This window comes from Oryx dammah, unplaced genomic scaffold (genome assembly GCF_014754425.2).
Source record: "Oryx dammah isolate SB20612 unplaced genomic scaffold, SCBI_Odam_1.1 HiC_scaffold_18, whole genome shotgun sequence".
NCBI lineage: Eukaryota > Metazoa > Chordata > Mammalia > Artiodactyla > Bovidae > Oryx > Oryx dammah.
The window spans coordinates 14,637,627-14,781,805 of record NW_024070202.1 but is presented as its reverse complement, the minus strand read 5'-3'; positions in this window follow the sequence as shown (position 1 = coordinate 14,781,805).

Sequence of the window (144,179 nt, the reverse complement as noted above, 5' to 3'; positions counted from 1 at the left end):
GATCAAAGGCCAGAAGTCATGTAAATAAGACTTTTCCCTTCTAAGAACGGACATGAATTTTGGCCAATTCAAGATGGCAGCCTCTTCACTGGAGCATCATAAATTTCCAGATCAGGAGAAAGGGCCATATGAAGGCTGGCCAGGTTGAAACAGAACAATGAGCAGTTGAGGTGAACTCATCAACCTTAAAGCCCCAAATTAAATTTGCAGCATAGATGGCAAAATATACAACATTTCACCTTAGCTCCTAACCCCTAGTACTCTCTGATCCAATGATGGAGCTTGGGATGCATTTAGACATTGTGCACAACTGAATTAAATACATTGCTGTGTCCTATGGTCACATATTTATACAATGGTCTTCTCTATTAGGGTTTGGCTCTGTGAGGACAAAGACTGTATCTTAGGCATTTTTGAATTCCCAGCTTTAAGTTCAGGGGCACAGTAAGTATTATGAATCATAACAGTGTAAAGAAACTATAGGCATGAAGGGATACATCTTGAAAGACTTGGTGGCAAACTTAGCTTGAGTTCTAAGATTGGGAAATTTCCTAAATTCAGATCATCAGGTGACAGATAATACATCTTCCCATTTTGGCTGACTTCCACCTAAATTTAAGCTACCACATATTTGCCTTCTGTTGTGAAACCTGGATCAAACAAAATGTAAGATCATCTTTAACAGATATTACTATAAAATCAGTTAGAAACATGCTCAAAATATACTTGTAATCTTTAAAATCTGTGCAAAAGGCTATAGACACCATTAGTGGTACCACTGTCTCTAACAACCACAGAAGCACCGTTAGGTTGCCACTAACTTTGACAGAAAGAGTACAGAGATTTTGTTGTTTGACTTTTTGATACCCCATGGATTGCAGCATGCCAGGCTCCTCTGTTTTTCTACTATCTCCCAGAGTTTGCTCAAATTGATGTCCATTGAGTCGGTGATGCTTTCTAACCATCTCATCCTCTGCTGCTCCCTTCTCATTTTGCTTTCAGTCTTTCCCAGCATCAGGGTCTTTTCCAGTGAGTCAGCTCTTTGCATCAGGCGGCCAAAGTATTGGAGCTTCAACTTCAGCACAAATCTTTACAATGAATATTCAGAGTTGAAAGACTTACATATCTTTAGATAATACCAAACCTAAAGGTTCACACTTCTATAAAAGAAACTATCATCGCTTAGTTACTGCCTCTTAGTTATTAAGGCAACTCAAGAAGAGTAAAGCTAATTTTACCTATTTAAAGTACAAGATAATGCTGCTTATACTCATTTGTGTACATAATGGAGTGGCTTGGGATTCTTGGGTTATAGATAAGTTTAAGTTCTGCATAATTTGATTTCTATTTGATTTGTGTTAAACAGGTACCATGAAACATGATTGTGTATATTTCATGCTTAATTAACTATATTTTTTACTCCAGGGAGCTCAGAGTGATATGTCAGGTATCAGTTCATTCATTCTCACTACATTTCAATAAAATGGCAATATTCTGATGCTAATTACAGCTTTTAGGGATTGAAGGCAAAGATCAGAATAGAAAAAGAAAATGAAAAAGAAAGAGTGTTTAAATTCCTGTGCTCTCTCTCTCTAGCAATATTCATATGCCAAATGTTTATAATTTGTGCTGTTAGGATAATGCTAGTTGTTATAACAAGCTGGTGCTAAAATGTGTAAAGGCTCACACACAGTGGAAGTTTGTTTCTTGCTTACAAAATGTCCTCAATTAGTTTAGGCAAATGGGGTGCGTGGAGGAAGGGATATTTCTCATCATTCAGGGACTCAGGTATTTGGAGTTTTTGCAATCTTCAGCATTTAGTTTCCAAGGTCATTGTAGCGGTCTCTCTGTCTTGTGGCTGGAGGAGAATGGTGTCATGACGCCTGTATGGGAGGTTTTATGAGTGGGCCTAGAAGTGGCACATATCACTTCTCATACCAGTCCCCCTCCTGTCCCCTGCCATTAGCTAGAACTCAGGTACATGGCATTGCCCAGATGCAAAGGAGACCAAGAAATTATCTTCCTGGCTGTACAGCATATGTTGCCACAACTCCAGACCGTGAAGGGGAAACAGATTTGGGGGATTAGTTAACTGTCATTGCCGCATAATCTGAGTCAGAGCTAGGCTTTTCTGCCCTTACCTTTTAACAGCTTTTTCCAGTCTGTCCTCTCCCACTGGGGTTACTGAGGAGGCCGTTTGATGACACCTGGGCTCTAACAGACAACAGCGGCCACACTGAGGGTCATGGTTTACATGTGTTTGCTACTTGACCGATTTCTGTTTGTTAAGCCTGGGGCTTCTCAGGCCTTTAGCTGGTGCTAATGCCTGGGTTCTATGCAACTGGGGTTCAAGCTCACTCCAGTGACTTTCTGTGCTACTTCCCAAGTCATCTGTACTAACTGCAAGACTGGCTTGGACCTCTGCCTATTGTATTGGTGGAGTTGACAGTGTTTGTTGTCTATCATTTAAAATCCTTTTATAAACAGCTGTCTCTTATGTAAAGTGTAATCATCGCCTACTTTTTGCTGTTTATTGTTGGCAAGTCTCTGGGGAGCTAGAAAATAACAGTTCTTCATTTTGAAAAATGATTTTTTTCTACTTCTAGCTCTGTTTCCACCCCCCCAACCCTTTGCCATATTATTTCTTCTGATGGCTTGAAAGCACCTTGAATGTGCCTACAGGGTCTGTTTTGATTATACCCATGAGCCAAAAAGAAGTTTTTCAGGATGCTGAATGATTACATAAATAAATTGTGAAAGACAAATCCATCTGATTCAGATGTCAATAACTACAGCTAACATTTACTGAACATACGGTACTTTCCAGGCTAAATGCTGAGCTATTAGTTGCATTTTATACATAATGAGAATGAGATAGAGAGGGGTTAAATAACTTGTCTGGGCTACACTATTGGTAAGTAGTAACACTGGATATGGAGCCAATATATGCATAACTCCAAGGCTGGGTTTATCCATCACCATTCTGGTGTCCTGCCAACAGATTACATTCTCAGATCTCCTACTTTCTATGGGTTCTCTATGTATATAATCTATATGACTCATTGGTATTCTTGGAAAATAAATGGTACACTAAATAAAAATAGATATTTCAAGACATTTCTCTTGATCGTCTTGTTCCTCCCATTAAATTATATGCACTAAGGAACAGACTTCTTAGAACCCAGAGCACATTTTCCACCAGATGAGTCAAGCTTTGCAGCTACAACTGTAGAACTTGACAGCACTGCTTAATAAAAGATTTAAATCCACCTACTACTTTATACTCAGTAACAGACGACACTGTCCGGAAAGGCAAAACAGTGTGAGGAAAATGATAATGTGACTGTTCCCTAGTGGGTATTGATTAAATGTGAGCATTATGAGCTCATTATGCTGGTTAATTTAGATTGAGATTATTAACGCAAGTTAAGTTCAATTTAGCACAATTGACAAAAATCCAAGTACATCCATGGAAGGAATAAATGACACATGTGAGTCATAATAAAATCGTAAGCCTTGATATATCTTCAAGATATTTATTTTCATTTACTTATTCTAACACCATCTGGAGTCAGAAAGGTCTGACTCTGCGTGTGGGACTTTGGGCAAGTTACATCATAATTTTATGGTGTCTCGGTTTCCTCGTGTTTAGAATGAGGATAATAGTAGTGCCTAACTCACAGAGTTTATTATGAAGATTAAAAAAGATAATGAGCATGAAATATTTGGTAATCACTAACGGGAAGATCCACTAGAGAAGGGATAGGCTACCCACTCAGCATTCTTGAGCTTGCCCTGTGGCTCAGCTGGTAAAGAATCTGCCTGCAATGTGGGAGACCTGGATTCAATCCCTGGGTTGGTAAGATCCCTTGGAGAAGGGAAAGGCTACCCAAACTCCAGCATTCTGGCTTGGAGAATTCCATGGACTGTATAATCCATGGGGTTGCAAAGAGTCAGACACGACTAAGTGACTTTTGCTCACAAACGATAGGGAGTGCTTGTCTCAGTTTGCTTAGACTCCCCTAACAGAAGACCACTGGCTGGGTGCTGTAATACAGATTTATTTTCTCACAGTTCTGGAACGTTAGAAGTCTAAAATCAATGTGATGTCAAGGTTGGTTTCTGGTGAAACCTCTCTTCTTGGCTTGCAGGCGCCAGCCTTCTTGCTGAGTTCTTATGTGGCCTTTCCTCTATGTGTGAGGAGAGACGAGAGTTCTCTGGTATCTCTTAAAATAACGCTAGTTCTTATAAGGATGCCAGATTTATTGGACTAAGACCCCACCCTTTGGCTTAATTTAACCTTAATAGCTTCCTTATGAATGCCAAAGAATTGATGCTTTCAAACTTTGGCGCTGGAGAAGACTCCTGGAAGTCCCTTAGACAGCAAAGAGATCAAACCAATCAATCTTAAGGGAAATCAACCTTGAATATTCATTGGAAGGACTGATGCTGAAATTGAAGTTCCAATACTTCGGCTACCTGATGTGAAGAACTGACTCATTGGAAACGACCCTGATGCTGGGAAAGATTGAAGGCAGGAGGAGAAGGGGATGACAAAGGATGAGACAGTTGGATGGCACCACTGACTCGATGGACATGAGTTTGAGCAAGCTCCAGGAGTTGGTGATGGACAGGGAAGCCTGGCATGCTGCAGTCCATGGGATCACAAAGAGTTGGACATGACTGAGTGACTGAACTGAACGGGATGCAGTGAACAGCCGACTCAATGGAAAAGTCTCTCATGCTGGGAAAGATGGAGGGCAGAAGGAGGAGGGGGCATCAGAAGATGAGATGGCTGAATGGCATTACCTGTGCAGTGGACATGAACTTGGGCAAACTTCGGGAAATGACGAGGGACAGGGAGGCCTGGCATGCTGCAGTCCATGGGGTTGCAAATGGGCCACTGAACAACAACCTCCTTATGAAAAAGTGAAAGTGTTAGTCATTCAGTCATGTCCGACTCTTTGTGAACCCCATGAACTGTAGCCCTCCAGTCTTCTCTGTCCATGGAATTCTCCAGGCAAGAATACGGGAATAGAATGTCATTTCCTTCTCCGGAGGATCTTCCCCACCCAGGGATCAAACCCAGATCTCCCCATTGCTGGCAGATTCTTTACCATCTGAGCCTCCAGGGAAGCCCTAATAGCTTCCTTACAGGCCCTATCTTCAAATACAGACACATTGGCAGTTACAGCTTCAACTTACACATTTCAAGGGAATACAACTCAGTTTATAGCAGTGCTCAAAAATAGTACAATTGTTATTTTTTTCTATTACTTCATTTTTATTATATATCCATTGATACAAAGCTTTATTTCATAGGGATACGAGACCGTGTTAATGTTTTCAAAGTGAAACTCAACTTAGATTCCTTGAGGGAATTTCCAGAGCAAAAGTTGTTTCAGAACTGATCAGAGTTACTGGTAGCCTGAGATATTAATCTGATCTCTAAGACATGTAGTGGTGGTGGTACGTGTGCCTGTGTGTGATGTTGTCTATTGAGCACAACATAAAGTCTTGAAAACAGTTCATAGAACTGAGATTTTAGAACATCTTGCATGATTAATGCTGCAAAACTGATATTTCTTTCCTTTCGCTGTTTTTTCTCAAGTTAAAATTGAGCCAGGTCTGTGAGTTCCCATGTTGACTGAACTGGAAATCTAGAATTGATGCTCAAATGCTCAACTAAATGCCTTTTTTTTTTTTTCTTTTTGTACACTGTCATCTTCTTTCTGCCTCTTCCTAGTCAAAGTATCTCAGAGCAAGTAAGACTCCATGTCTTTAAGAATCAAGCATATATTCTAAAGTTCAATGCCTGAATTATTTATTTGGATTTTGGCATTTGGGGGTCATTTTACTGACCACCAAAGATTGACAACACAGAGCAAATGTTAGTAAGATGATGAGTGCTGGCTTCTTAGTCAAAGCAATTTTGAAAGAAAGTTCTAATCTTAAAAAGAGCTCTTTCCAAAGCTTAAAAGTGACAGGCTGCCTGGGGTAGGCGGTAGTTTGCTTTGCTGGTCAAAGTCACCTGCATTTCCATGCAGAACAATTTTGAAAGAGTTTTTTTCCCTCTTCTTTTGGCAGGACATTCGTCATCGTAATAAAGATCTGGTATTTACCAGACCCTTTTAAACAAATAATCTGAAAGCAACAGGAGGAAATCTGTAATAATTTACAATCAGCCCTTAATTTAGAGCTGTTTAGATTTTTCACAGTATGCCTGAAATGAACAAAATTTGTACCAAGTTCAAGACTTCTGCAACCAAACCTGTTCTCCTGAAGGCAACAGCTTGCTCTTGAACCTACGGCCTGGGGTTTCATACCATGTCCTTAGAGCAGTATATTCATGTTAGGTCTGCAGCTTTCTAGAGGGCTTTATGGGGGAAGGACTACTCTGGGAAAAGCACTGTTCTCCCCAGAGCTAATATTTCTGTTACATCAGCTTCAAGACAAGTGTATCTAGATCTATGCTTGGGGGATGGAAAAAAGAAGAGTAGAAAGTCTGATCCTTAATCCACATAGCATGTAAATGAAGTAAGATGATATGACCATTGTACCCTCAAGATCCTATAATGAAGCACTATGCAATGTGGATGCAGAACTCAATTCAGGAGCTTTATTTCCCAGAAAAGGGAAAGACTACTGCGGACTGGCACAGAAAAGCTGAGACTTCAGCTAAGTCTTTTCATTGTTTCATAAACAGTCACTGAATATTTTCTACATGCCACTCACTGAGCTGAGGGGAGGATGGTGATAAAGAATAAATGGTCCCTTCTACAAAAATGTTATGTTCAAAGGGGAAGAGAAGCATAAAATATCTGAAAAAGAATTTCAGGTTATAAAAGGGGCAATGAGAAAAATAAACGAGGTATTTACAAGGAATACCTTATAAACAAGGAATAAAAAAATAAGTTTTAAACACAGTGGTCAGGGAGGGTCTCTCTCAGGAGGTGACATTTTAGCTGCTATTGGATGATAGAAAATATCCAGCCATAAGAACATCCAGCGGGGAGGCACCCCTGGATTGGGAACCGGTGGCTCAAAGGTTAATGCATCTGCCTGCAATGCAGGAGACCTGGGTTCGATCCCTGGGTCGGGAAGATCCCCTGGAGAAAGAAATGGCAACCCACTCCAGTATTCTTGTCTGGAGAATCCCATGGACAGCAGAGCCTCATGGACAGCGGAGCCTACAGTCCACGGGGTCGCAAAGAGTCAGACACGACTGAGCGACCTCACTTTCTTTCACTTTCACTTTCAATGTGAAGGGTGAAGGTGGTGAAGCTGGGCTCGACCAAGCCTGGCTGAGAGCTGCGGGAGCAGACCGAGAGTTACTGATGCTGGGCGTGGGGAGAGGTGGTGATTTTAAAAAGGAAAATTGATTAACTTAGAAATGCACTTCATCCTTCCACCTTGGCCTTTTTCTGATATACCTTTCCTGCAGAGGTAACATGTTCAGAGCTCCTTGAAGCAAAGCTAATACAGTGAAACCAAAAGCTGATCATGCCCATCAGCCGATCATTCACAGAGCACCTTCAGATCTGGGAGTTAAGGTCTCTATTTCTTTGTCCTTTTAAAGAGCTTTCATCTTTTCCATCTCTGTGAGAAGAGGGGACAATTCACTGTTATGATATTTGCTTAACATTAAAATGTGAACTGTGCCTTCCTCGAGACAGTTAGGGGCGTTGTGTGTGCGTGTGTGTAATAGCCTTGCAACTCTGACTTGGGGTGGGCCCCAGCTTCCTTTTCTTGCCTCCTGCCATTCACTCATGTGTCAGCTGAGATCTGCCAGAACCCCTCTCTAATGGTTCCCAGGGCTGTGCTTAGGGCCTTGGAGCCGGGGAGCCTTTTTCATGGGGGCTCATCGCTAGAAGTCCCTTCTCTTATGGCTCTGAGCAAGTATGGCTTTAGTGTTTCTGGTTCCCATTCTTTGGAAGCCATTGCGAAGGGCTTTCATCAGAGTACTCAGTGCTGGCCCACCCAACTTGGCACTGCATTCTCCCTAAATCGAGTGTATGTGTGGTGGTGTATTATTTCAAATAGGTCATTAACCAAAAGACTCTGTAGTTCCCCATATAGTGCTATCTTGGGCAGAATATCACCTTGGTCTGTGTTTATTTGTAAACAGCCTGAGGCCCTGAAGTAAAAGAAAGCTTTGTACCCATTAGATGTGCAGGATTAGACCCACATATCCTCCTAGTTTACCCTGGAAAGAGATCTCGGTACATTTTTCTGCACAGACCACAATCTCTGTTCTTGAACAAATTGCTTCTAAGACTGTTTTCCTACAGATCAGTGTGTATTTCTGAAAAGATTCCATCATTGTTTTCCTAATGAAAGAGGAGCAAAAAAAAAAAAAAAAAGCCAAATCTTTATAAAAGGTAACTCCTTGATGATAAAATCTTTAGGAAAAAAATCCCTAAAGATGAGAACAGGAGGTAAATCAGTTGGTCTCTAATTCATACAAGGCAGTGCAGGGCAGAGGGGAGATATGCTAATGTTATTAAGATACTAGATAGAAATGCAAACTTTCTCATTAATATTCAAAGGGAAAAATATAAGTGCCAAATTCCAATTGTGGGTAATCTAAAATTATAACAAAATTGTACATAGCCAGTATCTTCTGAGAGGGGGTATTTCTTATCTCTGTGGTTAGAAAGAAAATAAAATTTTTTGATGAAAATAAAAGAGATCATTTTAGGACTGTATTGTTAGGGATGCAGTAAATCTGCAAATATTTACTTCTCCCAGTGCCTTTTTAAATTCTGAATTTGAGACTCACAATATTAAATTTGACTCTACATGCATCCTTCCTATGAAAACCTTCACATATTTTGGGGGTATTACCCATTGTGGTATTAGCCTGGTGGCTCAGATGGTAAAGAATCTGCCTGCAATGCTGGAGATCCAAGTTCGATCCCTGGGTCAGGGAGATTCCCTCCCGGTCAGGAGAAGAAATGGCTATCTACTCCACTATTCTTGCCTGGAGAATCTCATGGATGGAGGAGCTTGGTGGGCTTCAGTAGGACATGACTAAGTGATTTTCACTGTTTTCCACCCATATTGGGAGTGAAGAATAGAGAGGGAATTCTGTTTAACTTTTCAGGCGAGATTCAGTGGAGTGTTTATAACTTACCTCCGTAATCATCTGGGTTAGGAACAATATTGGACATAGGAATGTCCAGTCCAGGGTATTAGTCATTGGTCAGAGCAGAGCTGAGCAGTATATCAGTGCAGCAGGTTCCATGAGGAAGATGGACGGGAAAGGTGACCAGCCTGTGAGTGACCGTGCTGCCCCACTCAGATCCGTGTTGTCAATTATGACTTCCTGCTGGGCACCTGAGGCTGAGGCAGCTGCGTCTAATTGCACCCAGCATTAATGGCGTGAACATGCTCTACTCATCACTGGGAGATTACCGGATTACCTGGGATTAAAAAAAGGGAAGGTTGTCGGATCAGCTGACACCAAGTCCAATTTAGGTTTTAAAACTATAACAACTTCTTGGCTTTAAACAAGCAACTTTTCTTTTTCAAGGCTAAAAAGCCACCTTGCAAGGGCTTCTCAGAATTGGAAGGCAATGAATTTATAAGTGTTCCTGAGTCCATAATGGGTAGCTATCCAAATTTCAGTTTCCTTGTCTAAAAATCAGGATAATAACATCTACCTCTTAAGGCTGTTGAAGGATTAAATCAGACAAACTAAGTAAAACTCACAGTACTGCCTAGAATATAATGAATCCTCAATAAAAATGAACAATGATCATATACCAGTAATCTTTGGTGCTTTTATTACATTATTTCCCTTTTCTGAAAATATAAGCATTTTCTAAGAATTATAACTTGGTCTCATTTGTTTCAGACTTGCTATAAACAGATAAACGTATTCATCATCCATCCATCCACTTACCCATGCACAGAGCAAATATTTTTTGAGTCCCTGTTATGTTTACTCATGTCAGGCAAAGAAGAGAGACAAGGTCCCTGCTCCCATTGAATGTAAACTCTTGAGGAAGAGATAGACGAAACCACAGCCAAAGATTATACCATGTAAAATAATAATAAATAATAGGAAAAGGGTGAGAGGATGGAGAATGATGAACAGAGGTGGGAGCTGTCTTTGACACAAGAATCAGTGAAAGCCTCTGTGGAGGTGATACTTAAGTGAAGGCAGGAATAAACGGAGAGAATGAGTCATTTGATGATCTGGGAAAACACTATTCAAGACCAAAGGTATGGAAGAGCAAAGGGGTAGGGAGGAGACTAGCATTTGCAAGGCAAAACAGGCAGCCTCGAGGTCTTAGTTCACTTCTGCTATAGCAGGCTCCAGTCTGGTCTCCCTGTTTTGGCTCCTACTACGACCAGCTCCCCACTCAGCAATCAGAGTGCTTTCTTAAGGAATCATGTTATTTCCCCAATCACAACTTCACAGTTTTCAGTCTTCTGAGTGATTTCCCATCTCACTCAGAAAAAAATCCAGACTCCTCATGTGGCTTTCAAGGGCCACCCAAGACCAGCTGGCACTGCCAGTCTTCTCTAGCACTGTGCTCCTGCAGCTTCCTCCTCTCCAGGAGGGAGGGAGGGCAGCATGGTAAGACACGGCTTCAGTTCAGTTCAGTTCAGTCGCTCAGTCGTGTCCGACTCTTTGCGACCCCATGAACCGCAGCACGCCAGGCCTCCCTGTCCATCACCAACTCCCGGAATCTACCCAAACTCGTGTCGGTGATGCCATCCAACCATCTCATCCTCTGTCGTCCCCTTTTCACCCTGTCCTCAATCTTTCCCAGCATCTGGGTCTTTTCAAATGAGTCAGCTCTTCGCATCAGGAGGCCAAAGACACGGCTTAGGGGCCATTGTGGTCGAGGTGAGAACCGAAGGCCAGAGCGGCAGTGCTTGGGGTTAGACTGCGGATATATTTGACAGGAGCACTGACGGGACTTGTTGAAGGATTGTCTGTGGGTTCTGGCTTTGTATCTCCTTGGTTTCTCCAGGTTGTCAAGTGTTGTTAATGGCTGCTCCTAGCTTGGACTTCATGTCCCTGGAGGCCTTATTCCTCCTTTCCCTGGAGGCATTATTTGTCTGTAGCAAACTAAAAGGCAACACATGGAAAACTTGATTTTTTTAATGGTCAAATTTTCCCCCAGGAAATTTCATCTCTGCTTGACCCCAGAATTGAAGCCATTCTCCAGAATTACAGGGAAATCTTAGCAATGTGGGTGGGCATTCTATGAGTAGATAATTCAGGACCCTTAAGAAGGGATATAAAGGGAAAAGAGATGAAAATCAAGTCATACTTTCAGTATTTTTATGTATGGCTGTTCTGATACAATTTTCACTGAAACAGATATTGACAGAATTGGGTAAAATACTGTTTTGAATATTTGTGAGTCTCTATTATTTTTACTATGAAACTTATTTTATAAGGTTGAAAATATTAAATGTATGAGAATGTATTTTGCAAAAAACAATATGGTAGGCTTGACATGGCAATGGCCATGTGTAATCTGGCTCCTATTACATCTTTCAATCTATTCCAATCATAGTCTTCTCACTGCCATTTCTAAAAGATACCTCCTTAAGAATTTTGCACTATTATTTTTGCCTAGACATCAGTTCTCCCAGGTGCCAAAATGCTAAGTCACTCACATGGTTCCAGTCTTGCTCAAATGTCACCCCCTCAATGAGCTGAACCTTGACCACTCTACTTAAACTGCACTCAGCTCACCAACCCCAACCCATTCCCTTGCTCCTAATTCCCCTCTTATCCAGTTCTATGCATTCTACAGCATGTAGTCTAACCTACTATATAATTTATTTTTGCATTTTGTTCATTGTTTGTCTAGGATGAAGTTCCAAGAGGGCAAAGATTTTTAACCTATTTTGCTCACTGAATAGATCAGATACTTATAATAGGGCCAGGTACATACGAAGTTTTCAGTGAATGTTTATTGAGTAGATGAATGAATGACTGAATTTTTAATTTTGTATTACATGGTGAGGTAGAGATTGGAATGGAAGAAATCGCAGGATGAGGACCTAAGCTGTATACTGCTACTGCTAAGTCACTTCAGTCGTGTCCGACTCTGTGTGACCCCATAGATGGCAGCCCACCAGGCTCCCCTGTCCCTGGGCTTCTCCAGGCAAGAACACTGGAGTGGGTTGCCATTTCCTTCTCCAACGCATGAAAGTGAAAAGTGAAAGTGAAGTCGCTCAGTTGTGTCTGCCTCTTAGCCACCCCATGGACTGCAGCCCACCAGGCTCCTCCGTCCATGGGATTCTCCAGGCAAGAGTACTGAAGTGGGGTGCCATTGCCTTCTCTGAAGCTGTATAAGCCTACCACAAATTCAGATATAACTTCCCACAAGTAGCATTCCTAACATCCCCCCCACCCACCAAAAAAAAGCCTTATGAGGAGGAGACATGACTGGACAGAGCTACCCAGCCTGTCCTCAGCCTCCTGACCTTAAATTCCTAGGGGCTAAGGGTCACCCTCAAGGTCTCATCCAGTGTACAACATGAGTAAATAATTCATCCCAAGGAGAAATTTCTAAAATAAGGGATTCAAAACAAGTTGGCACCCTCATTATATCTGATCCCTTCCCCTTTGGACCAGGGCCAGAGTTTTCAGGAGATGAGGCTGGAAAAATAGTGGGGCTAATAAAAGCCAAGTCACAGGACAGCAATAGCAGAATATGATGGCTGTTGGGGGAAGGACATTTCTCTATACACCCACTTCAGTTTGGAAACTATTGGCATGTCAAGGGAAAATGGCCCATTTGGACAGGAGTAGAGAAGTTGCTCCAAGAATTTCATGCATGTCTACTGATAGCTGGGTCTTCACTGCAGGAGGTTTATACAAACTGCACAATGATTTCCCCTGGGACCACAGACCAGAGACTACAGTGTGGGGTCAGGAGGATTGCTAGGAGTGGAGGGATTTAGAAGAAAGTGTTCTCCAGCCACATAACTAGGGTGAGTGAAGGCTTTAATAACTGGTAGATAATTTCTGTTGCTGGGGTTTCACTGTACCAAGACTGGAGTGCTTGAGGAAATTCCCATCTGGTATGCTTATTGCTCATGTTCACCATCAGATTGGGGTAATTCCAAGTCAAGGAAGGTCTTTCTAGGCTAGAAAGAAGGAAGGAAAGCACACTCACTGAATGCCTACTATGCATTTGACCCTGTGCTAAGTATATGAGTTCATTCATTTACTCATTCACAACCATGAAGGGCATCCCACATGCCAACCACTGGGTAAGGTATTGGGATTACAAAGACAGAAAAGACTACCCAGAGAAATATGTGCTATAACTGAGGGGAGCATACTTTGGGAGACTTTGGGAAGGGCTTTCAACTCATACTGGGTGCGGTGAGGGGATGAGTTAGGGAAGGTTTTCAAGAAGAGGTGGTACTTAAAAATGAAATGTTAGGTAATTCTAATATTAACTACTCTACATAGTTCAGTAAGGTTGGAACGGAGAGAGTTAAGGGAGAGAAAGGAAGAGATAGGGATGGGGGATGATAGAGCCAGAGACTGGAGAGGTAGGTGTGCTGGGGCCAGGTGGTGAGGTGCTTGACTGTACCCTGAGTGCAGTGGTTGATAATGAAGGAGTTAAAGCAGGCAACAAGAGGATCGCATTTGTGGCTGAGAAGGAACAAGCTGGGGGCAGCACAGAGAGTGCGTTAGGGAGGAGGTGAGACTGCAGACGGGAGCCTGGTGGCCTGAGAGGAGCAATGTGGGGAGGAAGGGGTTGACAGGACTGGAGAGAGAGGAGCGAGTCAAGGGCAGTGCCCGCGGTTCTTTTTTAGCATATGATTGGATCATGGTGCCACGTACCACTGACTATTTGCTTTAATATAACTCTTCGGTTTGCCTTCACAATTATCCTATGTCATTTTTAATATATCAAGGAAGAAAAGCCCTGGAAAAAAAACACCCAGAGAATGGAAGAAAGCTCAAGGATCCCAAGTTGTAAGCTGGGAGCTAGGATCCAATTTCAGGTTGGCCTGAGTTCCGACACGATGCTTCCAATGACCCAGGCAGATGAAAAACTTAATAAGGCTTAAAAAAGGAAGAATATGGCTTTGAGTAGGCTGCATTCACAATACAGACAACATGAGCTAAGATCCGAAGAGCAGAATCCCAGTACCGGAAATTTATTCTTGACTGCAGTTCGCATGGTGAGATATGACCTCCTTTTTGACAAGGTTGTCAATGGTCTCTTGCCTATGCTGTGCAGCCTCTTTATATCTCACTGACGGCAAATAGGATTGAATCAAGATTTTAGAGAGAGAGAGAAAAAAATTGCTGTTAAAAATGTCCTTACAAAAAAAGTGGCATGACACATCTTAACCTTTGTCTCAGAGATTTGCTTAAACCACCTCCAAAAGTAAGTTGTTTAAAAACAGTTATCTTGCTAGAGGAGTTTAGTAAAAAATTAAAATTTTTTTGATGGAACATAGATCTTTACCCAGAATCTTGTATGGTAGTAATGTGACATGATGCTTTAAAGAGAGCACATTGTGTACCTAGGCTCTCTAAGCCAAAGTGTTATTATAAAGAAGTCCTCTGACCAGGCCACTGACAGAAATGCAACCGGCAAACCTACCTGGGCAATATATGGGTCATCCTGAAGTCATCAAGTACATCTCAATCTGACTTTGAACTTCTGCTCTTTCTTTGGCTGAAACTGAATTTAGCCTGCATGTCTAATGTCTTTGAAATTACCTTTTCCTCTCAGTTTGGATGGAAATAGTTTCCTCGTTAGTGAGATAGCAAACTATTTATAGAAATCGGGCTTCCCTAATGTCTCAATGGGTAAAGAATTTGCCTACAATGCTGGAGACACAGGAGATGCAGGTTTGATCTCTGGGTCAGGGAGATCCCTTGGAGAAGGAAATGGTAACCCATTCCAGTATTCTTGCCTGGGAAATCCCATGGACAGAGGAGCCTGGCAGGTTAGTCTATAGGGTCACAAAATGTTGGACATGACTGACCAACTAAGCATGTACCCACACATTTATAGGAACAGAAAATATATAGACTGTTTATAACATTTCTGTAATCTACTTTTCCATGCTTTGAGTTGGCTGCATATTAAAGATAGGTTTGATTTAGATTTGCCTCCTATCTTTTTCCCTCAGTGCTTATCTTTGTGCAACCTGTCTCCCTAAATACACTTTTCTCTCTCACAGAGACAAACACATCCCAGTCAGGAGTTACCTTTGTTGGTCGTGGCAGTCTGTTGGTTTGTCACTCCCTTGCTTGGGCGTCTACCTGCTGAGGCTTGCGCCAGCGCTCCCAACACCTTGGCTTCCCCATCTGTTGGATTGCCTCCACTCACCTTGAGAGATCACTGTGAGGCATACAGCTCGTAAATGTCACCATAAACCACTCTGCAAAAATATGTCTCAACATCTGTGATGCCAGATTCAGAAGAGCTTGACTGTGTGTCTCTGGTCAAAAGAAAAATAAGGTGGCCTTTTGATGCTGGACAGCAAAGTGAGGGGCTGACAGTGTTCATGTTTCTGATGGGCCTGGGCTGCATTTTCTTCAGCTGTCTTTGCTAGCAGTGACATGCTCTAGTATTCTCTCCCATTTATAGCAGCCAGCAGGCTTACAGGTCAATTCCTTTTCTTTTTCTTCAGTTACTTAGAAGGGCCTTCTTTCTCTAGTTTTTAAGAGCAGGAATTTCAGACAGTAACCCCACCCTTCCACAGCAGGTCACGTAAATGCCTAGGCGCCACCCTCCCCAGATGGGCAGTAGGCCCATTTATGCAAGAGAACAATGAGGAGATGGTTCCTTGGCATCTGCTTCTTTGGCAATGGAGGAGAAGGAGGTGGCTGAAGCCAGACATGTTGGCTCCATGCACATGCCCAAGCTTTTTATAAAGTCTCACCCTATTGAGCAACAAGAAGGCGACTGTCTCCATGTTAACACCACCAATGACAATGTTAAAACTGAGTTGGCTAGGTTTTTTCATTGAAATCCTGGCTTAAAGGGTGTGTCCACGTGTCTGCAAAACATAAATGGCAAGAACCAAAAGAGAAGAGAAGCAAAGTGAAATGACTTCTTTCTTGGCAGGGGAAAAAAAAGATTCCAGTTGAGAATAAAGGTGATTACCACTACGGCTGGACAAAGACCTAGTTTAAAGACAATAACCAATCATTTAAATATAGAGATCTTTAGGCCTCTGAAACGCAGTCAACTATAAACTGAACTAGCTAGGTAACTTAATTTACCATTCAGCTCAAATGCACTTTCTGCCATCATTTTCAAATTCTTCTACTGAGTTAGAACCTTGCCACACCTACTATTGCAGGTACTCATCTGCCTCCTTGCCCTTGTGCCTGCTGTTCTCTCTGCCTGAAATACCCTTTCAGTCTTTTTACACTTGATGGGGGTGGGTTAGTCGCTAAGTCATGCCCAACTCTTGCAATCCCACGGTCTATAGCTCACCAAGCTCCTCTGTCCATGGGATTCTCCAGGAGATCTTCCCAACCCAGGGATCAAACCCCCGACTCCTGCATTGCAGGCAGATTCTTTACCAGCTGAGCCACCAGGGAAGCCCCACTTCCCTGCATTATACTTGGGGAATGCATATTCACTTTCTAAATTCCATCTCAAAGATTTCTACCTTTTATGTGCCCCTCCGCCTAGACAGAACTGGTTGCTCCTGAGAAGCTCTGTTCAAATTATACCACAGGATTATTATTATTTTTTTTTAATTTGAAGTCTATTTCTTGTTCATTCTGTATTCTTGGCACTTTGTACAATCCTACATACTGGGCACAATTAACTTCGTCTGTTCTAACGATAGGAAAGAAGCCTTTTAGTTATCCAGACTTCAGTTAATAATTTGTTAAGATGGGATCTGATTTCTGACACATGCTCTCAATTTTTGACTTCATACAGTTTTTCCTGTTTTCATACAATCTGAGGCTGAATGTAGAGAATCTATATTGCTTTAAAAAAGTTGTATCCAAGTCAGTAAAATCTTCCTTTAGAGTAGACTCTAGGACTTTGGCATGTTGCCATGTAGGTGAAGGGAGAGAGGTTCAAACATGGCTAAGAAAGCCAGTGTAGGTTGGAAAAAAGGAGGAATGATATCAAGAAAGCAAATTTTCTCTTTAGTACAAAATGATGTTTCTTAAAGTTGGGTGTGTCAACGAAAGCTACCTTCAGGCAGATTTTACTTGCATAACCTGCATATATTAGAATCTAGAGTTTTGACTGACCTTAGCTTCAAAGGCAGGAATTTTATTTGAATAAATTCTTTCATCCTTTTATTAGATCAATCGTCAGTTTTCTTAAGACTCCAGGCACATTTATCTCCCTGCATTCTTTCATCTATAGTAGAAGAAAGCCAGAGATCTGACTTCATTTAGTTCCTCTCAGCCCTTTACATTGACAAATTTCCTTGAAATAAGATAAAGTGAATCCACTTAATTTTTAAGGAGAATTTAAAATGTTAATTAGAAAACCACAATTATCTGTAACACTTATACCTGAAGATAACCATTGCTAACATATTTATTGGCTCATTCATTCAACAACTATTTCTTGGTATATATATTTATTTCCAGAGATATTTGTTGCATCTATATGCCCACATCCACATTTTTTTATTTTACAGAAATGGGATCCTAATATCTTTACTGTACTATTAATATTTAATGTACTGTTTGCATACTTCTCTCCTAAGCATTGTTTTATGGTTTACTATGATTCATTTAACCAGTTTATTATTATTACATACTTTGACTAGTTCTAAAGTTTTGATATTTTAAACAGAGCTGTAAGGAATATCCTATAGATATTACTTTGCTTTCTTGTTGAATTGTTTCCTAAGGACAATTTTTAATAAAAATTCTGGGGGGAAAGTGTTGCAATTTTTACAGATTTTGGTTTATTAGGCTAGTTTTTGCTCAGAAACATGGTATTAATTTTTATTGAATTATAACTGACATACAATAAATATTATATTAGTTTCAGGTGTACAGCAGTGATTCAATGTTTTTATATATTATGGAAGGATCTACATGATAAGTCTAGTTATCATCTGTCACCATACTAAGTTATAATACTACTGATTATACTGTCTATACTGTACATGACATCCCTGTGACTTATTTACTTTACAGCTAGAAGTCTGTACCTCTTAATCCTCTTTACCTGCTTTGATCAGTCCCCCATCCACCTCCTCTATGGCAACCACAAGTTTGTCCTCTGTGTCTATGAATCTGTTTTGTTTCATTTATCTTTTAGAGTCCACATGTAAGTTAAGTCATATAGTATTTGTTTTATTTTTCTCTAACTTATTTCACTAAGCATAATACCCTCTAGGTCTACTCACATTGAAGCAAATGGCCAGACTTAATTATTTTTTATGGCTGAGTAATATATATATACATGTATAACATCTTGCTTATCCATTCATCTTTCAGTGGGTACTTAGGTTGCTTCCGTGTCTTGGCTACTGTAAACAGTGCTTCAGAGAACATAGCAGTACCTCTATCTTTTTGAATTAGTATTTTAGTTTTCTTTAGATAAATACCCAGAAGTGGAATGGCTGGATTGTATGATAGTTCTATTTTTTAAGTTTTGAGAAACCTCTATACTGTTTTCCACTGTGGCTATACTAATTTACATTCCCGCCAACAGTATATGAGGGTTCCCTTTTTTCCACATCCTCACCAACAGTTTTTTTTTTTTTTTTTTTTTTTTTTTTTTTTAAATAGCCATTCTAATAGGTGTAAGGTGGTGGTATCTCATCATGGTTTTGATTTACATTTCTTTGATGGTCAGCAATGTTGAACACCTTTTCATGTGTTTGTTGCCCATCTGTATGTCTTCTTTAAAAAATGTCTGTTCAGACCTCTGCCAATTTTATAATTGGGTGTTTTTTAAAAAATATTGAGTCGTATAAATTCTTCATCTATTTTGGATATCCACCCCTTATTGGGTACATAGATTGCAAATATTTCTTCCCATTCAGTAGGCTGCCTTTTTATTTTGTTCACTGTGCAAAAGCTTTCTAATTTGATGTAGTCCCATTTGTTTATTTTTGCTTTTGTTGCCCTTGCCTGAGGAGACATATCCAAAAAAATACTACTAAGATCAATCAATTGATAGATCATCCACACAGAAGCAAAAAGGAAACACTGACCTTAAATGACACATTATACAAATGAATTTAATAGGTACATACAGAATATTTCATTGAACTACAACAGAAAACATTCTTTTCAAGTGCACATGAAACATTTTCTAGGATAGATCACATGTTAAGCCACAGAATAAGTCTCAATAAATTTAAGAAGACTGAAATAATATCAAATATCTTTTTTGACTACAATGGTACAGGAATTAGAAATCAATTATAGGAACAAACTTGGAACATACACAAATATGTGGAAACTAATGCTGGAAAAGATTGAAGACAGGAGGAGAAGGGGATGACAGAGGGTGAGATGGTTGGATGGCATCACCAACTCAATGAACATGAGTTTGAGTAAACTCTGGGAGTTGTTGATGTACAGGGAGGCCTGGTGTGCTGCAGTCTATGGGGTTGCAAAGAGTTGGACATGACTGAGTGACTGAACCTAACTGAAACAACAAGTAACTAAACAATCAATGCATAAATGAAAACATCAAAAAGGAAATAAACAAACAAAACAAAACTCTTGTATCAGTTGTTTGAGTGCCTGTTTTTCCCATACCTTTACTATCATGAAGTATCATCATTATTTAAGACTTTTACCAATCTGATATGTGAAGAATGATATATTGTTTTAGTTTTTATTAACTCCTTAGTTGTGTTGATCACATCTTTGTTGTACATTTGCACTTCTTCCTTCACAAACTGCCTATGTAATTTTTGCCTTCTCTTTAAGATTAAAGTTATTGCTTTTTCTTATTGATTTGTAAAAGTTCATTATACATTAACTATAACCTCACTATCTAGTAAAGTTATTCCTAAAATATTAACCTTTTCTTTTGTTTATTGTCTTTTAGAATTTTATTACTCATTAAAGAACTTTCATGAAAAATAAGAGTATTCATAATCTTGCTCTTAACGTGAATTTTTTTTTTTTTCTGAAGCCCTCTGAATTGTTATTCTCCTCAAAATGTGTAACTTCAGAGCCAGAAAACTGATTGGTCAAACTGAAGATTTCGATAAGCAATATGCTCAGACGTCTTTTCTAACTAAACTGTTTCTATTCATTTCTGTGCCCTACTTTTGGCACCCATGTGTCACGTGAAGATAATTTTATAAAAGATAAATGTTTTTATATGCTAAGGGAATGTTCTTATAGTTCCAGTTTGTTCGATTTTTGAGAAATGAGTCCAGGTGATAAATAATCGACATGGTTAGAAAGGATTTTCTTTGCAACTCTGGATAAGGAATGAGCGCTGAAGTGAAACTATAAACCCAGTGGAGAGATGGACACTTCCTGCAGTTAAGAAAAGAGATGACTCTGGGACAAACACTTCTCTTCAGACCTTGAAATGTGAATGGATTTTTCCTATTCCTTTTTGTTGTTTTCAGTCAAGTTATCATAGATTTTCCTATATTATTTTTTATCCAAATGAAATATTTCCTTCTCTCAATTTCTTTGTTCTTATGAATTTGTTTAAAGTAATAAGTATTCTCCTCCATCCCATTTCTTTGTTTCCTGAACTTGAATAGCTCTCAGTCCATAAGAATTTTTCAAATATTGAGTGTTATTTCAACAAGGATAGAATTATTAAGTATGTATTGTATGTCTTGACCTTTTAAAAAGTTAAACTTTCCCATTATTCACATTATATGTGTTAACAGTGCAGCTTTGGAAGGCTCAGTCTATCTTAGCACCATCTGAGGTCCTAAAGGAAATTACCAAGAAAAGGAAGCATTGTTTCTTCAACCTAGTAAAAATTGATATTCTGTGCACAGTATTTTGGAAGTAGAATTTCCAGAAAAAACCTGTGTAAAAAGAGGTAGCTACTACAATGGACAATTAGAGAATATGCATGGAGCAGCTAGAAGAGAAGAATACTTAGCCAGTAATCTTTGTGCATTGGATGTTTTTAATGGACTCTAATTTTTGTTATTCACAATATATACAAAACTTCAAAAAAAAGTAGAGTTATAGTTCAGTTCAGTTCAGTCTCTCAGTCATCTCTGACTCTTTGCGACCCCGTGAATCGCAGCACGCCAGGCCTCCCTGTCCAGCACCAACTCCCAGAGTTCACTCAGACTCGCTTCCATCAAGTCAGTGATGCCATCCAGCTATCTCATCCTCTGTCGTCCCCTTCTCCTCCTGCCCCCAATCCCTCCCAGCATCAGAGTCTTTTCCAATGAGTCAACTCTTCGCATGAGGTGGCCAAAGTACTGGAGTTTCAGCTTTAGCATCATTCCTTCCAAAGAAATCCCAGGGCTGATCTCCTTTAGAATGGACTGGTTGGATCTCCTTGCAGTCCAAGGGACTCTTAAGAGTCTTCTCCAACACCACAGTTCAAAAGCATCAATTCTTTGGCGCTCAGCCTTCTTCACAGTCCAACTCTCACATCCATACATGACCACAGGAAAAACCATAGCCTTGACTAGACGGACCTTAGTCGGCAAAGTAATGTCTCTGCTTTTGAATATGCTATCTAGGTTGGTCATAACTTTTCTTCTAAGGAGTAAGTGTCTTTTAATTTCATGGCTGCAGTCACCATCTGCAGTGATTTTGGAGCCCCCCAAAATAAAGTCTGACACTGTTTCCACTGTTTCCCCATCTATTTCCCATGAAGTGATGGGACCAGATGCCATGATCTTCGTTTTCTGAATGTTGAGCTTTAAGCCAACTTTTTCACTCTCCTCTTTCACTTTCATCAATAGGCTATTTAGTTCCTCTTCACTTTCTGCCATAAGGGTGGTGTCATCTGCATATCTGAGGTTATTGATATTTCTCCTGGCAATCTTGATTCCAGCTTGTGTTTCTTCCAGTCCAGCATTTCTCATGATGTACTCTGCAAAGAAGTTAAATAAGCAGGGTGACAATATACAGCCTTGACATACTCCTTTTCCTATTTGAAACCAGTCTGTTGTTCAGTTGTTCATGGTTTGAAACCATGTCCAGTTCTAACTGCTGCTTCCTGACCTGCATACAGACTTCTCAAGACACAGGTTAGGTGGTCTGGTATTCCCATCTCTCTCAGAATTTTCCACAGTTTATTGTGATCCACATAGTCAAAGGCTTTGGCATAGTCAATAAAGCAGAAATAGATGTATTTCTGGAACTCTCTTGCTTTTTCCATGATCCAGCGGATATTGGCAATTTGATCTCTTGTTCCTCTGCCTTTTCTAAAACCAGCTTGAACATCAGGAATTTCACGGTTCATGTATTGCTGAAGCCTGGCTTGGGGAATTTTGTTATAGTTAGTGTATTATTAAAAAAGTCATAATTTTTCCTCTTTATGAGATTTCTTTTTTTTAAACTAATTAATTTATTTTAATTGGTGGCTAATTACTTTACAATATTGTAGTGGTTTTTGCCATACATTGACATGAATCAGCCATGGTTGTACATGTGTTCCCCATCCTGAACTCCCCACCTCCCATCTCTGTCCCCATCCCATTCCTCTGGGTCATCCCAGCCCTGAGCACCCTGTCTCATGCATTGAACCTGGGCTGGCCATCTGTTTCACATATGATAATATACATATTTCAATGCTATTCTCTCAAATCATCCCACCCTTGTCCTTGCCCACAGAGTCCAAAAGCCTGTTCTTTACATCTGTGTCTCTTTTGCTGTCTTGCATAGGTCATTGTTACCATCTTTCTAAATTCCATATCTATGTGTTAGTATACTGTATTGGTGTTTTTCTTTCTGACTTACTTCATTCTGCACAATAGGCTCTAGTTTCATCCACCTCATTAGAACTGATTCAAATACATTCTTTTTAATGGCTGACTAATATTCCATTGTGTGTATATACCACAGCTTTCTTATCCATTCATCTGCTGATGGACATCCAGGTTGCTTCCATGTCCTGGTTATTGTAAACAATGCTGTGATGAGCATTGGGGTACACGTGTCTCTTTCAATTCTGGTTTCTTTGGTGTGTATGCCCAGCAGTGGGATTGCTGGGTCATATGGCAGTTCTATTTCCAGTTTTTTAAGGAATCTCCACACTGTTCTCCACAGTGGCTGCACTAGTTTGCATTCCCACCAACAGTGTAAGAGGTTTCCTTTTCTCCACACCCTCTCCAGCATTTATTGTTTGTATACTTTTTGATAGCAGCCATTCTGACTGGTGTGAGATGGTATGATATTGTGGTTTTGATTTACATTTCTCTGATAATGAGCAATGTTGAGCATCTTTTCATGTGTTTGTTAGCCATCTACATGTCTTCTTTGAAGAATGTCTGTTTAGTTCTTTGGCCCATTTTTTGATTGGGCCATTTATTTTTCTGGAATTGAGCTGCAGGAGTTGCTTGTATATTTTTGAGATTAATTCTTTTTCAGTTGCTTCATTTGCTATTATTTTCTCCCATTCTGAAGACTGTCTTTTCACCTTGCTTAGAGTTTCCTTCATTGTGCAAAAGCTTCTAAGTTTAATTAGGTCCCATTTGCTTATTTTTGCTTTTATTTCCATTACTCTGGGAGGAGGGTCATAGAGGATCCTGCTGTGATTTATGTAAGAGAGTGTTTTGCCTAAGTTTTCCTCTAGGAGTTTTATAGTTCCTGGTCTTACATTTAGATCTTTAATTCATTTTGAGTTTATTTTTGTGTATGGTGTTAGAAAGTGTTCTAGTTTCATTCTTTTAAAAGTGGTTGACCAGTTTTCCCAGCACCACTTGTTAAAGAGATTGTCTTTTCTCCATTGTATATTCTTGTCTCTTTTGTCAAAGATAAACTGTCCGTAGGTGGGTGGATTTATCTCTGGGCTTTCTATTTTGTTCCACTGATCTGTATTTCTTTCTTTGTGCTAGTGCCATACTGTCTTGGTGACTGTAGCTTTGTAGTGTAGTCTGAAGTCAGACAGGTTGATTCCTCCAGTTCCATTCTTCTTTCTCAAGATTGCTTTTGCTATTTGAGTTTTTTTTTTTTTGTGTTTCCATACAAATTGTGAAATTATTTGTTCTAGTTCTGTGAAAAATACCGTTGGTAGCTTGATAGGGATTGCATTGAATCTATAGATTGCTTTGGGTAGTGTACTCATTTTCACTATATTGATTCTTCCAAACATGGTATATTTCTCCATCTATTTGTGTAATCTTTTATTTCTTTCATCAGTGTTTTATAGTTTTCTATATATAGGTCTTTTGTTTCTTTAGGTAGAATTATTCCTAAGTATTTTATTCTTTTCATTGCAATGGTGAATGGAATTGTTTCTTTAATTTCTCTTTCTGTTTTCTCATTGTTAGTGTATAGGAATGCAAGGGATTTCTGTGTGTTAATTTTATATCCTGCAACTTTAATACTTTCATTGATTAGCTCTAGTAATTTTCTGGTGGTGTCTTTAGGGTTTTCTATATAAAGGATCATGTCATCTGCAAACAGTAAGAGTTTTACTTCTTCTTTTCCAATCTGGATTCCTTTTATTTCTTTTTCTCCTCTGATTGCTGTGGCTTCAGAGCAAAGACTTCCAAACTTCCAATACTTTGGAATCGACTACCAAAACTATGTCGAACAGTAGTGGTGAAATTGGGTGCCCTTGTCTTGTTCCCAACTTTAGGGGAAATGCTTTCAATTTATCACCATTGAGGATAATGTTTGCTGTGGGTTTATCATATATGACTTTTATTATGTTGAGGTATGTTCCTTCTATTCCTGTTTTCTGGAGGTTTTTTTAAAATCATAAATAGGTGTTGAATTTTGTCAAAGGCTTTCTCTGCATCTACTGAGATAATCATATGGTTTTTATCTTTCAATTTGTTAATGTGGTATATCACATTGACTGATTTGTGAATATTGAAGAATCCTTGCATCCCTGGGATAAAGCTGTATGATCTTTTTAATATGTTTTTAATATGTTGTTGGATTCTGTTTGCTAGAATTTGGTTAAGGATTTTTGCATCCATGTTCATCAGTGATATTGGCCAGTAGTTTTCTTTTTTTGTGGCATCTTTGTCAGGTTTTGGTATTAGGGTGATGGTGGCCTCATAGAATGAGTTTGGGAGTTTGTCTTCCTCTGCAATTTTCTGGAAGAGTTTGAGTAGGATAGGTGTTAGCTCTTCTCTAAATTTTTGGTAGAATTCAGTCCTGAGCTTTTGTTTCCTGGAAGATTTCTGATTACAGTTTTGATTTCTGTGCTTGTGATGGGTCTGTTAAGATTTTCTATTTCTTCTTGGTTCAGTTTTGGAAAGTTATACTTTTCTAAGAATTTGTCCATTTCTTCCAAGTTGTCCATTTTATTGGCATATAATTGCTGATAGTAGTCTCTTATGATCCTTTGTATTTCTGTGTTGTCTGTTGTGATTTCTCTATTTGATTTCTAATTTTGTCGATTTGATTCTTCTCTCTTTTTTTCTTGATGAGTCTGGCTAATGGTTTGTCTATTTTATTTATCTTCTCAAAGAACCAGCTTTTGGCTTTGTTGATTTTTGCTATGGTCTCCTTTGTTTCTTTTTCATTTATTTCTTCCCTAATTTTTATGATTTCTTTCCTTCTACTAACCCTGGGGTTCTTCATTTCTTCTTTTTCTAGTTGCTTTAGGCATAGAGTTAAGTTATTTATTTGATTTTTCTCTTGTTTCTTGAGGTAAACATATTGTTATGAACTTTCTCTTTAGCACTGCTTTTACTGAATCCCATAGGGTTTGGGTTGTAGTGTTTTCATTTTCATTCATTTCTATGCATATTTTGATTTCTTTTTTTATTTCTTCTGTGATTTGTTGGTTATTCAGAAGCGTGTTGTTTAGCCTCCATATGTTTGTATTTTTAACAGTTTTTTTTTTTTTTTCCTGTAGTTGACATCTAATCTTACTTCATTGTGATCAGAAAAGATGCTTGGAATGATTTCAATCTTTTTTGAATTTACCAAGGCTAGATTTATGGCCCAGGATGTGATCTATCCTGGAGAAGATTCCATGTGCACCTGAGAAAAAGGTGAAATTCATTGTTTTGGGGTGAAATGTCCTATAGATATCAATTAGGTCTAACTGGTCCATTGTATCATTTAAAGTTTGTGTTTCCTTGCTAATTTTCTGTTTAGTTGATCTATCCATAGGTGTGAGTGGGGTATTAAAGTCTCCCACTATTATTGTGTTACTGTTAATTTCCCCTTTCATACTTGTTAGCATTTGCCTTCCATATTGTGGTGCTCCTATGTTGGGTGCATATATATTTATAATTGTTATATCTTCTTCTTAGATTGATCCTTTGATCATTATGTAGTGTTCTTCTTTGTCTCTTTTCATAGCCTTTATTTCAAAGTCTATTTTATCTGATATGAGTATTGCTACTCTTGCTTTCTTTTGGTTTCCATTTGCATGAAATATCTTTTTCCAGCCCTTCACTTTCAGTCTGTATGTGTTCCTTGTTTTGAGGTGGGTCTCTTGTAGAGAGCATATATAGGGGTCTTGTTTTTGTATCCATTCAGACAGTCTTTGTCTTTTGGTTGGGGCATTCAACCCATTTACATTTAAGGTAATTATTGATAAGTATGATCCTGTTGCCATTTACTTTGTTGTTTTGGGTTCAAGTTTATACACCTTTTCTGTGTTTCCTGTTTAGAGAAGATCCTTTAGCAATTGTTGAAGAGCTGGTTTGGTGGTGCTGAATTCTCTGAGCTTTTGCTTGTTTGTAATGCTTTTGATTTCCCTTTCATATCTGAATGAGATCCTTGCTGGGTACAGTAATCTGGGCTGTAGGTTTTTCTCTTTCATCACTTTAAGTAAGTCCTGCCATTCCCTTCTGGCCTGAAGAGTTTCTATTGAAAGATCAGCTGTTATCCTTATGGGAATCCCCTTGTATGTTATTTGTTGTTTTTCCCTTGCTGCTTTTAATATTAGTTCTTTGTGTTTGATCTTCATTATTTGATTAATATGTGTCTTGAGGTATTTCACCTTGGGTTTATCCTGTTTGGGACTCTGGGTTTCTTGGACTTGAGTGGCTATTTCCTTCCCCATTTTAGGGAAGTTTTCAACTATTATGTCCTTAAGTATTTTCTCATGGCCTTTCTTTTTGTCTTCTTCTGGGACTCCTATGATTCAAATGTTGGGGCATTTGACATTGTCCCAGAGGTCTCTGAGGTTGTCCTCATTTCTTTTAATTCTTTTTTCTTTTTTCCTCTCTGCTTCATTTATTTCCACCATTCTATCTTTGACCTCACTTATCCTATCTTCTGCCTCAGTTATTCTACTGTTGGTTCCCTCCAGAGTGTTTTTGATCTCAGTTATTGCATTATGCATTATTGATTGACTCTTTTTTACTTCTTCTAAGTCCTTGTTAAACATTTCTTGCATCTTCTCAATCCTTGTCTCCAGACTGTTCATCTGTAACTCCATTTTGTTTTCAAGATTTTGGATCATTTTTACTATCATTATTCTGAATTATTTTCCAGGTAGACTCCCCATCTCCTCCTCTTTTGTTTGGTTTGGTGGGCATTTACCATGTTCCTTTACCTGCTGAATATTTCTCTGCCTTTTCATCTTGTTTAGATTGCTGTGTTTGGGGTGGCCTTTCTGTATGCTGAAAGTTCCTCCCTGTGGGTGGAGTGGACAAGTGGCTTGTCAAGGTTTCCTGGTTAGGGAAGCTTGTGTTGGTGTTCTGGTGGGTGGAGCTGATTCGCTTCTCTCTGGAGTGCAATGAAGTGTCCAGTAATGAGTTTTGAGGTGTCTGTGGGTTTAGTGTGACTTTTGGCTGCCTGTATTTTAATGCTCAGGGTTAGGTTCCTGCGTTGTTGGAGAATTAGCTTGGTATGTCTTGCTCTGAAACTTGTCTCTTAGTTGGAGCTTGGTTTCAGTGTAGGTATGGAGGCTTTTGGATGAGCTCTTGTCGATTAATGTTCCCTGGAGTCAGGAGTTTTCTGGTGTTCTCAAGTTTTGGATTTAAGCCTCCTGCCTCTGGTTTTCAGTCTTATTCTTACAATAGCCTCAAGACTTCTCCATCCATATTGCACTGATGATAAAACATCTCCTTCTGAAGACAATGGGCTGCCTTTCTGGGTGCCTGGTTTCCTCTGCCAGCATTCAGAAGTTGTTTTGTGGAATTTGCTCAGTGTTCAAATGATCTTTTGATGAATTTGTGGGGGAGAAAGTGGTCTCCCTCTCCTGTTCCTCCGCCATCTTAGGACCGCCTCTCTTTATAAGATTTCTAAATTAGAATAATAATCCATGCTACTTGGATCCATCCATGACCCATGCCTAGCAATTCCTGTTAGATGATAATCTTTGGGATTTAGGGATGAACAATCAAAATTCCCAGGAATTTTCAGGAATTTATGAAAACATAAGTTGTTTTTGTCTTCAAAATATTTCTAACATTTTTATATGCTTTACTCACAATATTATGGATTGCTAAAGCATTTATTTTACAGACATAACTGGACATACTGTGGACATTGGACATACTGTGGATTCAGTTCCAGACCACCACAATAAAGGGAATATCACACTAAAGCAAGTCACACAAAGTTTTTGACTTCCTCAGTTCAGTTCAGTTCAGTCGCTCAGTTGTGTCCAGTGCTTTGTGACCCCAAGGACTGTAGCATGCCAGGCCTCCTTGTCCATCGCCAACACGCAGAGTTTACTCAACCTCATGTCTATTGAGTCAGTGATGCCTTCCAACCATCTTATCCTCTGTCATCCCCTTCTCCTCCTGCCTTCAATCTTTCCCAACATCAGGATCCTTTCAAATGAGTCAGTTCATTGCATCAGGTTGCCAAAGTATTGGAGTTTCAGCTTCAGCATCAGTCCTTCCAATGAACATTCAGGATTGATTTCCTTTAAGATGGACTGGTTGGATCTCCTTGCAGTCCAAGGGCCTCTCAAGAGTCTTCTCCAACACCACAGTTCAAAAGCATCAATTCTTTGTTGCTCAACTTTCTTTATAGTCCAACTCTCACATCCGTATGTGACTACTTTGGCTTCTTAGTAAATATAAACTTATGTTTACACTATACTGTAGTCTATTAAGTAGTCTACATAAGCAAAAGGATTATATCTTAAAAGCAATGTACATATGTGCTAAGTCGCTTCAGTTGTGTTGACTCCTTGTGACCTCATGGACTGCAGCCTTCCAGGCTCCTCAGTCCTTGGGATTCTCCAGTCCAGAATACTGGATTGGGTTGCCCTTTCCTCCTCAAGGGGATCTTCCCAACTCAGGGATCAAACCCATGTCTGCTGTGGCTCCTGCACTGCAGGCAGATTCTTCACGCTGAGCCACTGGGGAAGCCCAAAAAGCAGTGTACATACTTTAATTCAAAATGACAAAAATTGCTAACCATCATCTAGATCTTCAGCAAGTTATAATATTTTTGCAAAAATAACATCAAAGATTACTAATCACAGATCACTATAGCAAGTATAATAATAATGAAAAGTTTAAAATATTATGAGATTAGCAAAATATGACACAGAGACAGTGAGCAAATGCTGTTGGAGAAAGGAGGCCAGTAGACTTGCTAAACACAGGGTCACCACAAATCTTCAATTTGTAAAATGTGAAATATCTGAAAAGCTCAACAAAGCAAGGCACAATAAAACAAGGTATGTCTGTAATGAGTAAGAAACATCAAGAATGGTAGTATTTACAAAGAACTTCTTTGCCTATGGCAAATATTCAAATGCTATAAAATGCCAGCAAACACTACTGGATAGTATTCATATAACATAGCACTTACATCTCTCAACCCTATGTAGAACCATGTCTCTAAATTTCCAATTTAAAAACTCATATTGCTTCCAAAACTTATTTCTTGGAATACCACTCATAGGATGTTTAAAGCATTCTGTGTATATAAATATAGTAACATTTATTTTATTTGTGTGACTCACTGTGAGCACCAGCCAGCACCATAAATGTTTACCTATAACATGGCAACATCTGCCAGTCAGATTGACCACTTAGATCATGACCTCTTATCCCCTCTGTGCTCCTGTCCCCATTCCCAGAGATTCTGGTCAACCTTAACCTTTGACTCTTTGTATCCACATTCCCTGCTCCTGCTTTTGACCTGATGTCAATAGAGCTCTTCAAATTAGTAACATCTTTACATCAATGGCTATGTTTTAGTTTGTGCAGGAGAATTAGATAATTTTTCCAGGTTTCCTAATTTTTCAACAGGTTTTTCTCAAGATTTAGAAAAACACCAATAGCCCAAAAACTATTAGAAGGATTTCCCACATGGGTGTGCTACCCAAGTCTGATCCCTTCCGGAATTGACCAGGGCTACACTTGTGGACCCAGGCTGGGTGGAGGAGAGACATGATGGGGCCACATGGGATTGGGGTTCAGGAACCCTGTATTTTAATCCTGGCTGATCCAGTAACTATAGCTGTACAACCTGAAGTCAGTTTTCTAACTTGTCAGGGCCTTCGCTTGTATAACTAAAATAAAGCCTTGTTTAAGAAAAACTGAAAGTATATAGGAGAAGAAATAACATTTTATGTCTCCGAGGCCTCGAGGTCACCATCAGGACAATCTCCCAGATGGGAGGGAGGCCCTCACAAGCCCCCAGAGGAGAGTTGGTGGCTGGTGCTCTCTCTCTTGTATCTTGCTGGGTGAGTTCCAGCCAGCTGTGCAGTTGGGAGTGCAGGCTGCAGCCAGCAGCACATCCCAGCACACCCAACTGGTTTATTTCCAACTTTCCTTTTCATTCAGACATTTTAGGATTCTTTGTGCTAAATCCAGACCACAAAGAACCTTATTTGTTAGTATATGAAATGATGATAAAGTAAGAGTAAAAATGTCTGTCATTAAGTTATGACCAACCTAGACAGCATATTAAAAATTAGAGACATTACTTTGTCAATAAAGGTCAGTCTAGTCAAGGCTATGGTTTTTACAGTAGTCATGTATGGATGTGAGAGTTGGACTATAAAGAAAGCTGAGTGCTGAAGAATTGATGCTTTTGAACTATGGTGTTGGAGAAGACTCTTGAAAGGCCCTTGGACTGCAAGGAGATCCAACCAGTCCATCCTAAAGGAGACCAGTCCTGGGTGTTCATTGGAAGGACTGATGTTGAAGCTGAAACTCCAATATTTTGGTCACCTGATGCAAAGAACTGACACATCTGAAAAGACCCTGATGCTGGGAAAGATTGAAGGCAGGAGGAGAAGGGGACGACAGAGGATGAGATGATTGGATGGCATCATTGACTTGATGGACATGAGTTTGATTGAACTCTGGGAGTTGGTGATGGACAGGGAGGCCTGGTGTGCTGCGGTTCATGGGGTCACAAAGCATCGGACATAACTGAGGGACTAAACTGAACTGAAGTTAAAACCAACAACAGCTGTGATCACCTCAAATGTTATTGTGAATTCCATAGGCTGGGTGGTATGGGAGAGTGGTATGTTTTTCTTCATAAAGCTAAAGGGGTTGGTGGTAACTATATTTCAGTGAAGATTAATATTAATATAATATAAACATGTTAATTTGTATATGGGAGCAACAAGTGTTGTTTAATGTAATTAGGTACTGTTTCCTTTCTCTAGGTTTGTTGAGTTAACTTTTTTCAGTAGAAGGAGTCCTGAATAGTGCAGGAGAAGCTAGATTAGAAAAAGATCTTGGGAAAGAGCTATCTAGTTTTGTCACATTCAAGTGTTTAGCTTACTATGAAACATTTACCATCCACAGAGGGATTAAAACTTCCTGGTGAATAGCCTCAATTTCACATACATATTACTGAAGTAGATTACACAAAATAGAGATACACATGTGCACGCGCACACACACACACACACACACACACACACACCCTACATTCCCCATCTAGCTGCTATTTCTCATCCTTCCAATCTGAAGCATGCCTAGAGCCCCCAGGTTCACATCAGGTACTTTCAGGGTATTTTCAACACCTTGTCCTTTGCCCAACAGAGCATGAATCCCAAAAGGCTGTGTGTTCCCTGCGAGCACAGACCACATACTGTCCACTTTACAATTGTACTCTCACCATTAACCCCAGAGACTGACAGAGAATGATCTCAACACATATTTACTGTGGGCCAGATGCTGAGCCAGACATATCACATAAAAAATCTTATCCAGTCCTCTCAACAGCTTTATAGGATAGAGATTACATTCCAATTTATCTATGAAGAAACTGAGATCTAGAGATATTAAGTAATTCATTGGTGATAACAAAGCTAGTAAGCCCCAGGGAGCTTACTGAGTTTTGAATATGGTTCATTGGCCACGTGAACATATTTGTTGCACTGATTCAAAGATACAAAGGACATAGTCACTGGCTTTGAAGGGCTTTTTTGTTGCTGTTCAGTTGCCAAGTCATGTCTGACTCTTTGTGACCCCATGGACTGCAACACAACAGGCTCCTCTGACCTTCACTATCTCTGGAGTTTGCTCAAATTCATTGTCCATTGAGTCAGAGACACTATCTAACCATCTCATCCTCTATCACACCCTCTCCTTTAGCCTTCAATCTTTCCCAGCATCAGGGTCTTTTCCAATGAGTTGGCTCTTCACATCACGTGGCCCAAGTATCGGAGCTACAGCTTCGGCATCAGTCTTTTCAATGAATATTCAGGGTTGATTTCCTTTAGGATTAGCTGGTTTGATCTCCTTGCTGTGCAAGGGACCCTCAAAGGTCTCCGGCACCACAATTCAAAAGCTTCAATTCTTCGGCACTCAGTCTTCCTTATGGTCCAGCTTTCACATCTGTACATGACTACTGAAAACACTATAACTTTGACTATATGGACCTTTGTCGGCAAAGTGATGTCTCTGCTTTTTAATGTGATGTCTAGGTTTGTCATAGTTTTCCTTCCAAGGAGCAAGCTTCTTTTAATTTCATGACTGCTGTCACCATCCACAGTGATTTTCGAGCCCAAGAAAATAAAATCTGCTACTGCTTCTGCTTTTTTCCCCTTCTATTTGCCATGAAGTGATGAGACCAGATACCATGATGTTAGTCTTTTTGAATGTTGAGTTTTAAGCCAGCTATTTTTTACTTTCTTCTTTCATCCTCATCAAGAGGCTTTTCAGTTCTTCTTTACCTTCTGTCATTAGAATAGTATCATCTGCATATCTGAGGTTGTTGGTATTTTTCCTGGCAATCTTGATTCCAGCTTGTGTGTCATCCTGCCCAGCATTTCACATGATGAACTCTGCATAGAAGTTAAATAAGCAGGGTGATATACAGTCTTGTTATACTCTTTTCCCAACTTTGAACCAGTCAGTTGTAACATGTCCAGCTCTGTTGCTTCTTGATCTACATACAGGTTTCTTGGAAGACAAGTAAGGTGGTCTGGTATTCCCATTTGTTTAAGAATTTTCCAGTTTGTTGTGATCCACACAGTAAAAGGCTTTAGTGCAGTCAGTGAAGCAGAAGTAGATGCTTTTCTAGAATTCCTTTGCTTTCTCTATGATCCAACAAACATTGGCAATTTGCTGTTTGGTTCCTCTGCCTTTTCTAAATCCAACTTGTACATCTGGAAATTCTCAGTTCATGTACTGCTGAAGCCTAGCTTGAAAGATTTTGAGCATAACCTTACTAGCATGTGATATGAGCACAACTGTACAGTAGTTTGAACATTCTTTGGCATTGGAATGAAAATTGACATTTTTCAGTCCTGTGGCCACTGCTGAGTTTTCCAAATTTGCTGATATATTGAATGCAGCATTTTTACAGCATCTTCTTTAAGATTTGAAATAGCTCAGCTGGAATTCTATTAACTCCAATTAGCTTTGTTTGTAGTAATGCTTCCTAAGGCCAACTTGATTTCACACTCCAAGATGTCTGGCTCTAAGTGAGTGACCACACCACTGTGGTTATCTGGGTCATTAAGATCTTTTTTGTATAGTTCTTCTGTGTATTCTTGCCACCTCTTAACTCTCGAGTAGTAGAGTTCTCTGTACATATTGTTTAGTTGCTAAGTCATGTCCGACTCTTTTGTGACCCTATGGACTATAGTTCCCAGGCTCCTCTGCCAATGGAATTTCCCAGGCAAAAAAAAGAATACTTGAGTGGGTTGCCATTTCCTTCTCCAATGTACATATTGTGTCATAGTTAATAAGTTTTTTTCATTGGTTTCCTATAAGTGGGGTAACTATTGCCTTTTGAACTTGAATCAGAGCTTTTGACCTTCATAAGCCTTCTTTGAGAAGGCAATGGCACCCCACTCCAGTACTCTTGCCTGGAAAATCCCATGGATGGAGGAGCCTGGTAGGCTGCAGTCCATGGGGTATCGAAGAGTCGGACACGACTGAGTGACTTCACTTTCACTTCTCACTTTCATGCATTGGAGAAGGAACTGGCAACCCACTCCAGTATTCTTGCCTGGAGAATCCCAAGGATAGGGGAGCCTGGTGGGCTGCCGTCTATGGGGTAGCACAGAGTTGGACACGACTGAAGCGACTTAGCAGCAGCAGCAGCAGCAAGCCTTCTTTTATGATGAGTGCTATATACAGAGATCCACTCAGCTGGCCTTGTTCTTAGTTACTGTGCCTTGCTTCTTGTAAATCCATGTAGCTTTGGATTGGATTTCCCACTCATGAATTTGCTGTAGGACTCTCATATTCTAGGATGTTTGAAGTGTCCTTATGATGTGGCATGGCATAGTCCATATTCAAGGCTATTTATTTCATTCAATCGTCTGCATTTTATTGTCTCATGTTTGACCTCAAGCAACTGATCCAGGCCTCCCCCTGGGTCAGGCTTTTCCTCTGCTGTTTTGTAGCACATAGCTCTTAGGGATATCATTCTACCTTGCTGACCATGATGGAACAGTGCAGGACTGAAGCGGGTGTCAGCATCTAGAATGGAGATGTTGGAAATCAGAAATATCCCAAGTGAAAAGTTAACAGGCTATTATAACTAATTAGATGTGGGTGGTAAGGAGGAGAATCTTTGTAAAAAAGGTTTCAAGCTTAAGAGACTATGAGGAAATGGTGCCACCTATAATAAGCTGAGAGAAGGAAGAAGAAGGACTTAGTTTGGGGTAAAAGATATTGATCTTGAGACTTCATGTCAGGTATGTATAGCAGGAATTTGTGGTTTTACATGGAAGCCTGAAATAGTCTTTTCTGGAGATGGAGACTGGTGATTGCTGATGTTCTATGACTGGAAGGGATTTCAACTTAAAGGGAGGGGAAGGTGGCTTAGGGTGGAACCTTGAAGCCTGCTCACACAATCAGATGCAAAGAGGGCAAGAGTCCTCGAAGGAGATTAAGCTAATTTTGTGAGAAAGAAAAGAGGGAAAACAAGGTAAGGACTTTGTAAGATAATCCAAAGGAAAAGACAGTGTCAAAAAGCAAAAAGGCCAAATGTCAAAGGCTGCAGAAAGCTTGAGCAGGAAGAGGGCCGTTGAGTCTAAAGATGAGGGAAGTGCTGATCAGCTTAGAACTGTTTCTGGAGAGGGCCAGCCTAGTTTATCTTGGCGCCCTGGAGGAATCGGCTCTTCTCGGGGAAAGGGAGGACAAGAGCTTGGAATGCTATCCTAGTATGAATCTGAAACCAGCATGGGAGGCTATGGAGAGTGAGGTATCACGTGGGTCAAGGAAAACGAAAGCAATGCATACTCAGTCTTGAGATAGAAAGCTCCCACTTCTATAAAGTTAGTATTCTAAGCCAAATAAGTGAAGTCGCTCAGTCATGTCCAACTCTTTGTGACCCTGTGGACTGTAGCCTACCAGGCTCCTCCGACGATGGGATTCTCCAAGAAAGAATACTGGAGTGGGTTGCCATTTCCTTCTCCAGGGAATCTTCCTGACCCAGGGATCTAACCCAGGGATTGAACGCTGGTCTCCCGCATTGGAGGCAGACGCTTTAACCTCTGAGCCACCAGTGGAACTTGCCAAATAAACACTAAGCCAAATAAAGAGCACAAAGGTTTGAAGCCAAAATAGACATTGCAATGCTCTTGTAATATAAAGTTAACCACATACAGTTATTGTTATAATTTAATCTATTTATTTTAATCCAACAAATTGACACACTTCCAAGAATAAGCAAAAGCAGTTACACAAATCTGCATAAACTTAAGATCCAGGGCCAGAAAGGCTAGGCCCAAAGATTTCAGTTGGAAGGGACAAGGAATATAAATATTAACGATGAGTGAAAACTCTGTGATCTTTAGCCTGAGATGCATTCCTTGGCCTTTTCACAACTAATAGAATCTCAGAGATGATGCAAATACCATGGATACTGCAGCAGGCACACACAGAAGCATCTGATTAGAAGTCTATACCACATACATAGCTGGTGACAGGCACCAAAATCAGCTGTGTTCATGCTATGACTTGAGTAAGCATGGGCAGGGGTTTGAGGACTATAGGAAAAACACCAGCTTTTTCTCAATGTGGCGCAAGTGGAGGCCACAGTGCCACTTAACCTCTCAGGTTTAATTTTCCTCGAAAGAAAAATGAGGAGAGATTGGATGCGATTATCTCCTGTTCCCTTCCAGAAGTAAAACTGCAATTTTCTGACTCTAAGATTCATCTTCTTATAGCTATTAAAATATTAAAAATTCAAGATGTTTGCTGAGCTTTTAAATTTGAGAATAAGATGGACTCTAGCGGTTTTGTAGGCAGAAAAACAGAGTGCTAGTCCTCAAAATTCTTGATTTTTCACCTCTATTGTTAAAAATATTGTTTGACCACAAACTTCAAATGTATGCATATTTACTTACGCGGGATAAGTCATTTCAGTCATGCTCGACTCTGCAACCCTATGGACTGTAGCCCGCCAGGCTCCTCTGTCCATGGGATACTCCAGGCAAGAATACTGGAGTGGGGTGTCATGCCCTCCCCCCAGGGGATCTTCCTGACCCAGGGGTCAAACCCACGTCTCTTACGTCTCCTGAGTCTCCAGCATTCGCAGGCAGGTTCTTTTCCACTAGTGCCACCTGGGAAGCCCCTATTTATTTATAAGTTACACATATATACTGCTGGATTTATATATATATTACAGAAGAGACACAAAAAATGAGAAAAGAATGACATAAGAATAAAAATAAATCTAAAGCAAACATCTAAGAAACCCTCCCAACCCTACATTTTAAAGTATTATTTTGTGTACTCCATGGAGCAAGCATGGTCTTTGGAGACCATTTAGACATAGGTGTTTGCCACCTTGGGGCTTCCCAGGTGGTGCTAGTGGTAAAGAACCTGCCTGCCAATGCAGACCCAGGTTGGACCCTGGTTTGGGAAGATCCTTGGAGTAGGAAACTGCAACCCGCTCCTGTATTCTTGCCTGGAGAATCCCATGGACAGAGGAGCCTGGTGGTCTATAGTCCATGGGGTGGCAAAGAGCTGGACATGAGTGAAGTGACTTTGCATGCAGCATTTGCCACCTTGCACTAAAGACTTAGTAGTGTGGGAAATAACTTTCCCACTCAGCAACTATTTTATCTGATAAGAAAGTCCTCCTAAAACCTAAGTACGTTAAATTTGGAAATAAAAGAAAATTAATAAAACATAGCAATCCCTTGCTTTTCAAAAAAGCAGACTCTTCCAGACAGTGTATCTGAAAGCAATGTGGTAAATCTGATTTTTACCAAGCTAAGTCAATAGAAGAATTTGCATTTGAATACAGCCACATTAATAATCGAAAATCTCCCCAAATCCCAGCTACTATACTTGATTGAAAATTATTGAATAAAGTGAAAGTGAAAGTGAAGTCGCTCAGTCGTGTGCGACTGTGACCCCGTGGACTGTAGCCTCTGTAGCCTTCCAGGCTCCTCTGTCCATGGGATTTTCCAGGCAATCGTACTGGAGTAGATTGCCATTTCCTTCCCCAGGGGATCTTCCCGACCCAGGGATCGAACCCGGGTACTCCCGCATTGTAGACAGACGCTTTACCATCTGAGCCACCAGGAAGTCCTATTGAATAAAGAGGTTTAGTATTATCACATCTGTGGTATAATATTTTTAATCACCAGATGGGTCAATTCTGTGGGCAGTTGACCTGATTCCTAGACATTTCATTTCCCTGCTACCTTCTGTCAACACTGTGCTTGTCCTGGTGCTGCCAGTCGTATCTCTGAATGTTTACATTTGAGATTTCAGGTTATGTAGAATGGATTCACATTCTGCTCTGTTCTAGAGGAGGGCACTTATGGCGTCTAAGCTATCTGAACTGTAGGACTTCCCTGGTAGCTCAGATGGTAAAGAATCCACCTACAATGCAGGGAAACCAGGTTCTATCCCTGGGTTAGGAAGATCCCCTGGAGAAAGAAATAGCAACTCATTCCAGTATTCTTGCCTGGGAAATAACTTGCACAAAGGAGCCTGGCGGGCTACAGTCCATGGGGTCACAAAGAGTCAGACATGACTTAGTGATTAAATAACAATGATCTTCAAATCTTGTTCCCAATTCTCCTATCAGAACCAGGGGAGGCAAGAATGATTTTCCATCAGCTGTAAATGTTAGAAAAAAAGGCTAGGTTTACAGGTCATTTCTTTAAACAAAGCTAAAGAACTTGACTGAGATAAGAAAAGCTGATTCATATCTACCACAGCAAATACAAGACACATCTCTGGAATGGCTTTAAAAAGCCACTAAACCTGTTGGCCCTTTACTCAAAAAAAAAAAAAACAGTAGTTTAAGATAAGCTCTTTTGAAAATATTGTCTTTAGTAAATATCATTCATTAAGAAAATACATAAATGTATTCATTAAAGTGATTGATTCTCTATATAAGATTCATCCTCAAAGCATGTAACTCACTTGCTAGAAAACAGCATTGACAAGAAAGGCTGGGTCTGTTCTGGGACCCAGAATCCTGGGCCAAGGAGATGCAGGGTCAGCTCAGGAACCACACAGACTTCTAATCATCAACACTGATACATTCTGACCTGTTCTGGCCCATCCGTACCCACTGTGGTCCATCTTGCTCATTCCTAATTGAGAGGGAAGATGAGAAAGGCTGGAGCAGCACAGGTGCTTTTGGCTGCAGTCAGGACTGATTCAGGAACTAAAGAGGGGTAGCACATCATACGTAACGCTTTCTAGACGAAATAATATCTTCATTGTCCTATGGCACAGAACTTGAAGGTCTCACCTGAAGACCTGTCCAAGGATGCAGGCAGACTAAATGCAGACTAAATGCTAGCTGGGGGAACGTGCTGTATACTGTCTTTGGGTATTCAGCATCCATTTATATCTTACTTTCTGTCTCTCTCCCCTATACTGAAGGGTTACAGATAAAATTCTTATTTCCTATACTCCTCAGCAGCTAGGGTTCTAGATGTATTGTGATATGCACTTGGAAGAGATTCAGGAAGTAGATGGGAGTTGAAGGCTGTCTTTTTGCAAGAGTGGCAGCTGACATCTAAGCTCTGGACTCCACATTTCTCTGCCTAGTGAGCAGCTTCAAGAGTGGGAAGCAGCCATGTTTATGGCAACAAATGTATGAGTAGTAGCAGTAATTTCCTAAAATCAGGTTCACAGCTGACCTAGAAACCAAAATATGTGTGGCAATCCCTTGACTTATGCTTTTCTAGTCCTTGCAATTATTGTATGATCAAGTGGTGTTCTGTACTAAACCCCCTTTTCTGGAAACATCTAGAGTGGTTTCTGTTTCCTGCTTTAAATCCAGATAGAGACACAGAGACTTTTGACCCTATGCATAGATTAGCTCTGAAGACCACTCTGTGGATTGGAGGGACTCTCTCTTGGGCACAAATACAAACCCATTGGTTTTCAGAGCAAAATGTCAGCTTTGCCACTTGGGATAGTAAAATCTTACATGCATGTTCTCTATTACCTATAAGAAACAAATTTACAAAACATATATCTGAGAAAAATATGTTAACTTTTCTTTCCTCTGATTCTTTAAGCTCTATTCCTGTAATATAATTTCAATTGAAGTTACTGAAAGTTAAGTAAGGGTCTTTGAAATAATGCATATATAAAAATCCAAGTGACCAATTTCTACTAGCATTTATTGCCAGAAAAGCATTTCTTTCTTTTGGTAATCTTGATAATAAGAATGATGTAACATACCACCCTTATGGCAGAAAATGAAGAAGAACTAAAAAGCCTCTTGATGAAAGTGAAAGAGGAGAGTGGAAAAGTTGGCTTAAAGCTCAACATTCAGAAAACAAAGATCATGGCACCTGGTCCCATCACTTCATGGGAAATAGATGGGGAAACAGTGGAAATGGTGCCAGACTATTTTTTGGGGCTTCACAATCACTGCAGATGGTGATGGCAGCCATGAAATTAAAAGACGCTTACTCCTTGGAAGGAAAGTTATGACCAACCTAGATAGCATATTCAAAAACAGAGACATTTCCTGACTAAGGTCCGTCTAGTCAAGGCTATGGTTTTCCAGTAGTCATGTATGGATGTGAGAGTTGGACTGTGAAGAAAGCTGAGCACTGAAGAATTGATGCTTTTGAACTGTGGTGTTGGAGAAGACTCTTGAGAGTCCCTTGGACTGCAAGGAGATCCAACCAGTCCATTCTAAAGGAGATTGGTCCTGGGTGTTCTTTGGAAGGAATGATGCTAAAGCTGAAATTCCAATACTTTGGCCACTTCATGTGAAGAGTTGACTCATTGGAAAAGACCCTGATGCTGGGAGGGATTAGGGGCAGGAGGAGAAGGGGACAACAGAGGATGAGGTGGCTGGATGGCATTACTGACTCGATGGACGTGAGTTTAAGTGAACTCCGGGAGTTGGTGATGGACAGGGAGGCCTGGTGTGCTGCGATTCATGGGGTCTCAAAGAGTCGGACACGACTGAGCGACTGAACCGAACTGAACCCTCATTTTCTTTCCCTTTCATTTTGTTCTCTCAAAAGCTCGAAGTCAAATTAGGTGTTAATTGTAGCACTCTTCTTGGAAAAATTATTTTTGTCCTCTGTCCTCTTGGTTTCTGATCATTTGCCTCTATTTTTAACTATTGTACACATTAGGAAATGTGCACGTGGAATTTACTTAGAAATAAGGAATAACAGATATCTGTACTGTATGTGGACTTCCCAGGTGGCGCTAGTGGTAAAGAACCCACCTGCCACTGCAGGAGACGGGATCCCTGGGTTCGATCCCTGAGTCGGGAAGATCCCCTGCAGGAGGGCATGGCAACCCACTCCAGTATTCTTGCCTGGAGAATCCCATGGATCGTGGAGCCTGGTGGCCTACAGTCCATAGGCTCGCAAAGAATATGACACAATTGAGTGAGTGAGCACTCACATAGGCGTGTATTATATATAAATAAAAGTAGGAAGCATTTCCTCCCTACTTTGCATTAGTAACTGTTCTTAGCCTTAGTGCTGTTTTCGTAAAGTCCAACAATATCATTTTATATTTCGTAGGCATTGATACGAAAACCTCTTGGATGGTGTTTCCTGTATATGAAATAAAGAGTGCCAAGGAACTCTTTTGAAAAACAATTATTTTTGCAAGGCTTTCCAGTTCTTTAGTCCTAAAGCTGATTCACAAAAATATGAATCAAAGAAAAGCAAACAAGAGTACTATAAACAGCAAAGAGTTAACTTTAAAAGTACGAGTAAAACCAAACACAAAAATCCCTCTCAGCCTTTTTCTTTCTAATATTCTCCACACACAATTTCCTGTTAGTCTCTCTGACTTTTCTGAGAGATATTATTTTCCTTTCCAGTACCAATTTCAGCAGTGATGGCCTAAAAGGTTCTGGTGCCCCAAGTGAGACTAGATTATAGGACTCTGTATGGGGTCAAAGATAGGAGGGTTCTTAAGGATTTTTACCAACAAAATAAAAGCTGTGGGGTTTCACTTCATTTCAAGTAAAGATACCAATACAAGCAAATTTTCCTCTTGTCATATTGATAAAGAAGCAAAAGACTCCTCCTGTCGCACTGGTGGGAGTGCCAATAACCTGAGTGGGGAACTGGATTATGAGCTAGTGTGTTCTGTGAAATTCTCTATTCTGATGTATATACACCACGTTGAGAATGTGCACACACACATACAGATATTTGTGATCAAGAAAGAGATTTTAACTTAAAAAATACATGACCTTTAGTAGGTGCCCAGGAAGTGTAGCATAAACACAACACGTTTCTGTGAAGGGTTCACCATCAATGATAAGTTTACTTCCAGCTATGATGTAAGGGATTACACGATCATAAGGAGTGGAGGGTGAGCGGAAAGCAATGAGAAACAAGCTATCTCTTGCCGATTTTTTTCTTCTCGAAGGAGTCACGCTTTCTGCAAGTTCCAGTGTCTTCTTGTCTGAGGACCAGTGTTGTGGTGTCTGAGGGCCTAGTAGTCTTCTTATATCTTTGTCTTAGTACTTACTGTCTCGATCCAGGCAAGCTGCTTCTAACAATAGTAATCTCAATCCTTGGATGGCTGCGATCTTGAAGGAGGGAGGAAGTAATTAGTTCTTTTCAGGATGTTGGAGAAGTGCCACAGAATGTTTGTATTCATTTCTCCACTCCAGTGTCCCAAAAGCCAAACAGGAGTTCCATGAACTAAGAATTGCTCCATTCACTTAACGGTCATCTTCTCAATTCCATAATAGGTAGAATCAACACTAATTCAGAGAAGCCTTGCTTGCTCTAGAAAACACTGTTTTACTTCTTCAGACTAGGAGAAAATGCTGTTTAGGTCTTCTCTGGTGGCTCAAACGGCGAAGAATCCACATGCAATGCAGGAGACCCAGGTTCGATCCCTGGGTCAGGAAGATCCATCCCCTGGAGAAGGGAATGGCAACCCACTCCAGTGTTCTTGACTGGAGAATTCCATGGACAGAGGAGCCTGGCAGACTACGGTCCACAGGGTCACACAGAGTCAGACCCGACTGAGCCAGTAACCCTTTCACTCTTTCTCCTTTCAGGGCTGTGACAAGAGGTTTTATCTGGCTGTCCTAGCCGGTACAGCACAGACTTCGCAATTCATATGAGAAACAGGGACAGCAGTTGACTCTCATGTGACTATGAGGATTAAATAAAGTGATGCAAGTATTTAACCAAAGTACAGCACCAACTAAGACCTCATGAAGAATGAGCTTCTGAGGCAGCTTCAAGGACTATCTCCTGCTGCCTCCGATCTCCTTTTCAAGGTGTCTTGGATTTTGTTTGTGTATGCAGGCCTTGCTTGTTGCACTGCTGACTGGCTAGTTCTTCCCAAATGTTGTATTTAAAATTAAAGAAGGAATTCATGGGATTAATGGACAAAGCTAATTACTATCTTTTTACTGAATGAAGTCCTTTCATATCGTCTGTCAGCTAAGGGTAATTTTATTACGAGATACTTTATTCTGGGACCATTAGACAATGCCAGGCAGTTGTCAATTCTTCCATATGCTGTTCTATTAATTAGTCTTATTTACTCAGAACTGAGATTAGGATTATGATTTGGATAGTATTTATATTATTATACTTTAAGGATTTTCCCCACCGGTTTGTGCCTAAGGATCAAACAAGGGGCTCCAACATTTCAGTAAACTGCAACACAGACTCTCTTTAAAACCAGCTCTAGACTAACTCTTGAAGAGAAACCATGCCAGAATCTGTTTCCTCAGTGTGTTACATTTCTAATTAGCTGCAGAATTCTTTCTACTCCAAATGGCCCCAAGCACCCAACAACAGCAATCTAGTTTTTAATTTTTTGGAAGTCAGAGTACTGAAGTTCTTGTTATATCATGTAAAATGCTGCCCAGCTGTTTGCCAGAGAGGTTTCAAGGCAGCCTTTTACGTTTTGGGTGGTTAATACCTGAAGCAAAATCAAGGAAAGAAACACGAAAGTTCTTGTACTACTTGAGATTAATTATCTGTGTAGTAAGGCTTAAATATTCAGTTAAGAATTTCTGCTTTGTTCATCTCTCCATCTGCTGCTGCTGCTGCTGCTAAGTCAATTCAGTCGTGTCTGAATCTGTGCAACCCCATAGATGGCAGCCTACCAGGCTCCCCCATCCCTGGGGTTCTCCAGGCAAGAACACTGGAGTGGGTTGCCATTTCCTTCTCCAATGCATAAACATGAAAAGTGAAAGTGAAGTCGCTCAGTCGTGTCCGACTCTTCGCTACCCCATGGACTGCAGCCCACCAGGCTCCTCTGTCCATGGGATTTTCCAGGCAAGAGTGCTGGAGAGGGGTGCCCTTGCCTTCTCCATCTTTCCATCTAGATGGGCATAATTCAAAACCTGAAGGCACGTTACTGTCAGTGGAATTTCAGGTACTGATTTCCACAAGTAGTATGGAAGAGTGCACTATTTTTTTTTTTTTTTGTATTTTTGTACAACAGAGCAGCTAAGAAATAAACCAGGAGTCAGTGAAATTTCACTTATATGAGAAAGTCCAAAGTGTTTTCATGTTTGGGTTAGGATAATTTCCATTTCTCTGAAAGTGAAAAACCTAAATCTCAGTTTTCTTTATGTACCTAATATCTTTATGTAAAGTATTTAAGGAAATTATAGGAACAAATCATTCATTTTAATTGTCATTAATTGTTCTTTTTTTTTACATGAACTATGCATTTGTGTGTGTGTGGCATTATTACTTTTAAAGTTGAAAAAGCTATGTTTTTAGCTTCTGTATCTGGCCAGGAGTTAACACATGGCAGGGTAACCATGCAATAATTCTGAGAATTTATCAGGTTGCAAAAAGTTGTGAAACTGATATTTTCATAAAATAGATACAGATTACAGACTCCTGTAGAACTTACAGATCAATATTATCGGGAAGGTTCTGAGTCACATAAAGAGAAAGTGCTAACCAAATCAGCTCAGAAATGTCTAGTTTTTCTCTTTTTGGTATATGGAACCAAGGATGGAGCCTATGTGGGTACAGAGTTTCTCTACTTCCCCATAGCCCACAGATTACAGTTTGTGGACAATATGAAATTTAACTGAAAACAAATATGAGCAAAAATGATTCTTTACTTCTTATACCTTTGCTGAAATTCTGCTTAGAGTAAAATGGCTCAAATATTGACTTTGTAAAGAAACAGTGGTCACAGAACTGATGGCAATTAGGATTATGCCAAGTGCTGACAGATTTTAAGGGTTATGCCACAAGTATGTCACTTTCACAGTAGGGCATGTCATGTCATGCCATTTGAGTTGGATTTTAAATGTACTGTTTAAAATATTCAGAATCTTTTTTTTGTCTGAATATGGGTTCTAAGAATGTCTCTGATTTGAACAAGAGATGGGTGAATACTGTGGCTTAGAATGCTTACTTTGGAGCTGTTCTTTCTTTCTTTCTTTCTTTTTTTCATGTTTACTGCACATGAACACAATTTCTCATTTAAGTAGGTAGAGGGCTGAACATAATTTAGGTGAAATCTCACTGCTCATTTCTGTGGACACTGGTATCACCAAAGCATCAGTGCTCAGATGCAGTTCCTGGGGAAAATAACCAGTGCCAAATAGGTCTTGGATGGGAGGGAGTGGAGAGCATAATTGAATTTGCTCCTGTGGCCTCCAGAAATCTCAGTCACCTGAGGTCTTAAGTGTTAACTTTTCCATTTTCTCTTTTGAGAAATCAAACCTGAGAAGAACCAATTTAAAGATGCTTCTGTTAGCACTGATTTCTTTGGTGAAATGTATACAGTTTTCCGATCCAAAAGAGGCTGCCCAGCATGGAATTGGGTGGGAAGGTAAGGGAGAGCAGGGAAATTATTAGGTATGTCCTCCTGATCCTTCCTGAGTGTTATGAAATAGTCACAGGGGAGCCTAGCAGAAAACCTCAAATAATATACACAAACACACAGAATCCAGAATATTATTTTTTCTGGTGTGTGTGAAAAAGGTATGCAACAAGAAGTCACATAGTCTGCATAGTCACATAGTATTAAAAAAAAGGGGGGGGGATTTCCCTGGTGGTCCAGTGGTTAAAACTCCACACTCCCAATGCAGGTGGCCCTGGGTTTGATCCCTCATCAGGGAACTAGATCCCACATGCCATAACTAAGACCCAACATAGCCAAATTAATAAATATTAAAATAAACATAAAAAACCTCCATTAACCCCACATCCTAAAGAATAAGCTGAAAATCAAATATATGGGAAAACTACAAATTAGTACAGATTTTCTAATTTATGTTTTCTATGTCTATCGGTTTCCAGGAGCATGAGGAGTCTGCGACTCCTTCAGTCAAACTTAGATGCTGATCCATCACATACACGCATGTTTTAATACCCTGAGCAGAGAAGCCACAAAGGGGGACCCACTGCTTGGCTCGGAGCCGTTCCCACCTGATAATACTTTCTAAACACCCTCTGTGTGCAGCGCCACTGGGACTTTGTCAAAGGTCAGCTTTCTAAAGATTTTTTTTTTTCGTAGGGCAGGAGACTTAGGGAATTTAAATTCTAGAAAGTGCACATTGGCTAGGAATGTAAGATCGACTCGACTCCCCTGCTCTTCTCGCTTTTCCTCCTCAGCATCTCCCCCATCAGCACACGGCTGTCCCCAAACTGTCTCCGTTCCCAAACCAATCCTCACTGAGGCAGGGGTGAGAGCGGCAGCTCTGCGGTGCTGTAAGGAGGCTCTGAAAGAGTCAACTGCACTTCTGGATGTAGAGTCTGGGGGCTCCGACAGAGCTGTACTTGTTATCGACAGAGCTGTACTTGTTTTCAACAGAGCTTCCTGGAACCCCCTGCCCACCAAACCACGCACGCCATAGTCACTGAGCCTCCTTCCTGACCATTAGACCCAGCTGCTGTTCCCCGGGCCCGGGGCCTCACCTGGGCTCCATCCCAGCGTGCAGGGGCCCTGCTCAAGGATGCATTTCCTGTTGAAAACTGCCTGCCCTCCTGGCCACAGAGCGTGTGCGGCCTCCCTGTCCGCTAAACGACAGGGTGCTCCATCTTTTCCATCCAGGTGGAATTTGTCACATTGTACCTTATATTACAACTATTCAAATTTTAGAATGTCAATTTGTTAATGACATTACCATTTCATCTTTGATTCCCACACAGAGCTACTAAGGAAGGAGCTAAAATTCTCCAAGTCTTCTTTGGACCTAATCTGTGCCTTACTCGAAGACAGGTACAAAAGAAATTTGCTGTCCTGGCATTCCTTCAGCCTCTGGTTCTTAAGCCTTGCTAGTGGCTATGAGAAGGAAGCTGGCGCCGCATGCAGAGTTTTAAGAAAATAATTAGTTGTTCGAATGCATCCTCTAGAAATGAAATTTTGATTTTCAAGCTCTGCAACCAGGGACCCTCTTGGAGGAGTCAAGAGTGAGTAGATGACTGACAGCAGCAAAACAAACATTCATCCTGATGCTTTACTGTACTTTTTGGGAGGAAAAAAAATGAAGACACCTTAAAATTCATTGTGGTATTTAGGCACTCATTCATTCACTCGATATCTATTTGCAGGTTAGTCATGAAAAATGATTATTTATCAGTTGGTATCATATAATGTATTAGTCACAAGTTTAGTTCAACACTTTAAGAATTCCAAGGGTTATTAAATGATTCCACCTGTGTTCCTTGTAAGACAGTTATTTATCCTAGAATGGTGCATCTCCAACTTTACCATGCATACAAGTAACCTAGGTGGTCTGTTGAAAAGGCCAAGTTTAATTCCATTGGATGAGATGGAACCTGAGATTCTAAATTTCTGACAAGCTCCCAGATGATGCTGATCCCTGTTGGTTCACGGACCTTAGTGATGTGACCCATGAACCAACAGGATCACCATCACCTAGAAGTTTATCAGAAATTTAGAATCTCAGATTAGGCCCAGAGAAGACTTGGAGAATTTTTTTTTTTAATATTTTTTTGATGTGGACCATTATTAAAGTTTTTATTGAATTTGTTAGAATATTGTTTCTGTTTTTATGTTTTGGTTTTCCAGCCGCAAGGCATATGGGATCCTAGCTCCCTGGCCAGGGAATGAAGCTACACCCCTTGCATCGGAAGGTGAAGTCTTAACCACTGGACCACCAGGGAAGTCCCAGACTTGGAGAATTTTAACCCCTTCCTTAGCATTGTGTGAGAATCAAAGATGAAATGGTATTGTCATTAACAAACTTTCTAAAATTTGAACTGCAAGGAGATCCAACCAATCCATTCTAAAGGAGATCAGCCCTGGGATTTCTTTGGAAGGAATGATGCTGAAGCTGAAACTCCAGTACTTTGGCCACCTCATGCGAAGAGTTGACTCATTGGAAAAGACTCTGATGCTGGGAGGGATTGGGGGCAGGAGGAAAAGGGGACGACAGAGGATGAGATGGCTGGATGGCATCACCGACTCGATGGACGTGAGTGTGAGTGAACTCCAGGAGTTGGTGATGGACAGGGAGGCCTGGCGAGCTGAGATTCATGGGGTCGCAAATAGTCGGACACGACTGAGCGACTGAACTGAACTGAATATAAGGTACAATGTAATAAACTACTAAGAGGGAAGGTGTTAGAGGAACTTTTTCCGCTGTGAGCGACTTTCCCTAGCAGTCTAACAGAGGAAGACCTGAGCACGATCTAGATGCTTCCTTCCCACTACAATGCCATGAACAAAACAGCACCAGCTCCTTGAGCATTTATAAAATGAAATAATATCAACTCTGGTTATCTGAAATCAATTAAGATCATATGAGAGCATGTGAGTGCACTCAACAAATAAAAAGCATCATGAATGGTGTTATAATGATAAGTACTAATTCTACACTTCAGTCGAAACGTAGAGTCCTGAATAATTAAAACTTTCGATGGGAAGAAGACAAAATGTTTTGTAACAGAGATGTCTCATTGGTCTTATTTCTTGACTGACAGCAGAGTTAGGTGGCTTCTGACACAGGGTGGTGCTTGGGTGAAAGAGTTTTCAGAAAGCTTTGCTGTGTGAAGGGTGGGAATAATTTTTCCTTTGCAAACAGGATAAACAGGATATCAATAGAGAAACAAATTCCACACAAAGGCTTTGGTGTTAAATTTTGAATATACATTTTTATCTCATTTGACTTGCATACTAACCCTAGGTATTGATATTATTTATTCCTATTTTTTATTGGAGGATAATTGCTTTACAATATTTTTATAATTAAATTTGATTCATTTTTAATTGAAGGACAGTGGCTCTACAATGTTGTGTTGGCATCTGCCATTCTTCAGCATGAATTAGCTACGTACATACATACATCCCCTCCTTCTTGACTCTCCCTTCCATCTCCCACCCCACCCCACCCCACCCTTCTAGGTTGTCACAGAGCACCGGGTTGAGCTCCCTGTGTTTCACAGCAAATTCCCACTTGCTATCTATGTTACATACAGTACTGTGTGTGTTTCCGTGCTTCTCTCTCAGTTTTCGTCCCACCCTCTCCCATTTTAAAGATAAGGATCCAAGAGCGCCAGGAAGGCAAGGACTGTACTGCTTTGCCCATCAGCATACCCTCAGCAGTAGCACAATGCTGAAACAGAATAGGCATTCTAAAATATTTGTTTAACGAATAAATTAGACTCAGAGAGCTGAAGTGTCTTGCTTAAGGTCACATTCAATTAAGTGGTAGAGCAAGGCATTGTCCCACATCCATTTGGCTTGACCCGTGGAGCTTCTCATTCAGCAAATCTAAGCTGAGCCCAATTATTTGCATCTTTATTAATCATCCCATTGGATCCCTTTGACTCAATCACTTTTGAGCATGTATTTATTAACATGTAATATATGTCAGTCTCACTCTAGGTGTGACTAGTAAATAAGATATCAGTAAAGAAACAGATTCCACACAAAGGTTTTGGTATTAAATGGATCCATCCGCAAACAAAACAGGCAAGAGCCTCTGGCCTTACAGAACTTAAGAGCTATGAGACATCAGGCCAGTTTGAGAAGCTGCAGCACACTGTGATGATAAAAGGTTCTGTTTATTCAGTTAAAATTAGCTTCAAGGGGGATTTCATTCATGTCTTCACCATATTTGCTGTGAGAGCTAAGAGCACTCTGGTCAGATGAAAGCAAATACAAAAGGTCTTCTTTTGATAAGGGGACAGGCTTTTGGGATGGGGCAATGTTTATGTGTGTGTGTGTCTGTGTGTGTGTGTGTCTGTGTGTGTGTATACCTGTTTGGCATCCCTGGCTTTTGGCACTAAATGCCCCGAACACCCTCTCATCCCCATTGGGACAACTGAAAATGCCCAATCCCCCTCTCCTGTTGAGAACTGCTGGAGGGACTGAAGGAGGAAAGTACTGGTGGAGGAAGATCTGGCCGAGCCTCTAAAGACCTTTCAGCCCCTCAAGGATTTTTTTATTCCCCCTTCTGGGGATCAGGCTCTATTTAATTATGTGGAGGTAATTTTTCAAGACAACGTTGTATTTTAATTATCTGTAAAGCTCCCACAGACCATCATTTAACATTTTTGAATTGTTGCATGGGGGTCTTGATTGCTACCATTTAGCATGCATTGCCTCCCTCCCCTACTCTCCTTTTCAAAAGGATGAATAGAAATTTCAGGCAGGTGAAAGAAGTGGGCAAATGATACCCTGTGTTTTAAAAGTCTGCTACTTAAAAACCTGTGGTTACTTATTCGTTTAAATGAGTAACCTGCATAATTGTCATATTTTTAGCCCTTAAAAATCTGTTTTTGCAATGGAAATCTTCATGCAATCAGTATAATCAATTGCAAAATTAATAAACCTGGCTGTCTTCAACAGCATTTTTTACTTTGAGAAATGCGGGGGAAAATACCTCCGTGTGTGGTTTAGACCTGGAAGATTTTTAGTAACAAATTCGGAATTGTATGGCCTTACTTTGAAGTTGCTGATGATGCTCATTTTTCTGTCATTTTCTTAAGTGTTTTTGGTGCCAAATGGAGCTTTTAAAATGGACAGAAGGCAGCAATTTAGGGAACTTCTTTCACTGGGGTGGGGGGGACCAATTTCTGAAAGAACTTTGCATAAGATTTTATAAAATTTCATAATGTTAACTATTCCTTGTTTTAGAAAAATAGTAAAGCTAGTTACACATTCATGAAAACATGGATGTAAAAGGAAAATCAACAGTTCATCTCAAGATTTTCACAGTTAGATAAGAGGTTTGCTTCGTTGATTGTCATAATATCAGGAACAAAGTTGTTAATGCAGGTGCTATACAACAACATAGAAAATTCAGATGTGATTTCCTACTTGGAATCTAAGAAAGCATTTAGTGGAGTGTGTGCTGGGTGAGTGGCAACTCACTCTGCTCTAAGAGAAGCAATTAGTTGCTGAAAAATAGCTCTATTTAAATGCTCCCAATATAACCATTGCCAACATGTATTTGTCTGGAAGGCACTATCCAAGTCCTATTAGAGGTGATGACATAAAGGAGGCAAGGAAGATGATTTTAGTCCTTCCAAGGCCTTGTTTGTTTGTGAATATTAATTTTTACTGCCTGATGTAAAGCAAGCCAGGTGTCCCTCCACAGTCTTGTTCTGAATTTTGCTAGCTAGCTCCCACATGCTACTGGAGTGTCTACCCTGGAATAGGTCTAGCCTGCCTGAAGCCATCCTAGAGAAGCTAAGTTCAGTAATTTCTGATAGTCCACATATCGCCTGAATTCAAAGCGTGCAGAAAACTTTAGACACGTGTTCCACAATATATATCTGCTGCTGCTAAGTCGCTTCAGTCGTGTCTGACTCTGTGCGACCCCATAGAAGGCACCCACGAGGCTCCTCTGTCCCTGAGATTCTCCAGACAAGAATACTGGAGTGGGTTGCCATTTCCTTCAATGCATAAACATGAAAAGTGAAAGTGAAGTTGCTCAGTCGTGTCCAACTCTTAGCGACCCCATGGACTGCAGCCTACCAGGCTCCTCCGTCCATGGGACTTTCCAGGCAAGAGTACTGGAGTGGGGTGCCATTGCCTAATCATATTTTTAAAGGTCTTTTTTAAATCCAAGTAACAGCAAAGCATGATGTCCAAATGGAGAACACTTGGTTGATTTTTAAAATGGTTTTCATTTACTTTTAGCCACTTTCTAAGTGAAAGTAATAAAACTAAAAGGGAGGGGTACATATTCTGTTCCTAACCAGCCTCAATTTTATTTGGCATCTCACAGAACTGCCTCCAGTTTAAGTTCTGTTAATGAAAAGTTGAGTGGTATAAGACAAACTCAGGAGTAGTTTGCTCTGGAAAACCTAAGTCAAAATTGGTTACATCCACAAAAGAGTTTTCATTTTGCTTGGTTAGAGAAAGAAAAAAAGAAAAAAAATTAATAGTTCAAGCCCCAAGCTCAATTGCTAATATTAACATTCTAAAAGCGGTAATTATCTAAGTAGAAACTGGCAATAAATATGTATGTAATCATGATATATTTTATATAGTTGAAATCTAATTCTGAATTATTTTTGTATTTAATGCCAAGCAAGAAACATGGTAAATGACCAGAGAGCACTTTGTGAAAATACAGCCTTATGGATTAAAACAAAAAAAAATCTGTTCACACTATTGGAAACGTGAAGGTAAAAATGAGGTTTTTTTAACTTCACAGTTTTCTTTTTCTCTATTTCTTTTATGTCCTTGAAAGCAGACTGGTTTTTTTTTTTTTCATGAACAATGAAGACACAGGACACGATGAAATATAAGTGCTATGTAAAGACATATCCTCATTTGACAACTAGCTGCTATAAAAATAAATTATACCATATGACTCAGGGAAGTTGTTAATAATCCTGCTTTGTTTACATTGTGCTTAGAAAGCAACATAGCTTAATGAGATCAGATATTAAGCACACGGTATATCTTGGAGTCATAATGTTTTCAAGCTCTGCCAAAACCGTAGGCAGAATGAATGTGGGTAGTTTGTACTGACAGTGTTTTTAAAAGAGGAAATGAATAAGGCCCTGCTTGGTATAGGAGTTATGCATTTATTACCTAAAGAGTATTAAGTGCACACAAATTACTGAGCTGCTTTGAAAGGACACAAATATCATAAATGGGGGAAAATTCAAGAACCATGGAGGTATTTTTACTTAAGAACTATGAATAATATCCATCATCATAAAAACACAGAAAAAAAGTCCACAGTAAGTGACTAAGTATCCAAAAAACCATGTGGTCATGTTCTAAAGCAGGTGAACGTGTTTAGAATTCCCATTTCCTACAAAATAAAATTTCTTCCTGCTCCCTGAGCTGTTTGGATAAATTGGTTAAAATGAAGTGGGCCATACTCAATTATTCATTTTTACAATTTAGAGAAATATTATACTTCTCAACCTTGGGGCTGCTTACTTGATGTTTAAAATAAATGTGATATTCAAGTAGATAACACACACTCTCATCCACCCTTCATTAAGGGCATGACGATTGTTAAAGTCCCAGACCAATTTCTTGTTGTCTTTATAAAAAATGCGAAGGTAAAAGTTACTGGCTGTAATTTCAGTTGTTATAAACTGGGATTTCTTTAACATATAACATTTAATCAGAGTACAGTCAGCCAGCACGGCAGAATATCTAACAGCAGATTCTTTACAGAATTTTTTACAGGTTTGATTTTTGCTTCTTTAAAATCAACTTGGCATTATTCTCTCTCTCTCTTTACACTCAAGCTTTGCAAAGTGCCAAAAAAATAAAAATAAATAAATAAAAAGAAGCAATCCCAAACACCCACTTTGCCAAATTAGTGAGAAGGCAGGATCTGTGAAATGCAGGAATTATTCGTTTGCACAGGAGAACGCGTCAGCTGTAAGCACGCAGCTGCCATGTCAAGCAAATGCACTTTTTCTAAAGGCAAGGTACAGCCTGTGTCAGTACATTCAGCTTTACATAAAAATAAATACATTTCAAAATCAGTAAGACAAGGGCAACAAGAAAAAATTTTGCAAAGCTTATTGCTAGCTACTGAGGAGAATGACGTGATGCTATTTTGTCCTTGCATCCAGAAAGTGACAGAATTTCTAGGGATGGACAGCATGTGCCCAATATAATTGAAATTGGATCTAGATCCAGAAAGGCATTGCCTACCTTGAAGATGATGCTGCCAGATGAGTATAAACTGGAAAAATCTGGTGCTGTAAGGTGTGTGTGTAGATTATTAGGCCACATTATCTCCCAAGTTTTCTATGAAACTAACTCGTTAACAACTTTTCTTTCTGACCTAGGCTTAGAGTCACACAGACTTCTACCACATTTTATTGATTTTAAGGAAAGAGGATACTTAGGTTCCACTTCTTGATGTGGGAATGATAAAGTTTAGAAGATCTTGTAGGAACAGAGATATTCATCTTTGGAAAATACTGCCAGTGTCTTTTTACTCTGAAAAGGTAATCTTTGCAAACCTGCGCATGGTGATATTTTGAGTAAAAGTACACTTTGTTAGTAGATAACTGAGGATGAATTATTACAGTAAAAATTAAAATAATAAGAGAAATCTAGCAGCCTCTTGACTCCTTGAGGCAAGACCTGTTATTTGTTAGTGATACCTCTGTTCCATGGGGCTTCTGGTAGCTCAGTGGGTAAAGAATCTGCCTGCAGTGCAGGAGACCCAAGTTCGATCCCTGGGTCGGGAAGATCCCCTGGAGAAGGAAACGGCAAACCACTCCAGTGTCCTTACCTAGAAAATCCCATGGACAGAGGAGCCTGGTGGGCTTCAGTCCACAGGGTCGCAAAGAGTCAGGCACGAATGAGCGACTAACACCTCTATTCCATAGAAATTTGAGTACTTTCCCTCATCATTAGTAGGTCTTTACTATTTCTTCTACCTCAGATCTGCCAGTAGGTCTGAAATTATACACTTAGTTGAAACAGATTCACTTTGAATACAAAGATTCAACAACAGTGGGGTTAATAGAAATGTAAAGGCCATTTGGCTTAGTTAGGCGAAGAAAGAGGGGAAAACATATTGACACACAGTTGACAGAGGGGATAAACTATCTTATGCAGTCTGGTAATCTCTCTTGGTGTAATGCCCCCCTTCTGTGAAACATAAAGGAGCCCTCCTGACAAAATGGTGAAGCAAAGCTAAGAAACATACTTGGGAAACAATTTGCAAGTACATGGCTCTAGCTGAATGCCAACTAGAAAATGCAATTATAGCTCTTGGACTGGCTTGCCTACATGTCTGTGGTATGGACTTTGTCTTTGGACCATGGACCCATCAGCGGGACAGTTGCTTTCAATGTTTTTTTCCTTTGGCGGGGGTGGGTTTCTGCTTAGCCATCCACATTCCTACCTGGTCTTCTCTAGCATCAGAATGTCCTTGCTTAATATTGGGCAGTATGAGATAAACCCTTACTAAGAGAAACAAAATACTCTGAATTTTTTGACATTTTGGTCCTTAACAGCAAATTTTCACTAAGTGAGAAAAAGAAGTCTGATCACAAAGGTCTGCAAAGCCTCCTGGGCAAATGCTTAGAGATCTGATAGAAACTTTAGAATCTGCAGTACATAAGCACTCACATACTTGAAAGCAGAAGCAAGAATGTGGTAGTGTAAGAGGAATGTTCAGTCCCCAGGCATCTGAAGCCTACCTTAAGAGGGTGAACCAAAAAGACGAAGATTGTTTCACTACTTGGCAGTCAGTGAAAGCTCATCCTCTGCAAGGATTTGGTGGTGCCCAATGAAAGGGCTTACCGATCATAGTACTGCAGAGTATCTGAGTTGGAATTCATCTCTTAAAGATCATTAGGGCTGGCAAACTGAAGCTGTGTTGATTGTGATCTCCTGAGATGAGCATTGCTTTGAAATCCAAATCTATGACATTTATAGCAAAGCTTCAGAGATAGGTTGTGGTCAGCTTCATGTTACAAGGATAACAAAGGGAATACTTCTTAGTGTTTAGATAAAGATGACACTTATTTTCGACACTCTCAGCTACCTTTCCATTCCAATTAAATACTTCCTGATCTTACAATATTTGGAAGGATTCAAACCCCAACTGATCCTAAAAAAAGCAGATTAGAGATACAGCAATTACTCCCCAGATAAGAAAAATTTCTAACAGTCCTTTAAGTCAAATTATTTACTTGCAAGAGGCTCACCTGTATGGCAAGCACAGCTTGGTGCATTTGTAAAGTCCTCTAACTCTCTTCTAAAAGAAGCCGTATTTAAGTAATCATCCATTTACACCATTTTTATCGGCAGATAACTGCACACCAAGCAACACTTTGTACTTCTCTGAGAAAATTTGAAAGAAACAGATTTTCCTAAAATGGGATTTCAGTGATATTTTGAGTTAAACACAGTGCTTCTATTGTTTCTATAATTTAGAGTCTTTACTACCAGTGAGCAAAGAAAAGCAATGATTCTAGAGACTTTCATAAGGCAGGTAATATAGATGGTATTCACTCCCTTTCATTGCTCCTAGTGAAAAACTTCCACTGGGTTAATTAGTCTCAGAAAAAACTTTTCAACTGTGTATTACACTGTTGAAAACTGGGCATAAGATCAAGGAAGCTACTCCTTGAATAAATAGTATTTCATGGATTCAAGATGCAGCAAGGAGGCAAAACCCCAGACTGAAAAACTGAGTTTTTCTGGATAGAAAATTGATACAAAATTGAAACCAAAAACCTGCCTGATTTTTACTTAGCCATTGCTTACTGTGGTTTCTCAATGCGAGCTTTGTATAAACAGATTAACTTTGTTTTCTAAGTGTTTCCAAAGAGCCAGTAGTGTTTCTGCCCAGCCCTCAAAAACCAACAAACTCTTCCAAAAACTCCAACACCTGTTGCTGAAATTCTACCACACAGTGGCCTTCATCTCCTATGCCAACAGATGTGAAGATGCCCAGAGGTACCTCAGATGTTTGTGCTTCTGAGTCTCCCGGGGGCACCAGGAAGGGGAGGTAAAATGATTCCGGAATTCCAAAGGTCACTGCTGGATCAAAATAATGAAAATTGCCCACATGTTGGAAAAAACTCTGATGTGATTACTGGAAAGTCTGGCAATCAGACCAAGAAGAACTAACTGGGCTAGAGTTTCATTTACACTTGAAAAAAAGGGGGGGAGAGTGAGAGAGAGAGAGAGAAAGCAAAGATAGGTATGCCCGATTGAAAGAGAAATAGTTATTATATTCTTTAGCTTTCAGGCTACCACAATTAAATTCAAACAAAAAAATGGAGGAAACCTTTACCTGCACCGAAAGGGATCAAGTGTGAACTGTCACACTTACATGATCGTTCATATCTGAAAATAAATTTAAGAATTTAAGTGATTAAACAGAGTGAAAATGAGTTTTTTTCTTTTACAGTGAAGGAGACTACAATATAATATAATATATATATAATATAAATATATATATTTGACTTTCTTTCAAGGCACTTTATTGTGCCTTAGAATCATTTCCTTACAAATATTTTACTGTAAGAGCAGCTTTTCTTTCTAATATATATTTCTCACTACTTTTTTTACTTGACAGTACTGGAACTCTGCACGGTGATGCGAACACGATTATATATAAAAGATGCACTTTCTTCATAAGATAAACTGGATGGCTATGTGTCACAATCTCTGCTTTGAAATCTGTTTACTCTGGGTTATGTAGGAGGTAACCTAGAGGCACTGTGGGGTAGTACCCACGGGGTCTGGAGGCTCTGATTCCAGTTGTATAGTCTTGGGTGCAAGCTTTCCTGTGTGTATTATTTCCGCACTTAACAAGAGAATAGGCCCCTGAGAAGCATCTGGCTAGGTGTGTGTGCTGTGCTTATACAGGGACTGCCATCCTACCCTCAGAGATTTTAGGCGATTTCACTTCCTTATGTCCCATTCTAGAACAGAGGCGTGAACTGGAGGAGCCCATGAATGGCCACTAACTGAGTCCTGAGGGTGGGGTGAGGTGAGGAGGGGAAGTCAGGAAATACTATTCAGAAGATAAGACTGAGACCAGAGGCTCTAGCAGGAGTTAGCCAGCAGAAGAGCAGGGAGGGGCTGCGGAAAAAGAGCTTTAGACAGAGACAATAACTTATGTGAAGACCTAGAGGCACTTAAGAGTTTTGTCAAGAACTAGAATCTTTGGAGATGAATTGCAAAAATGATAAACTTGTGAACAGTATCTATAGCATTTATCAATGGTTCTCATTCAGCTTTCTTTCTTTCTTTTTTTGTTTTAGTCCCAAAGTTTCAGGGAAAAGCAAATGGGTGATGGCCTAAGGCTTTGCTTAAAGTGACAAGTGGAAACTTCTTAGACAACACCAGCATTCCTGAAGCTAGTGAGGATGCACAGCCCAGGCTTCCTACTATCTGATGCATTTTACAAAATAAGCACATATTTTAGGGTGAGGCTTCTAGATTTTTAATTTGCGTAAAGAATCTCCTGGGGTTTTTGTTAGATTACTGATTCTGATTCAGTCTGGGTGGGTCTAAGACTGGGTGCTTAGGCTTCTCAGGTGGCGCTCGGGGTAAAGAATCCACCTGCCCAATGCAGGAGACATAAGAGATGAGGGTTCGATCCCTGGATTTAGAAGGTCACCTCAGAGGAGGGCATGACAACCCACTCCAGTATTCTTGCCTGGAGAATCCCATGGACAGAGGAGCCTTGCAGGATTACAAAGAGTTGGGCATGACTGAAGTGACGTGGCATGCATGCACACACAGGCTGGGTGCAGAATTCTGGTTCTGAGACTCTGGGTGGGCCTAAGAGCCTCCATTTAAAGTTCCCAGGTGATGCTGGTCCCTGGGATCGAGGACCTCACTTTAAATAGTAAGGTCTTAAAGCACTTAAAGTCAAAGTGTTAGTCACTCAGCTGTCTGACTCTGACCCCCAGGGAATCTTTCCTACCCATTGCAGGCAGATTCTTTACCTTCTGAGCCACCAGAGAACCCCCTTTAAAGCACTTAAGGAAGGCTCAAATAAGGGAGATCAAGGTACTGAAAGTTTCAGTATTTTGAACAATTTACTTAAAATACATTCTGTCATTCTCTCTTGCTGACACACACAGACTTAAGTTCATCCGGCAGACTATACACAAATGTATAACAACTAACCAACCAATAGAGAATATAGTAACTTTTCTGGTTATTATCAATCTATAAATGGGTTAAACACATATCCTGTCGACTGCTACCCTTTTTAATATTTATGCACCTACTCTTTTCTTTCTGCCGTGTTCTAGTATCTTGGTGATATAGCAGAGGAATGTATTTAAATATGTGTTGCCTCTAAAGTACCTTTATCTTCACAAGGGAAGGTTCAAGGTGCACCAGTATGTCGTTTCTTCAGAAAAAATATCCTAATGCACTCCAGAACACTGAACTCACAGAAGCTTCCCCATAGGGCTGACCTGTGAACTTTCATTGGCTTACTTACCCCTCTCTGGCACACACACATTATTAAGGCTTTGAGATTCTTGCTTTTTCCCACTTGTCAGAGCCAGTCAGTATACTGTCCTCAGATAATGGACTGGGATGATGTGCCAATTCAATCAAGGCCCCTGTGAGTGTGATTGAGATATCTGAGTATTTAAAGCTATCAGCCTTGCCTGTGTTTGTCCAAATATTCACTCTCCCCAACCCCAATAATGAGAGCTCTATTCCTTCCCAACTAGTCTCCCATCTTAGCAAAAGAGATCTGGTGGCTTGGTATACTTAAATGAAAAAGCAATTCCAACTCTTACTATCAAGCCCTGCCCTGATTCTCAGCCATGTCTGCCTTTCAGCTACAAGAGATGAGGAAACTATACAGCACCACAGAGACTGTCTGGTTCTCTAAACTGCCTTGGGTTGGAAATTCAAGACTTTCATGTTTATCATTTTCTTTACATACACTCTCCAGAGCAGCTATAAGTTGTCATTTCCCCACTCCTAACATCTTAGTAATCACTAATGTCACCATAGTAATTAAATATCACAGCCATGTTACCCATAAGTGCCTTGATTTCTATCTTCACTCGAGGCCACTATTGGTGATAATCTGAGTGACTGTGATGCTGTGCTGGGGATTACCAGTGTTTTCTATTTCTCTGGCACTCTGTACACTCTTCAGACAGGAGCGACTCAATCTCAGAATCCAATTCTGAGGGTCTGTTTGTCCTGCCCCACGAAGTGAAGTGAAGTCGCTCAGTTGTGTCCACCTCATAGCGACCCCATGGACTGCAGCCTACCAAGCTCCTCCATCCATGGGATTTTCCAGGCAAGAATACTGGAGTGGGTTGCCATTTCCTTCTCCAGGGGATCTTCCCGACCCAGGGATCGAACCCGGGTCTCCTGCATTGTAGACAGACGCTTTACCGTCTGAGCCACCAGGGAAGTTCATGCCCCATACCTGGTACCAATTACTTCCTCGGTCAGAGTCCCAGCGGCAAGCACAGCTCACACGTGAGGCCTAATGATAGTTTAAGACAGGACTAATCCAGTTGTGCCCAGAAATGCCCATCAATCTGTGCTGGCTGCAAAGAACCAACATTTTCTTTTATTAACTACATAGTATTACCTTTCACAGGGAAGTTTTATAAGCCATCTAGAGTTCACTTCTGTATATCATACACATTCATTTCTCTCCATAGAATATACCGTGAATCTTCCTAAAAATCGTCACTGATTTGTGATGCCACCTTTATCATGTATCAACTTTCCATTCATTCAGCTGTCTGTTCCTAGGCTCTGCATTTCACTCCATCGGTCTATTCGTATGTTGCTTTTACTATTCTGGCTGTGTAGTGTGCCTGAATACCTGGTAGGTGATTCAGGCATCTATATATAGACGACTGTATATAATGTATGTATGGTGTACATATGTATCTATGTAGTATATATGTATCTATATATATGTATAGATGACTATATATATACATTTATATTCATGTCAGATTCAGTTTTATTAAGATCGTCACACAATCCTTCACGCTCAATTACCAACCGATGATTCTAAACTATCATCTAGGGAGGGTGAAGGGTTATCTTTTTTACTTCGTTTTGCTGAGCAAGGTATAAAACACAAAGATAAGCTGAATTACTCATTGGTCACCTGTGATCTTCCTTCTCCACCCTTTGCTACACAGTGCTCCATCTTTCCTTTCAATACGGCTGAATTGTGTCCTCCTCCACTCTCACCTCACCAACCACCGCCACCCCTCCACCCCAACTCCATATGTTGAAGTCCCAATCCCCAGTACCTCTAAATGTGATATATTTGGAGACAGGATCTTTAAAGAGGCAATTAAGTTAAAACGATGTCATTAAGGTGAGACCTAATCCAATATTACTGCTGCCCTTACCTTATATGAGGAGTAAGTTTGGACACAGAAATGTGGAGAGGAAAGACAATATTCGGACACAGGGAGAAGCTGGCCATCTGCAAACCAAGGAGAGTAGCCTCAGAAGGCATCAAAGCAGTTGACACCTTGATCTTAGACTGCTAGTCTCCAGAGTCGTGAGAAAATAAAGCCACCCAGTCTGTAGTACTTTGTCACGGCAGCTCGAGCAAACTAAGACAACCAGGTAGTGAAGGAATATCAACTTAAAGAGGTGCACCAAACTTTAGCCGAGTTCTCATGCCCATGTACCTTAGTCTTGCCCTGTCCAAATCTATGGTTCTAATTTTGATCTTTTTTCTGAGGAGTAGACTTGCCCATTAACCAGGGTTTTGTCATTCCTTTGTAGATATCTATCTAGCACCTGGAGCTCAAGTTCTCCAGAGTTAAGTCCTGAGGTTTTCCTTCAATTCTGCTCTTCTCTGGTTGTCTCTGTCTTAGAACAGCCATGGAGAGGCCGAAGGGTCACCCTAGGCTATCGCCCCAGCCTTCCTATTGAATACACATCAATAGTCAGTTTATCCTACACTGCATCTTTCCTCAGGGTGTGATGGCTGTTATTCCCTTCACAGGAGAAGTGTGATTGGTGTTGGAAGAGCAAGAGCCTGCGCAGAGTGTGAGACAGGACTTGCGCTCTGCTCCTGGCTGTTGTTGCCCTGACAGGGGCAGGGTCTGCACCCCAGCTGTTGGACCGGAAGCCCTGAGGGATGCCTGGGTCAGGCTCTGCTGCCCTCGAGCGCATGCTCTGCCCCAGGGAGGCAACGACTGTAGCAGGTGAGGCCCTCGTGCTCAGAGAACCTATGCACTGCCTGCGTAGGCGTCTGTGGGTCAGTTCAGAAGCAGCCCAAGGTCACATCCCTTCTTCGGCGGTGCTTGTCCCAGATCTAGTGCAGAGCTGTGGTATGGAGTAGGCTGGGGCTGGGTTTGAGGCATGGTGGCTGTAGAAACTGAGCTGGCTGTGCCTCTGCCAGAGATCCGGATGGTCTCCATGGCAGTCTTGTCCCAGAACCTCTCTGCCCCAGATCTAGCACTAAGTTGCAGTATGAAGTACTGTTGCTGGGAGAGGGACCACTGTGTGCTCCTGTGGGCATGGACACTGGCAACTGCCACCCACCTGGAGCACAGTCCAGACGCCCTGGTCTGTCTCTGCATAACTGGACTGAGGCATTTCCCAGGGCTCAGATCTTGGAACAGGCTGTGGTGTAGAGTGAGTGCGCCTTCAGTGATCACCCTGTTCCGAATGGGAAGTGCAGCGAGTCAGCTGCTTCCAGAATAAGGCTCTCGCTGCTTTTATTGTTGGCAAGCTAGCACACGCACACTCCTCGTGCATGGAGTCTAGGCTTCACCAGCCCTTCTGTCTGTCCCAGTGATCCTCTAGCAGGCAAGGAGGCTTGTCTCCTCCACACAGGGACCCAGGACTGTGATGCACAGGTTGTGGCTTGACATGTTGGCTCCTCAGGGTGAGGGCCCACCTATGTGAACCTTCTCTTCCTTACAGATCCTTCGCAGGGGTGCAGCTCCTGACCTGATATCTCTTTTCTGTCCTATCCGATAACAGGAACAGCGATCTTGCAACTTTGGCTGTTGAGGAGTTCCTCTGCAGATTTGGTTAGTTTTCTGTGAGAATCATTCCACGTGTCAGTTCAGTTCAGTTCAGTCACTCAGTTGTGTCCAACTCTTTGTGACCCCATGAATCGCAGCACGCCAGGCCTCCCTGTCCATCACCATCTCCTGGAGTTCACTCAGACTCACGTCCATCGAGTCCGTGATGCCATCCAGCCATCTCATCCTCGGTCGTCCCCTTCTCCTCCTGCCCCCAATCCCTCTCAGCACCAGAGTCTTTTCCAATGAGTCAACTCTTTGCATGAGGTGGCCAAAGTACTGGAGTTTCAGCTTTAGCATCATTCCTTCCAAAGAAATCCCAGGGATTCCACGTGTAGATATATGTTTGATGTGTTTGTCAAGGGGGTTCCATGTCCTCTTACTCCACCATCTTGATTTATGATTCTATTATTTAAATTAAAAAGTTCTAATTCCTTAGCAAGGCATTCACAGTCTTTGATAATCTGGTCCAATCACGTCAACATTTTTATTACCGCATCTCCCTCTTCCAAGCACCCTTTACGCTTGCCACAACAATAGATTTTTTTTCACATCTTCCAGTACAAAACATATTCTCACACTTAGGTGTTTTTGATCTCTGCCTGTGATGCCTTTCATTCCCTATTTTACTGTTAAACTCCATACATCCTCTGTGACCAAATAAATAGATGCTTTCTCCAATAAACTGCCCTTGGAAATTGGCACTCCCAATTGTGATTGGCAGTTTCATATTTTGCACCTCTAATTGCACGTTTTGAATGCCATTTCTTTCATATTTATTATATTTGTTTTAGTTTGGTATCTCTGGCCCTTTCAAGGAAGTAGGAAGCTTTGTGAAGGGAAGGGCAATTTTTTTGCTCATTTTTCTATACCAGTCCAATATATAGTATAGGGCTTTGTACACTGTAGGGGAATCTTTAAATAAGCTGAAAGAGTGTAAGAGTTTGCCAAGTATCAATTCTATATGAGTTTTAAGTTTGAAAACATGTTACCATTTAATTAACTTTAGTTCACTTATTTTGTGGAAAATATGACTTTCTCATTCATAGACCCAAAGGCTCATTTCTCTTTTGGCTGTAAAGCAGCTGTTAGAAAATATTATGAAAAATGAAGTGCAAGTTAATCAGAGAAATGAAAATCAAATTTTCCTTGAAATGTCCTCAGAATTAAAATTCAGAGAAACCGTGCAGAAGGCAAAAACATGGTTGCATTTGCCAAATCTAAAATATTTTTAGGAGTATTTTATGGTGATGCTTAATCTTCTCAGGGTTCAGACACAGCCTGTGGAAGCAGCAGGTCCACTTTCCCGAATCTACAGGGAATGCTATTTGGAGCTGAAAGTGGCCTTGCTATCTGAGAAACAGTATAGCAAAACATATAGCCCCTGAGATGTAGCCAACACTAAGTAGATTCAAAGCCTTTCATTATCTTTACCCTCTCTCCGAGTTACTGTGAAAGTCTGGTGTGAGTACCATTTACTGCTAGGACCGGGTCCCGTGGAGTCACTGCTTAACCATTAAACACTCTCAAGTTGTGGGATCCTTTTGCCTTAGATTTAGTTATGTTTCTTGTTTCTTGCTCCTTTTGGTTTCTGATCCCCCTTCTAACTGTAGAGTCTGATTAGTGTTGGAGAAACAGAGCCTGTTCTAATCCAGCTGTCTTATAGACCACTGTGTGTGGTTTCTGAGGCCTCTCCGACAGTGCCTCAGACAGACCCTCAGTCTTTAAAGTCCACGATTTGAAGACTGCTGACTCTAATAACTTAATTCAGCCTAATGGAGGAAATATTACAGTTATTTTGCTCTGGCAGCCTGAGTTCTGAATGCTCTCACTCCTTAGTAGTTGCTAAGGCTAGATTTCTTAAAACTCAACAAGGAGAATCTCTCTTGGTGGTAGTTAAATGAACTCCACATAGAAAATTTGACAGGAGAAGGTAAAGCATTTGACAACCTCTACTTACTCACACAAACGCTCTCCACAGATGTAGATTCCATTTCTCCACCCAATTCCGTATTAACTGTAGAATGAATAAGTAAAATCTTATTGGTTAGAGAAAATTCAAATAATGTTATAATATCTCACTTGATTCTCACAAATATCCCTATGGGGTAGATATAATTGGGTAAATCTGTGTGAAACTGTCATTTATATTAGTCAAAAATGGTTGGCATCAGCAATTTCACATAGCTAAATTCTGTTATTATTATCTCCATTTTACAGATGAGAAACATGAAGCTTGGAGGTCAAGTCATGTTTTGAGAGTTACAGAGCTACTAAATGGAAGAGCCAGACATAGAACCTAGGAGACCAAGTTTGTGTGATTCCAAAGCCTTGGTCTCTACCAGGCTGTACAGCCAGGTGTGGAACAATCAGGCCGGGAGAAAAAAAGATGCCTGCTTGTCTTCCCTACTCATTGACATGGCATAGAGTTGGGTAGCATTCTTTGTTGTAGTTATGATTCATAAAGACATTCAGATTGTGCAAGTAGATATGTTCTGGTTTCCTCCCCTATGAGCTTTAACGGTGTTAGACTGAAAAATGATTTTACAGCTCTTGATTCACGGGGATGAAATTGCTTAACATATGGATGGCAAATGGTTTAAAAATACTCGTTTTATTTTTTTTTAATTTATATTGGAATATAGTTGATTTACAATGTTGTGTTAGTTTCAGGTTTACAGCAAAGTGAATCAGTTAAACATGTACACATATCCACTTTTTATTTTTATTTTATTTTTTATTTTTTTTTACAATTCTGTATTGGTTTTGGCATAGATTGACATGAATCCACCACAGGTGTACATGCGTTCCCAAACATGAGCCCCCCTCCCACCCTCCTCCCCACAACATCTCTCTGGGTCATCCCCGCGCGTCAGCCCTAAGCGTGTCATATCCTGCATCAGACATAGACTGGCATTTCGATTCTTACATGATATTATACATGTTTCAATGCCATTCTCCCAAATCATCACATCCTCTCCCTCTCCCTCTGAGTCCAAAAGTCCGCTATACACATCTGTGTCTTTTTTGCTGTCCTGCATACAGGGTCATCATTGCCATCTTCCTAAATTCCATATATATGTGTTAGTATACTGTATTGGTGTTTTTCTTTCTGGCTCACTTCACTCTGTATAATCGGCTCCAGTTTCATCCATCTCATCAGAACTGATTCAAATGTATTCTTTTTAATGGCTGAGTAATACTCGATTGTGTATATGTACCACAGCTTTCTTATCCATTCATCTACTGATGGACATCTAGGTTGTTTCCATGTCCTGGCTATTATAAACAGTGCTGCAATGAACATTGGGGTACATGTGTCTCTTTCAATTCTGGTTTCCTCTGTGTGTATGCCCAACAGTGGACATATCCACTTTTTAAAAGATTCTTCTTCCATACAGGCCATTACAGAGTACTGAATAGAGCTCTCTGTGCTGTACAGTAGGCCCTTAGCAAAATTACTTAATGTTTTAAGTTCCCAAGGCTGTGATTGGCTGGAAGGTTCTCACATTGCCTTTGGTTTGTCTGTTATCTTTTCCCCCTTCGATTATAAACTACTCAAGTACAGCTACCTTTTTTTTCTTTGAGACCCCTCAATTAGCATACATAAATGATTATTGATGTTTAGGACACTGGTATCAGTCTGGAAATGGTGGTGGCCCAACTACAGACAAAAATATTGCTGCCTAGATGGAGCAGCTCAATCAAAATGTTTCGTGCACATGCTCTTGCTCTGAGTAGGGGCTATGTATCCTTCATTTCACTACTTTTATTTTCCCTTTTGGAGGGTTGTTTTTTAATGCCTTGTCTTTTACTTATGCAGCTCTGTATCTACAGCCAATCCTCTCCACCCCTGCCCCAGGCCTACAAAATAAAGGCAGTTAATTTATGCATCAAAAGTCTGATAGTACATAGAAGGTCATTCACTGAAAACTAAGGGACCTGTTTAAACACTGGTGGTCATGCAAATTAGTGTGATTGCTGGCCTGAGAGAAACTACGTTGAACTGAATAGAAACCAAGCTACGAGAAGATTTGATTTTGAATAAGGTTTGAAAGTAGATGTCTCCACTCTGGCAGCAGATTTTTTTCATGGCATTATTGTGGATTGCTACCGTTTGCGTGAAATTAATAAACACAGATAATAGGGCTGTGGAGATTGGTTGGGGGGGTGAGTCTGTGGGAATAGCGTTGTTAGTAGGGAGATAGATGTTTTTAATTTATCTTCACTGTTTTGTTAGACAACATGAATTATTTTGAGATGTACCTTATTTATTTTATAATTCTACCACACCTGCCTCCGCGAGCCCTGAGACCAAGAGAAGGAGCAACAGATTCCTTTGACTCTGACTCTCTGTGCTAGTCTCACTAGAATTTTGTTTTGTTTCTTTAATTGAAAGATACTTGACATATAACATTGTATAAGTTTAAGGTGTACAACATGTTGATTTGATACACACAATATAATTATATATTGTAATATGATTGCCACTGTAGCTTCAGTTGGCAAATCTGTCAGGTCACACAATTATTATTTCTTTGTTTGTGCGTCAAATTAAGATCCCTTTCCAGTTCTCAACATGCCAGCAAATTTGGAAAACTTAGCAGTGGCCACAGGACTGGAAAAGGTCAGTTTTCATTCCAATCCCAAAGAAAGGCAATGTCAAACAATGTTCAAACTACTGTACAACTGCACTCATTTCACATGCTAGCAAAGTAATGCTCAAAATCCTCCAAGCCAGGCTTCAATAGCATGTGAACCAAGAACTTCCAGATGTCAAGCTGGATTTAGAAAAGCCAGAGGAACCAGAGATCAAATTGCCAGCATCTGTTGGATCATAGAAAAGGCAAGAGAATTCCAGAAAAAATGTACTTTGGCTTCATTGACAACACTAAAGCCTTTGACTGTGGATCACAACAAACTGTGGAAAACTCCTGAAAAGATGGTAATACCAGACCACCTTACCTGCCTCCTGAGAAACCTGTATGTAGGTCAACAGTCTTTTGGACTCTGTGGGAGAGGGTGAGGGTGGGATGATGTGGGAGAATGGCATTGAAACAGGTGTAATATCATATGTGAAATGAATTGCCAGCCCAGGTTCGATGCATGATATAGGATGCTTGGGGCTGGTGCACTGGGATGACCCAGAGAGATGGTAATGGGGAGAAAATTGGGAGGGGGTTCAGGATGGGGAACACGTGTATACCCATGGCAGATTCATGTTGATGTATGGCAAAACGAATGCAATATTGTAAAGTAATTAGCCTCCAATTAAAATAAATAAATTTATATTTTAAAAAATTAAAAATAAATTAAATTAAATTTAAAAAGAAGCAACAGTTAGAACCGGATATGGAACAGCAGACTGGTTCTAAATTGGGAGAAGAGTATGTCCAGGCTGTATATTGTCATCCTGCTTATTTAATTTATACACAGAATACATCATGTGAAATGCCAAGTTGGATGACACACACACTGGAATCAAAATTCTCAGGAGAAATATCAATAACCTCAGATATGCAGATGACACCACCCTTGTGGCAGCAAGTGAAGAGGAACTTAAGAGCCTCTTGATGAAAGTGAAAGGGGAGAGTGAAAAAGCTGGCTTAAAACTCAGCATTCAAAAACTAAGATCATGGCATCTGGTCCCATCACTTCATGACAAATACATGGGGAAACAATGGAAACGGTGACAGATTTTATTTTCTTGGGCTCCAAAATCACTGCAGATGGTGACTGCAGTCACAAAATTAAAAGACATTTGCTCCTTGGAAGAAAAGCTGTGACAAACGTAGACAGTGTATTAAGAAGCAGAGACATTCTTTGCTGACAAAGGTCCATCTAGTCAAGCCTATGGTTTTGCCCGTAGTCATGTGTGGATGTGAGAGTTGGGCTATAAAGAAAGAGGATGCTTTTGAACTGTAGTGTTGGAGAAGACTCTTGAGCGTCCCCTGGACTGCAGGGAGATCACACCAGTCAATCCTAAAGAAAATCAATCTTGAATATTCTTTATAAGTACTGATGCTGAAGCTGAAGCTCCAATACTTTGATCACTTGATGTGAAGAACTGACTTATTACAAAAGACCCTGATGCTGGGAAAGATTGAGGGCAGGAGGAGAAGGGGACAACAGAGGATGAGATGGTTGGATGGCATCACTGACTCAATGGACATGAGTGTGAGAAAACTCTGGGAGATAGTGAAGGGCAGGGAAGCCTGGTGTGCCTCAGTCCATGGGGTTGCAAAGAGTCAGACACAACTGAGTGACAGAGCAACAACAATGGTCACTATACTGTACATTAGATCTCCAGAACTTTTTAATCTACTGGATGCAAGTTTGCCCAGAGTTATTTTTAAAGTTGCTGTGGATAGTTTCCTTAAAACTGGTCTTTCTCTATCTTTGGCTGGCCTGCCTCACATTTTCAGACAATGGACAACTTGGGCAATTGATAGGATGAAGCTTGAGAAGTTCTGTACTTGTGCAGTGAATAACAAGAAATGGTGCAGTCCCCCTGAAGTACAACCTTTAGCTAATCCCTCTGAAGTACAACCCCCACCCCCATTAATTTCCTTATCCTATTGCTAGTTGGCCACCTCTGCTCAGTATCTCAAAGAGATGGCAACTGGATTTAGTGGGACTTCTCTAAATCCCAGAGTCATGATATTCTTATACTCACACGATTCTATTTCCACTTATATTAATCCTTTATTCTTATAAACAATATCAAGACAGTCTCTATGTTGAAACAGCTATGGAGGGTATTAAAGAATAAACACAAAGCTGTCACTGGATGACAGCCTTCTTTAGGTTGGCTTTCACATTTTGATACAAATATAGAAGAGGGCATATAATGTAAATGTACAGTAAAAATAATAAAATGAGCAGCAATGTACCCTCCACCTAGTCTGAAAAATAATAATGCCTCTGAATTTAACATAACAATGCCTCTGTATTTCCCTATGCCATGAGTCCTTCCTAATCCCATCACCTCTTGGCTTTCAGAAGTAACCACTATCCTGAGTAGTTTTATTAGTTTCCTTGCTTTTCTTTGTGGTTACACCACATTACCACATATATATGTATCCTTAAATAATAAATCACTTAATTTCATGAGTTTCTGAATTTCATGTAAACTGAGTCACATATATGTATGCTTCCGTGACCTTTGTTTTTTTGCTCTACGTTATGGCTTTGAGATTAACTTCTGTTGTTGTCTATCAGTTCAGTTCAGTCGCTCAGTCGTGTCCAACTCTTTGCGACCCCATGAATCGTAGCACGCCAGGCCTCCCTGTTCATCACCATCTCCCGGAGTTCACTCAGACTCACGTCCATCAAGTCCGTGATGCCATCCAGCCATCTCATCCTCTGTCGTCCCCTTCTCTTCCTGCCCCCAATCCCTCCCAGCATCAGAGTCTTTTCCAGTGAGTCAACTCTTCACATGAGGTGGCCAAAGTAATGGAGTTTCAGCTTTAGCATCATTCCTTCCAAAGAAATCCCAGGGCTGATCTCCTTCAGAATGGACTGGTTGGATCTCCTTGCAGTCCAAGGGACTCTCAAGAGTCTTCTCCAACACCACAGTTCAAAAGCATCAATTCTTTGGCACTCAGCCTTCTTCACAGTCCAACTCTCACATCCATACATGACTACTGGAAAAACCATAGCCTTGACTAGATGGACCTTAGTCGGCAAAGTAATGTCTCTGCTTTTGAATATACTATCTAGGTTGGTCATAACTTTCCTTCCAAGGAGTAAGTGTCTTTTAATTTCATGGCTGCAGTCACCATCTGCAGTGATTTTGGAGCCCCCCAAAATAAAGTCTGACACTGTTTCCACTGTTTCCCCATCTATTTCCCATGAAGTGATGGGACCGGATGCCATGATTTTCGTTTTCTGAATGTTGAGCGTTAAGCCAACTTTTTCACTCTCCACTTTCACTTTCATCAAGAGGCTTTTTCGTTCCTCTTCACTTTCTGCCATAAGAGTGGTGTCATCTGCATATCTGAGGTTACTGATATTTCTCCCAGCAATCTTGATTCCAGCTTGTGCTTCCTCTAGCCCAGCGTTTCTCATGATGTACTCTGCATATAAGTTAAATAAGCAGGGTGACAATATACAGCCTTGACGTACTCCTCTTCCTATTTGGAACCAATCTGTTGTTCCATGTCCAGTTCTAACTGTTGCTTCCTGGCTGAGTTTTATTTATTTTTATTGTTGTCTTTAATCTATTGTTTGGCCTCAATTTTATCTGTTCACTTGTTGATGAATATGTGGGTTATTAAATTGTATACTATTAATAATACTACATTAAGATATTAAATAGAGAATTTCTAAATGAAATATTTGCAACCTGTTTAATCAGATTTCCTTTTTGCCTGAAATGGCTATATGCAATTCAACTGAGCTTTCCTCTAATTTGTAAACTGCTCAGGCACTATCATAGCAGTCACTTTGAAAAGATATTAGCTATAATGCCACTAAGAGGGCACATCTGCCACAGAAAGACATATATTCTGTAGTGGGTTGAATAAGTATTCCCCCCAAAAGTCCATGCCCACCAGGAGCCTCATTATGTAACTTATTTGGAACTAGGATCTTAGCAGATGTAACTAATTAAGATGAGGTCATACTGGATGAGGGTGGGCAGTAAATTCAATGACTGGTTTCCTGACAAGAAGAGTGGACACAGAGAGACACAGATGTACAGAGAAGGAGGCCATGTTACTGTGGAGGCAGAGATTAGAATGATGTAGTTACAAGCCAAAGTAGGCTAAGTATTGCTGGGAGCCGCCAGGAACTAGCAAGAGGCAGGAAAGGCAAGTTTCAGAGGGAACGTGGCCCTACCAATAGATTTCAGGCTTCTAGGATCCAGGACTATGTGAGAATAAAGTTTTGCTGTCTTGAACTTTCAGTTTGTTATCATTTGTCATGGCAGCCCTGGGAAACTAAAACTCTAAAAACTCTATGCCTCTGTGAATGAAGATGGATGAGACACACCTTATGGAGCTCTGTATTCTACAAGGCTCTGCCTAGTTTCCCAGATGCAAAACTCTTAAGCAGCTGCATCTTGGTTTGTGCACATGGATCCTTAGGCACCGGGATCATCACCTCCTATAACAGCTTTACAGTCTAAACTGCTATCCATAGTGGTCCATCCGCAGTTGGCTGATGGGGTGGATGTTAGGTTGCACAGCTCCTGTTGGGCTCCACTCAGCGAGTTCAGGCAGTGGTGTGGGCAGGCTGACATGAGAGGACTTGTCCTCTGCAAGTCCTTCTCACTATGTCCGAGTGGTCCTCCTCAGAGTCCTGGAAGAGGCCACATCTGGATGGAGGTGATTAACCTAGTGGAAGCTCTGATTGCCCGAAGCCCAGCTGATCACACCAAGGGCTGACCAGATCTTTACACTGGCTGCTCGGTTCTCAGCAGAAAGCCTCAGCATGTACCTGTAGGGCAAAAGTTGCCACTAATGCTTGTTCACCTCTGTTGGCTCTTATTATTTTATTTCTGGCTTCTGCAGAAATCCTTTACTTCTCAACAGCTCTGCTACAGATTTTTAAACATTTTAAATGTTTTATTTAGCTTAATAACTTGTGCTGTATTAAAAGATTTTCTTTGAACATTTAGTCTATCAATTTGAGCCTAGCCACTGAGGGCTAGAATTCAGCTGGCCTTTGCAAAAAGGTAGTTGCAGTTAACCAAGAATCACATTCTACTGAAGAAATATATGTACTGTATACACATATAAATTGATACAGCCACTACAGAGAACAATATGGAAGCTCCCTTAAAAACTAAAAATAGAACTACCATATGATGTAGCAACCCCAATCCTAGGTATCTACCTGGAGAAAACCATAATTCAAAAAGATACATGCATCCCAAAGTTTGTTGCAGCTCTATTTACAATAGTCAGACATTGAAGCAACCTAAATGCCTATCAACATAGGAATGTTAAACATAGGAGTGGATGAAGATGTGATGCATATATACAATGGAATATTCAGTTCAGTTCAGTCCCTCAGTCATGTCCGACTCTTTGCGACCCCCATGGACTGCAGCACGCCAGGCTACCCTGTCCATCACCAACTCCCAGAGCTTACTCAAACTGATGTCCATTGAGTCAGTGATGCCATCCAATCATCTCATCCTCTGTCGTACCCTTCTCCTCCCACCTTCAATCTTTCCCAGCATCAGGGTCTTTCCAAATGAGTCGGTTCTTTGCATCAGGTGGCCAAGTATTAGAGTTTCAGCTTCAGCATCAGTCCTTCCAATGAATATTCAGGACTGATTTCCTTTAAGATAGACTGCTTGGATCTCCTTGCTGTCCAGGGGACTCTCAAGAGTCTTCTCCAACACCACGGTTCGAAAGCATCAATTCTTTGGTGCTCAGCTTTCTTTATAGTCCAACTCTCACATCCATATATGACTACTGGAAAAACCAAAGCTTTGACTAGATGGACTTTGTTGACAAAGTAATGTCTCTGCTTTTTAATATGCTGTCTAGGTTGGTCATAACTTTTCTTCCAAGGAGCAAGCATCTTTTAATTTCATGGCTGCAGTCACAATCCGCACTGATTTTGGAGCCCCCCAAAACTAAAGTCTGTCACAGTTTCCATTGTTTCCCCATGTGTTTGCCATGAAGTGATAGGACCAGATGCCATGATCTTAGTTTTCTGAATGTTGAGTTTTAAGCCAACTTTTTCACTTTCCCCTTTCACTTTAATCAAGAGGCTCTTCAGTTCTTCTTCACTTTCTGCCATAAATGTGGTGTCATCTGCATATCTGAGGTTATTGATATTTCTTCTGGAAATCTTGATTCCAGCTTGTGCTTCATCCAGTCCAGCATTTCTCATGATGCACTCTGCATACAAGTTAAATAAGCAGGATGACAATAGATAGCCTTAACGTACTCCTTTCCTGATTTGGAACCAGTCTATTGTTCCATGTCCAGTTCTAACTGCTTCTTGATCTGCATACAGATTTCTCAGGAAGCAGGTCAGGTGGTCTGGTATTCCCATCTCTTAAAGAATTTCCCACAGTTTATTGTGATCCACACAAAGACTTTGGCATAGTTAATAAAACAGAAGTAGATGTTTTTCTGGAACTCTGTTCCTTTTTTGATGATTCAACAGATGTAGGCAATTTGATCTCTGGTTCCTCTGCCTTTTCTAAATCCAGCTTAAACATCTGGAAGTTCACAGTTCACATACTGTTGAAACCTGGCTTGGAGAATTTTGAGTGCTACTTTGCTAGCATGTGAGATGAGTGCTATTATGAGGTAGTTTGAGCATTCTTTTGCATTGCCTTTCTTTGGGACTGAAATGAAAAGTGACCTTTTCCAGTCCTGTGGCCACTGCTGAGTTTTCCAAATCTGCTGGCATATTGAGTGCAGCACATTGACAGCATCGTCTTTCAGGATTTGAAATAGCTCCATTGGAATTCCATCACCTCCACTAGCTTTGTTCGTAGTGATGCTTCCTAAGGCCCACTTGACTTAGCATTCCGGGATGTCTGGCTCTAGGTGAGTGATCACCCCATCATGATTATCTGGGTCATTCATTACTCAGCTATAAAAAGGAATGAAACTGTGCCATTTGCAGAGACATGGATGGACCTAGATACTATCATACAGAGTGATATCAGAAAGAGAAAAACAAATATCGTATATTAACAAATATATGTGGAATCTAAAAAAGTGATAGAGATGAACTTATCTGCAAAGCAGAAATAGAGACATCAGACATAGGTAACAAAGGTATGGATACTAATAGGGGAAGGGGTGAGGTGAGTGGATTGGGAGGCTGGGATTTTATACACTACTATATATAAAGTTCCCTGGTGGCTCAGACAGTAAAGAATCTGCCTTCAGTGCAGGAGACCCAGGTTTGATCCCTGGGTGAAAAAGATCCTCTGGGGGGGGCATGGCAACCCACTCCAGTATTCTTGCCTGGAGAATTCCATGGACAGAGGAGCCTGGTGGGCTACGTTCCATGGGGTCACAGAGTCGGACACGACCGAAGCGACTGAAAAGGAGCACAACATATAAAATAGATAGCTAATGATAAGTGACTGCAGAGCACAGGGAACTCTACTCAGTGCCCTGTGGTGATCCAAGTGGGAAGGAAATCCAAAAAAGAGAGGATATATCTATATGCAAAGCTGCTGATTCACTGAGCTGTACATCAGGAACTAATACAACATTGTAGGGCAACTACACTCAAAATAAAATTTAAAAAGAATCATATTGTCCTGAATAAGTATATGTATCGTGATCTGTTAGCTGTCCATGTTCATTGTTTAATTCAATAGTCACCTGTATAGGTAAGCCAGTGTACTAGATACTGTTAGGAATTCAAAGACAACAGAATCAACTTGAGCTTAGTAGACTATCTATAAATCAGATAAGTATCTGGTAATTTTGTTTATATTTGGTTGGCCAAAAAGTTTGTTTGGGTTTTTCCATAACATCTTAGAGAAAAACCTGAATGAACTTTTTGGCTAACCCAATAGTCTACTGGAGAAGGCGATGGCACCCCACTCCAGTGCTCTTGCCTGGAAAATCCCATGGATGGAGGAGCCTGGTAGGCTGCAGTCCATGGGGTCTCGAAGAGTTGGACATGACTGAGCGACTTCATTTTCATTTTTCACTTTCCACTTTCCTGCATTGGAAAAGGAAATGGCAACCCACTCCAGTGTTCTTGACTGGAGAATCCCAAGGGCAGGCGAGCCTGGTGGGCTGCCATCTCTGGGGTCGCACAGAGTTGGACACGACTGAAGCGACTTAGCAGCAGCAACAGCAGCAGTAGCAGCAATAGTTTACGCATGGCATCATTATGTGTATCAATTTATTTAATTACAAATTAAAAAAAAAAGGAATTTCTTTCCATTTTTGTTAAATGAGAAACATCCAGATATGGCTATAGATTTAATTGATCATAATGTTTTAACTTTCCTGGTAGCTCAGATAGTAAAGAATCTGCCTGCAACGCAGGAGACCCCAGTTCAATTCCTGGGTTGGGAAGATCCACTGGAGAAGGGATAGGCTACCCACTCCACTATTCTTGGGCTTCCCTGGTAGTTCAGCTGGTAAAGAATCTGCCTGCAATGCAGGAGACCTGGATTTGATCCCTGGGTTGGGAAGCTCCCCTGGAGAAGGGAAAGGCTCCAGTATTAAGGCCTGGAGAATTCCATGGACTGTATAGTCCATTGGGTTGCAAAGAGTCAGACACAACTGAGCGATTTTCACTTTCTTTCAATGTCTTATCTTGCGATTACTTATGAATTAATCTGCCAGTTACAAAGATAACTTTACCAGCGAATGGCTCTACTTTAAATATAGTCAGATAACCTAATTTCATGTAAGCAGCTTCCTTTTTGCTTAAAGGGAGTGTAGTTGTTTGCTCTTGTATTCTTTTCAAATGTTAGTTTGAAAGCTATTTGTGTGCACCATTGAGTACATGTTTCTTTAACAATAAATAGCAAAATTGTCATTAACCTGCAGAAAGGAGGGCTGTTATAACTCTGCTTTCCTGAATTTGAGGCACCAACTTGATTAGAGAAGGGAAACTAAAGACTCCACTTCTCTCCACTCTTTTCCCTCATCACAGCTGATCAAAGTCCCTTTTCCTATACAATCTACCAATGGGGAACAGGTACTAGTTTGCATGAAATTGTACAGTGAGTGACTGAGAGGTCAGTCTCTGAAATTCAAGTCCTAGTTTTGAAACATTCTAGTTTGTATTACTGTGGCAGGCTCTAAATTCAACCCTGGGTTTCCTCGTGTAAAAAATTGGGTACAATAGCATGTTTTGCAGGACCAGAGTAAACATTAAGTAGGACAATATATAAAAAGTGATTACACATGTTATCTGGCATGAGTTTAGTGTTAAATAAATGTTGATATGAAGCTATGACCTATGTGGTCCAGTCTTACAGCAGTATAGCCATCAAAGCCTGGAAGTTGAAAAAAATCTAATATGCTCAGTCTCCCTACTTATATTTAATAAGCCCCCTGAAGAGGACACATAGCCTTCTGCAACATTTCTTAAATCCTCTTTGCTTTTACACTGAGTCAGTTGTTTGACTCATGTTAAACTTTTGCCCCATAGGCAAAAGAGCCTCTCCTCTTTTCAGTCTTCCCTCTTCTCACAATTTTGAATCACAAAATAGCAAGGAAAGACTTTCTGGAGAGATCTGAAGAAGAAAATGAGTGGGCAAAATCAAAATTCTCTTAAGTGATTGTTAACCACTATCTGATGGTGATAAAATGGCCACCATACAAAACTACTTCTACTTTCTCCTGTCACATTTTATCAATTTGGATGCCCTTTTAAAAACCATCATTCAGGATCTGCAGCCAGAAAACTGAATCACTGACCAATCAGATTCAAAGGACTGCTAGTTTCGATGGTCACTGGAGTAGGCAATTTTGGAGCATGATGCTCCGAACATTAATAATGAGAAACCATAATACCATTTAAAGTATGACGTACATTTGTATTGCACTTTATAATTTTATGAGTGTTTTCACATGTTATTTAACCCTACTGCCCACAAAAATCTTGTGAGGTTGGCAGATTGAGGCTAGTTGTCTCATGTTTAATAAATGAGGAGATGAAACCACAGGAGGCTGATGTGAGAGGTACTGCAGTGAATGGCTTCAGTCAGAGAGTCAGGTGGGAGCCCTGGTCACCCAGCCGGGAGGCTGAAGAGGGGCCCAGGAAGGGAGGGCCCCTCTTAGCCCACTCTGCCATAGATTCCAAAGAGGAGAGCATCCCATTTGGTACTGATGCCTTAGCTTGTTGACTCTTGCCATATACCCTTCCAGGCACTTTGTGGACGTCTTATGATACTGACACTGATGGAATTTTATCTGCAAAACTCATTAGCCTAAGAGAAAATTCTAGTAACACTTGTCTTGCCTTTCTTCTTCTCTAATATAAAAAAACACAAATGAGTTAAAGAAAAAAAAATTTTTTTTTGAGAAATAGGGAAGATTTTCTTAGGTTGATTTTTAATAACTAAGGATTGTTAAATATGTCTGTAGTGGTTTTTAGGGTACAAGGATACCACAGTAAAGTAAGATCGTTTATCCCCCAGTAGAGAGCAATGGTACATTTTATTCAATACATTAAATTACGTAGACATTAGCCACAACATGTTGATTCAGCTTCACAGGAAATGAAAATCAATACCATCTGTGTGGATAGTGGCTCCACATCACCGTAGCACGCACTGCGTTCATTGCGTCTCAGCTCCAAAACCTCACTTTGTTAGAATGATGTCATTGTAAATTTTTAAAAAGTCATTTTCATATGCATATAAAAATCCAAATCAAGAAGTAAGTAATAGGTTTTGAATCCAGATTTTAAAAGCAATATTCTCCAACTGCTTTGAATTTGCCTCACATTCGATAAATTTTGAAATTGTCACGAGATACAGATCTTCAAAAGATGTGAGATATGGCCCAAGTGCCTAGCATAGAGTCCAGTGCATAACAAGTGCTCAAAATTTTTTTTGAATTAATGAATCAGCACAAGATCCACTAATATTTCATAACATATTCTTGGAAAAAAAGAGAAACCTCAGTGTAAATGTACCCACTGACTGGAAGATGCACAATAATTTTTAAAATTTGAAAAAAAAAATGTGATTAAGAATTTAGGGAAAGCAGTAGTTGTTTCAGGAGACACAGGTATAAATGCATTGGAAGTCTGGAGAATAAAGAGTTTAATTTCTGTGTATTTATTACCTGGAGGGCCTGGATTGAACTGGAGGTGAAATGGGGTTGATTATGTAGAATTAAACATTTTTCCATTTTGGATATACAGGAATTTGTGTCTAGAGCTGTTCCTTTGTCTACTCTCCGTTCTTCTAGTTGGCTATACCAATTTCACTTTGTTTAGTCCCTGGTGGCTCAGAATCTGCCTGCAATGCAGGAGACCCGGGTTTGATCCCTGGGTTGGGGAGATCCCCTGGGGAAGGGAATGGCAACTCACTCCAGTATTCCTGCCTGGAGAAATCCCTGGACAGAGAGGATGGGCTTCAGTTCATGGGGTTTGCAAAGAGCTGGACACTCAAAATAATCTTAATTGAAAATAATCTCTGTTATATTCTATACTGTTACACTTCATCAGCCTCTTCTATATTCAGGAAATTTTCTGAGCAGACATCTTTGTCTTATCTATCTTCATACCCATAGCATTAGTTGGCACAGAGCCTGGTTGTTAGTAGGTGAAAATAAAGCTATTTATTAAAAGGAATGCCCTTAAAAAACATGGATGGTGTGGTTAATTCTTTGGGGCATGCTTGCATATCAGGTCCTCTTTCATTTTGTAGACAGAATGATGAAATAAGACCAGAGGCCAACTTAGAGTCATAAATAAACGTGAGAAGAAAACCTGAGCTAGAATCCAGAGCATTCAAGTCCTGGTAGTGTATTTTGCACCATATTCTCCAAGTTCTAGCAAAAATCACATGGATGTTCCTTGCATATGATTATGTCCTTTGTAGAAACTGTGACATTATTGTGTCAAATCAGACATGCACCTTAAACTGATTTTTGGAGGGTAGGTTTTGACCTCTCTTGTGACTACTGTTACATGCATGTACAAGACAGCTGATGTGGGAGGGTGTGCATTTGTTTCCATGGACTTATATGCTATGGAGCCTCATCATTTCTGCTTCTTTAGTCCAAATTTCTTAACCAACTCCTTTCAAACTGGATCTTCAGTACAGCCATTCCAATTCTATAGCTTCAAAACAAAGTCATTTTAAGCCATTCAAACATGGAAAAAAATATGAACGATTTCTGAAAGCACAAAGAAGCCATTTTCTTCAAACTCCCAGTAACTGAAATAACTGAAGAGATTTAGTTCAAATTGCAAATAAATTTGCCTTTGGATTGAGATGAGGCAAGAAAAATATCAGACCCAAAGGTCAAAAGGAACATTTTGGAGTAAGTTATAAACAGAAAATAGGCATTTAGAATGGAAAAGCTGAACTCAACAATAAGATGGGGTCATGGCACCTTGGTAAGTATTTTTTACTATTTTTTAAAACTCACTGTGTTAACCCAGGACTTTATTTTCACTGAGTCTAATTGAGAATATTTTAGTGATTTTTGTGTGTGCTTGTGTGTTTAAAGGATCAGGGAATGATACTTTGTACTTTGTTATGTCTTGTTTCAGAGAAATTTGAAGCTTATAGAAATCTTGGGCTAGATTTCTTCTCCATTCCCTGCCTCTCCCTAGAAGACTTAGGCCAAAAACTACCACTCTCTTTGGCTAGTATGGCACTAAATTCTCAGGGAAAAGTAACTGTTTAGAGGAACTAATTTTCCAAAATGCTCAAATTTCTTAGACTTCAAATAGTTCCGATGGAAATGAATACAAATTGTAAACTTGAAAGGCAGATAAGATGATTAGATGTGCCTGTCAACAGATAATTAACAGAAGCACATTTGTGATTTATTGGAAAGTGCAAGAGCAATTGGAATGACTTCTCTTATGCTGTAGTTGCATGCTGGAGTTAAATCCTGTGTTTTCTGGAGCTGCAGAAGTCTGTAGTATGATATTCATCAGCATTTTAAATGTGTTTATTGAGTGAAAGGTCTCTAATTAGGAATTTGTTCTCATTCCAATTGATGCAGGGTTAAAATGTATTTTTTCACCAGCTACTCAAAAAGAATTCCTAATCCAATGATTCCACTTCTGGCTATTTATCCAAAGAAAACAAAAACATGAATTCAAACAGATATAGGCACCCCAGTGTTTATTTATCATAGCCAAGATATGGAAGAAACCTAAGTGCCCATCAGTAGATGGATGGATAAAGAAGATATATACATACACACACAGAGACACACATACAAAATGGAACAGTACTGAGGCATAAAAAGAAATCCTTTGTGACAGTGTGGATGGGCCTAGAGCATATTATGCGAACTAAGTAAGTCAGAGAAAGAAAAATACTGTATGATTTCACTTATATGTGGAATCTAAAAGACAAAAATGAACAAATATAACCCAACAGAAACAGAGTCAGAGATACAGAGAAAAAATAGTTGCCAAAGGGGAGAGGAGTAGCAAGAGGAAAGAAATAGCTGAGGGAGATTAGGAGGTACAAACTTCCAGTTACAAAATAAATGAGTCATAGCTATGAAATGTACATTGTGGGAAATATCGTTAATAATTATGTAGCTTATTTGTATGACAGATGGTAACTAGACTTATGGTGATCAAATATATAGAAATATTGAATCACTATGTTGTGCAAATATTCAGACTACCATACAATTGTGCTTATTTCACGTTGGCAAGGTCATGCTCAAAATCCTTCAAGCTAGGTTTTAGCAGTATATGAACCGAGAAATTCCAGACATACAAGCTGGATTTAGACAAGGCAGAAGAATCAGAGATCAAATTGCCAACATCGGTTGGATCATGGAAAAAGCAAAGGAATTTCAGAAAAGCATCTACTTCTGCTTCATTGACTATGCTAAGGCCTTTGACTGTGTGAATCACAGCAAATTGTGGAAAATTCTTAATGAGGGAGGAATATCAAACCACATCACCTGTCTCCTGAGAAAACTGTAAGCAGGTCAAGAGGAAACAGTTAGAACCGGACATAGAACAATCTCTTGTCCTGATTTTCCCACAACTGCACTGTAGCTTCTAGCAGTATCAGGTGTTGGCCTTTCTGGAACCTGCCAGTCTCTGTGCGTGTACCCTTGCCGTGCTCTGTGTCTGAAATGTCCTGATCATTAATCTCAGCTTTGAGTCAAGACTCAAACATTACTTCCTGGATAATGGACCACTCTCCTTTCACTCCCAGCATAGGCAGGTAAGGCAGTCCTCTGATTGTATTTGCTGCTTGGTCTGCATGTGTGATTCCTCAGTAGATTGGAATATCCTTGGGGGCAAGCGCTTTGTGTGTCTGCATTTTTGTAACCTTGGAACCTGGCATAGTGCTTTACATATGGTATGTGTCCTTGAAATATTTACTGAGGGAACAAGTATATTCCTTGCTATAAGTCATAAACATAACTTTAGATTTCCCATATATCTTCTAAGATTTCTTACGAATATCTCTCTTTCATGTGTAAATTTCTTTATATAATTGACCCATGCCTAAAAACATATTTTTAATTCTGTGCATCTAATAAAATTCTAGATCCATGCTACACTGTCCTATAAAGGAGTTGCTAGCCACATGTGGTTATTTAAATTTAAATCAGGGAAAATAAAATAAAAATTAATTTCATAGCTGCAGTCATTGTCCACAGGGATTTTGGAGCTCCCCCAAATAAAATCTGTCACTGTTTCCACTTTTTCCTCTTCTATTTGCCATGAAGTGATGAAATCAGATGCCATGATCTTAGATTTTTAAATGTTGAGTTTTGAGCCAGCTTTTTCACTCTCCTCTTTCACCCTCATCAAGAGGCTCTTTAGTTCCTCTCCACTTTCGGCATATCTGAGATTGTTGATATTCCTCCCAGCAATCTTGATTCCACTTGTGATTCATCCAGCCCAGCATTTCACATGGGGTACCCTGCATGTAAGTTAAATAAGCAGGGTGACAGTATATAGGCTTGTCATACTTCATTCCCAATTTTGAACCAGTCCCTTGTTGCTTGCATGGTTTCTGTTTCTAACTGTTCCTCTTGACCTGCCTGCAGGTTTCTTAGGAGACAGTTATGGTGGTCTGGTATTCCCATCTCTTTTTAGAATTTTTCACAGTTTGTTGTGATCCACACAGTCAAAGGCTTTAGTGTAGTCAAAGAAGGAGAAGTAGATGATTTTCTGGAATTCCCTTGCTTTCTCTCTGATCCAATGAATGTTGGCAATTTGACTTTTTGTTCCTCTGCTTGTATATTTGGAAGTTCTAAACCCATCTTGTATATTCGGAAGTTCTCCGTTCACATACTGCTGAAGCCTAGCTTTCAGGATTTTGAGCATTACCTTGCTAGCATGTGAAATGTACGTAATTGTATGGTAGTTTGAATATTCTTTGGTATTGTCCTTCTTTGGAATTAGAATGAAAACTGACTTTTTCCATTCTTGTCACCACTGCTGAATTTTCCAAATTTGCTGACATATCGAGGGCACTTTAATAGCATCTTTTAAGATTTGAAATAGCTCAGCTGGAATTCCATCACCTCCACTAGCTTTGTTTGTAGTAATGCTTCCTAAGGCCTACTTGACTTCACACTCCAGTATGTCTGGTCTAGATGAGTGACCACACAACAGTGGTTATCCCAGTCATTAAGATTTTTTTTGGTATAATTCTTCTGTGTATCCTTGCCAGCTCTTATTCATTTCTTTTGCTTTTGTTAGGTCCTTACCATTTCTGTTTTTATTGTGCCCATCCTTGCATGAAATGTCCCCTTGATAACTCCAGTCTATATTTAAATGTAAAAAGTGTTCAGAAAAATAAAATATTGAGACTAGGGAATCAACATCATGACCTCAGTGTGCCATTTTTATTACTTCTCCCTCCTAAGACCCCACTAAAATAACAACAGCAAAACAATGTTTTAAGGGCTCTAACTACACAACACAAAGAGAATGAGACAAGGATCATCAGTGGACAAGAGGATTCAAGGAGTCTGTGAAATATAGAAAGTTAATGAAGGATATTGAAGAAAGTGGCAACCTATACCCTAGAGGGGTAAAGGTCCCCACACTTAGAAACATTTGATGCACAGGAGGTCAGGAATGAGCTGTGAAATGAAACGGGAAGATTTGTTAAGTCTGTCAGTTGGAGAGAAACTACAGCCTGGCAATGATAAAGGAAACATTATCTATATCTGTCTCATTGAGGTGTTTTAAAATGTCAGGGTTAAAGAGAGTGTGGAGAGAGATAGAAAGGGGCACCTACAAAGTAACTCCTGGCCAGAAGCTTCTCACTAGCAGCTCTGGGTACTGGAAGATAATGGAGCAAGACTCTCAAGGCATTTTATCCATTAGGTAGGAGGACAGAAAACATTTTCTTTCTTTTTTGATTTGGAATTTATTGTGTATTTCTGTTTTATTTATTTTCTTTTAAAAAATTATTTATTTTAATTGGGGGCTAATTACTTTACAATATTGTATTGGTTTTGCTGTACATTGACATGAATCAGCCACGGGTGCACATGTGTTCCCCATCCTGAACCCCCCACCCACCTCCCTCCCCATCCCATCCCTCAGGGTCATCCCAGTACACCAGCCCTGAGCACCCTGTCTCACGCATCGAACCTGGACTGGCGATCTGTTTCATATATGGTAATATACATGTTTTAATGCTATTCTCTCAAAACATCCCACCCTCACCTTCTCCCACAGAGTCCAAAAGACTGTTCTATACATCTGTGTCTCTTTTGTGGTCTCCCATATAGAGTCACTGTTACCATCTTTCTGAATTCCACATATGTGTTAGTATACTGTATTGATGTTTTTTCCCTGGCTTACTTCACTCTGTATAATGGGCTCCAGTTTAATCCACCTCATGAGAACTGATTCAAATGCATTCTTTTTAATGGCTGAGTAATATTCCACTGTGTATATGTACCACAGCCAGAATACATTCTGAGACACATTCCATATACCTTTTCTTAGGATGTTCCTAGAAAAACAGCCGAGCAATGAGGGATATGTTCCTATGGTGGACTGGACTGTTGCTTCCCATTGTTTACATCATCCCTGTCACTGACATATACATTCATGCCTATGTTTTCCTGCTCCTTTGATGCTGGGGTTGCCCATGTGATCAGCTTTGGCTAATGGAACACTGGTGGATATTACATGAGCAGAGGCTTTTGATATACTTATTTGGCTTGTCTTTCTCTCTCTTCTTTCATCTTCTATGCAAAGAGCACGCCCCAGATAGCTGCTGGCCCCACATGAAAGACACACGGAGCAGTCTTGAATTCAACCCATATTCTGAAGCAAAGTGAGAGCAGTAAATGTTTGTTGTTGCCACTGAGATTTCAGGGTTACATGTCAGGCAGCATTTTTGCAGCAATAACTGCTAAGAAGCTTTGAGAAACAATTCATTCAATTTGAGAGTAGAGACATTTTTCATCTAGAATGGTAACTGTGCAGCAGACCTCAAGCAACAGGCCCAGTTGGGAACATGAGGGTTAATGGCTCTGGGAGGGAGGGAGACCTTCAAGAAATAAGAAGACTCAATAGAACAGAAGGTATGATCGAGACTTCAGAACACCTTTAAGGCAGATGGAAGCACGCAAAACCAAGAAATCCATTCCAAGGGAACTATAGAAACACAGTAGTCAAGACATTGGACTCTTTCTTTAGAAAAGCAATCCTGATCCTATCACATTATTAGTGCTGTAGTGAACACTATTTGTATGAGTGTAATTAAATAAACCCCATTTATAGTTTTTTTCCCTTCGTGGATATGTACTCTACCCAAACTCATCAGGTTGTGAACATTAAATACACACAACCTTTTGTATGTCAATCATACCTCAGTAAAGTTCTTTAAATAAAAAAGAAAATAAAGAAAAAAAAAGTGGAGGAATAACGAAAATAACATAGACAAAAAAACCAAAGAGGGGGAAAAAACCCTAAAACTATGCTGAAAGTCCCTCAGGTCATCCAAAACCCACTTCCTGAGCTAGTGATACCAAAGACTTAGGCCCAGCCAGGGATATGTATAGGTGCTTGGGATTCCATAAAAATGGCTCTTTCTGAGGTGATGGATGGCAAGAAATGGGTCTCTCAAAGCTAGGGCTAAAACACAGTGGTTTTCTCACTTTTTTGGTCTCAAGAACCTTTTAACTCTTAAGAAAAGGGAGGGAACCCCAAAGAACTTTCTCTTTATGCAAGTTATAGCAACTGGTATTTTCCCTATATAGAAATGAAAACCTATATGATGCTTCATTGATCTTTGCATTTATAGTTTGAAAAACTGTTTTAATTTTTGGTTTTTAAAGAGCTCATAGAAACCAGTCCTCAGAGAATGCTTCTTGAGAACAACATGTATCTGTTTATCACTTTCTAGTTTGTCCATGAACTTTTTTTTTTTTTAATTTCCAACATGCATGATTAGTTACAATGATGTTCTTTTGCTCTCCCTCTGGAATAATAAAGCATAATCACTGTCTTACATTAAAAAAAAATAAAGAGCTCATAAAATCTACACTTAAAATTTAATTCTTCTTCCCTAAACTCTGAATGATTGGTCTCAAAGTGATGACACCACTTAACTGGCATCATGATCCTATATGAAAATGTTCCATTGTGTAAGACACAATAAAGTATATCATTAACATCTATAAAGTTAAGAGGATGATAGCTTTCATCATATTTCATTTCTTACTTACAGTTTTGTCCAGTTTCTTTGCAATCGATTTCTCCTTTCCATGACCCCAGATAGCCTGCTATGTCTATTCCTGTATCTTTAAAGGCAGAGATTGCAACTGTGGGGCAAGAAAGCAAAAAAAAAAAAAAAAATTTAGGCACAACAATCCATCATGCTTGTGTCTGAATTATTTCAGTGTGCGTAGAGGAATCTGGGTGCTGAGAAGGGCTCCAATACCTAAGGGGAAGGAAGCAAGGAGTTCTTTTACTTATTTCTTCCCTGACAGTCTTTCTTTCTTTCTGTAGATCTGTTTCTGACCTTATCATTTTCCTTCTCTCTGGAGAAGTTTTATTTTTTAAACATTTCTTGTTAGGCAGACCTACTGGTGACAAAATCCTTCAATTTTTGTCTGTGAAAGTATTTTTCCTTCACTTTTGAAGGATTTCACTGGATATAGAATTCTAGGTTGGTGTTTTTTTCTCCTTTTTTGCATGCATTTCTGAGAGAAAGCTTGAGAGAAAGTCTTATCCTTGTTGCTCTATAGTAAGGTGTTGTTTTTTTTAACCCTCTTCTGGCTTCCTTTAAGATTTTCTCTTTGTCCGTAATTTTTAGTCTGAATGTGCTGTGCCCAAGTGCAGAGTTTTAGGTACTTTCCTTCATAGTGTTCTCTGAGCTTCCTGGATCTATGGTTTTGTTTCTGTAACTATATTACACTTCATTATAAAACTTTTTTTTAATCAGATTTAGGTTTTTAAAACATAACATGTACAACTCTATTTTCTTTAAATAATTTATAGTTTGAAAAAATGTATTCTCTCCAACCTCTCCCCATCGACTCCTTTAGATCATCACAGCGCACCAAGTTGAGCTCCATGTGCTCTTTGGCAGCTTCCAACCACTTATCTATTTCACACATGGTGGTGTATATACATCAAGGCTACTCTTTCTATTCATCCCAACTCCATTTGCTGCTGTGGCCACAAGCCCATTCTCTAGGTCTGTCTCTATTCTTGCCCTGAAAATAGGTTCATCAGTACCATTTTTTCTAGATTCCACACATATATGTTAATATACAATCTTTGTTTTTCTATTCCTGACTTACTTTGCTCTATATGACAACTCAATTATTTTTTTAAATAATGACATTAGTTTCTAACTCAATAATAGTTTATAACATTTTTTCATATTTGACATTCTTTTTCAATCTTTTTAACATCCTCCTTCACATAAATATCTAAAAAAAAAAACACCTAATTCACTTTATTATTTCTTAAAGAAGTCCAAAACCTCACAGCAGTTAAATCTGAGTTAGTCACTTTCCATTCCTTTACAATAGCCAAAAAAAGAAAGAACTCCACCCCCCCAGGCTTGACTTAAATTTATTTTAGCTGCAAAAGAGAAAATAAAAACTTTGGGGTTTGTGTGTGTGTGTGTGTGTGTGTGTGTGTGTGTGCTGACAAAATTCAAAATTATCATAAAGTAAATTTATCCTTATAGTCTTAAAAACATGATTGTTTTTAATGTTGCAGTAGTTGGATATTGGGTAGCTCATGGGAACAGGTATCAGGATGGTGGGGAGGTGGGATCTTGCCCAAAGGGAAGCTTCCTCTTGAGCCTTGGTTTTCCATCTGTGAAGTATGCACAATGCCTGCTCTAACTGACTCTTCACAAAGAAAGAAGAAAAATTCCTGATTTTTGGAACTGCAATAGCCCTGAGAGAGCATGTTCTCCCTTTTGATGAGAAAACAGAGGCAAAAGTGGGCTGACAACTTTCTCAAGGGCAAATATCAAGGGAACACATAGAATCACTGTATTTACATTTGGCATTGACAGTGCAAAAAGCTAATGTTTTTATTTTTATAACCCTGGTGCACCCTGTGTAAACTCATTATAACAGTATGAGCCTTATGAGCCACTTACATTACAATAACATATTTCTGGGACAGAAATCTCCTGCTGGTACGGAAAATGTCTGCTTTTTAGGTGGGATCAATCCCCATCTCCTTAAGTCATCCAATAACTTCATTATCAGTTCCTAACGTCTTGTCTTTTCAAATAGTTTCAAAATCTTTGGGTATATTTATTATAATATCTATATGATGAGTCAGGGTCTGTGAATTGAAAGCTAAATTAGGAGTCAGAAAGATGAATAAGAAAGGTACTCGGGACATAACAATTCCAATGGATGAGGGCGCTGAGATGGAAAAGAGTGGTGTGTATTCACTACAAGTCATTTGCTCCTGGACTCATCCTCTTTTGTTAAAAACATTCACCTATGCTCTTCTTCCTAGAGGCACAAGGGAAAATTTGGTGGGTGGGGAGGATGGGAAGGGGGTACATCCTCAATTTCTTATCCTTCCAACATTTAGTAGAAGCCCTACTGTTCCTGTTGAGGATTCTGGAACGTGCCCCTTTGTGTTGGTGATTCCACCACACTCTTAGTTCAGGTCATCACTTTTGCTTGATAACTAGATCACAATTAGCTTTTTAACAAGCTCACTGCCCTCAACCAATTGACTCTCCACAAACATCATTATGTTTCTCAGTCACTTAAATGCTTTCCACCTAAGGACCAAATTCTTCAGCATGGCATTTAAGGCCGATTCCCAGAGCCCACTCTGGCCTTGCCCTTTTCTCCTGCCCTCTGAGCATTCACACTGCTCTAGTTTACTGGCCATTGCTGAGTCATCTTTTGGTGATGCCCTCCTTGTCCTCTCCCTTTTCTCACATGGATAATAACAAATTAACCTTTTCTCTCCCTCCTTTCCTCTTTTTCTCCCTCCTTCACTTATTCATTCCACAAATGTGTACTGACACGCCTCTATATGCCAGTCATTGAAGGTGCAAAAAAGTCCTGTCCTCATAGACCTTATACCTCTGTGTGTCTCTGCTGGGGGTGACAGAAATTGAGTGTATTACCTAATAAATAATACTGTATTTTAGAAGATGATAAGTGCTGTGGAGAAATAGTAAGCTGTAAATGGAAGGGGAGGATGCAGGGGCAGATGTCATTTTAAATGGAGTGGTCAGAATAGGTTGCACACTTTGAAGATGGCATTTCAGCAAAGAATAGGATGAAATGAGGAAGGGAGCCATGTGGTTATTTGGAGAAAGGATATTCCAGGCAGAAGGAACAGCCAGTGCTAAGGTTTGGTGTGTTCAATGAGCAGCAACATAGCTAGAGCATCTGGAACACAGTGAGTGAGGAGGACTCAGAAGAGGTCACAGAGGTCCCTCAGAGTTCCCTCAGGGACTCAACAACCATCTAGGCAGTGATGAAGACTTCAGGTTTTATGCTGAGAGAAACTGGGAGCCAGTGAAGGCTCTGGAGTAGAAAAGAGACATTATCTGATATATATTTGAAAGAGGCAGTAGGGAGACCAGTTGCTGCTGCTGCTGCTGCTGCTGCTAAGTCACTTCAGTCGTGTCCGACTCTGTGCGACCCCATAGATGGCAGCCCACCAGGCTCTCCCGTCCCTGGGATTCTCCAGGCAAGAACACTGGAGTGGCAGACCAGTTAGAAGGCTATTATAGTGATGCAATAGTTAGGTGATAGCCTGGACCAGGTGGCAACAGAGGGTGGTGATGATGTATCACATACTGGGAGTGTATTTTTTTTTTCACTTTAAACAAATTATCATTATATAAACTTGACTCTTTTGGTATACAGGTCAGTGGACATTAATACACATACAGATTTATATAGTTACTACCACAATCTGAATATAGAATAGTATCCCAAACTCCTAAAGCTCTCTCAGCCTAACCCTTGTCAAATAATGTTCTCTATCACTATAGTTTGGTATTTTTAAGAATGTCACATAAATAGAATCATATATTAACATTTTGAGACTGGCTTCTTTCACTTGGTACAATGCCTTTGAGAGTCATTTCAGTTGTTGCTTATATTCATAGTTTGTTGTTTTTCATTAATGAGTATTATTTTATTATATGGCTGTACCACGATTTTTAAATCCATTCACTTGGTAGAGAACAGTGGGTTGTTTCCAGTTTGGGGTGATTATAAACACTGCTACTATAAAAGTTAGTGTATAGGTGTTTGAACATACATTTTTATTTCTCTGGGATATACTCAATGATACAAATGCTAGGTCTTATGGTTATTACATATTTAACTTCATAAGAAACTGCCAGCCCCAGAGGCTGAACCATGTTACAGTTCCACTAGGAAAGTATGAAAGTTCTAGTTGCTTTACATTGCTTACATTTACAGCATCTGGTGTTGTCTGTATTTTTTTATTTTAGTCATTCTAATAAGTACGTAACAGTATTTAATCATGGTTTACGTTTGTACCTCCCTTATTTGAGAATATGGGAATCAGGTGGTTCAGTGGTAAAGAATCTGTCTGCCAATTCAGGAGACGCAGGGGATTCAGGTTCGATCCCTGGGTAGGGAAGATACCCTGAACGAGGAAATGCCAACTGGCTCCAGTATTCTTGCCTAATCCCACTCTAGTATTCTTGCCTGAAAAATCCATGGCAGAGGAGCCTGATAGGCTACAGTCAATGGGTCACAGAGTTGGACACGACTGAGGAACTCATTACAGGTGAATTCTATCAAACATTTTGAGAAGAGTTAACATTTACAGGAGAGTTCTGAAACTCCTCCAAAAATTTGCAGAGGAAGGAACACTCCAAAAATCATTCTATGATTTGAAAACCAGACAAAAATATCACAAAAAAGAAAATTGCAGGCCAATGTCAATAATGAGCATAGATGCAAAATTACTCAACAAAATGCTAGCAAACCAAATCCAACAATCCATTCGAAGGATACATCATGATCAAGTGAGATTTATCCCCAGAATGCAAGTATTCAATATCTGCAAATTGATCAGTATGATATAACATAAACAAATTGAAGAATAAAAACCATATGACCAGTAATAGATACAGAAAAGTCTTTTGACAAAATTCAACAACCATTTATGATAAAAGTCTCCAGATAGTGGGAATAAAGGGAACTTACCTCAACATAACAAAGTCCATATATGACAAACCCACAGTCTACATCATTCTCAATGGTGAAAGGCTGAACACGTTCCCTCTAGATCAGGAACAAGGCAAGGAATCCACTGTCACCAATTTTATTCAACACAGTTTTGGAAGTCCTGGCCACAGAAATCAGGAAAGAAAAAGAAATAAAATGAATCCAAATTGGAAAAGAAGTAAAACTGTCACTGTTTGCAGATGACATGATACTATACATAGAAGACTCTAAAGAATCTCCCAGAAAACAACTGGAGCTCATAAATGAATTTGGTAGATTTGTAGGATATAAAATTAATACACAGAAATCTCGTGCATTCCTATACACTAACAATGAAAGATCAGAAAGATAAATCAAGGAAACAATTCCATTTACCATTGCATCAAAAAGAATAAAATACTTAGGAATAAACTCACCCAAGGCGACAAAAGACTCTGAAAACTATAAGATGCTGACGAAAGAAACTGGAAAGGATACAAATATATGGAAGAATATACTATGCTCTTGTATTGGAAGAATCAATATTGCTAAAATTACTATATTACTCAAGACAATCTACAGATTCAATGGAATCCCTATCAAATTACCAAGGGCATTTTTCACAGAATTGGAACAAAAATATTCTAAAATCTATATGGAAACACAAGGCTCTGAATAGACAAAACAATCCTGAGAAAGAAAAACAGAACTGGGGGAATCAGATGCCCTGATTTCAGACTATACTACAAAGCTACAGTCATCAAAATAGTATGATACTGGCACAAACAAGATGAAAAGCCTAGAAATAAGCCCCACCCTCTTACTATCAATTAATCCATGACAAAAGAGGCAAGAATATACAGAGAAAAGACAGTCTTTTCAATAACTGGTGTTGGGAAAACTGGACAGCTACACATAAAAGAATGAAATTAGAACATACTCTAACATCATATACAAAAATAAACTCAAAATGGATTATAAACCTAAATGTAAGACTGGATACTATAAAACTACCATAGGAAAACATAGTAGTTTTGATATAAATCACATAATATTCTTTTGGTTCTATCTCCTAGAGTAATGGAAACAAGAACAACAAAACAAATGGCACATAATTAAATTCAAAAGCTTTTGCACAGCAAAGAAAACCATAAACAAAACAAAAAGACAGCCTACAGACTGGGAGAAAATATCTGCAAATGAAGCAACCCCACCAAGGATTACCCCACCAAGGATTAATGTCCAAAATATACAAACGTCTCATGCAGCTCTATGTCAAAAGAACAAACAGCCCAATTATAAACTAGGCAGAAGATTTAAACAGACATTTCTTTAAAGACAACATACAGATGGTAAAAAGCAAGCAAAAAGATGCTCAAATCACTAATTACCAGAGAAATGCAAATAAAAACTACAATGAGGTATACCTCATGCCAGTCAGAATGGCCGTTATCAAAAAAATCTCCATGCAGAGAGTGTGGAGAAAAGGGAACTCTCCTACACTGTTGGTGGAAAAGTAAACTGGTACAACTGCTATGGAGAAAAATATGGAGGTTCCTTAAAAAACTAAAAATAGGGTTGCCATATGATCCAGCAATCCCACTCCTCGGCATATGCCTGGAGAAAACCATAATTTGGAAAGATATATACACCTCAACGTTCATTTCATCACCATTTACAATAGCCAAGACATGGAAGCAACCTAAATATCTATCAATAGAAAAATGGATAAAGAAGATGTGGTACTTATATACAATGGAACATTGCTCAGTCATAAAAAAGAACATAGCCATTTGCAGCAACATGGACTGACCTAGAGATTATCATACTAAGTGAAGTAAGCCAGAAAAACAAAGACAAGTACTATATAATACCACTTGTATGTGGAATCTAAAATATGGCACAAATGAACTTATTTACAAAACAGAAATAGAGTCACATATGTAGAAAATAAGCTTATGGTTGGGGGGAATGGACAAATTGGGAGACTGGGATTCACATATATACACTGCTATATATAAAATAGATGAGTAATAAGGATCTACTGGAGAACTCTATTCAGCACTCTATAATGACATATATGGGAAAAGGATCTAAAAAAGAGTGGATATATGTATTTGTATAATTAATTAACTTTGCCGTACAGTGGAAACTAACACAACACTGTAAACCAACTATACTTCAATAAAAACTTAAAAAAAAGAAACTGCCAGACTATTTTCCAGAGGGACTGTGCCATGTAACAGTCCCATTAGCAAAGTATGATGCTTGTAGTTGCTCTACATTCTTGTCAGCATCTGTTGTCAGTATTTTTTATTTTACCTATTTTAATAAGTGCATAAATTGAAGAAGGAAATGGTAGAACACCATGGAGAATACCATGGATAGGGGAGCCTGGCAGGCTACAGTCCATGGGGTCGCAAGAGTCGGATACGGCTGCAACTAAACCGTCACCACCGATAAGTGCACAATAGTATTTCATCATGGTTTACATTTGTGCCTTCCTAATTTGCATTTCCCTATGCACTTATTAGAATGGCTAATGATGTTGAACATCTTTCATGTAAATACATGTTATATATCCTCTTTGGTGAAATTTATAGTGACTTCTTTTGCTCATTAAAAAAAAAATTGAGTTGCTTATTATACTACTGTTGAGCATTGAGAATTCACACTCTGGAGAGACGGTGCTGTTTGACATTTTTGCAAGTATTTTTCCCCCAGTCTCCAGCTTGTCTGTTCATTCTGTCAACTTTTACAGAGTAACATTTTTTTAATTAAAATTTGAGATAATTGTAGATTTATATACAGTTTCAAGAAATAATGCAGAGGAATCCCACAAACCCTTTACTTGGTGTCAGCCAATGGTACTGTGCTGTGCTTAGTCGCTCAGTCATGTCAGACTCTTGTCAGACTCTGTAGCCCGCCAGGCTCCTCTGTCCGTAGGATTCTCCAGACAAGAATACTGGAGTGGGTTGCCATGCCTTCCTCCAGCGGATCTTCCCGACCCAGGGATTGAACCCAGATCTCCCATATTACAGCAGGTCCTTTACCGCCTGAGGCAGCAGGGAAGCCCATGGTAAGAGCCTGCAGAATTGTTGTTCAATACACAAGCAGAATGTTGACATTGAAATAGTCAAAACACAGCGCCGTTCTGTCACCCCAGGCTCTCTCGTGTGTAGCCTTATCCACTCTCCTCCCAGCCCTCCCTCCTCCTTAACCCTGGTCACTACTAATCTCTTTTCTATTTCTATAAATGTTGTTGCTTCAAGATTGTTCCATAAAGTGGAATTATACAATATGTAGCTGTTAAGATTTACTTTTTTTCCACTCAACAAAATTTCATGGATATTCATCCAAGCTGCTGTTTAATAATTTGTTCAATTTTTGTTCCTTTTTGTTACTGAGTGGTATATTCCATGATATGCATGTGCCATAAATTTATTTAACAATTCACCCGTTGAAGGACATCTAAACTGTTTTCAGTTTTGTTGTTGTTAGGTCACTAAGTCGGTCCAACTCTTTGCGACTGCATGGACTGCAACACACCAGGTTTCCCTGTCCTTCACCATCTCCTGGAGTTTGCTCAAATTCGTGTCCACTGAGTCAGTGATGCTATCTGACCATCTCATCCTCTGCTGCTCACTTCTCCTTTTGTCTTCAATCTTTCCCAGCATCAGGGTCTTTTCCAGTGAGTCAGCTCTTTACATTGGGTGGCCTAAGTATTGGAGCTTCAGCATCAGTCCATACAAAGAATATTCAGGGTTGATTTCCAGTAGGATTGACTGGTTTGAATTCCTTGCAGTCCAAGAGACTCTCAAGAGTCTTCTCCTGTACCACAGTTCAAAAGCATCAGTTCTTTGATGCTCAGCTTTCTTTGTGGACCAGCTCTCATATCTGTACATGACTACTGGAAAAACCATAGCTTTGACCATACAGACCTTTGTCAGCAAAGTGATGGCTTAACTTTTTAATATGCTGTCTAGGTTTATCATAGCTTTCCTTCCAAGGAGCAAGCTTTTAATTTCATGGCTGCAGTTACCATCACAAGTGATTTTGAAGACCAAGAAAACAAAATCTGTTTCCAGTTTTATTATATTATGAACAAAGTTGCTATTAATATTTATAAACAGTTTTTATGTGATAAATTTTCATTTCTCTAAGATAAATACCCAAGAGTATAATTGGTTGATGACAAAGTGGTTGCATATTTACCTTTCAAAGAAATTATTAAACTGCTTTCCAGGGTGGCTGTAGCAATTTACATTTTCACCAGCAGTACAGTGGTCTAGTCTCCCTGCATCATTGTCCACATTTGGTGCTCACTATTTTTCATTTCTTCCCTCGTAGCTCAGTGGGTAAAGAATCTGCCTGAAAGGCAGGAGACCCAGGTTGGATTCCTGGGTTGGGAAGATCCCCTGGAGAAGGAAATATCAACCCACTCCAGTATTCTTCCTGGAGAATCCCAAGAAGAGAGGAGCCTGGCAGGCTGCATGCAGTCCATGGGGTCACAAGAGTTGGACACAACTTAGCAAATGAACCACCACCATTTTTCATTTTTGTCATTCTGGTAAGTGTGTAGGGATATCTCATTGTGGTTTTAATTACAGACTGCAGCCATGAAATTAAAAGACGCTTACTCCTTGGAAGAAAAGTTATGACCAACCTAGATAGTATATTCAAAAGCAGAGACATTACTTTGCCGACTAAGGTCCATCTAGTCAAGGCTATGGTTTTTCCTGTGGTCATATATGGATGTGAGAGTCGGACTGTGAAGAAGGCTGAGTGCTGAAGAATTGATGCTTTAGAACTGTGGTGTTGGAGAAGACTCTTGAGAGTCCCTTGGACTGCAAGGAGATCCAACCAGTCCATTCTGAAGGAGATCAACCCTGGGATTTCTTTGGAAGGAATGATGCTAAGGCTGAAACTCCAGTACTTTGGCCACCTCATGGGAAGAGTTGACTCATTGGAAAAGACTGTGATGCTGGGAAGGATTGGGGGCAGGAGGAGAAGGGGACGACAGAGGATGAGATGGCTGGATGGCATCACGGACTCGATGGACATGAGTCTGAGTGAACTCCGGGAGTTGGTGATGGACAGGGAGGTCTGGCGTGCTGCGATTCATGGGGTCGCAAAGAGTCGGACATGACTGAGCAACTAAACTGAGCTGAATCACAACTGATGTTGTGCTCTTATTTGCCATCTGTATATTCTTTTTGGTGAAATGTCCATACATGTCTTTTCCCCATTTTCTAATTAGATTGCTCTATTTTTTTCTGTCAAGTTTTGGGAGTTCTTTATTCTGAATAATAGACTTTTGACAGATATGTGGTTTGCACATCTTGTGTTTGTATTCTCTTTTTTTTAGAACAACATTTAAAAACTTCTCTGCTTTACTGAGATATAATTGACATACAAAATTGGTAAGTTTAAGGCAGCTTCCCTGTAGGTCAGTTGGTAAAGAATCTGCCTGCAATGCAGGAGACACTGCTTTGATTCCTGGGTCGGGAAGATCTGCTGGAGAAGGGAATGGCTACTCACGCCAGTACTCTTGGGCTTCCCCTTTGGCTCAGTTGGTAAAGAATCAGCCTGCAATGCAGGAGACCTGGGCTCAGTCACTGGGTTGGGAAGATCCCCTGGAGAAGGGAAAGGCTACCCACTCCAGTATTCAGGCCTGGAGAATTCCATGGACTGTATAGTCCATGGGGTCACAAAGAGTTGGACATGACTGAGTGGCTTTCACTTTCAAGTGTAAGGTATACAGTGTGATAATTCAATACAGGTATATATTGCAAACATTTTAAATCTTTTTGAAATTTATCTGTTTTTTTTGTACATTTTAAATTTGTATCTATGGTACATTTTGAGTTATTTTTTGCATATACTATGAAGTTCAAGTTGAGGTTCATATGGTGATATACGGACATCCAATTGATCCAACACCATTTGTTGAACAAACTATCTTTTTCCATTGAATTGCCCCAGGAACCTGTCAAAAATCATTTGGTCATTTTTTGGTGTGAGATCTGGTTCTATGTGCTATGCTTGGTTGCACTTATCCATGTGTCTATAATTTATCTCTTCATCAACACTACACTGTCCTAATGACCATAGATGTCTAGTGAGTTGTAAAACTGGTTAATATGAGTCCCTCAGTTTATTCTTCTTTTTCAAAATTGATTTACTATTCTAGGTCCTTCGCCTTCTCAAAAAACTTTAAAAATAAATTTTTCTGTATCTAAAAAAATTCTTGCTGCCATGTTGACTGGGAATTTTATTAAATCTCTAGATTAGTTTGGTAGAGACTTGACATCGTTAGTATATTTATTCTTCTAATCCATGGACACTGTATGTTTTTATATTTATTCAGGGCTTCTTTCATTTCTTTCATTGGATTTTTGCAATTGTCAGCATATAGGCTCTATCATATGTTATACTTAGGTATAAACACAACAAAGCATTTTAAAATCTTTAAAAAATTTTTTTAAATTATTTATTTATTTGATTTTGGCTGTGCTGGGTCTTCGTTGCCACACAGACTTTTCTCTAGGTGTGGTGAATGGGCTTCTCAGTGTGGTGTCGTGCATGAGCTCTAGAGCATGGGCTCAGTAGCCGTGGTGCATGGGCTTAGTTGCTCCATAGCATGTGGAATCTTCTCAGATCAGGGGTCAAACTCATCTCCTGCACTGGCAGATGGATTCTTCCTCACTGAGCCATCAGGGAAGCCCCTAACATAGCGTTTTAAACCTAATGTTTTTCTTGAAGCTGTAGTAAATAATTATGTATTTAATTTCCTTACTTAAATTACACATATTAAAGCTATAGTTTACAATTGTCATTGCTACCAGATAAAATATATTGATTTTTCACCTATTGATCTCATATCCTACCACCGTGTTAGAGTCACTTTATAGTATTAGGAAATGTTTTATTTTTAGAATCTTTGGGATTTCTTATAATCTTATAAACCTCATATAAGCATGTCATCTCAAGTTATAAACAGTTTTATTTCCTCCTTTATAATGTATATGGTGGTGGTTTAGTCACTAAGCCTGCCAGGATCCTCTGTCCCTGGGATTTCCCAAGTAAGAATACTGGAGTAGGTTGCTGTTTCCTTCTCCAGGGGACCTTTCTGACCCAGGGATAAAACTCAGGTCTCCTGCGCTGCAGGCAGATTCTTTACTGACTGGGCCACCAGGGAAGCCCATAATGTGTATGCCTTTATTTCTTCTTGCCTTATCACAAGTAGGGGCTTTCCTCATAGCTCAGTTGGTAAAGAATCTGCCTGCAATGCAGGAGACCCTGGTTCAGTTTCTGGGTTGGGAAGATCCGCTGGAGAAGGGATAGGCTACCCACTCCAGTTGTTGGGCTTCCCTTGTGGCTCAGCTGGTAAAGAGTCTTCCTGTAATACGGGAGACCTGGGTTTGACCCCTGGGTTGGGAATAGCCCCTGGAGAAGGGAAAGGCTACCCACTCCAGTATTCTGGCCTGGAGAATGCCATGTATTGTATAATCTGTGGGGTTGCAAAGACTCGGACACGAATGAGTGACTTTCATTATCACAAGTGGCAGTTAAGAGTGATATTAACTGACATCTTTACTTTGTTCCTGATCTGAAGGAGAAACTATTCAGACTTCCACCATTAAATATGATAATAGCTATAGGCTTTTAGATGTCCTTGATCAGTTTGAGGAAATTTCCTTCTATTCCCTATTTGACGAAAAATTTTATCAGGAATTGATGTTGAATTTTGTCAAATGCCTTTTCTGCATCAACAGTTATAATTATATGGATTTTCTTCTTTGTACTATTAAAATGGTAGTTCACATTGATTGATTTTCAAGTATTACAACTTCAGCCTTGCATTTCAAGTTTAAAATCCACTTGTTTATGTTGCATTATTCTTTTTACTTATTGATAGATTTGTTAATATGTTGGTGAGGTTTTTTTTGTTCGGGTTTATGAGAAGCTAACTTTGGTAAGCCGCTCAGTCAGTCTTTGCCTTCAGGAAGCTTCCATAAGCCTCTCATCATTCTCCATCAGAGGGCAGACAGACTGAAAACCAATAATGGGCCTAAGTTTTAGAAAAGTCACAAGATGCAAAATATTTGAAAACAATGATCTTTTACAGACTGAAAGAAAAAAATCCTGCAGATCTTCAACTGAATTAGTGAAATTAAGAGCTACACATTTAAAGTTGTACGTTTTTAACACAAACAAGATGAAAAATAAGATGAAGGTTTATGGCTCAGTGTTAAATTGTTGTTGTTCAGTTGCTAAGTCATGTCTGACTCTTTGTGACCCGTGGACTGCAGCACAGTGGGGCTCCTCTGTCCTCCGCTGTCTCCTAGAGTTTGCTCAAATTCATGTCCATTGAGTCGATGATGCAATCGAACCATTTCATCCTCTTCACTCATTTCTCCTCCTGCCCTCAATCTTTCCCAGCACCACGGTTTTTTTCCAGTGAGTCAGTTCTTTGTATTAGGTGGCCGAAGTATTGGAGGTTCAGCTTTAGCAACAGTCCTTCCAGTGAATATTCAGGGTTGATTTCCTTTAGGATTGACTGATTCGATCTCCTTGCTGTCCAGGGGACTCTCAAGAGTCTTCTCCAGCACCACAATTCAAAAGTATCAGTTCTTCGGCACTCAGCCTTCTTTATGGTCCAGCTCTCACATCTTACATGACTAATGAATAAGCCATAGTTTTGACTGTATGGAACTTTGTTGGCAATGTTAAATTCCCTATTTGAAAAAACAGACATTGTATTGATGAAAACTACAGTTTGGAGAAAGGAGAAACATAAACTCATCATCCATGGGGATAATTTAAAATCTTAGATGAAAATTCTCTGATGGTCCAGTGGTTAGGACTCCACACTTCCACTGCTGACAGTGTGGGTTCAATCCCTGGTTGGGAAACTAATATCCTACATCTTGGCTGCAAGGCCAAAATTTTTTTAATTAATATATTAATAAATAAAATAAAATCTTGCAGTCAGACAGTGGGAGACTTAAAACAGGAGCCAAGCCTATTGACACATTAGTACAAACTAATCAAAAAGACTGTTAAGAAACAAGAAGAAACAGCATCATGGAAACCATTATGATATTCAGAGTTCCTATAAAGGACAAGAGAAGTTTATTCACTGTAGAGAAGAAAATCCCTTGTAAATTCATTAAGGCAGTTAAAAGTTACAGATGCAAGGATCTTAGATCTTTGCAGGCATTCTGAAATCCTACAATGGCTGTGAAAACCATGCTGAGAAAGTGACACTAATCATCTACAGTAGTTTAGATCGTAGGGAAAGTCAAGGAAGAGAAATAAACCACAGATTACTGTTGAAATGAATCCTAAAAACTGAGAAGAAACTGGATCAAAAATTTGAGATTGACAGATGTGTCAATCAGATTGGAAGTATCTAAACAAGTGCAAAACGGAACTATAAGAAAATCACAAAAGAAAAGATAAAAATCAAAAGGTTTCGAAAACCCTACAGGATGCTATAAAAGGAAAGGATATTAATACACACCATTACAAAGGATGAGTCTGCAGAGCTGACCAAGATTATGAAGAAAATCTCTCTGGAGTGAAAATGGTGAAAAGGGACACAAAGATTGGAGGATATGGGCTCAGGATATATAGTCTGGGGGCTTCGAGCAAGCTCGCCACACGCAGGGAATTAAAGGGAGGGTGGCTGACAGAAAAGAATAAAACATTATTAGGGAAGGTGTCTCTCTGTGCCAAGTGCTATCTTCTGAATCCAAACGAGTGGCTGAGTGAAGGGGGGATTTGCCGTTGGATGCAGAGCCTTTGAAAGGTACATGGCTGAATCACAGAAATCAGACCCTGGCAAATGCCTGTTGGGTGATGGAGTTCACCAGCTATCTCATTGCACTGTTGCTCCCAGCAGGAGGTTGGCAAATGCTGTGTCCAGTCAGGTTCCGGGCTAGCAGAACAGAGCCCTGCGCACAGCAGGCAACTTTCAATTACTCTATAAAAAACGGGACGCTAATACTCATGTACTAACCATTTTTGACAGACAGAATAGAAGTTTAGGCACTTTGGAATAATAGTAGAGAGTTTCTAAGGAAGGTGCTCAGGAAAACAGTGTGCACTCACTATAACTGTAAGTGAAAACAAATAAAAGACCAGGAACAGACGAGGATATCTGAAGTAACAGTCAGAAATAAGGGACTAGCAACTTTAGAGGTGTCTTGGTGAAACTATAAGAGAGTAGATATTTAGCACAGTGGAAAGGACTCCATCAACACTGACAACTGGCTTGAATGAAAGACTTGCGCTAACGCAAAATAAAATCGAATCTGGAAAACCGATGCTGTTGTTTAGTCGCTTCAGTTGTGTCTGACTCTGTGCAACCCTATGGACTGTAGCCTGCCAGGCTGCTCTGTCCATGGGATTCTCCAGGCAAGAATGCTACTGGAGTGGGTTGCCATTTCCTTCTCCAGGGGATCTTCCCAACCCAGGGGTCGAACCCGGGTCTCCTGCATTGCAGGCAGATTCTTTACCACTGAGTCACCAGGGAATACTGACAAGTCCTCCAGTATTCCATGCATGTTTAATACTGTTAAAGAGGACATATCATGATACAGTGTTTATTTATAATGATGGTGGGGTGAGATCATGATGTATATTTGTAGAATTTTAGTTTTGTTCTAGAAACCACTCCCCTCCCCCCAAGGTACAAAATAGAAATATCCTCTTCTATTTTGCACAGGGAGAACACAGAGGGAAGTGGTTACAGCAGTCCTCAGAGCAAACTTAAAGCAACAAATAGAGAGCAGGCATTCCCAGCCTCTTATGTAACCAAGACAAAATTTTCCTGAGGAAGTTGGGAAGAAGCAAACATCCTTAAAAATACTATTAATAGATAATATACTCCTTGCTTCAAGGGAACTTGGAGCAACTGCAGCTTCAGTGACTGAGCAAACCACCCTCAAGAGCCCTGGTGTGAGAAAGAAAGCAACAGAACTCAGAGGAAAAAAGAACTCGATCCCAAGGTCTTGGATTAACCACTCCGAGCTGAGTTTCACCCTTCCCTGGCAGATAAGAGCCCTGGAATCATCAGAATCTTATTTGAAGTAAAGCATCTGAAAATAATTATTCATAAATATATGTGTGTATACATATACTGTGCAGAAGGCAATGGCACCCCACTCCAATACTCTTGCCTGGAAAATCCCATGGACGGAGGAGCCTGGTAGGCTACGGTCCATGGGGTCCCTAGCAGTTGAACACGACTGAGTGACTTCACTTGCACTTTTCACTTTCATACATTGGAGAAGGAAATGGCAACCCACTCCAGTGTTCTTGCCTGGAGAATCCTAGGGACGGGGGAGCCTGGTGGGCTGCCGTCTATGGGGTCGCACAGAGTCGGACACGACTGAAGCGACTTAGCAGCAGCATACATATACTGTATATGTAGATTTTATAGCATAGTTCTCATTCCTTAGGATGGGCACTTCTGTGGTCTTCCTAACAAAGTCATCTATTGCTAAAAATAAATACCTGAACTGTAAATTCTGATTATATTGAAAAATTATCAGCTAAAAGTCTATGTAGAGGTAGAAAAATTTAGAACTTTATTGGAACTACAGATTATATGCTGGCAAACTGCAACTAAATCCACAATCTTGTCAGCAAGGATAAACTTTTAGTAAATAACAGCATTGGTTTCCTGGGACATTATTTTTACTTTTATCTGTATTAAAAGTCATCTGAATTTAACTTATATGCAGAGTACATCATAAGAAACGCTGGACTGGAAGAAACACAAGCTGGAACCAAGATTGCCAGGAGAAATATCAATAATCTCAGATATGCAGATGACACCACCATTATGGCAGAAAGTGAAGAGGAACTAAAAAGCGTCTTGATGAAAGTGAAAGAGGAGAGTGAAAAAGCTGGCTTAAAGCTCAACATTCAGAAAACGAAGATCATGGCATCTGGTCCCATCACTTCATGGGAAATAGATGGGGAAACAGTGGAAACAGTGTCAGACTTTATTTTTCTGGGCTCCAAAATCACTGCAGATGGTGATTGCAGCCATGAAAATAAAAGACGCTTACTCCTTGGAAGAAAAGTTATGACCAACCTAGATAGCATATTGAAAAGCAGAGACATTACTTTGCCGACTAAGGTCCATCTAGTCAAGGCTATGGTTTTTCCAGTGGTCATGTATGGATGTGAGAGTTGGACTGTGAAGAAGGCTGAGCGCCGAAGAATTGCTGCTTTTGAACTGTGGTGTTGGAGAAGACTCTTGAGAGTCTCTTGGACTGCAAGGAGATCCAACCAGACCATTCTGAAGGAGATCAGCCCTGGGATTTCTTTGGAAGGAATGATGCTAAAGCTGAAAGTCCAGTACTTTGGCCACCTCATGCGAAGAGTTGACTCATTGGAAAAGACTTTGATGCTGGGAGGGATTGGGGGCAGGAGGAGAAGGGGACGACAGAGGATGAGATGGCTGGATGGCATCACTGACTCGGTGGATGTGAGTCTGAGTGAACTCTGGGAGTTGGTGATGGACAGGGAGGCCTGGCGTGCTGCGATTCATGGGGTCACAAAGAGTCGGACACGACTGAGCTACTGAACTGAACTGAACTGAACTGAACTGAACTTAATTTAGAGATTTGAAATTTCTCAGTCAGAATAGAGCTTGTAGCAGTATTCTTCTGTTGGTCATATCCCTACATACGTATGTTGCTATATCTCATTGACCCTTATTGCCCACATCCCTCATGGAGACATGAGTTTGTGGTTGCAGTCAGTCATCTTAAGTCTTGCGATCACAGAATTTATTCTTAGTATACTCCATACTTGCTATGTAATGGGTGAAAAAGAAACCTAGAAGTGTCTTAGTTTATGTCGTTGTTTAACCAGATGTAAGACACTAGATATTCCCCAGCCTTGGAAAGCCACAGTGAAGGCTAACAGGCAAATATAAAGCACTTTAAAACACAACAACAACCGTAATAACAGAAACAACAATGTGCTAGGGTTCAAAACAAAACCAATGAGCACTGTAGCCCTGTATTTGCTGAAACTGCAAGAGAGAGGAAAACTTCATTTGTTCCTTTAAGTGGGGAGGAGAATTTCATCCTTAAAACTATGGATGTTTCCCTGAAAGTCCCATGACTTGCAGGTTTAAAGATATTCTAAATTATTATATTAGCAATAGTAACTAAAACCCATCAAAGCCCGATCCCGACAAATTAGGTGATTCTACATGGATCTGTTGAATATTTTTCAGGACTGGCAACAGCAGCACTTTAAAGATTGTACCATCCAAAATGTGTCATATCATCAACTGATTTCTGACTTATAATAAATGATTGTAATGTACCTGGTCCCTTTAACACTTTTGCTAATGTTACAGCAAATATTGTCAATATGAGTCATTGAAATGTATTGAAAACATCATGATTGACTTTTCCTTTATTTTCTTCACTTATATATAGTATGTATCAAGTTTAGGCTTCTGTAGCCAATTATATATTAAATATTATAAATATCAGGTAACACAGACTCTAACTGGCTTCCCTAACTGATAAATCCATCCTCAACTGAGAAATAGGTTTCTAACATTAATAAAAATATAAGCCTCATATGATCTGATTAGTTGACAATTTTGATCTCAAACATTGTCATATTAAGCCACAGTACCAACAACAAATGCTGGAGAGGGTGTGGAGAGAAGGGAACCCTCCTACACTGTTGGTGGGAATGCAAACTAGTACAGCCACTATGGAGAACAGTGTGGAGATTCCTTAAAAAATTGCAAATAGAACTGCCTTATGACCCAGCAATCCCACTGCTGGGCATACACTGAGGAAACCAGAATTGAAAGAGACACATGTACCCCAGTGTTCATCGCAGCACTGTTTATAATAGCCAGGACATGGAAGCAACCTAGATGTCCATCAGCAGATGAATGGATAAGAAAGCTGTGGTACATATACACAATGGAGTATTACTCAGCCATTAAAAAGAATACATTTGAATCAGTTCTGATGAGATGGATGAAACTGGAGCCGATTATACAGAGTGAAGTAAGCCAGAAGGAAAAACACCAATACAGTATACTAACACATATATATGGAATTTAGAAAGATGGCAATGATGACCCTGTATGTGAGACAGCAAAAAAGACACAGATGTGTATAGCAGACTTTTGGACTCAGAGGGAGAGGGAGAGGGTGAGATGATTTGGGAGAATGGCATTGAAACATGTATAATATCATGTAAGAATCGAATTGCCAGTCTATGTCTGATGCAGGATACGGCACGTTTGGGGCTGGTACACGGGGATGACCCAGAGAGATGTTGTGGGGAGGGGGGTGGGAGGGGGGTTCATGTTTGGGAACGCATGTACACCCGTGGTGGATTCATGTCAATGTATGGCAAAACCAATACAGAATTGTAAAGTAAAATAAAAAATAAATTAAAAAAAAAAAGCCACAGTACCACTTAATGTCCTTTCAACAAAGTTTATATTTTATTGGTTTTCCCATTTATTAATATAAAGTCTCCTAGAATTTGTAAATTTGTAAAAGGCTTCCCAGGTGGTGGTGCAGTGGTAAATAATTTACCTGCCAATATGGGCTTCCCTGGTGGCTCAGTGGGTAAAGCGTCTGCCTCCAATGCGGGAGACCTGGGTTTGATCCCTGGGTTGGGAAGATCCCCTGGAGAAAGAAATGGCAACCCACTCCAGTACTCTTGCCTGGAAAATCCCATGGACTGAGAAGCCTGGTAGGCTACAGTCCGTGGGGTCGCAAAGAGTCGGGCACGACTAAGTGACTTCAATTCAATTCAATTCATAGGAGGTTCAAGAGATGTGAGTTCTATCAATGGAGGAGGAAATGGCAACCTGCTCTAGTATTTCTTGCCTGAAAAATTTCCTGGACAGAGGAGTCTGGCAGGTTACAGTCCGTGGTATGGCAGAGTCAAACACGACTAAGTGACTGAGCATACAGAGAATTATAAAAGATGATGGGGAAAAGCATTTTCTCACGAGGAATCAAATGATTAATTAACAGCTTTATTTTGTTCCCAGAAACCATGAGGATCACAAAGGTAGATATAGCAAGATAACACAATTTAGTGAGAAATCCACACTGAAGAAAAGATAGTGCCAACTGATGGGCCCAGGAATGAACTAGAAACCAGAATGTGCACTGCTAACCTCTATCTTAATGAGAAAGATGGTTTCAAATTAGGCTCCATTCCATGCTTTTTAATGACCAATACAAAGAAGGAATGCCCTCAGTTATGTGCACCGCAGGGTCTCTATGATAAATGTAAATACATCGTCTCAGAGAAGCCCAACTATCACACATATTAAGACTAGAACGAAGTTTCTCAAAGAGGCTGCAAAGAAATTGCCCTGACCAGCATGCATACATCAATCTCAGGAATAAGTTTCCCAGGACTGATCCTTAAAGCACCCAATAGCACCAATTTAGTAAAACCAACTTTATAGGTGACTGTAGCCATGAAATTAACAGATATTTGCTCCTTGGAAGAAAAGTTATGACCAACCTAGACAGCGTATTAAAAAGCAGAGACATTACTTTACCAACAAAGGTCCATCTAGTCAAAGCTGTGGTTTTTCCAGTGGTCATGTATGGATGTGAGAGTTGGACTATAAAGAAAGCTGAGCACTGAAGAACTGATGCTTTTGAACTGTGTTGCTGTAGAAGACTCTTGAGAGTCTCTTGGACTTCAAGGAGATCCAACCAGTCCATCCTAAAAGAGATCAGTCCTGGGTGTGCTTTGGAAGGACTGATGCTGAAGCTGAAACTCCAATACTTTGGCCACCTGATGTGAAGAACTGACTCACTGGAAAAGACCCTGATGCTGGGAAAGACTGAAGGCAGGAGGAGAAGGGGGTGACAGAGGATGAGATGGTTGGGTGGCATCACCGACTCAATGGACATGAGAATGAGTAAGCTCTGGGAGTTGGTGATGGACAGGGAGGCCTGGCATGCTGCAGTCCATGGGGTCGCAAAGAGTCGGACATGACTGAGCAACTGAACTGAACTTTATAGAGGACGAGGAATGGCGGTTAGTTTTCTGGGATCTGCTTCCTCAGTGCTGAGGAAGGTTCACAAAATAATTGCTACATAAACGTGATATTGTGGGCTTCCCAGGGGGTGCTAGTGGCAAAGAACCCACATGAAAATGCAGGTGACATGAAGAGACATGAGTTCAATCCCTGGATTGGGAACATCCCCTAGAGGAGGGCTGGCAACCCACTCCAGTATTCTTGCCTAGAGAATCCCAGGGACAGAGGAGCCTGCTGGGCTACAGTTCATAGGGTCACAAAGAGTCAGACACGACAAGCAATTAAGTGCACATAAGGATATAAACTCTTACTAGCGAAAGTCTCATAAAATAAACAGTTTCAGCTTCCTATCCATATGAGTTCTATTTAATATTCATTTTAAAATAATAAGTGCTATCATTGTCACTCTTCTTGAAAAGCTCAAATGTGATTTTTTTGTCTCTTCCATATATTATATTCTTGTAAAGAATTGCTTATAAACGCCTTAAACAGCATAGGGTTTTTATGACTCTCCTTGATTTAAAAATATCCCATTTTCCTAAATGTAAGGGAAGTAGGGTTAAGTTAAATAATCTTTAAGGTGTTTTTCTTTAAACATTTAATGACTTCACTATATGTTATGATGCCACTTTCTTTTTCTTCTCTTTCTCTTTTTTAAAAGCAAAGGAACTGTTCTTATTTTCTTAGAAGCCTCAAAAGGCAAAGGAAAAAATCAGTGTATTGATCCCTACAATGGGTTCCAATGTTATCCTAGTTTCAGAAAGTGTCCAGTTACAGAGAAACATTTTAGTAATGGTAAGGTTCAGACAGACCTTATGTGACCCCTACTCATTCCTGACCAGCAAACAGTTTTTGTTCAACTTCGAAAGAAACCAGACAAACCCTGCAAGGTTACTTGTAATCATGACACCATTCTTAGAACTGCCATGTGCGGGGAACATGCCTTCTTGCTTCCTCCTTCTATCTACAGTATAAATCTGAAGGACTTTGTTATGGCTCTTATACTTGGCACATCTTAGGCCTATTTAGAACATCAACACCATCAATCACAGAATCTGGGGCCGACCAGCTGGATGAACCCTGGCTATCACGCAGGGTTATTTGTCATCTGGGCATGTCTGTTTGGTATATAACACTCCTTCAGTCCCAGAACAATTTTCCCCCTCCAAAAATATTCTCTTTGATTCAGGAAACACGTGATTAATAAAGGACAAGGGTTTAAAGCTGGAGGTCAAGGCTAAAAGTCTTAACCAAACAAGTGCATTGCTTACTAACGTTTGCATCAGCAGTCAAAAATTCCCTTGAAGAGCCCCTGCATTGAAGAAACACAGTCTATTCTAAATGCCATAAATTTCTAGGGACTCCAGCAACTATATTCATCTTGAGGGATTTATTTTAAAATAATGTTGCACATCTGAGAAATGTTTTGATGCAGAATAATAACACTGCATCAAGCATTTAAAAGGTCCATTACAAACATTTACAATCTAATATAAAAATTAAGGTTGAAAAGACATAGTTTAACCAATATGATATGAAAAAGAAATTTGTTCTGTAACATTAGAACAATTTGCATTAAAAATAAATTGTTTCCTAAGATGTCTATTTATACTAAAATGGATTTAAAAGCAACACCCCTTCCTTTATTCTTTCTGTTCTTGTTCATATGCAATCTACAATACTTTATAGCAAATACTTTTCCATTAGACAGTTTCCCTTTTATCCTTGTTTTCCCTTTTTCAACCAAAGGAAATTTGTTACTTGTTTATAGACTATTGAGTTTTCTTTTTTCTAAGTGATTGTTATAGTTCCACTCTGTCATAATATTTATTTGATATTTATGAATTGTTCTTTGTGTGTAATTACATTAAAAAAGCAAATTTTAACAGCAAAAATGAACAAATTGTTGGTTAAGTCTTAAAATTATCCTAATATTGACTTAACTGGAAGTGATTCCATTTCACAATATGGAAAAATGAACTGAATCATGTTTATTTCACCAGCATGGTAAAGGGAGTCACAGACTCCTGTTAGACATCTGAACAGAGCTTCTCAGAAGACAAGAGATAAGTAGATTGTATTAAAGTGCTGATGATGTTACAGGGCCTAAGGAGCACATGTCAGTCATCACGTGATTCATCTTGTATAGACTTCTGAGTTCCTGCACACGTGCCATCTAAGGTAACCAGACTTGCTGGAATTCAGTCTCTTTACCTCTCTGCCAAATGCCAAAGGAATAAAAATGGAAACTCAATACAAAACATACTGCATTAAAACTATGCTGCCACTGAAACTGATATGGGCAGAGCGTTTATCCTGTAGACTGTGTTAGAATCACCGCCTTGTGGGCATAAAGAGGCTTTCCAAGTCACTTGGTTTGATTTCTCAGCCTGCTGCTGTGTAAACTCAGCCTTTGGAGAAGCAGTGGCAGAGGCAAGGCTGGCACACCTTTGTCTCCCATTTCCCTGTCCAGTGCCCCACACACGTGTGCGTGCAGTTGTGTCCAACTCTGTGTGATCTCATGGACTGTAGCCTGGCAGGCTCCTCTGTCCACGGGATTTTCCAGGCAAGAATACTGGATGGGTTGTCATGCCCTCCTCCAGGGGAATCTTCCTGATCCAGGGATAGAACCCAGGTCTCTTATGTCTCCTGCATCGGCAGGTGGGTTTTTTTACCACCGAGCCTGGGAAGCCCTAGTTGAACCTGTGCTATGGTGTAAATCCTTCTTATGGCTCAACTGTTGGTGCAGAATCTTTGGATAAATCTGAGTTGCTCAGCTGGGCCATCTGTTGCTCCACTACTTATGCTAAAATGATAACATTGTATATTTGACTGTTGAAGGGGTCTTCTTGGCACTGTACATGCATAAAGCTCTCAGTTAACTTAGCTGACCCTGTTAAAAAATGACAATGTGTGTGAGGCCTGAGTTTGTTAGCATTCATTGTTACAAAAACAGGGTTACTGACCTTGTCATATTTAACAGCGTTGATCAGACACAGCAGTGTGAATCCTGAGGGCAAATAAAGAATTCCTGGTGGTGATGTAAGAACTATGTTAATTAGTTTTTCCCTCCATTCTGCTACTAAGCATAGAAAAACTGTGCAGTTCAGTTAGAAGACTCACTGAGCCCTGGACTAATAAAACCCAAGACTTTTTATAAATAATAAAAAATGTGTTTCAACATGCCATTTCCTTTCAGAACAAGAATGGCTTTTGCAGAGCAGCGGGCCTGAGGGAAGGGACCACTTTATTTTGGCTATTGCATCCTTTCCCTCAACAGAATTGAAACAACAATGTGTACTGACCTCTCTCTCCCCCACCAAAAAACCCATAAAAATCATCATCTATATATATTCTTGTAACATTATTTTCTTGAGAATGAGTTTTCAAAATACTACCACACTGTGTGAAGAACTGTATGTGAGACCCAGTTTACATATCTAAGCATTTGGATATAAGTATTTTTGTCTCAGTAGAAAAACAAGCTAAGTTAATTTTTTAACAACACAATATTACCTTGGTACATCTTGTTCTCCCTTTCCCTCGGGGTCTTACATGAATGAATCAGAAAATTGCTCCCTTATGTTAAGCCTGAGTCTGCACCTGTGTTAAATTCACATGGACTGAAATTGGAGGTGTGGGGGTGGGGATAAATGTCAGAGAAACTAATAGGATGATATATCTAAGTTTGAATTCTCAAATGGACTAGCATCTAATGCAGAGACCATCTATGGGAACATTTTTGTAGGAATATTGTTTCTGAAATTAAGGATATATAATCATGTTGATTAGCTGTCTTCAATTTCTCAAGTTTATTATTAGATGCATCTGCCTCCAGATTTTAGGAAATTCAGATTACCAGGTATTCTGGAAATTTTGGAACACAAAATTTTTACTTTATCTTCTTTGGGCATCCTAGGTCACCTTCCAAGTATTAAAACAATCTCCATATTTTAGACATCTTAAGAGAGATCATAAGAAATAAGCAAGTTATTGAAACAAAATATAGACTGCAGTAAAGAATTGAAAGAAGGGAAGAGATTAGTATCCTTTAGATGTGCAAAAACAAGCTGACTTTTGGATATTTTGGATACATGGCTGAATGGGAGGTGGACAGAGCTTAGGTCAATATCAAAGTGAGAGGAATCAAGTGAGGAAAAGAGACACGGAGAGAGTTGTGGCCATATTCTAAGTCTGCTCTTATCCAAGTAAGGAGATGGCTGGAAGGAGTCTGCCTCACAAGGAGGCAACCTTGTTAATGAAATTTTGTATCCGCTTGTTTTGTTATACAGTACAACACTGACGTTTTTCAGGCAATATTGGCCAGGATTTGAGATGCATTCTAAATAAAGACATCCATCCATTTGAAAAGTTTTGCTATCAGAGGGAGGAAGGAAATGAGAAAGAAGTTTGGGACTCTGAGAAAAGACACTTCACTTTTATCAACCATGAAATACACACCATGGAGGACAATTATTTGCATACTGCAATGGAGGCCGGTTAAAGTCCAATCAATTGAATCCAGATGTGAATTTCTTTTGAGATTTTTTTTTTTTAAGTGAAGGTTGCCAAAACTTCATGGGAGCAAAGACCACAAGCTATTATAAGCCAAAGGACTCTCAAAGTACAAGGAACATTTTTTGGCTTATTAGAAATCCTACCCCTTTAAGGTTGGTGTCTGGAATAAAGCGGTCTTGTCCATGATAAATTAGTTAAGAGGATATTTACAAATAGCTGGCCCTTGCCTAAATAAAATCTTTCAAAACAAGTCTACAAAAATTGCTCCTGGTAATCACATATTTAGGGAACACCATAACTGATAGTTCATGCTCCTTGTGGCAGGAGGCAAATTCTAGAAACAGCAATCCATGAGAATCCACTGCCTGGCACAGGGCGCAATGAATGGAGTTTGACTAAAATGCAAAAGGTGGTGTGTTTTTAACAAGGTATAAATGTCTATAGGAATCTCAGACCTCTTAAGAAACTAATAGGAAAGTCCACTAATCTTAGAAGTTGAATAGTTAAGAATATTAGGAAATCATCTGGCAGGGGAATTCTGTTGTTCTTTTGTTTTCTTTTCAAATGTGACTAATTTTGATTAGTCAAGACCTTACCTTTGCCTTGGGACTAGTATTCATGATGAACTAATATACTCAAGAACTAAAGTAAGTAGCAGAATAAGTAGACACATTTTAATTTATTTCCCAATGTACTGAACACAACAGTAAATAAAAGAAATAATTTCTCTATAACCTTAATCATCTTGACAAATCAATTTCTTTTCATATCTCTACATTCTCTTCAAGTCTACATATATGTATTTTTAAAATAATATTACAGGTGTGCTACAATATGCCCTTTGACCATAGGGGATTGGAATGTAAAAGTAGGAAGTCAAGAGATACTTGGAGAAATGTGCAAGTTTGTCCTTGGAGTACAAAATGAAGCAGGGCAAGGGCTAACAGGGTTTTGTCAAGAGAACATATTGATCGTAGCAAACACCCTCTTCCAACAATACAAGAGATGATTTTACACATGGACATCACCAGATGGTTAATACTGAAATGAGATTGATTATATTCTCTGTAGCTGAAGATCGAAAAACTCTATACAGTCAGCAATAACAAGACCTGGAGTTGAATCTGGCTCTGATCATGAGTTCCTTATTGCAAAATTTAGACTTAAATTGAAGAAAGTAGGGAAAATCACAAGGTCATTCAGGTATGACCGAAATCAAATCCTTTATAATTATACAGTGGAGGTGACGAATAGATTCAAGGGATTAAATCTGGTAGACAGAGTGCCTGAAGAACTATGGATGGAGGTTCATAACATTGAACAGGAGGTGGTGACCAAAACCATCCCAAAGAAAAAGAAATGCAAGAAGGTAAAGTGGTTGTCTGAGAAGGTCTCAAAAATAGCTGAGAAAAGAAGAGAAGCGAAAGGCAAAGGAGAAAGGGAAAGATATACCCAACTGAATGCAGACTTCCAGAGAATAGCAAGAAGAGATAAGAAACCCTTCTTATGTGAACAATGCAAAGAAATAGATGAAAACAGTAGAATGGGAAAGACTAGAGATCTCTTCAAGAAAATTGGAGACACCAAGGGACCATTTCATGCAAGGATGGGCACAATAAAGGACAGAAGTGGCAAGGACTTAACAGAAGCAGAAGAGATACACAGAAGAACTATACAAAAAACAGGTCTAATGACTCAGATAAACACGATGGTGTGGTCATTCACCTAGAGCCAAATTCTTGAAGTATGAAGTCAAGTGGGCCTTAGAAAGCACTACTATGAACAAAGCTAGTGGAGGTGATGGAATTCCAGCTGAGCTATTTCAAATCCTAAAAGATGATGCTGTAAAAGTGCTGCATCCCATAGTTTAGCATTTGTTGAAAACTCAGGAGTGGCCACAGGACTGGAAAATGTGTTTTCATTCCAATCCCAAAGGAAGATAATGCCAAAGAATGTTAAAACTACGGTAAATTGTACTCATTTCACATGCTAGCGTGGTAATGCTCAAAATCCTTCAGGCTAGGCTTCAGCAGTACATGAACTTAGAATTTCCAGATGTACAAGCTGGATTTTGAAAGGCAGAGGAGCCAGAAATCAAGTTGCCAATATTTGTTGGATCATAGAGAAAGCAAGGGAATTCCAGAAAAACACCTACTTTGGCTTCATTGACTATGATAAAGCCTTTGACCGTGTGGATCATAACAAACTGGAAAATTCTTAAACAGATGGGAATATCAGACCACCTTACCTGTCTCCTAAGAAACCTGTATGCAGGTCAAGAAGCAACAGTTATAACCAGACATGGAACAATGGACTGGTTCAAAATTGAGAAAGAAATTCATCAAGGCTGCATATCATCATCCTGCTTATTTAACTTTTATGCAGAGTATATCATGTAAAATGCCAGGCTGGATGAGTCCCAAGCTGGAATCAAGATTGCAAGGAGAAATATCAACAACCTTAGATGTGCAGATGATACCACTCTAATGGCAGAAAGCAAAGAGGAACTAAAGAAACTCTTGGTGAGGGTGAAAGAGGAAAGTGAAAAAGGTGGCTTAAAATTCAACATTTATAAAACTAAGATCATGGCATTCAGTCCCATCACTTCATGGCAAACCGATGGGACAAAAGTGGAAACAGTGAGAGACTTTATTTCCTTGGGCTCTAAAATCATGTGGATGGTGACTGTAACCACAAAATTAAAAGACACTTGCTCCTTGGAAGGAAAGCTATGACAAACCTAGACAGCATATTCACTGTAGAGACATCACTTTGCCAACAAAGGTCTGTATAGTCAAAGCTATGGTTTTTCCAGTAGTCATGTACTGGAAGAGAGAGTTGGGCCATAAAGAAGTCTTAGTGCCAAAGAACTGATGTTTTTGAATTGTGGTGCTGGAGAACACTCTTGAGAGCCCCTTGGATGGCAAGGAGATTAAACTAGCCAATCTAAAGGAAACCAACCCTGAATATTCACTGGAAGGACTGGTGCTGAGAAAGATTAAGGGCGGGAAGAGAAGGGGTTGACAGAGGAGGAGACAGTTTGATGGCATCATCAACACAATGGACAGGAGTTTGAGCAATGGGCAGGAGGAGAAGGGGATGGCAGAGGATGAGGTGGCTGGATGGCATCACTGACTCGATGGACATGAGTCTGAGTGAACTCCGGGAGTTGGTGATGGACAGGGAGGCCTGGCCTGGCCTGGCCTGCTGCAGGGTTATAGAGAGTTGGACACGGCTTAGTGACTCAACAACACCACAACAGACAGTTTTTCCTAAATAATAACCTAATGGAAGTCTCGTCATTTGACCATTTAAATATCATTCACTGTCTTGAATTCATGGAGTTTCATGTATGTACTTATCAGTCTGGTTAATTATCATTTGGTAAGAACATTTTGTTTGTTTGGACTAGAATTTTTTCCTGCAGTCTCAAATAAAACCAAGAATTCATTTAAACTCATTTTAGAGCTGTGGCTTTTTCTTGTATTTGTTTTAGGTCACTTCAGTTCAGTTCAGTTCAGTTTCTCAGTCGTGTCTGACACTTTGCGACCCCATACATCACAGCACGCCAGGCCTCCCTGTCCATCACCAACTCCCGGAGTTCACTCAGATTCATGTCCTTCGAGTCAGTGATGCCATCCAGCCATCTCATCCTCTGTCGTCCCCTTCTCCTCCTGCCCCCAATCCCTCCCAGCATCAGGGTCTTTTCCAATGAGTCAACTCTTCACATGAGGTGGCCAAAGTAATGGAGTTTCAGCTTTAGCATCATTCCTTCCAAAGAACACCCAGGGCTGATCTCCTTTAAAATGGACCAGTTGGATCTCCTTGCAGTCCAAGGGACTCTCAAGAGTCTTCTCCAACACCACAGTTCTAAAGCATCAATTCTTTGGTGCTCAGCTTTCTTCACAGTCCAACTCTCACATCCATACATGACCACAGGAAAAACCATAGTCTTGACTAGATGGACCTTAGTCGGCAAAGTAATGTCTCTGCTTTTGAATATGCTATCTAGGTTGGTCATAACTTCCCTTCCGAGGAGTAAGCGTATTTTAATTTCATAGCTGCAGTCACCATCTGCAGTGATTTTGGAGCCCCCCCAAAATAAAGTCTGACACTGTTTCCACTGTTTCCCCATCTATTTCCCATGAAATGATGGGACCAGATGCCATGATCTTCGTTTTCTGAATGTTGAGCTTTAAGCCAACATTTTCACTCTCCTCTTTCACCTTCATCAAGAGGCTTTTTAGTTCCTCTTCACTTTCTGCCATAAGGGTGGTGTCATCTGCATATCTGAGGTTATTGATATTTCTCCTGGCAATCTTGATTCCAGCTTGTGCTTAGGTCACTTAGTGTTACTTTAAAAATGTATACTCAAACTTGGGAATGAGAAACTCAGAAATTAGAAAAGTGCTTACTTAGAATAAATAAGAAATCTGTATGCAGGTCAGGAAGCAACAGTTAGAACTGGACATGGAACAACAGACTGGTTCCAAATAGGAAAAGGAGTACGTCAAGGCTGTGTATTGTCACCCTGCTTATTTAACTTATATGCAGAGTACATCATGAGAAACGCTGGGTTGGGAGAAATGCTGGGTTGGAAAAAACACAAGCTGGAATCAAGATTGCTGGGAGAAATATCAATAACCTCAGATACACAGATGATACCACCGTTATGGCAGAAAGTGAAGAGGAGCTAAAAAGCCTCTTGATGAGAGTGAAAGAGGAGAGTGAAAAAGTTGGCTTAAAGCTCAACATTCAGAAAACGAAGATCATGGTGTCTGGTCCCATCACTTCATGGGAAATAGATGGGGAAACAATAGAAACAGTGTCAGACTTTTGGGCTCCAAAATCACTGCAGATGGTGACTGCAGCTATGAAATTAAAAGATGCTTACTCCTTGGAAGAAAAGTTATGACCGACCTAGATAATATATTCAAAAGCAGAGACATTACTTTGCCAACAAAGGTCCGTCTAGTCAAGGCTATGGTTTTTCCAGTGGTCATGTATGGATGTGAGAGTTGGACTGTGAAGAAGGCTGAGCACCAAAGAATTGATGCTTTAGAACTGTGGTGTTGGAGAAGACTCTTGAAGAGTCCCTTGGACTGCAAGGAGATCCAACCAGTCCATTCTGAAGATCAGCCCTGGGATTTCTTTGGAAGGAATGATGCTAAAGCTGAAGCTCCAGGACTTTGGCCACCTCATGCGAAGAGTTGACTCATTGGAAAAGACTCTGATGCTGGGAGGGATTGGGGGCAGGAGGAGAAGGGGATGACAGAAGACGAGATGGCTGGATGGCATCATGGACTCGATGGACATGAATCTGAGTGAACTCCGGGAGTTGGTGATGGACAGGGAGGCCTGGCGTGCTGCGATTCATGGGGTCGCAAAGAGTCGGACACAACTGAGCGACTGAACTGAACTGAAATTTAATTCAACCCAAACTTATTTTCATGTGGTAGGTATTATAAGAACACAAACAGATGAGGCTAGCTTGACTCCCAGGACCCTCTGATGTCTACAGACACATGCTTCGTTTTGGACTAAGGCAAAGTTTAAATACAGGAACAAGAAAAGTTCTTGGAGAATTTGTAGCTGAAGATATATTAAGGTTAATCTAAAAACTTAGGATAAGAGGTCATGATTTATTTCTGTTTGGATTCTTTGATAAATTCATCTTGATAAGTGACAGAAGTCCTCTGAAGACAGTGAGTTATGCAAGAGTAATTTTAAGCTTCCTTTAATAAACAGGAATGTAGAGAGACCCTCTGAACTCATACTGTGTATCAGGCTCTGCGCCAAGTAAGTCTTTCCTAGACTATCATCTAGCAGTGAACAGAGTAGCTTCATGAGCAAAGATCAGCAGAGGACACTGTGCTCAGAAGTGCCCTGTACTTGGGGCATAATGCTCCGCAGTTAGTGTCTTGAAATTCTTAATAATTTTATCCTTGAGTTTGCAGTTTGTAGGTGAAATCTGATAGAACACTGAAGTATGCGCTGGGGACTCTCTGCTTGCAATGCAGGAGACCGGGGTTCGATCCTGGTTTGGGAAGTTCCTCTGGAGAAGGGAATGGCAATCCACTCCAGTATTCTTGCCTGGAGAAGTCCCTGGACAAAGAAACCTGGTGGGCTATAGTCTGCAGGGTCACAAAGTCGGACACGACTGAGCAACCAACACACACACACAGGTGAAATCTGATAGAACATTGAAGTGTGCGCTGGGCACTTGATGCCTGGACTCACGTGCTGTCGCATGTCTCAACACCCCCACATCTCTCTGGACAGGTTCTCAGCCTCCATTGCCCTGAAGCTGTAGGCAGCACCTGCCCTCCCCCTCCCCATCTCCACACCTAGGAAATAAGTCACGCTTCTCCTGGGGTGGCAGCCAGGCTGCAGCAACAAGGGGAGGCTGTGTTCCCTCCTTGCCGTCTGTCCATGCTGGGGACCCGGATACGTCTGTAAGCAGGGATCATGGTCACGTGTGTGCCCCCTGGGGCATCTCAGTGAAGCAAGGGGGTAGCTGGTAACTGGAACGACTGGCTGGAGGTCTTTCGCCCAACCCTGATCCAGGTATAATCTATGTTCTAGCACAGAGCTAAACAATTCCTTTGGGGTTTATCCATTTGCCAGTGGGATGGGAAGACTGACCAAGGCCCCACATTTTCATTTTGCTCTAGGGCAGGAAAGGTATGTCGTTGATTCTGACCCCTGTGCTGGTATTACTGTCCTCCTCTTTCAGACAGAAAACTGGTCTAAGATAAAAGCTGGTAAACGGCAGAGCAGGTGGTCCACTCTAAAGCCCACACTTTCTTCCTCATGCTGTGCCACATCACCTCCCTTGAGGAAGAGCAGGTTGAAATGAGAAGGGTCTAAAGGGCTGGCTTTCTGTGCATGCCCAGTCCTCTGGAGTGGCCTGAAGGTGACCTGGAGCCCTCATTTAAAAACACAGACCTAAAAAAATAAATAAAAAGAAACACAGACCTGCACTTAAAGGACTCAAGGTCTTTATTGTTTCTACTGGTGGACAAGCATAAACACTTAAAGAAAATCTTGAGCTACAGGCTCACTGGTATAACTGAATTTCGTCCGCCTAAAATCTATATGTTGAAGTCCTAGCCCCCAATTCCTCAGAATGTGAGTACATTTGGAAAGAGAGCCTTCAAAGACATGAATAGGTGAGGCTTTTAGTGTCTGGTTTTACTCATGTGTTTATAAGAAGAGGAAATTGAGACACAAATTCATGAATTCAGACACAAGAAATACCAGGTAAGGACAAAGTGAGAAGATGGTTATCTGTAAGCCAAAAAGAGAGGCCTCACAAGAAACTAAGCCTATTGTCCCCTTGAGCTTGGACTTCTAGCCTCAAAAGCTGTGAAAAAATAAATTTCTGTTGCTTAAATTACCCAACCACTAGTATTTTGTTATGGCAGCCTTAGCAAAGAATATAACCACCAAGACCCTGATATATTAATGCATCAATCTTCTGCTGACCAAAAAAGCACAGGAACAGATTCTATCAAGTGTTACAAAAAGGAAGTGCTAGCTATAAAAGCCCCTAGGGAAATAGAGAGAAAATGGAATGAGGTGAAAAGAAAAGATTTAAGACACTGTAGGTAAGTAACCATTTAGTTGTTGCCTTCACCTTTATTTATTTTTTATATAGATAAGCTATATGTGAATAATATATGTTCACTGTAAAAACATTTCTAAAAAGCTTAATTCAGTGGAGTAAAAAATCTTGGTCTTTCTTTACCCCTTTATTCCTCTACTCACTTCCCAGTTAAAAAGTAACCTGATAGGAATATTCTCTCAGACCATAAAAAAAATCATTTAATAATACATGGATATATTTCTATATATGCTTACTGTTGATTATAAAACAAAAATTAAAAAATGCTTACTTCTTGGAAGGAAAGTTATGACCAACCTAGATAGCATATTCAAAAGCAGAGACATTACTTTGCTGACTAAGGTCCATCTAGTCAAGGCTATGGTTTTTCCTGTAGTCATGTATGGATGTGAGAGTTAGACTGAAGAAAGCTGAGCACTGAAGAATTGATGCTTTAGAACTGTGGTGTTGGCGAAGACTCTTGAGAGTCTCTTGGACTGCAAGGAGATCCAACCAGTCCATCCTAAAGGAGATCAGTCCTGGGTGTTCATTGGAAGGACCGATGTTGAAGATGAAACTCCAATACTTTGGCCACCTGATGCAAAGAGCTGACTCATTTGAAAAGACCCTGATGCTGGGAAGGATTGAGGGCAGGAGGAGAAGGGGACGACAGAGGATGAGATGGTTGGATGGCATCACTGACTCAATGGACATGGGTTTGGGTAGACTCCAGGAGTTGGTGATAGACAGGGAGGCCTGGTGTGCTGGGGTTCATGGGGTCACAAAGAGTCAGACACGACCAAGTGAATGAACTGAACTGATACAATATACATTGCTTTATGATTTGTTTCTCTATTTAACAGTATGTATTAGAGATTTTTCTCTATCTACAGCACTCCTTTTCTTATATAATTTCCCTGTCTACCACACACCGTGGTATGGGGCTGTATAATTTATCGAACCATCATCTTACTGATAGATATTCAAGATGTTTCTAATTTCTTATGATCATAAAAAATCCTGCAATGAAGATTTTCATAAATATGTATCTATGACATTTAGATTTCTAATCATGTTTCTCAGTCACTCTCCTGATTCCACTTTTACTTCTGGACTCCTTTTTGGAATTTATGGCTCAAACTGTCTTTTCCCATCTGAATTAGGTATGTAATGGCTGAGATGCTTTTTCTTTAATGCCAATACAACCAGGATTATATATGATTTACTGTTTCCTTGGTAGAGCATAAGGAAAATGCCTTAACTGTTTAAGTTATGCTGCACATTGTGCCAAGGGCCAGGAGTATGCAGTAGGCTGCAGAGGAAGCTTAAGCTAGTGAGCTTAATACATACATTCTCTGTGGTTTGAGGTGGAAAGACAGTATAACTTCGAGCTTGGGCATGCCTCAGTGTCCTCCATGCACTCAAGGGGACAGTGCCAACTCAGGATGACGTTAGGGATTGTCTCTGGGAGGGATATGCACATATGGCTTTTTCTACTGAGAAGTGAAGTCGCTCAGTCGTGTCTGACTCTTTGTGACCCCGTGGACTGTAGCCTACCAGCTTTCTCTGTCCATGGGATTTTCCAGGCAAGAGTACTGAAGTGGATTGCCATTTCCTTCTCCAGGCAAGAAGAGAAGATAAAGGGAAACCCTGATAAAGGCTGGGATGGGCAGTTTTTCCCAATTTCAACGTTTCAGTTCAAGAAGCCCTTGCCCAATAAGTAATGGTAGCTTACTTTATGGCTCTATGAAGCAACTGGTGGGACTTTCCCAAGAGGAGGCAAGTTAGTTTCACTATGAATTAGTAAACATAGCCTTTTGGTAAAAAAAAAAAAAAAATTATATATATATATATATCTGGAATGACTTATTTTAATAGCCTTATGGATGAAGAGGCAAACATATTAAAAAACAATATTTAAAGATTGCAAGCATTTATAGATGGGTTAAATATATTCTATCACTAGATTTTGGCCTTCCTTCTTAAGTCTACAAAGCAACAATTCTGAATCCCCTCTCAGTGTCTGAAACCTTCCAGTCTCTGTTCTCTTTGGCAGAACTTCATGCCTCTTGGCTTCAGGCAGCAATTTGTCAAGAAAGCTTGCCATTTTGGCTTACTTCACCTGTATTTCTCGTTTCCTCCATCCACTCAGGCTTCAAAAGCCTCTAATTACCTGTTTACCTTAATTATTCCAGCTAGGACTCCATCTGGTCTCAGATTCTCCCACTTCTGAGGATCTGAAGTGCCAGTACTTACCCTTTTAGGAGAATCTGCTTTTCTGAAAAATGCATTTCCTCACCTCCACTGTGTCTTGTGGCTTCCATAGCAGGGAGAGGGGGAACAGAAAGAAAACTGGCAGTAGTCTTGGGTGTCTGATTCTGAGCCACAGTCTATTCCATTTAGAGAAAACCAAAATCTCTTACATAGACCCCAGCAGAACAAAGGGCTTCTACTCAGACCAGAACTCACAGACTAGCTACTGTGGCAAATATAGGATTGGCCAAAAAGGTTGTTCAGGTTTTTCCATAAGATCTCATGGAAAAACCCAAACTAACTTTTTGGCCAACCTAGTATAAGCCATCAGCACTGTATGGGTTTAGTCCATTTCTAGGATCCCCAAGACATCGGAGGTCCAGTGGGTTGGCACCCTTTTTCTTTACCAAACGTCCGTTTCTCTCATATCTTTTAGCTCATAAGCATACAGAAAGGCAAATTTAGAGGCCAGGTAACCCAGGGACAAAGTCCCCTTCGCAACTACTAGTTGTGAAGCTGGCTTAGGTCAAGTTACTACCAAGAATAGACAGAGATCCTCTCTGTTGCTACTTACCAAATAATCAAACATTTGATTCTGGGTTTTCCTAGGCTGTCTGGAAACCAGACTCATCATCTTACATAGACGTATTGGCTTACCAATGAACTAACTGTTTGCATCCTGATGAATAACACACTCTATATTTAAATTTTTACTTACGGAAATGTTTTGGCAAAAATATTGTCACTAGCTTGTGCCCTGATTAACCTAAGAATTGTTTTTCTCAGTAGGTGCCATCATGAGCTGACACAGACTGGTCAAGTTTAAATCTGATAGAAACAAAAGTCTCTGCCACAAAGCTCTGAGCATCTTGGTATTAAATTTGAATTTGGAATGTATTAAGCCCAAGACAGGGTATAAAATGCATCACTTAGACCTCCTTGGAGAAGGCAATGGCACCCCACTCCAGTACTCTTGCCTGGAAAATCCCATGGACGGAGGAGCATGGTAGGCTACAGTCCATGGGGTCTCGAAGAGTTGGACACGACTGAGCGACTTCACTTTCGCTTTTCACTTTCATGCGTTGGAGAAGGAAATGGCAACCCACTCCAGTGTTCTTGCCTGGAGAATCCCAGGGACGGGGGAGCCTGGTGGGCTGCCGTCTATAGGGTCGCACAGAGTCAGACACGACTGAAGCAACTTAGCAGCTTAGTAGCAGACCTCCTTAGGTGATGTGGAGCATGAATTCTATTTACTATCTTTAAAACAGATCAACTTCTTGGTCCTCTGTGTGACTGTCCAGCCTAAGCCTTCCAAAGGGTGGTCTGCCAATCAACTAAATATTAAGCATAATGGTTTATTTTACTTGGAAATTTTCCACCACTAAGTTCTTTAAAATGCTCATATATTTTTAAATTTATTTAAAATTCAGATTCTCTATTTCTCATTTTATCACCACTTTAATTAGGCATAACAGATTGAAATTAGGTATCATAGAATAACTTTGCATGTTGAGACTAACAATACTGCAATTTATTCACGTGATGATTTTTTTCTCCCCATACCTGTCTGAGTCACCAGGCATAAATGAATATGCAAAGAACAGGCCTTCATACTTTTGGATTTTCAGATTTTGAAATAAGAGAACTAGTCATTTAGTTTCAAGACTTATGAACTAATACAAAGTGTAGAAGTCTTTATTTTATGCCTAACGACTGAAAAGCAAGTTTTGCTGTGCTGCCGGAGAAACACTCCACAAAATAACCTGTGTGGATAAAAAATAAATAAATAAAAAGGGAAAGCATGCCACAAGTTATTTGCATATGATAATTTTATAAAACATTCCCCCTGAGAAATACCTGAGTGGAATTAATTCGTAATCAGTAGGAACCAGGGGGAATGTGCTCGTCTGAATAAATAATCCAAAATTATTCTTGGGTTGTAAAGTTTGTTTACTGCCTTAACTAAAGTGTGTATCAAACATAAGTGCATCAGCTTTGGCTGAGGGCTGGGGGAGTCAGGCACAGCCTTCTTCACCTCCAGTGCTTTTCATCCATTCTGCTGTTTATATTTCTTGGCAAGAGGTCCAAGCCACAAAAAGGTTTATTCCAATATTATGTGTGTGTGTTTGTGTGTGTTCTGCATAGTGATGGACATCGCTCCTTTTCAAAAGGAGCCTCAAAAGTACAGCTGAATTCTTGAAAACTAAATAAGAGTTTGCTAATTTTAAAAATTACTTTAAAACTCAACACCTCTATAGGCCAAGACTAATGAGTATTCTTTATCCCAGAAACAAAGAACATTTCTTCCCACTTAGACATTCCCAGGCTCCTTTCCACCCTTCAGATTATCCATACCTGATATGTACCTATGAAAGTCTTGCTTGTTAAGCACCTTGTGCTTGGTGTTGGGCTACAAAGAAGTTAACAGACATTGCTTCATTTAATTCTCACAATATTGAAAGATATGTTTAATTATTCTGATTTGAGATCTGAGAAGACAGGCTGAGAAAAGTTAAGTACCTTGCCTACAGTCCCACAGCTATGGATTAACAGAAGCAGAGTTTAAACTCAGATCTGTCTGGATTCCAGAGCCATTGTTCTTAACCATAGCACACGTCTTCCTTCCTTGTTCTCTTCTCAGGCTGCATAACTCTCTTTGTAGAAATCATTCCCTCTAATTGCCTGTTTCCTGAAAGGCTGCCTTCAACACATATCTTAACCAGATTTCTCCAGTATAAAAAGGTTGCTGGGTGGAAGTCCCATCATGAGAATCATGCGGATCTCTGAGCCAGATGGGTAGATAGAAGGATGGATGGAGAACGAATGGCCAGACTTTTCTTGGAACAGAGTGGTCTAGGAGTTAGGTGGGGATAACGCTATGTTTACAGCATATACTGACTATTCAAGGGAACAGTCATGGCAGATAACAAATAGCTCCTTCAAAATGTCAAGGGGGAAATGTCATCAACAGTCAGTGTATCTTTTATCCCGTTAAAAGAAGAAACCAGTCTACAGAGAGATGGTATATTATAGCAGTTAAGAGGATGATTTTGAGGCCAGAATACCCAGGTTTAAAACCTTATACTAATATGTAATCTTGGACAAGTTGTTGATCTCCTCTGTGCCTTTATCTGCTAATTGATAACATGGATATAATAACTGTGCCTGTTTCATACGATTGCTGTAAAAAAATATGAGTATATATACTAAGTACCTGGCATATCGTATGCACTCTTTAAGTGTTTGCCTGTAGTAGTAGTAGTACTATAGTGCTTTGTATTTGATCATTCCTCTCTCCTGATATCTGACTATGGTCCTAGGTAAACTGACAAACAATTGACATATAGCTCTTGGTATCTCTTTAGTAGTTTTGGGGTTACTTTAAACTCAGTGCCCCTACTATCAGCCTACAACCTAAACATTCCAATCACAGACTGAATGTGTAGCGGAGCTTTAAATATCTCATAATGAATCCCTTCTCCGTGCCCAAACTGGGAATAAATACCTGGCTTCAAACTATCTTCAAGGCTTGAATATTTCTCCTTTGTGGAAAAAAAAGCAAATAACAATGACAACAATAATAAAACAGCAAGAAAGAAAGGGGAAAATGGAATTTTAAACAAGAAAGTGAGAGTGAAAAAGGGAGGGAGAGAAAAAGGAAGAAGAAGGAAGGAGGGAGGGAAGCAGAAAGGGAGGAAGGGAGAAATGAACAAAAGGAGGAAGGAAGGATATGTCAAAGGGCACCATAGCCAGGAGCTTACAAGTGGAAAGAGTCTAATGCAGGGTCAAGATTCTGTGCGTGAATGCTAAGTCATTTCAGCTGTATCCGACTCTTGGCGACCCTATCGACTGTAGCATGCCAGGCTGCACTGCCCATGAGATTCTCCAGACAAGAATGCTGGAGGGAGTTGCCCTGCCCTCCACCAGGGGATCTTCCTAACCCAGGGGTCAAACCCACATCTCCTGTACTGCAGGCAAATTCTTTACCACTAAGCCACCGGGGAAGCCCCCAAGATTCTGTAACAGTCTTTAATAGGCTCAGAAATGTACACCATTTGTGAGACTACCTGTGTCCTTCTTCCACAATTATTCCCTTCTAGTTACCAGAAGAGTTTGAAAGGGAAATCAACACCTTCTGACGCAAAACATTCGATTTTCCTCCTTATTATTCCTAGCAGGGTTTTTCCCCAAATCATCAACTTCCATTCAATCTAAAACGAATTGGACATTTTTTTTCATTTTAAAAAGTTTTATTTTCATTTTCATTCACTCCCCAATATTTTCTAACTTCCCTTGTGATATATTCTCTAACTCATGAGTCATTCAAAAGCATCTTATATAATTCTCAAATACTTGACAATTTTCCAGTTGCCTTCTCTTTATTATTTTCTAATTTAATTTTCTCTGTGGTCAGAGAAAACTATGTATGATTTTAATCCTTTAATTTTATCGGTTTCATATTTTGTTTGTTTGCTTTTTTGCCCAGAATATGGTTTCTTTTGCTGAAAATATGTATCTGTTTTAAAAAAAAAAAAAAAAACAAGAGTACTTTGCAGTTGTTTGTTATTCTTTTAAATGCTAATTGAGTATTTGGTTGACAGTGCTGTTCAGTGTTTGGAATTTATTGAAAGACTTGACTTCACAAATTTAAGGAGTTATCTAAATTGCAGTTCAGAAATCTTGAAGGCATCAGAAAATATACTCTGGGTGCTCTCTACTCTTATGGACATTCAGTTAAATTCAATGCTGTGAAAAAGCTCTTAGGAAATCCTATTAATATATTTTTGCAAATATGACCACATTAAATGAGTTTCTTTTCTGCCAGTTTTTATTATAAGCCTAAGCAACAAAAAAACTGAAGAAAAAAGAGGATGAAAGAATAGTTTTTTTAAAGACAATTGCATGACTAAAATTTATGCTTAATTTCTACCATACTGCACAAAGAAGCTTTCTTGGTTAATTCATGTGTCTGTATCTTAGCTTTACTCAATCTTGTAAAAAAGCAACATCATTAATTACACAAGTGAAAGGAGGCATTGAAAAAATTCTGCATCCTTTCATTAACTTACAAAAATACAATTAGTAATTATAAGTGATTTCCTGGAGAAAGTCCAGAGCTGAATTAAAAATATCACTAACCACAGGGATCTTCATTGGTCCCTTAGAAGAAAAAAATGCACTTCTCTGAAGCTTATCTGTTGCACTTGCTTTTAAAACATCAAAGGACTAATTCATAAGGCAGCCACACAACTTTTTAAAATGTTTTTAATTTTTTGTGATCTCTGGGAAATGTGAAGTGTTCCTTTTTCTAAGCAAAATGAATTTAGTCTAGAATGAGAAGTTATTTCTTCACTCAGAAGTCATGGATATTCTGTCCCCAAAATGAAATTGTGAATTTGTTTTATTTTATTCTTTATTTATGATTCCTTAAAATTTTTACAAAATTTATTTATTTTTCACTGAAATAAAGTTGACTTACAATATTGTATTAGTTTTAGGTGTTTAATATAGTGACTTGATTTTTTTATAGACTATATTTCATGTAAAGTTATTATAAAATATTCACTCCATTTTCTGTGCTATATATTACATCCTTGTAACTTATTTATTTTATAGCTAGTAGTTTGGCTCTCTTAACCCCCTTCACCTATCTTTCCCCTCCCCTACACTTCTCCCCTCTGGTAACCACTAGTTTGTGTTCTGTATCTGCGAGTCGGTTTCTCTTTTGATATACTTGTTTGTTTTATTTTAATGAGATAGTTTTTTTAAAGGCATGTTCTTTTTTTTTTTTCAATTTTGGCATATCAGTTTTTAATGGGCAACTTATTTATGCTGATTCTAGAAAGATGGAAACGAATTTCCTAAAATAGGGATACTTTGGGACTGTCCCTCCTTGCCTCCCTGTTTGAAGAGACATACAGTATAGACCTTCCTTGGGGTAGGACAAGAGCTGAACACGTCCTGTCAAACATATGGCTCTTTGAAGGCAGCTGTGTGTGGACTGTGTTTGGACTGGGATGAAGCAGGGTCAGCTGGCATCAGGCCGAAGGGGAAGTTTGGGGAGCATCTGGAGCAGGACCCCAGAGAATTCTCTTACTCATATTCATCTGCTTGCTATTTATGTAAAATTTTAACCTGTTTGATGATTGCTCTCCTTTTTCTCTATTGCCTTTCATAAAAACAATAAACTCAGTGTTGGGAGACTGTTGAATGAATTATAAAATCCAGTCAATTCCTGATTTGTTGGAATGCAGGTGATCTGCTTTGCTGCTTCTCTGGTGTCAGGTTTCAATCTCAGTTTATATGCTACTGTCAGCCTGATTCCCTTCTCCATTTCTTCAGTTGAGGGTTGAAAATTTAAGGTTAGGTGGGGAAATGTTAGGAAGTTAGTCTTCTACCATCCTGGAGGAGGAAGAAGAGAAGGAGGGGAGGAAGAAGAACAACGTGACAGGATATCCTCCCTCCATCCTTCACCCACTCCCTACATCCTTCACCCACTCCCATCCTCCCCTCTGCGAGGAAGAGTCGTTTAGTACCACACTATCGGTACATGGTTGTGATCCCTATGAGAGTTCATCAGTCTTAACAGAACGATTTGTCTTATAAATCTTCCACTCTGATTAATTTGAAGGTTTCAGGACCACAGCCTTCAACTCTGTATACTATCACTGTCCCCTTTCAGGAAGGAGCCAGAAACACCAGCCTCCCTGGTCCTGAGTGTGTGAGGCAGTTGCAGGAAGGAGCCAGGGAGAAGGAGCCAATTCTGGGACAGGGATGAAAGAAATCAAAGACAATACAAGCAGATGGAGAGATATACCATGTTACTGGGTAGTAAGACTCAATGTTGTCAAAATCATTATACGACCCAAGCAATATGCAGAGTCAATGCAATCCCTATCAAATTACCAAAGGCATTTTTCACAGAATTAGAATAAAAACTTTTAGAATTTGTATGAAGACACAAAAGACCACAAATAACCAAAACAATTTTGAGAAAGAAAAATAGGGCTGGAGGAATCAATTTCCCTGACTTCAGACTATCCCACAAAGCTACAGTACTAAAAACAGTTTGGTACTGGCATAAAAACAGACATACAGACCAATGGGACATAATAGAAAGTCCAGAGATAAACCCATGCACTTATGGTCAACTAATCTATGATAAAGGAGGCAACAATATACAATGGTGAAAAGACAGCCTCTTCAATAAGTGGCACTGGGAAAACTGGATATATACATGTAAAAGGATGAAATTAGAACACTCCTTAACATCATACAGAAAAATAAATTCAAAATGGATTAAAGACCTAAATGTAAGCCCAGAGAGAATGCTCTCTGACATAAATCGCAGCAATATTTTTTTTGATCCACCTCATAGAGTAATGAAAATAAAACCAAAAAATAAACAAATGGAACCTAATTAAATTTAAAAGCTTTTGCACAGCAAAGGAAACCATAAACAAAATGAAAAGACAGCCTACATACTGGGAGAGAATACCTGCAAATGAAGCAACCAACAAGGGATTAATCTCCAAAATATATGAACAGCTCATGCAGCTCAATATAAAAAAAAAAAAAACACAAACAATCCAATTAAAAACTGGACAGATGATCTAAAAAGACATTTCTCCAAAGAAGGCATACATGGCCAAAAATCACAAGAAAAAAATGCTCAACATCCCTAATTGTTAGAGAAATGGAAACCAAAGCTACAATGGGGTATCACCTCACCCCAATCAGAATGGCCATCATTGAAAAATCTACAGGCAGTGCTGAAGAGGGTGTGATGAAGAGGGAAGACTCCTACACTGTTGGTGGGAACATAACTGCTACAGCCACTATGGAGAACAATGTGGAGATTCCTCAAGAAACTAAATATCGAACTACCATATGATTCAGCAATCACACTCCTGGGCATATATTCAGAAAAAACCATAATTCAAAAAGATACATGCACCTCAATGTTCAGAGCAGCAATATTTATCATAGCCAAGACCTAATGGAAGCAGAAGCTCCAATACTTTGGCAACCTGATGCGAAGAGCCAACTTATTGGAAAAGACTTTGATGCTGGGAAAGATTGAGGGCAGGAGGAGAAGGGGATGTCAGAGGACAAGAGGGTCATCAGAAAACTCTAGGAGATGGTGAAGCACAGGGAAGCCTGCTGTGCTGCGGTCCATGGGGTTGCAAAGAGTCAGACACCACTGAGCGACTGAACAACAACCAATGGAAGCAACCTAAATGTCTTTGACAGAGGGGTGGAGAAAGAAGATGTAGTACATATATACAATGGAATAAACTCAGGGATAAAAAGGAACAAAATAACGCCATTTATAGCAATGTGGATGGACCTAGAGATTGCCATATTGAGCGAAGTAAGTTAGAGAGAGAGATGTAATATCATATGATATCACTTACATATGAAGTCTAGAAAACATGGTGCAAATGAGCTTATTTACAGAATACAGTCACAGATGTAGAAAACAAACTTCGGGTTACCAGTTGGGGGAAAGGCAGGGGATAAATTGGGAGATAGGGATTGACACATACACATTACTACATATAAAATAAATAATTAATAAGGATCTATGGTATAGCACAAGAAACTATACTCAATGCTCTGTAATATGGGAAAAGAATCTACAAAAGAGTAAATACATGTATATGTATAACTGATTCATTTTACTGTACACCTGAAACTAACACAACGTTGTAAACTAATTCCAGTGAAAAATTTTAAAATAACAAATAAAAGATTTGGAATTATCTGTTTTTCAGTTGCCTCTGTGGGCTGGAATTTAATAATTAAAAATTAAATCTGTGCTAAGATACACCAATATCTATCTCAAACAAAATACAAAGCAATACTATGTGATCAGGGTGGGATTCTATAGCCAGGGCTGAAAAGTGAAGTATCACCAACTGCGCAAGAATGCCTGCCTCATGGGTCTAGACACAGCTTCTGGCAGGCTAGCAGGAGAGGAGAGGTGCAGAGTGTGTTCAGAACAAAGGCCTTTTTGAAACTACAGGTTTTTTTTTTTTTTTTTAATTCTAGGGACCAAAATTAAGGCTTCCTTAGTGCAGTTTTACAACTCTGAAAAGAACTGATTGTTCTAAAGCCACACCTTGGTTACTTCCTCAGCAATTATTACAATGAAAGATCGTTGTCAGATGTGTGTTCAGGAGGAAGAAAGATACCCACTTTGTAATAGGCCTGGATTCAACAGGGGCTGGTGCCCTGGGGCAGCATACCTCACATACACCTGATAGTCCTTTGGACGTGTATTACAATACTGCAACATGCCCTGTAGCTGGCAGACCCTTAGAGTTGTAAGCAAGAGCTTCTCAGTCTCAGAAATAGAAAGGGAAGTCAGGAGAAGTTTGTTGTCTCTCTCTCTCTCTCTCTCTCACACGCACACACATACACCGCCAATTGCTTTTAGTGGAGAAGACATTTCATCTTTATCATGTGAACACGGACAGAACTACAAATCTTGCAAGAAGATGTAACTTCTGCTCAAGAAGCATGTGTTCTTTTATACCCAGATGGAGTTAAGGGTTCTTAAAATGCTATGACTTGAATGCAAGTTCCTGCTTGGAATAACTTCTGGTTTTGAGGAAATGGAAGAAATATTACAAAAGGGAAGCAAGTTGAGGCTTTTTTTCATGGGTCTTTATGAAAGAAGGCCCCAAAGAGCCTTTTAAGCTTGAGTTCCAGTTTTACAATGAACAGGTTGTGAATGACTTTTTAAATCATAATTTTTTTTTTACCCTCTTGACCACGTTTATAATTTTCCCCTACTGCCACGGCCCCTGCCTCTAGTGATCACCAATCTATTCTCTGTATGCATGATTTTGGTTGCTTTTTTTTCTTCAAGATTCCACGTGTAAGAGAGATTTGTCTTTCTCAGGTTGACTTATTTCTCTTAGCATAATGTCCTCAAGATCCTCCATCCATTTTGTCGTACACAGCAAGCTTTCATTCTTTTTATGACTGAATAATGTTCCACGATATATACATGTGCCACAATTTCTTCATCCATTTATCTACTGATGAACACCAAGGTTGTTTCCATATCTTGACTATTGTAAATAACGCTGCAGTGAACATGGGGGTGCAGATAACTTTTCAAGTTAGCGTTCCCATTTTCTTCAGATAAATACCCCAAAGTGGAATTCCTGATTCATAAGGTAATTCCATTTTTAAGTTTTTGAGGAACCACCATACTGTTTTCCATACTAACCACTAATTTATATTCCAGTCAACAGTGCCCAAAGGTTCCCTTTTCAAACTTACCAACATTTGTCTTTTTGATAGTAGCCATTCTAACAGGTGTGGGATGATATCTCATTATGGTTTTGATCTGCATTTCTCTGATGATTAAAGATGTGGATCAACTTTCATGTACCTGTGGACCATCTTTATGTCTCCTTTGGAAAAGTGTCTTTAGATCTTCTGCTTATTTTTTAGTTGAATTGTGGTGGTTTTTTTTTTTTTTTTTTTTTTGCAGAGTTGTATGAGTCCTTTATCTTGAATATTAACCCTTATCAGATATATAATTTGTAAACACTTTCATTCAGTTGGTTGACTTTTTACTTTGTTGATGGTTCCTTTGCTGTGAAGAAGCCTTTTCATCTGATATAGTCCCACTTGTTTACTTTTGCTGCTCTTACTTTTAGTGTCAGATTTAAAAAAAAAATTGCTAAGACTTATGTCAAAAGCTTATGACTTATGTTTTCTTCTAGGAGTTTTATGGTTTCAGGTTTTACATTCAAATACTGAATCCTTTTTGAGTTGATTTTTGAGTATGGTGCAAGGCAGTTGTCCTATTTCATTCTTGTGCATATGGCTATCCAGTTTTCCCAATACCTAATTTTTTGAAAAGACTGTCCCTTCCCCCATTGTATACTCTTGGTTCCTTTCTCGTAATTAACTACTGTCATTCAGTCGCTAAGTCCTGTCAAATTCTTTAATGCCATTTACTGCAGCAAACCAGGCCTCTCTGTCCTCCACTATCTCCTGACCTTTGCTCAAGTTCACGTCCATTGAGTTGGCGATGGTATCCGAGCATCTCATCTTCTGTGTCTGTTTGGATGCCAATATCACCCTGTTTTTTTTTTTTAATTACTATTGCTTTGTAATAAAGTTTGAAATCAGGGAATATGATGCCTCCAGGTTCATTCTTCTTTCTCAAGGTTGCTTTGGTCTTTGATGGCACCACACAAATTTTAGGATTGTTTGTTTTACCGTGAAGAACACCACCAGGATTTTGACAGGGACTGCATTGAATATATAAATTGCTTTGGGTAAAATGGATATTTTAATAGTGTTAATTCTTCCAATTCATGAGCACAGAATATCTTTCCATTTATTTGTGTCTTCAATTTCTTTTCTTTAATGTCATAGTTTTCAGTATACAGATTTTCTGCCTCCTTGGTTAAATTTATTCCTAGGGACTTTATTCTTTTTCTTGCAATTTGTAAATGAGATTGTATTCTTAATTTCTTTTGGTAATTTTTTTTAGATTTTTACATATTGATTTTTGTATCCTGCAACATTACTGAATTGGTTTATTAGTTCTAACAGTTTTTAAGGTGTTTTTCAAGGTTTTCTGTTTATAATATTATGTCATCTGCATGTAGTTACAGTTTCACTTCTTCCTCTCCAAATTGCTCTGTTTGGGACTTCCAATACTATGTTGCATAAAAGTGGTAGGAGTGGACATCCTTGTTCTTGTTCCTAATCTTAGAGGAAAAGCTTTCAGCTTTTCACCACTGAGCATATGTTAGTTGTGGGCTTATCACATTTGATCTTTCTTTATGCTGAGATACATTTCCTCTATACCTGCTTTGTTGAGAGTTTTTAGCATAAATGGATGTTAAATTATGTCAAAAATTTTCTGCATCTATTGGGATGACCATATAATTTTTATTCTCCATTTTGCAATGTGGTGTACCACTTGAGTGATGTGTACAAATGTTGAACCAGCCTTGTATCCCTGGATTAAATCTCACTTGATTATGGTGTATGAGTCTTTTACTATAATAGTTGAATTTGGTTTGCTAATACTTTGTTAAGGAGTTTTGTATCTATGTTTATCTGGAATATTGGCCTATAATTTTCTTTTCTTGTGGTACCCTTGTCTGTTTTTAATTTATTTCCTTAATCTGTTTCTTTGTATGCAAAATGAGCACATCAATAACTATATAGGTGTCTTCCAAAGTTGTCATGAAGGTCAAGTGCAGACCATGGTGTTAGTCAAAGTTCTCCAGAGAAACAGAGCTAACAGGATTTCTCTCTCTACTTCAGTTCAGTTCAGTCGCTCAGTCATATCTGACTCTGCCACCCCATGAACCGCAGCACGCCAGGCCTCCCTGTCCGTCACCAACTCCTGGAGTTCACTCAAACTCATGTCCATCGAGTCGGTGATGCCATCCAGCCATCTCATCCTCTGTTGTCCCTTTCTCCTCCTGCTTTCAATCTTTCCCAGCATCAGGGTCTTTTCAAATGAGTCAGCTCTTCGCATCAGGTGGCCAAAGTATTGGAGTTTCAGCTTCAACATCAGTCCTTTCAATGAACACCCAGGACTGATTTCCTTTAGAATGGACTGGTTGGATCTCCTTGAAGTCCAAGGGACTCTTCAAGAGTCTTCTCCAACACCACAGTTCAAAAGCATCAATTCTTCGGCACTCAGCTTTCTTTATAGTCCAACTCTCAAATCCATACATGACTACTAGAAAAACCATAGCCTTGACTAGACGGACCTTTGTTGACAAAGTAACATCTCTGCTTTTTAATATGCTGTCTAGGTTGGGCATAACTTTCCTTCCAAGGAGTAAGTGTCTTTTAATTTCTTGGCTGGAATCACCATCTGCAGTGATTTTGGAGCCCCCCAAAATAAAGTCAGCCACTGTTTGTTTCCCCATCTATTTGCCATGAAGTGATGGGACCAGATGCCATGATCTTCGTTTTCTGAATGTTGAGCTTTTTTTTCACTCTCCTCTTTCACTTTCATCAAGAGGCTCTTTAGTTCTTCTTCACTTTCTGCCATAAGGGTGGTGTTATCTGCATATCTGAGGTTATTTCTCCTGGCAATCTTGATTCCAGCTTGTGCTTCTTCCAGCCCAGAGTTTCTCGTGATGTCCTCTGCATATAAGTTAAATAAGCAGGGTGACATATATACCTTTGACGTACTCCTTTTCCCACTTGGAACCAGTCTGTTGTTCCATGTCCAGTTCTAACTGTTGCTTCCTGACCTGCATACAAGTTTCTCAAGAGGCAGGTCAGGTGGCCTGGTATTCCCATCTCTTTCAGAATTTTCTGGCTCTCTCTACTTATACATCTATAGATAGAGATAAATAGATATAAAAATGTATTATGAGAACTGGCTTATGTGACTATGGAGGCTGAGAAGTCCCATGATCTACAATCTGTAAGCTCAAGAACCACAAAAGCCAGTAATGAAATTTTAGTCCTATTCCAAAGACTTGAGAACCAGGGGAGCTAATGGTGTAATTTCTAGCCCAAGGGCAGGAGAAGACCAACGTACCAACTCAAGCAGGCAGGCAGAAAACAACAAAGACAAATTCCTCCTTCCTCTCCCTTTCATTCTATTATGAGCCTCAAGGAACTGGATGGTGCCCACCCACCCTGGGGAAGGCAATCCACTTTTCTGTGTCCACCTGTTCAAGTGCTAATCTCATGGAAACACTCTCTCAGACATACCTGGAAATAATGTTTAATTTGGGTATCTCACAGTTCTGTCAAGTTAACATAAAGTTAACCATCGCAACCATCTGGGCTGAAGTAGTTGTTTATTCCCAATTGTACCTTAGTAGTAGATAAAAACTCTTGAAAAAGCAAAATTGACAATCTGCTCTATTGTAATCAGATGAAACCTTGAACATACATAATGCAGTTTCAAGGAAGACTATTTTGTGCCTTGAGATCAACAAACAAACAAACACCTAAACAAATGAAGTTACTCACCTAATACTAGTATCCAAATAGGTAAAATCTACAGCTCTTTTTCTATGACTTCCTGACCACTAATAAAACCATCCTTTGCCATTCTGATATGTAATGACTTTTGCAGATACTCTTGTGAGAAGTCATGTATTTTTCTTCACTGAGCCAGTCCTTGAAAGATATCCCCGACAGACATCAGGAGGCTAGCCTTTATACTCTCTGGGTTCACCAGTCAGTACAGGTAGGCTGCCCCTTGGGAGAATATATACATCCCAGGGTTAGTCAGCTTCCTTCTGTGGAGGAAAAATTCCCCAAAAGGGACACAGGTGTGAATGGTCAACAGGTAGCACTCCTGGGAGCTGGGTGAAGGACTGCTTCAGTCAGCGCCCCTCCTTTCCCTGGAGGGAGATCCCCGGAGCTGGTGGAGGTAGGGATGGGGGTGGTACAACGCAGCAGCCACTGCAAACAGTTTCCCAAAAGTTAGATTGCTGTTTAGAGAGTATAATTATATTTTAATATATGTTTGCAGATTGTTTTCCTTAAAAGTTCTTATTATTTCCACTTCCATTAGCAATGTATGAGAATGCCTATTTCCCTGAATACTCACCAGTACTTGGTATTGCTTTTCAAAGTATTTGACAATGATACATTATTGTTATTTTAAGTTGCATTTTCCTGACAGATTGAAGGGCCTCCCATGTGGCGCTAGTTGGAAAGACCCTGCCTGACAATGCAGAAGACTTAAGAGATCCCTGGGTCAGGATGATCCCTTGGAGGAGGAAATGGCAACCCACTGACAGAGGAGCCTGGCAGGCTATAGTCCTTAGGGCTGCACAAAGTTGGACATGACTGAAGTGCCTTAGCGTGGTATGGCAGTGAGACTGAAAGTCTCTTTATTGGTGATATGCATTTCTGCTTTGGTCATATTTTTGTGTCTGTAAGTGTATAGCCTATACTCATTTTTCTGTTGTGTTTTTTTCTACTCAATTTGTAGAAGTGATTGTGAATAAATTATATTTATCCATTGTAATGTGTTGTGGTAGTCAACTGTCTCTTAAAATGTAATTCTCTGCTTCTTCACCTTTTCAGTAAAACGTGTGTGTGTGACTGAATTTATTTTCCAGACAGGGGATTATGAGCCAAATGTCTGTGTTATGCTTCCAATTGATGTTTTTCGCCTCTTCTGCTGGATGCACACAGATGACAATGTGTAAAGGATGGAGCCACAAGATAGGAGGAGCCTAGGCCCCCGAATGGCCACCTGCCAGCCATGGACCTCTGGTGCATTTGAGCTGCAATACATTTGGGGGATGCACTATTTGTTTTGTAGGTTAGCTCCCAGTTTTTTGGTTTTGTTTTGTGTGTGTGCTCAGTTGTGTCCAGCTTTTTGTGACCTCACGGACTGTAGCCCACCAGGATCTTCTGTCATGGGATTTCCCAGGCAAGAAAACTGGAGTGGGTTGCCCTTTCCTTCTTCAGATCTTCCTGACCCAGGGATTGAACCTGCCTCTTTTGTGTCTCCTGTGTTGGCAAGTGGATTCTTTATCACTGCACCACCTGGAGTGCAGGTATGTTGTCTATTTTCTTCCTAGTCTATAATTTGTAGTTGACCATACATCCATTATGCCTTTTTAAAGGCTGCTCAGGGAAAGATATACACATAAAAGAGTCTCAGAAGAAAGGCCAGAGAAATGCAAGGAAAACCAGGATAGTGTGGCATCAAGGAAATTGAGGGAAAAGAGTGCTTTGAGAAACTAGCCATGATCGGTCACATTTCATATTGGGAGAGAGGTCTAGTCTGAGGATGCCTGATAGCTAACAGATGCTTCAGTGATTGGTTGGTGCAAAAGTGCCTCTGGAGGCAAGATTCCACCAGAGGACTATAATTGTCCCTTGGTATTCAAGGGGGATACTAAAATTGGTGGATGCTTCAAGTCCCTTATTGAAAATAGTTTAGTATATTAGAAAGTTTTCCTGTATTGACAATACCTTATTTGGAGAGTAAATGCTGCCCTAAATGTCCATCTTCTGCTAATGAATGTGTCAAATCTGTAAAAAGTCTGAAAGGTGACCACCCATGCCCTTGTGTGTATACTAAGTTGCTTCAGTCGTGTCTGACTCTTTGTGACCCTGTGGACTGTAGCCTGCCAGGCTCTCTGTCCATGGGATTCTCCAGGCAAGAATACTGGAGTGGGTTGCCCTGCTCTCCTCCAGGGGATCTTCCCAACCCAGGGATTGAACCTGGGTCTCTTTTGTCTCCTGCATTGGCAGGCAGGTTCTTTACCACTAGTACCACGTGGCAAGCCCACCCATGCCCTTGAACAGCAATAAAAGCACAGTTCAATCCTGAAATGTTGTTTCACACATGTCCTTAGGCTTGGACATCTGGCTGATTCCAACTCTGCTCACTAGGGTTCATCAGCAAACAGGTCCTATGAACTGCTGTTAATAAGTCTAGAGAGCCTAGTTGGCCATTTCCACCTGAACTAACTCTGCCCTTCCTAAAAAGCACAACATTCATGAGCCCACTATTCACTATTCCCTGCTGTCTGAACATGACATGTCAACTTTCCATTTTTCACTGACACCTTATTCAATGCTTTTGTTTTCTCAGGTGAGCCTCTAAAAATTACTTCTAGGGACAGAACACTCTGGGTTCCCGAATCTCAGGACAGAAGTAAGTTACTTTTTGCTTGCAAGAAAAAACACAGTAAAATTCTGTCCCACAATCCCAGCTAAGGATTAAAATAAGAAGAAGTATATTTTGATTAATCTTTTAAATTAAATGGCCATGGAGATAATGTACCCCCTATAAAAGTGAGATATGGAAGAAAATTCAGGCACATTGAAAGACATCAATACATGTACTTATTAAAAGTATATGGTGTGTACTTTAAAAATCTAAAACTGAAGGTGACTTTTCTAATTACCTATGACATGTGAAGTCAATTGTCCTTAATACATTCAGAATGACACGTTACGAATGAATAGATATTAGAGCTTTCTGCTCTACTGCTCTTAGAAACATCTGATGAAGGACAAGCACTTGGATATGTCACCTTATGTCTTAGAAAAAAAGAATCCTAAGATTACAATAGGAAAAGATAGTCATTCTATGCTACATGCTTTTAGTAATTCTGAGCACAAAATTATTCTTTGAAGAAAAATGTTATGTTTCTTAATTTAAAGTATGTTACGTTAAGCTACAGAGTTAAGAACCTTCAGTCTTACTTGATTCCAAATGCTTATTAGTTCCTGGCAATTAAGCAGCATACACACTACCTATTTTAAGGGAATTTATCTCTAGTTTCTTCTTCTAAACATGTTTAGAAAACCATACTAAATCTAGCATTAGAGGTAAAAATAGAGTCTATTCACTTACTTATGCCTGCCCATTACATATTATTAAGGCTTAAAGGCATATGTTTTCTTCCATAGTCATTCTATAGCTTATTCCTATTAGTTATTATTAATAGCAAACAAATTAAGTGAATATTCACATTTCAAACAATGAGAATTATCCAGGATTCCGAGACACTCACTTATTCCATATAATTTTGAATAGATTGCCCATAAAATTATTTTGCCTTTGAAGCTACAGAGTGCCTGTACAATGTGAAAACATAGGTAAATAATCATAATGTCATTAAAATATCTTCAGCCTATAATAAAATGATATCAACGTTTCTATATGTTATGTGTATCCTGCACATTTGGTCAGAAGTTTCATGCGGAACAGAATGTCATGGAAGGCAAACACAAGACAGTCTGTTGGGTATAGACCCGACACACATACTATATTAGTAAATAAATAGCATCCTCTGAATTCCACTGCCCTTCGTCTCTTCTTTCGCATGTGATAGCCACTTTATTCTTTGTATTCTTGTATATTGCCAAATGTTCTCTTTTCCTTTATGGAATGTGAACTCTTCTAGGCAAACCTGTATTTCATTCTTTGCTGAGTCCCCCATGTATCCTGCCTGTAGCTGGCTCTCAGCACACTTTTGTTGAATAAATGACTTCCAAGTGATCTAAAGCATATTCTATTTTGCTTTTTCAAAAAGTTAATACATATAAATAGTTTTATATGTGAACAATTTCCAGTGATTTCCCTGCTGCTGCTAAGTCGCTTCAGTCATGTCTGACTCTGTGCGACCCCAGAGATGGCAGCCCATCAGGCTCCCCCATCCCTGGGATTCTCCAGGCAAGAACACTGGAGTGGGTTGCCATTTCCTTCTCCAATGCATGAAAGTGAAAAGTCAAAGTGAAGTTGTTCAGTCATGTCTGACTCTTTGCGACCCCATGGACTGCAGCCTACCAGGCTCCTCCATCCATGGGATTTGCCAGGCAAGAGTACTGGAGTGGGTTGCCATTGCCTTCTCCGGTGATTTCCCTAGAACGGGTATTAAAACACTGTTTCTAACCCCAATTAATGGGATTAGGAACAAGGAAGAAAATCCCAGGAAATAATTAGGTATTATTAGCTTTGACACCACAGTAGATGACAGTTTACATAGGATTAAAAGCCGAACCTAACTATGGAACTGATTTTGTCAATACTGCTAAATTTCCACACTGGTTGTTAGAAAAGTCATAAACAGGTTTACAGAGTGTGCAGAGCTATTCTTATGGTTTGTGGTGGTTTTTCCAAATTATTCACTAAAATGTTACTGACTTTATACATACATCATAAAAGTGTAATGTGCTTTTATTTAATATAATTCCTTCATATTTTCCTACTCTACCAGTTAGAACAGCTCTGTGTGCTGTGCCATTCTTAGTCACTCAGTCATGTCTGACTCTTTGTGACCCCATGGACTATAGTTCTCCAGACTCCTCTGTCCATGGGATTTCCCAGGCAAGAATACTGGAGTGGGTTGCCATGTCCTTCTCCAGGGGATCTTCCCAACCCAGGGATTGAACCCAGGTCTCTTTCTCTACATATATAACTTTCTAAGCATTCCTCCATACCCAAATCCAATAAACTTCCCTGCACTTTTTTGAAAGTTTTCTATAAATATTACAACTAATTGCTTAACATATAAAAAGGTTTCCCAGGTGTTACTAGTCTGAAATTTTACTCACCACCCTGTGCCTTAATCCCCTTCACATATCACAGCCTTGTCATGGTAAAGGGGTTTGCATAACTCAATGAAGCTATGAGCCATGCCATGCAGGGCCACCCAAGATGGATGGGTAATAGTGAAGAGTTCTGAAAAATGTAGTCCACTGGAGGATGAATGCAAACAACTTCAGTATTCTTGCTGCGAGAACCTCATAGACAGTATGAAAAGGCAAAAAGATATGATACTGGAAGAGGAGCCCCCCAGGTTAGGAGGTGTCCAATATGCTACTGGGGAAGAGCAGAGGGCAGTTATGCATAGCCCCAGAAACAATGAAGCATCTGAGGGAAGCAGAAATGACACTCAGTTATGGATGTGTCTGGTGGTGAAAGTAAAGTCTGATGCTGTAAAGAACAATATTGCATAAGAACTTGGAATATTAGGTCCATGAATCAAGGTAAATTGGATGTGGTCAAGCAGGAGATGGCAAGATTGAACCAATGTTAGGAATCAGTGAACTAAAATGGATAGGAATGGGATAATTTAATTCAGATGATGATTATATCTACTATTGTGAGCAAGAATCCCTTTGAAGAAATGGAGTAGACCTCATAGTTAACAAAAGAGTCCAAAATGCAGCACTTGGATGCAACCTAAACAATGACAGAATGATCTCATTTCATTTCCAAGGCAAAGCATTCAACATCACAAGTCTATGCCCCAACCACTGATGCCAAAGAAGCTGAAGTTGACAGGCTCTATGAAGACCTACAACAACTTCTGGAGCTAACACCAAAGAAAAAAATGTCCTTTTCATCATAGGAGATTGGAATGCAAAAGTAGGAAATCAAGAGATACCTGGAGTAACAGGCAAATTTGGCCTTGGAGTACAAAATGAAGTAGAGCAAAGGCTAATAGAGTTTTGTCAAGAGAATGCACTGGTCATAGCAAACACCCTTTTCCAACAACACAAGAGAAGACCTATACATGGACATCACCAGATGGTCAATATCGAAATCAGACTGATTATGCTCTTTGCAGTTGAAGATGGAGAAGGTCTAAACAGTCAGTAAAAGCAAGATCTGGAGCTGTCTTTGGCTGAGATCATAAATTCCTTATCACAAAATTCAGGCTTGAATGGAAGCAAGTAAGGAAAATGACTAGGCAATTCAGGTATGACCTAAGTCAAATCCCTTAGGATTATATGGTGGAGGTGATGAATAGATTCAAGGGATTAGGTCTGGTAGACAGAGTACCTGAAGAATAATGGATGGAGGTTCACAGTATTGTATAGGACGTGGTGACCAAAATCATCCCAAAGTAAAAGAAATGAAAGAAGGCAAAGTAGGTGTCTGAGGAAGCTTTACAAATAGTTGAGGAGAGAAGAGAAGCAAAAGGCAAAAGAGAAAGGGAAAGCAATGCCCAACTGAATGCAGAGTTCCAGAGAATAGCAAGAAGAGATAAGAAGGCCTTCTTAAAAGAACAATGCAAAGAAAAAGAGGGAAACAATAGGATGGGAAAGACTAGAGATCTCATTAAGAAGATTGGAGATGTTAATATGGAGGGGATATTTCATGCAAAGATGGGCACGATAAAAAAGAGAAACAATAAAAACCTAATGGAAGCAGAAGTGATTAAGAAGAGCTGGCAAGAATACATGGAAGGACTATACAAAAAAGGTCTTTAATGACCCAGATAACCATGATAGTATAGTCACTCACCTAGAGCTGGCTATCCTGGAGTGTGAGGTCAGATGGGCCTTAGGGAGCATTACTGCGAACAAAGTGGAGGTGATGGAATTCCAGCTAAGCTATTTAAAATCCTCAAAGATGATGCTGTCAAAGTGCTGTACTCAGTAGGTCAGCACATTTGGAAAACTTATCAATGGAAACAGGAATGAAAAAGGTCAGTTACATTCCAATCCCAAAGAAGGGCAATATGAATGTTCAGTGTTCAAAGAATGTTCAAACTACCACACAGTTGTACTCATTTCACATGCTAGCAATATCATGCTCAAAATCCTTCAAGCTAGGTGTCAGCAGTACATGAACGGAGAACTTCCAGATGTACAAGCTGGGTTTTGAAGAGGCAGAGGAACCAAATTGCCAACATTTTCTGGATCATGAAGAAAGTAAGAGAGTTAGAAAAACATCTACTTCTGCTTATTGACTACCCTAAAGTCTTTGATGGTGTGGATCACAACAAACTGGAAAATTCTTAGAGACTGGAGGACCAGACCACCTTACCTATCTCCTGAGAAACCTGCATGCAGGTCAAGAGGCAACAGTTAGAACTGGAGATGAAACAACGGACCGGTTCAAAATTGGGAAAGGAGTATGTCAAGGCTGTATATTGTCACCTTGCTTTAAAAGTGAAGTGAAAGTTGCTCAGCCGTGCCTGACTCTTTGCATCATGTGAAATTCTGGGCTGGATGAATCACAAGCTGGAATCAAGACTGTGAGGAGAAATATCAGCAACTTCAGATATGATATGCAGATGATACCATTCTAATGGCAAAAGTGAACAGGAACTATAGAGCCTCTTGTTGAAGGTGAAGGAGGAGAGTAAAAAAGCTGGCTTAAACCTCAACAGTAAGACAACTAATATCATGCCTTCTGTTCCCATCACTTCAGGCAAGCAGATGAGGAAAAAGTTGAAGCAGTGAGATTTTATTTTCCTGGGCTGCAAGATCACTGTGGGTGGTGACTGCAGCCTTGAAATTAAAAGATGCTTGCTCCCTGGAAGGAAAGCTATGACAAACCTAGACAATGTATTAAGAAATGGAGACATCACTCTGCTGACAAATGTCTGTTTAGTCAAAGCTATCATTTTTCCAGTACTCATGTAAGGATGTGAGAGCTGGACCATAAAGAAGGCTGAACACTGAAGAGTTGATGCTTTCAAATTGTAGTGCTGGAGAAAACTTTTGAGAGTCCCTTGGACAGCAAGCAGATCCAATCAGTTAATCCTAAAGGAAATCGACCATGAATATTCACTGGAAGGACAAATGCTGAAGCTGAAGCTCCAGTACTTTCACTACCTGATGGGAAGAACTGACTCAATGGAAAAGACCCTGATGCTGGGAAAGATTGAAGGCAAAATGAGAATGGGGCAGCAGAGGATGAGATGGTTCAGTCAGTTCAGTTCAGTTCAGTCGTTCAGTCGTGTCCAACCTTGAGATGGTTAGATAGCATCATTGACTCAATGGACATGAATTTGAACAAACTCCAGGAGAATAGTGGAGGACAGATGGGCCTGGCATGCTGTAGTCTATGGGGTTGCAGAGTTGGACATGACTTAGGGACTGAACAAGAACCATGCCTTAATATATTTATTGTAATTTGACTTTTTTGCATCCTAGAATAATGATGACTTGGGGGACATACACTATAATGAGGTCCTTTCTAGCATTTCTATAAATAAAGGTCTTTGGATCAGTTCCAGTAAAGATGTTATTGTGTTATATCATATTTCATTCTAACAAATTATGGTACAGTAAAGCTTTGGTTTTTCCATCTAACCCCTGGCGTTCTTTTTCTATGATTGATACATTGTTGTTTTGATGGCCTGAAACTACTTTTCCTTAGTTACATTTATAAGTTGTATGAATAC